Here is a 139,940-nt window from a genome sequence, read left to right as displayed (position 1 = left end):
AGTCTAATGTCTGAATGTGGCTGAATTGCAATGTGTAACTGCTCTCTTCAAGACTATCTAAATTCAGAAGAATTCTCTGAATTTTCTGCTGCACTGAGAAAGAATTTGCTTTAAGTGCTGCACTGTAGCTGTTATTTTAGCTTTGCTGCTGTTTTAGGTTTGCTGCTGGGTTTTGCCTTCCATTAAATGCTTTTTTTTTTTTGTAACTGCCAAGAAGAAACTTGCAGATTTTCACAAGTTGAATGTTATTGCAATTTTTACTGATACTTTTTTTCAGGCACTTGTATTTTAGTTATCCCTGTCCTCACTGACACTTGCAGTGACTTCCACTTCAACTCAATCTGAATTTTCCTCCTTCAGCTTGTTGGTTAACTTTGGAAAAACAGATCTAAGCAGATCTAAACTACCTGGTTTTCATTTGTTCCTTGCCAGCCCCCTGTCCCCTTCCCCCCATTTGTGTTTTTACACTTTTTATTTCAGACTACACAGGATGCTTATCATGTAATTTTGACTTTGTGTGAGATAATAGGTAATACAATATCTGCTTCCTTGGAAGAGCCCTGTAATTTGTTTACTACATCACTAATTTTCTTTGCAGTGACTTCTGCTCTATTCTGTGCTTTCTTCTGATGATATAAAGTGACAAGGTAGCACAAGCAGTCTAAAGTATTTCTTTTGCAAAATATATACTTCTAATGTACGGACTTCAATTTTCAGTTGGATGCCAGGGCAAGATTCAGAGGAAGGAAGGGATACTGAAGTCCTTGTGAAGAGACCCAGCTGTGGGAAATCAGGGTTCATCGGCACTTTAAGCAGAACAGACTAAAGTAAGATGATTGTATGCACTGCATCCTATCCTGCGGTATTTACATGGAAGGTATCTACTCCTTACTATTCTGAAAGATTGACCTGGATGTGCATTTAAATGTTAAAATAAGGCAAGGATAAAACTGGAAGTTCTGGCCGAAATGATACTTGTCACGCACTTGCAATAAAATATGTGAAATCCAGAATAAGCTGTAGACGTTATTATTCTGTTTTGAATTGAAGTTATTTTCTGTGGTTTTACTAATTCGAATCGTTTTATTGTTACAAATACTACAAGGTATAGAACTGGGTGTTCACTCAACTGGCATCCCTAGGGACACCCCAGGGCAGAGCTGTTTACAGAGATGAATTGACCAAGGTTGTGAAATGTATATACAAGCTGCTTCCTTCCCTGTGAGTTTGTTACCTGATAAACCTGCATCAATAGGTAGGAGTGGCAATGTTTGCAGTGCCGCATACGCAAGGATGCCGTCTCTTTCCTCTTGCTACAGATTCCTTTTAATATGATGGTCAATCCACACAATCTAGTCTTGTTGAACAACTAGGTTAAGATTTGATTACTCTAAATTAAGCATGTCTGATTTATCTTTCTGTCTTCTCATTGTATCATTGCAGGAGAACTATAGCATTATTCTACTCAATGACCTGAAAGCTGTATGCCAGGAGGTAGCTAATTAGTAGTCTTTGGATGAGGGAGGAGAGGGTTCCTCAGACCAACAATTATGGAGACCGTGGCTGTTATTACTGTGTTTTGGGAGTATTTAGAACAATATTTAACTTCCTCTGAGATGACCCTGGGTGGTCCTTCTGCATTGTTTTCCAAGCAAGTCTATAAGTACTAATCCAAACATAGGGACAAACAAGGGATGGATCTGGACTTTGTTGCGTTCATAGGAAGTAGTGTTCCACAAATTTACTTCGTGAGCATTTTTCTTCTTTTTACTTTGTTGCTTCTTTCTGAATTCTTTGGTGCACGTGAGTGTAAAATGTTCAAATTGCCATTCATTCATTTAAATTTTAAGTAATTTCTGCTAGGTACTTACTAAAAATTCTAAAGGAAGAGCAACTTTTTTTTGTGCTTAATCAAATTTTATGTAATTTCATAAGTTACAAAACAGCTGCAGTGAAAAAAGCAAAGAAATTAATAGATGGAAATGTTTTGCTTTCCTTTGGTCAAGGATGACTGCAGCAGGTCTGTGCAGTATGATAGTGTTCTTGAGACATGGATAACATCTGTGGGTTAGTCCCTCTTGCCCCACCCTGGTAAGGAAGCAAGATTTATGGGGGTAACAAGCACTAAATAGTGCTTTAACTGTGGCTGCAGTCGATGTTTGCTGGTTCTGTTTAAGAACTTGTTTTTGAAGGATATTTCTTTTTCCTTCCTTCGGCATCTCTACCTCCTTCCCTGCATTTTGAAGCCTTTAAGAAATAAATGGTAGTGCAACTCTTGCACATTGAAACTGAAATAACTTCAGACAAGCTGATTAGAAACAAGATTAGGAAATACTGAGAGGAGAGAGTCACAGTAGATTGTTTTCTTGGCTAAAGCTTATAGCCACGTGGCTGATTTATATTCAGTCAGAAGACACGCATGCAACACTTAATGTTTGTAAAATTGATTACTTCATTGAATGAGTGTGTGTTATTTAATTCCACCTCTCTTAAGCAACTACTCTGGGATCAGGCAAAGTATGCTTATGTTCCTTGTATGTGCAGGGTTTTATTTTTGCAACCATAACTCAACACTAATTTCACATATTCATGTTCTCTTGATTATGTGAAAGCTAGTTCATTTGCTGAAGTGCCATAAACATACTTTGTTTTCCGCAACCTAGTTATCGTATTGTCTCTTTAGGTATACTAAAATGCTAAATTGATGTGATGTCTGTAAGAGTGTTCTTAACTTAGCTCTCTAATTTCAGGGTATTACTCTCAAGACTTCTCCATCGGGGGAGGAGGGGGGGAATTTAGAAGGGAGTAAAAATAAATTTAAAGCCATTTGGCAGGTAATTAAATGCCAGTTAGAGAGACAAGTGGAACTGGCATGTGCTTTTGGTAGTCGGGGACTCTTCCAGGGCTTTCCTGCCACACAGCACTATATGCTTGATGCTTCAGATGATCCGTCCCTTTCTCAGCTGTAATCACTGACCCTCACCTCATGATGCTGCAGCAACACCTTTTGGAAAGGAAGAGGCAGATAACAGACCATAGATATTGTAATTAAAGTTAATTTAGTGATTGGATTGATCCAGTGGAGTAGAGATCAAGTGTTAAAATTAAATGCATTGTTTGCTGTGGACATTCAAAGATTTAATAACAGGATACATGTATTATTTGATCCAATAGAATTTTATCATCCAAACTTCCTAATGGTTCACTAGTATAAAAATGCATATTATATGTATCTAAATACTCACTTGATCGAGAGACTCATTGCTATACAATATTGGAATTGAACATAATATTATCTCTAAATATGGCTAATTATATAATTGCCCTCAAACTTTGAGTACTGTCCTGGTTGAGAGCTATTAATGTTTCTTGTGTGAAAAATAATTTGTTTCATTAACGGAAAGTGTTAAGTACACGATTCCAGCTTTTTTCGTAATACACAAAACGTTTTTATTTGAAGGTATTGATATTTTTAAGTCTCATGCCTTGTGCTACACTACTGACTTTTATTAAAGCATACCTATTTCTAATCTGTGGTAGATTTTGCAGGAATGAAAGTTTAACCTATTTTAATCTGTGAAATTGGACTCCTGAGGACAAAAGGTTGAAATTATGCCAAAAAGCTTTCACTGCTTTTGGAATCGATAAAATATGCAGTCCTAATAATTTGTATCAAATAAGGAAAGGACACAGGTTGCAAAAATCTTTCACTGCTACTCTGATTTCTCCCATTTGTTTTACGTGGTGGCAGAGTCCAAGGGTGCTGAATGCTTTGGAGATTCGCGTTGCAGACGGTGGCTCACCAGTGTTGGAACCTGTTTGTGTTGTGACTACATCTCGTTTTATTAATTAAAGAGTTCTCTCTGTGGTCCCGTCCTGCAAAGATGTTTTTATTTACGTAGCTGTAAACATATATCGCAGAACTACTCACGTGTTTGTTATGGTAAATGATCAGCTGTAATAATTTACTGTTGTTAACTACGTTCTTTCAAGTTAGTATGAAGTGATAAGCCCTTTATTTTAGAAGAAACTGTTTAGTGAAGGCCTATGTGTACATACATTGAAAGAGGAGAGAGAGGAGTTGGCGTTTAACAAGTAGGCATGCATCTATTATTTAAGTTATGGCTCTTAAAAGCAAAGACAAAGCAGCTTTTTTAAAAAATCTTGAGAGATTTTCTGCTTCCAGAAAGTGTGCATTTGTATTACAAAGAGCTTCACTATTCACTGGTTAGCATAAGAAATTCATTGTGTAGTCTCTCTTCACTTTTATGTTTCTGGGGAGTAGCAGGTTGGATGATAGCCTGTTTTTCAAAGCAAATATTTTAAATAATATTATCATTTCAGTGGAAGTCCAGAACAAACTAAACTGACACTGTCTGCTCAGAGGAGGAGTGCTAAGTGAAATCATCTTCTAAAAACACAGCCAGAGAATACAGGTGGTAGGCAGTATCTGTTGTTTAAGCCTGTGGTTGGGAAACTTAGAAATACAGAACTGTAGCAGCTTTGTTGACATGAGGAATTTCACAAGTGCTGCTTTAGCACTAGATATGTGGTCATTTTTAGAATATGTGTATTTATTCTAAATATGCATCTCATTGTCTAAAAGGTGACAATTTATTTTCCATCATAAACTGTAGGTGACAGAATAGTAACCAGAAAATTTAAGATCCTTTCTCCTTTCTCTTTTTTCCAAATGTGCATGCTGAATTATGTGTCTCTGTCATGGGTTTTTTTGCAGATATCCTTAGAAAATTATTAACCAGTTATTTCTGTAAGTGGTACCTGTCACAGTGACTTGGTTGACCCTCTGTGGGAAGAAACCTTTGTAAACAGAGAACAGCTTGTTGAAGGGGACTATGCTTTATTTTCAGGATTTACAGTAGGATGATTAATGAGGTCCTTAAAGACAGAGAGGGCAAAAAGCAACATTAGCATTTTAATAGCTGCTTAATAATGTCAGTAGCAGGCGAAATATTTCAAGTAACGCTATATTTTAGCAGCTAAACATTGAATATATTTTCTTTGTTTGTCCTGATGAAAGCTTTCACGTGCCATATTTTTTCCTTGCATGTAGGTATGAATGGGTGGCAGTGAAATGGAAGGGAATAAATTCTTAAAGTTTTTTACTAACAGAGAAAATGGTACAAATGAGTCTCCCTGAATTAGGACAAGATATCCAAAACTATTTTTGCAGTATTGCTACAATGTTTTAAAAGGAACTAGGGAAAAAACAATGAATATAGACATTGTCTTGTAGTTCATAAGTTTCAATGATAAACTGTGCTACTGTGAAATTGTATTGTGTTGTCCCTCATTATCATGAAGGATGAGCGATATAGAACTTCTCTGTCATTTTTAAGGTTTTTTGGTGGATAAAGTTTTGAAGCCTTTTCGATACATAGGTTATGGCAGGCTAATATTTGTTAGGTATCGCTTGTCTCAGGCTTTTGATTCTGTATCAGCCATACCTCTCTACTGGCTCTACAGCAGGATGGTTTCTGGAAATCTGGGTAAGATCTGTTAGAGGTCATTGGATCACTGGCATACCGAGAAAGATGAGGGTAAATGGAAACAGATTATCAGTTGCCTAAAATTTTGCGTTGCTCAGTATAAAGACAGAGACTCCATAAAGCCCTGTACCAGCTCAGACTGGGTATCCAGTGAAGTGTCCCTTTCTTCTTTCTTTGTATTAGCAGTTAGCTGTATAAGCAGTTTAACACCTTTCATCTAGTCTGACTTCCTGTGAAGGTTAAGTTTTTATGCTAGAGAAAGGCATCGACTCTTGAAAAAGGCATAAAATGTAACCTATGTCTTCTTTCAATAGCTAGTAATCTGTGTTAAAAGTGCATGTCTGTCTTGTGGTTAGAATTTGATTTCAGCTTCCACTTACTGGAAGAGGGAAGGGGATGGCTCAGTTCCCTGTCTATTATGACCCTGATGCCTTTTTGGGAGTCAATAGTTTTCCTGTCAGCTTTTTTCTCAGTGTTCAAGTATGGCTTTGTGTTCTTTTCCCGAAAGTACAACCTGGGTTTTGGCTGAAAAAAAGAAAAAGGTTTTGAAGACTATGCTGTATCAGCTGTTCTAGAACTCTTACCTGATAGACCAGTTTTTTTTTTTCACTGTAGTGTCAGCTTTTGTGTTGTTCACAAATGTTATGAGCAGTGAGTTTATAAATGCTTCTACAGTTTTAAGGAAAAATGTTGAATAGTCTTAAATCTGGTAATGGTCCCAGGGTACCTTTCTAACTACCTCTGCTCAGATAAAACAATTAGTGTTTGACAATGAATGCTTGAGGCTTGTTACTTAGGTTTTCTTAATCAAAACAATCTATAAATGTACAAAAAGGTGAGGTAAATGAAAAACCTACCTACCCTATCCATTCCTTCTCTGCCACCTTTTCTCTTACTTTGCTTTGGGTAGCTCTTGACTGTTCTGCCTATAAATAACGTGGCAATTCTCCATGTCCTCCTTCCATGCTGGTGAAACATAAGTGTCCTTCTGGTCTTTTGGGTTTTAGTGCTGTTTCGATTTACTGATCGTAAGTGAACATCAGTAGGAAACACTGTTCTTTTAGGATCCTTGGAGAGTTGTCCAAGCCTGTGGGTTTTCTGTGGGGTTTTTTTTTTTTGTTTTCCTTTTTTTTTTTTTTAAAAGGTCATATTTTGGTTGATGGCGATTAAAATTGGCATCAGCTACAAAGAAACTACAATGTTTTGTGCTTCTTAACCCTGTTGAACATGCTACTCAAACTGAAGGGTGCTAGTGACAGTGTCTATTTGCTTTCTGACCTGTTCTGGCTAAGTATATTCAATATTTTTATAAGAGGATGGCTTTAAGCTTGTGTGGTATGCAGAGAAACTTCTATTTCCTGTCTACATTTTGCTTAAAAAAGTGATGCGGTTCATTAGCTTTGTGATAAACTATGACCAAAGGTAGATGATGTAAATCACGTTTGACTAAGCGTTGAATGTAGGCTCTCCTCTGTAAGTTCCATCTGATTTTGAAACGGAAGTGATTGGATCAGTCCTGTCAAACAGATAAAAATGGATTTTCACAACTGATGATTGGAAAGAAAAACGAAAAATTCAAGCTGCGTCTCCTGGCTTCTCCATCCAAATTTGGATCATATCAAGGACTTGAGCTGGCAGCTTTCCAGCGTCGGGAAACTGCAACAGGCAAATTGGAATTCTTACACTAGAGTGGTGTTGGGGCTGACTCAGCTGGTACTTGGCAGCCATCCTCTGCACACCATGCACAATTGGCTGGAGGCCTTCAGACAAGTGTGTCTTTGTGCGTCTCACTAATTCCCCCTTTCAGGCCATTTCCTGCGTGCAGGATCCCCTCGCGAACCTCCTGGGCGTTCCCACAAGTCATGCTCGTGAGTAACTCATATTCCTCTTGGCATTTATGCACTGTGTAAAAATAAGAGAAGGAGCCGGAGCTGGACTGTGACATCTTCTGACGTTCTTTCAAAGTACACTTGACACCGAGCAAATTAATTCTATCAGTGGCAGCAGCGTGGTGGAGAAAGTGGTAGAGAAAGCAAGCTCAGACCTTATTGCTCTCTACAGCTACCTGAAAGGAGGTTGTGGAGAGGAGGGAGCTGGGCTCTTCTCCCAAGTAACAGGGGACAGGACAAGAGAGAATGGCCTCAAGCTCTGCCAGGGGGGTTCAGGCTGGACATCAGAAAAAAGTATTTCATGGAAAGGGTCATTGGGCAGGGGAACAGGCTGCCCAGGGAGGTGGTTGAGTCACCTTCCCTGGAGGTGTTTAAAATACGGGTGGATAAGGTGCTGACGGGTACAGTTTAGTGATTAATAGGAATGGTTGGACTCGATGAACCTGTGGGTCTTTTCCAACCTGGTGATTCTGAGACTCCAGCTACGCAGCAGGCTCAACAGATGTAGCTGGTGGAACCTCTATTGAGCCACCTAGAATATGGACAGTGAGTAGGGATGAATGGAGGAACCGTACTGGTGTATCGAGCAGAAAAGAAAAAAAAAAATCCTTCCCGTACCTGAAGGGGCTGCAGGAAAGCTGGGGAGAGACTGTTCACAAAGGCTTGTGGCGGTAGGACTAGGGGCAACGGGGATAGACTGGAAGGGATAGGAGGGAGGGGGAGCGGTTTTAAGCTGGAAGAGGGGAGGTTTAGACGAGATACCGAGCAGAAACGTTTCCCGGTGCGGCGTGCGCGGTGGCGGCGCCGCCGGCTCCCCGCGGGCCCCGCGCAGGGCGGTGCCTCCCGCCGTGGGAGGGGCGGCGCCGGGGGGCCGCGGGGTCCCTGGCGGCCCGAGGCGGGCTGGGGAGCCGCGGGAGCCGGTGCCGGGGTGCGGTAAGCAGCGCGGCGATTTGGGGAGGGGGGGGAGGAGGGGGCGGTGCAGCGGGGCGATCTTGAAGGTCTCTTCCCGCCCCGAGGCGGGGGAGAGGAGCGGCGGGTCTCGCACCGGGCGCGGCGGTGGGTGCTTCGCCGCGGCCCCCCCCCCCCCATGGTGTCGCGGTTTCTGTCCCCGCGTCCCGGGGCTGCCGAGGGGTGCCGAGCCGATCGGGACCTTTAAACAGCTCTGTGTGGGGAGCAGAGGCGAGGGAGACCTCAAAAAGAAGAAAGAAAGAAAAAAAAAAAAGGGTGGATGATGTTGCTTTTAATCTGTTATTTAAGCGAGTGCTCGAAAGCTCCTGTGCGTTCCTGTTTATGGGTATTTTTATGAATCACAGAATCGCCAGGTTGGAAAAGACCCCCAGGGTCATCGAGTCCAACCATTCCCATCAGTCGCTAAACCCCATCCCTCAGCACCTCATCCACCCATCAAATAAACACCTTAAGGGATGGGGATTCAACCACCTCCCTGGGCAGCCTCTGCCAGTGCCCAATGACCTTTTCTGTGAAATTTTTTTTTCCTGATGTCCAGCCTGAACCTCTCCTGACGGAGCTTGAGGCCATTCCCTCTTGTCCTGTCCCCTGTCACTTGGGAGAAGAGGCCAGCACCCTCCTCTCCACAACCTTCTTTCAGGTAGTTATAGAGAGCAACGAGGTCTCCCCTCAGCCTCCTCTTCTCCGGGGGGGGGGAGATCTGTGCCTTTTGCTGCTAGCGCAGATGCTGTTTTTATGGCCCTGTGCCATGGTGTGGGTTTGCAGAACAGCGGGCCCTGCATCCCTGAGATATTCCCGACCTGCAACATTTGGTGTTGCCGTGGTGGGATGACCCGAAGATGAGGTGGGACTGGGTAGCCATACCCCCTCCACACCTGCACGCTCTGATGCTCAGAAAGAGTCATGCAAACGCTTGTGTGTGTGCAGGTGGGATTTTTCCCTTCAGGCTTTGCTAGTCGGAGCTCAAAAAAGTGAGTATCAGAGGGTGCGTTTGTGATCCTTGTCTGATGACATGTGGTGTGCCCATGCTCTTCGTGAGCTCTGCTTATGTTACCATTGTTTGGGGGACAGGACTTGAAGAGCAGCGCATAGTGAGCAGAGTGCCCTGTGGAAAGCGATAGGACATTTAAGAACATTTAATCTCCCTTAATTTATTCTATACTGACTTTTACAATTCCTTTCCCATGTAGAGGATCCTTAAAAGGAAACAGACTGTATGTTTAGTTTGGTGCGTCTTTCTGATTTTCGCCCATTTGTTAAGCTAGAATGTGGTTGTGAAATATAGTAGAAATGTCTTTCCAGTACTGATGCACCATCATCTGTTTCACGTGGCTTTGATGAAGCAGTCTAAGGACGAAGTTGTATCTTTGTCCCAGTGACATGTTTCCCCCCCGGCTTGATCAGTCAGTATGTGCCGGTCAACGCTCAGCAGGAGCTGCTTGTGCTGTGTGGATGGTAGCGGGGTTCTCTGCTATCAATCAAGTGCTCTGCCTTCATGGGAGCTCTCTATCTGCAGGCCAATATCATCCTTTCTGCAGAAGGTCTGTAATACTGAGCTTCTCTACGATAGCAGAAGAGAGCTAGCAGGGAAGGTTTTGCTGTGTTACTCCTTAAGCAACAGAAGGCATCGAGTGCACCCTTAGCAAGTTTGCAGACGACACTAAGCTGGGTGGAAGTGTTGATCTGCTGGAGGGTAGGGAGGCTCTGCAAAGGGACCTGAACAGGCTGGACCAGTGGGCTGAGTCCAGTGGGATGAGGTTTAACAAGGCCAAATGCCGGGTCCTACACTTGGGGCACAACAACCCTGTGCAGTGCTACAGACTAGGAGAAGTCTGTCTAGAAAGCTGCCTGGAGGAGAGGGACCTGGGGTTGTTGTTTGACAGCCGACTGAACATGACCATCAGTGTGCCCAGGTGGCCAAGAAGGCCAATGGCATCTTGGCTTGTATCAGAAACGGCGTGACCAGCAGGTCCAGGGAGGTTATCTTCCCTCTGTACTCGGCACTGGTGAGACCGCTCCTCGAATCCTGTGTTCAGTTCTGGGCCCCTCACCACAAGAAGGACGTTGAGGCTCTGGAGCGAGTCCAGAGAAGAGCAACAAAGCTGGTGAGGGGGCTGGAGAGCAGGTCTTACGAGGAACGGCTGAGAGAGCTGGGGTTGTTTAGCCTGGAGAAGAGGAGGCTGAGGGGTGACCTCATTGCTCTCTATAACTATTTGAAAGGAGGTTGTAGAGAGGAGGGTGCTGGCCTCTTCTCCCAAGTGACAGGGGACAGGACAAGAGGGAATGGCCTCAAGCTCCGCCAGGGGAGATTTAGGCTTGACATTAGGAAAAAAATTTTCACAGAAAGGGTCATTGGGCACTGGAACAGGCTGCCCAGGCAGGTGGTTGAGTCACCTTCCCTGGAGGTGTTTAAGGCACGGGTGGATGAGGTGCTGGGGGGCATGGTTTAGTGTTTGATAGGAATGGTTGGACTTGATGATCCGGTGGGTCTCTTCCAACCTGGTTATTCTATGATTCTATGAAGGAGAGGCTCTCTTCTGTGTTTGTATGCCTTCAAACTCTAGCGCAAGGGAGATGAGCTAGTAGAACCCTGTTGTCCTGGAAACAAGATTATTTGTTTCTCCTTAAGGGAACCACTGTTTGCTAATGATTGTTTTTGGTTTGGGTTTTTGTTTTTTTCAGAACCTCTTAATTTAAAAACTTACTAAGCATTTTCCTGCTTCTGAAGGATTTAGTTGTGGGCTACCTTGCTTCAGGGAACTTGGAGGGCTCTCACAGGGAATACGATATCTTGCCATTTTTTTCACAAGCCTCTGACTCTCAATGCAAACGTTAGGTGGGAGCAATGGGGGACGGGAGGGACACACCCACCCACACAGGTTTTTTTGGCAAGAATTTGAAATTCAATGTTCTTAAATTTAGAAGTTTGGCTCCTTTCAAACGTTGAGGTAGATGTGGCCTCCTTTATTCACTGCTTTCTGCTGGCAGTACCAAGTTGTCAGCAAATCACGATTTTAGTGCTGTTTTCAACTATCTGTATCTAGGCTTTATGCTTTTTTTTCTTGATATGTGACAATTATTTAATTTGGTTATTTAATTTGGTTTTAATTACCTAAATTTAACTTAATCTATAGTGGGTGGTAGCTTGCAGGGACCCATGGAGAAGCAAAGAACCTTGCCAAAGTGTGACAAAGGAGCCGCCTGATCTTCAGAGGGTGTTTGGCTCACTTACTGAAGACAGTGATCGCACCTCTGCAGAAACTTAGTTACTTCTGTCTTGCCTGCTGTCACCTGAGACAGAAGGCTACACCCCTACTAGAGTAGTAGAATTTTCTGTCTTAAGGCTTCGGATATATTGAGGATTGTATATCCTCAGCCATCTGTTAGACCTGTTCAAGTCCAGTCTGGTTGCACAGATGCTGTATTAAATGGAAGAAGTTCTCCCTGTGGATCGAAGTGGCTGCTAGTTGAAATGTCTGCTGTGTTTCCAAAATGTTGTGGGCTCCTTAATCTTTGTATTCTTGTACTGCAACTAAAAGGAAAACAAGAATGCCAAGGGCCCCCTTTTGATTGTTTCCTTGTTAAGAGTTCATTCAGGCTTCTGACATGTGCTTTGTTACATCAAACTTTGATTACTTCTTTGCTGGTACACCTTTACATTATAAGAATACTCTTTGTAAAGTGACCCCCTTTGTAGATGATTGTGTTGTGAAAACTTCTTTATTTCCTCCCTGGAGGTGGAGAGCAATTGCCTTGCTCAGAAAGAGGCTTGAAACCTCTACCCGTTGTCCTTGAAGGGAGATAGGAGATCAAATAACACTGGCAGCATAGCTCAGGGCTCTGTCTCATGTGCTCTTTGCTCCTGCTCGTTACTTCCCTTCCTGCTTCTTTTCTGACAAACTGAATTTCCTCCCTATTGTTGGATTATCTACCTAAATCTCAAACAGACATCCTCTGCAGAAATGTCGAAGATGTTGACCTTGGAAGAAGGCGGCTTTGGGGTGTATCTGCTTCATCCACATCCGTCAGGTAGATTGGCATAGCCTCAGATGTGTTTAAATCACACCTATTGCTGCTTAACCTAAGAGAATAAGCTCTTTACTGTAGGCAAAGTTGATTCTTCTGACTTTCAGATAGAAGGAGGATTTTCCCTTTCTTGCTTCACAGCCACTGCTGCTTTCCTTCCTTTGCTTCCCAAGTTTAGTTCTCTCTAGTCGTCTGCTGGCTGTAAGGGAAGTGTTGCCAAAAATTGGTAGCATGTGAGACAAAACCAAAGAATGACCAGAGCGGAGCAGGTTGAGAATAAGAGTGTGGACCAAGTGAAGTGAGGAGGGTAAGAGGCATTTGTAAACTAAGGACGTGACTAAGAGGAGGGTGTGTGTCTTGGCTGCACATGGGAGTGGTAGGGTCATAGGCAGCTCCTGTGGTTTGTATGGCATGCAGTAAGGGAAGGGTGCACGAGATAATGGATGGTGAACTCCCTAGACTTCCGTGGCAGTTACTGCTGTGTTTTCCCTGTTTCAGACATTGGAATTAATGATGTTGCATCAGCCAGCACAGGTGGACATTGTGCTTTTGCTTCTGTCAGCCTGCTGAGCGAGCCAGACACTTTTTTGTCTCTCACGCAGGAAAGGGAGGTGCCAACGCTTCAGAAATATCTTAGCGCTTCTTGAAAACAATGTTTGAAAGCTGCAGTAAAGTGTTTTCACTCGGGAAAAAGGCTATCCCTGGCCATTTATACTTTCACCGAGTGTGAATTTCTCGAATTTATGACATTTTTACCAAACATGCAGTAAATAGGAAATAGGGAAATTGAAGGTATGTCCTATCTTGTCTAAAACCATCTTGATGAAATACAAGAGAGTAACACAGCTTTCCATCTAATTTCCAGGTGAGTTGAGATCTTGATGTTAGATGAAAGAGACTTTCTCTGCAGCTTATAAATCACAAATAAGGATTTCTCTGCAACCAAGGTTTGTGACTGTGTACACTAAAAGTACGCATTGCATACCGCGGTGAGATGGCGCTGTGACCTTGCATGAAATCAGCAAGACATATGGATAAAGGCATTGGCGTTCTTGAGCTGGTTTGTGTAGATCTGGTCCACTCAGGGCAGTATAACCCCTTTGATGTTCTTATAGTTCTCACAAAGGCCTGCATGTTGTTTGTGGTCTACTGCTCTGTCCTGCTAACAGAGAAGCCTGTTGTGTGAAAACTAATGCTTTCTAAATACAGCTCTGTTCTTCCAGTTTGTTGCAGGCAGAACAGATTTTGTGGAGGAGACAACTGGGCGAGGCAAGAGGGAGTAGCATGGAAGAAAAGGAGTTGGGGATGTAGAGGGGGAAAGTGAAGGGAAGTGAGCAGGGAGGATGAGAGAGTAGGTGGCCCATACAGGAAAGAGGAGATGGAGTGACAAAAAAAAGGCACCCAGTCTGTTTCTGATCTATGTTTCATAGTGTTTGCCAGTGTAGCACTTCAAAGCTGTAGTTTTCTGCAAAAAAAACGGAGCAGTTCTGGACCTGTAGCTCCAGCTGGGGTGTACTTGGGGAGAATGCAAAAGCAGGGGATGGGCTTTAGAGCTGGGCTTCCCTGGCAGGTGCATCATGAACCAAAGCATATGGGAAGCGAGCAGAGCTATGCTGCTCTGAATGAGAACCTGCAGACAAACGCCTGCTACAGGGTTTGCATGGTGCTATCTCCCATTGCTAGATGCTTTAAAGCAATTGGTGTTGGCTGCTCTCACAAGCATGGCTATTTTCCCCTTGCTGAAGATAATGACATGTTTTACCACTCATGTAAACTTTTATAAGAACAATTATTCTACCATGTGACGCATTCAAGTTTGCACATCTTTGTAAGCAGCACAGCTTGATTCCTTGGGGCAGTTTATAGCTAAGGTGCCCTTACAGCACTGTAGCAAACTGTATGGAATTCTACAAATTAAGTCAGCGCCTGTGAGTGCCTCAGCATATGCTCAGTTCCTCCCTTTTTTACAAGGCTAGGAAGTCCTGATTAACTCTGTGCTTGAATAGCTTCTTTACCTGGTGGTACCCTAATGTGTCAAGCAGTTTTCTGTAATCTCCTTCCAGCTGCAGAAGCACGTACAAGCAGAATGAACCATGCTTAGAATTTGATGCCTGCAACTTCCCCTTGCAGTGAGTAGGACAAGGTTCTAAGGCAGAAATTGCGGCTAACGGCAGAGGAACAGAGGATGCTAGATTTGCTGAGAATTTATCTTTCTGCTCATTTTCTGTTCTTAAATCTATTGTCCTGGGGAAAGTGCTGGGCTTACTGCTAGGGTTAGGCATTGGATCTTACTGTAATTCCAGTTTGTGTGTGTTTCAAGCCTTAACCCTTGGCAGTCTGAAGCTTGCATTCAGGCTTTTGAAGATTTTTTTTTTTTTTCCAAGAATTGTGCAGTCTTTGAGAGTTTGAATAAGATTTCAGAATTAAATTGCTTTGTATAAGGTGTATTAAAAATATTTGTTTGCTTGAAGTCCCTCTTGCTTTTTCCCCAACTCTTTTTCTACTTTTTCTCTGTAATGGCCTGTGTTAAGGAACTAGTTTTTCATAGTTTGCTAAGCCTCTAATTTTTCATAGTGCTCTTTTAAAAAACATCCTCTATGAATACAGTGTAATAGTTATTGATAGACCCTCTAAAGATTTTTTTCTTTTTATTTTTTTTTTCCTGTACCCACCTGGGTTTCTCTGTACATCATGCTGTGTTTTGTCTTGCTAGTAAGAGTTCTTTTAAACCTGTAGATACTTTTTACATTTACTAGGCTGGAAATTACTGCCTCCCACAGCAGGGCAAGTGGAATGAAATGCGTGCCTGCGCTTCAGCAACTTCAGTGCAAAGTTCAGCAGCTTAATTTAAACTGTTGGCTTGACATTTCTGAAGTGTGTTCACTTGATCTGGTCCATTGATTTTGCATGGGAGGCTGTAAACTTGAGCAGCAGCGTGGTAATCTTTTCAGTAACCACAGCTACTTGCCGAGCTCTGTGTGCCACTTTTCTGTTATATTTTTACCATAAAGCGATAAGTATTAGTGTGTTGTTAATTCTGTCCAGGTCCAGAAGTCTGTAGAGCATTTCTCAGGTACTTTGCGAGAATGGACATTATGTGCCTAAGAGAATTATATCATGAGAATTGTATCACTCCAATTTTTAAGGTTCACTTTTTTGAGTTCAGAATTGTACAGTATAACACAGATAAAGCAACAATTAATATGAGAACAGTAGATAATAATATAACTAGAAAAGTAGTGTATGTTTAGCCATGTTTAAAAGCTCGTGTCACAGCTGTAAACTAATGTGTGATGCTTAAAATTCCCTGTGGACTCATGAACTTGCTCTGCTGTCCAGTAGTATACTTGTAGAAACGTGGACGAACACAGTCCTTGAGGTTTTCTAGTGATCTTAACTATTTTTTATGTGTTGGTGGATCATCCGTTCTCATTTCTGGGATTGGGGGAAGTGTTTAGTGCTGTTGGTTCCGTGCTGAATGGAAGGTGATGCTGTGTTGTACTTAATACACAGGAGGGGCCTAATTTGGGGATGAACTGTGCAGTGAAGGGCATTGGTGAGAGTAACAGCTTTACTTGTTGCAGAAATTGGAAGCTGTATAGCTGTCCAAGCAGGGGATTGGAGGAGAATAAGGTTGCTTTCTAATTGAGAGCTGCATCCTTCCAGAGGCCTGGGACACAACCCTACCACTCCTACCAGTTCCTGTGTGGCGCAAGGCAAGTCTTTTAAAATTTTCCTTTTGCCATCGGTCAATACAATATTTCTCATGTTTTGGGTGCCCAATTTAAGGTCTAGTTTCAGTTTTACAGAACTGCTAACTTCTCCCAGCTATTTCTGCCTATATTATGTAAAAGACTGTATACTTCAAAAGTTGAAACATGAATGTCTTGAGATGGACACCCAAGCTAACTGATACTTAGTTCTTTCTGCTCAGGAAGTCTGGTTCTTCCTTGAAGCCTGTGTCCAGTCTCTCCTGTTCCCACAGCTGGTTCCTGGCCTCCTTGCAGCAGCTTAGGCTGCCCAGCTTGATTTTCTTCCTTATTATTGTTCAGTCTCTTTGCTCTGTCATACCTGTCTGCTTCCCAGCTCATTATTGCAACAATTCCTTTCAGCCAACTAATGTCTGACCTTATTTCTGTCCACAGACCTCAATCCTGGTATTCATTTTTTAAGCCAACCTTGCCAGTATTGCTCTTCAAATCTGTTACTGGAATAAGTAACTCCTTCAGTTTGGCCATTCCTCTCCCCTTCCCCCCCCTCCTTTGAATTTGATTTTTCTTTTTTATTCCTGAAGGCTTGTCTTGCACCCTAGAGGTACAGGTTCTGTTGGCCTGGTTTATTGTACAGCCAAACTGATCTTGAATGATTATTAAAATTAACAGTTTTCCTAACCCTTGGGACTGGAACATTGAGTCTGCCATGTGCAGTTAGGTCACTTGTGGAAGTCAAGAGTACTCAAGTTTTTGGCATCTTTAGAGATTTTAGTTGAGTGAATGTCTAGTGAATCTATGGGGTTTGTGACTTTTAAAAGCATTAGGATAGAAAGGAAAGACTGACGGGTTTTGGAATTTTTTAATTTATGCAAAACATTTTTCCCTTAGCCCTTATTCTTCGCAGTAGATGAACTGTTTTACCTGAAACTAGTGATTTTTCTTTAAAAATCAGTCTGAGGCAAACACTCAGCATGAAAAATTTCTGGGTATATGCTTTGGGAAAATATAAGCAGCTGAAACTAGCAATCTTTTTAAGAAGTGATGTTGAACAGCCATAGTTATGGGTAGTGATGCTGCCTGTCCCCCACTGTGATTTTTCCTCTCTTGCTGAAGGATTAGAAAATGCTTTACAAAGTGTTCAGTCCCTTCATGTGAAGCTATGTATCTTGGCTGTTGTACATTATGCTTGGCATGCAGTGTCACATAAGTGGTTTTAAACCTGTGGGACTGACTAGTGATGGCATGTAAATGACTCGCCCATTAGAAAATGGGGGAAATGCTGTGTAGCAAGGAGCTGCTTTCAATGTAAACTCTTCCACTTTTGTTAAGAATGGTAGAAATGTTGAAGTGCCTCTTTGCTTTGATTTATTCCAAAACTCTTTTCTCTCTCCAGGCAGTGTACCTTTCCCAAACAACTGCGAGGACGCATTTGTTGAGCACTAACTCAAAATGTATGGGTGCTGCCATCTAAGTTGTCTGCATTACATAGGGGTTTTTCCTACAAGTAATAGACTTCATCTTACCAAGTTTTTAAGACTTGAGGAAACTACATATGCTCTGATTGAATCTTTTCTACTATATGTTTCTTTTGGCAAGAACAGATTACCCCAAAATAGTTATTTTTTCCTGTTAGCAGACCCAATCTATGTTTTAGTAAAATTACCCTTTCCAAGAAATATCAGTAAGAACTATATTTCTCCTAGAAGTACTCTTGGCTACGGTAGCAGTGTCTGAGGCACAGGCATTCAACATGAGCTGTAGGTTTAGTGCTTCGCTTGAGCTAGCAAGGGATATGGAACAAGCCTTCTTAATTCTGCATCAGGTTCTCACGTAGCTTTCTATCTTTGTGACTTCTGCGTCATGGTGTCTGAAATGTTCTGTACTTAATATATTAATGGTAGGTTACAGTTCTGTGTTCCCAAGAGGCTTTCCAGCTGGGAGCGAGCAATCTGTTATGACCAGAGGGTTATATACTCTATAAAAAGAGAGCACAGCAGAATACAGTCTAGAAGAGAAAATCTACGTGAAAGCTTCTATAGTGAGTGAGTCTGCAAGGAGAGTTTTGGATGCGTGCGCTCTTTTTAATTTTGAGAACATTTCTGATTAAATATCTAATTAGTATATTGAAGGAACATGCCTACATAAAATATTTAACAGTTCTGTTATATAGCTTAACTAACCCACTTATAGAACAGTGATAAGTATACAGGTGCTGTCAGGAACTGGGAGTTTCAGCACCCTGCAGGTTTGGATGTGAACTCAGTAATCGTATGAAAGTCTCATAGGTAAACCAAGCATGCCACTAAAAATGGACTGGTAGGATGTAAGTAAAGCCATTAGAAGTCATCACAGGCTCACTTTTGGCTGTTTGTACAGGTACTGCGCTGCTTCTCAGTAGGTGCATAATGCCTGTTACTTCTCAGCAGGATAGTATTGTCCTGGGAGGAAAGAAGGAGAGTGGAGGCTTCTACTCTGCTGTGTAGAAGCAGCTCAGCAATTACACTAGCTGCTAAGCACAGGGAGACTTCGAGAGCTGCTCTGAAAACAGTGTTCTTCAGTCCTAGCAGAAAGCAGGTACATGGGGAGGCAATTAGTGGGGAACAAATTGTGAGGACCGATGTTTTTCTAGTGAGATTTCCCTTTTCAGGAAGAGCAGCGGAAACTTCTAGTATTTTGTTATGTAAATGTCATGTCTCATATAGGTGTTTCAGGGATGTAGGAATAGAAATTCTTTATTTCTGTGGTTCTCTTCTGTTGCCTCCTTGCTGTTTCCCTTCTGTTGCTCTGAAGGGACAAAAGCATGTTTTCCTCCATTTCCCTTACCTCAGACTTAACTCAGGGTACTGCGGCTCAGAAAGCAACACGTTCAGTTCTTACTCTTGGAACAGCAGGGTGCTATTGTATTACCATCCTGCTGTAGCAGTCTGATGTTGCTTTGAATGTGTCCTGTCTAGCTTTGAAGTGTTAAAATCCTCAAACTGTACTTGCTCCTAGAGTATCTGGGGCTGTGTGAAGAGGAAGGGTGAACATAGTCTCCTGCACTGACATGCACATATAAGCAGGATAGTTCACCTCAGGAGTTAGTGGAACCTGTCTTCTCTTCCATACCACATCTGGCAGGTAGGGGCTGGAGAGAGACACAGTGGTACAGTACTTTTTCTGCAAGGATGCTCCTGAAAGCTGTCAGTCTGAGGGTGGAAATTTGTTTTTCTGTAAGAGCACCTTTTCCCCCATCCTATTTCTGACTTCCTCCTCTGGGAATTTGCATTTGGCACAAACACCGCTGTATGGGTGAGGTTCATGGGAGGGGGAAGGGAAACAGTTCTTTGAAATCAGTTGTGAGAATCCGGTGAAACCTTCTTTTAGGAGAAGCCATGGTGATTGTGTCTCAAGTAAAATAAGGTCTTGAGTAGTCCTGTCTCAAACAGACGGGGTCGGGAGGCCTAACTTTTACAATGAAACAGTTGAAAGCGAGTGCCAGAGAATGAATGCGATAGTAGTATTATCAGCCTTGTGCATTTGGAGATTGCAGGAAGCCTGCAAAATTGTGAGGGTTGTTGAAGTAGTCCTTGCCATAGATTTCATATTTATTTCCCAGCTTTGAGAGCTGCTAGGAGAGCTCCCAATCCTGATGGCCCTAGTTCAACAATATTGAGTAGAACAACATGCTCTGTGGTCACCTCTTAGTTCTAGTTCCAGAAGTAGAAGGGGATTTTTTTTTTGATGGCTCCTGTTTTCCTCATTGCTGCAGTTATGCTTGCAGATTGGGATCAGACTATAATTGAGGCCATTTGAAACTGAAGCCATGAAGGTGGCAAGGGATATACCTGAACTGAAAGGGTGCTTGGCAGAGCAGAAGTTGAGAGGCATAGGCTGTCTGTGAAAGTTTGATAGGATTAGGAAAACCCACATGAATGAGTTCTTGGCAAACAGATGTTAAAAGACTTTGATGTTAATTTAAGGGAAAGATCAGGAAAATATAATTTATTTGTCATTATTTTTATGATGTAGTTGGTGGGAAGGAGATAATGAAAGACCCTCCAGAATTATGTTTGAAGATCATGAGGGCAGAACTTAGAGAAGTAGAAGCAGCAAGATGTGGAAAAAGAGAAAAAAAACCAAGAAAAAACCCAAGGGAAACTATAAACTCTGAGGGGACGTCAGTGCTACTGAATTAACACAATTAGCAGCTGGAAAGTGGAAGCACCTAAAAGTCTAAAAACTGGGAGATTTGCATTTCTCAGAAAGAAAGTGAAAGGAGAAGTAGCCTTCTGCACAACAAATTTTCAAAATACTGAACTAATGCTTGAAAGGAGCACCTTCAAGGCACTGTGTGAGTTAGAAGGTCAGTATAGAGGCTCTGTAATATTTTTAAGTGATAAGAATTTGCTGTATTTTCAGAATCAGCCTCCTAAAGCATAACCGGAAAAAAGAAAATCCAAAAGTGACACATGAGGTTCCCAAGTTGACTACTACAGACACCTAAATCAAAGAAAACTATTAATTGCAGTCGATGCATATGGAAATATTTCACTTTTGCATGGTTATGCTAAAAATACTCTGTCTCAGAATCTTTTAGTGGTGATGATTACAAATATAAAAACTTCTTTAATGGTTACCTTGTGGGTAGAAGAAATGTATGCAAAAGTGGTTTGTTTCCAGAGAGAAAGAAAGATTGCTTAAAAATAAAAACATGGTTGCTCAGTTGACTGTCTTCAACAAGCCATTGACTCCAAGGAAATGGCTCATTATCGATAATCCATAGTCATCACCTCATCTTTCCCATTTCCATCAGCTCCAAGATACATACCAATTTCTTCTCTCTGTGTACAAATGAACAACATATTTCTGACTGGACACTTGGCTAGGTTATTTTTTTAAGGTGACTCTTGTGTCTGTTTTGTGTTGAAGCTGGAACTTCGATGCATTGCTAAAATATTGGTTTGTAGTCCTTTCTGTCATATAGCTCCAAATAGCGCAACACATTGGATATAAAGGGCTTTTTTTTTTTTTTTTTTTTTTCCGCCTGCTGAACCAAAATAAGAGTAGGAAATAACTCTATCCTCCTCCAGACTAGGCAGCATGAAAGGTGATTCCGGTCAGAGGAACAGCCTCTCCTTCAGAAGAGCTGCTTCCCGTTCTTCCTAAAGTGTAAGCCTTCCTAGGCTGTCAAATGGAATTCAGCCCCCTTCTCCATCCAGTCCCCTGCCTCCCTGTTTAGTTTTGAACAGCTGTTATATCCCTTTACAAGATGAATGGATGTGTGTTGAGGAAGGGTTTGGTTAATAGTGTTTAAATGCATTGTACAGGTGGGCAACTGTAGGGGAAAAGTGGGGGTTTTGTTTGTTTTTTTTTTAGCGGAGATGCTTTGTAATAGTCTTGCATTTATCCGAGGTTATTGTTTGCAGACAGGAATGAGACAATATAGTGGTTCTAAGATATATTTGTGCTTTCCTGTTGTGGTACGTGCGGTTGAAAGTAATCTGGGTGTAGACCTGGTTTACTCCTAAATGACGTGTTGCACAGGTCTGAGAGCAGGCAGTGTGAATATGGTAATGGGTTGGTAGCTGAAGGTTGAAAGGGAAGATAAGGCTACATGTTTCCTTTTTATGGCTGGGTAGTTTTGCGGGTTTTTGCATGGTTTTGGGCATTCATTCGAATATCCTTAAATAACACCTAGTGAGGATTTGTGTGAGGAAAAGAAACGGTGCCCATATGTATATATGGCATGAGCTTGTATTTATTGAAATACCAGGATGGTTCATAACGTTTTTGTTCTTGTGGCAGCCCAGCTAAAACCGTTTTCCGTGTTGCCTTTCAGACCCGTGTCCTGCTATTGTCCCTTTGATTTCACACTGAGAAACTCATTCATTTGCTGTTCAGACCTCATATTCTGACTCGGTGTGCTTCAGATGCTCAAAAAAGTCCTTTCCCAGAGACCGCTTCTTCTGTCACTTCTGCGTTTGAAAGCGATACTTTGGTACCAGTGTGTGTGTATGACGTTGCATTTATTGGATGCTTAATTTCTCTGCAACATTTGTTGTTTGGTGCTAGCAGGGGTGGAAATGAGAGCAGAGTTTAGACCAAAGAGAAGCGTTCCTGGCAGTAACGGCTGATGTGGAAATCCTTGAAATTACACACATGATGAACAAAGTTTGTAAGATGAGTCGTAAGGGAGTGGTCTCACCTCTGAGGAGCAGGTGGGGCACGAAGCTGGAGTGGGAATTCCGTGATGTCCCCATGAAGGTTATTTTTACTTGAAAATGGCTGGAGGCAGGGGAGAGAAGATGATGAGATGGACAAGCATTGGGGGGCTGTGATATTGTCATTTCTTTGCACTGTTGGGGTGACTGGCCTAGTTTTCCTCTGAAAAGGATTTCCTAACAACTGTGTGAAAACTCTCCAGATGAAGGCTTAGCCTTTTATAGCAGCAGTAGTCCCTACCTGTTGGAGCCGAAGTTTCTGTCTTCCATCTGCTTGAATTGAAATCTGTTGCTGGCAGCAGTTTGATCTCCAGGCTTTAGCTGAATTTCCATATTCAGAGCGCTAGATGTTGTCTTTCAGATGGCACTGGAGACAAGTTCTCTAGTAGTCACAGAAAATCTGCTGCTGTCTGCACCTTTGTTTTGCTGATACCACAGCTTTTAGTATCACACTCTTAAATAGCTTTATACCCTGCTTCCATTTCTTGGTTCCAGAAGAATCCTTGGAGCAATCTGAGTTTGTGTCATTAGAGTACTGATATCAGGCAAAGTCAGAAAGGAGAAAGGCAGTGTAGGGAGAGAAACAGTGCTGCGGTTTGATAACACATTTAAATAACTATTGGTTTAAGGTGTGATGTATTCAGCCGTCTGTATTTAATAAAAGTCTTGGGGTTTAATGTGTGGTTAATGTGACAATATTTTGGTATTATAAAATGTGTATGCAGAATGTGAGATACATTTGACAAAGTGGCTATTTTTAATGCCGGAGCTTTAGTCTTTCTAGAACACGGTATTTGCTTAATCATACTCTGTTGGATCTTCTCTTCTTTTTCCACCTATCTTTTTCACCCACAGTTCCAATGGCTGCTGATTATATGTTCTTTGGATGCAGATGGCCACCAGTCTTAATGCATGTGAAGCTGTGATCACAGTTTTCTAAACAGTGCCAGAGATGCTGAATTATGTTTGCAATGTTGCCAAATCTCTTTAATCAGCGTTGACTGAAAAATGATGGCATAAATCCCAGATTGGTAACGGTGCTTCAGTGAGTCCTTTGCAGTGGTTGTCCAGAACTGATTGTAAAAAAATACTTTTTTACAGACACAAAGGGGCCACTGCAGGGCAGGAAGGGAACTGCTGTGATAAAGCATAGGTAGAGCTGTTTAAAGGTTCTTGAGCATGTAGGAGAAGATTCTCACCTGATTTGCCCAACATAGTAATTTGGATGATCTTTAAGGCTTCTTCCGACGCAAACCATTCTATGATTCTAAACCAAAAATAAAAATGCTCATCCGCAAGGACTTTCAAACTCCCAGTGGTATCTCTGTAATGAGTATCTTGGGGGTTGTTGTTGGTTTTAGGCTGGCTATTAACCGTGTAAGAAAATTCTGTTGCAAAATGCTTTTGTGCCACCTCTGATGCAAACCAGGTCCCCTTGTGAGCCCAAAGGTGTTTGTGAATGTCGTCTTTTTTTTTTTTGGTTGAAGGTTTGAACTACTGAAACTTTGTATTTTGGCAGCTTAAAGGATTTAAGTCTTAAACAAATAGTGTCTGAAGTTTGAGCAACAGCAGCATATTTTCCTTCACATTGCAGGTCTTGAAGTGGAAGGCCTATTTTTAATGAAAAAAGACACCTACAGAGGAAAAAGGCCTTTTTGTTTGGGTCACCTTGGTTTCATATAAACATTAAAAAAGCTCCTGTCCAGAAATACTTCTTAAATGTTCAGGTTTAACTGAGCAAAGTGATTAAACTTTTTCTTCATTCTGACTAAGAGCTTTGTTTGAAGAACATGAAGCACTTGTCTTCTACTTGAATTGAGTGCTTCTACTTTTAAAGCAGTCTATTTCTGCTCATTAAACAAGAAACAGGAAGGTGAAGTGTTGTGCAATGTTTAATCCTACCTGAAAACATTTATATGAAGAAAAAAAAAAAAGTGTTGGTTTTTTTCTGGATGTGTGCTCAAGTTGTAAGAGAATGGATATAGTAGGCTTTACTTTTAGCAGCAATGATGCATTGCTTTTTATCTTGCATTTTGTCTGGAAATTTTGACGAGTGATCGCTTTTAATTGTGCAGGCATATATTTTCCAAGGTCTTAGTTTCAGAAGAGCAAAACATTAGACTAACAGTCTTGTTAGAAATAGAATTTTACATTTGTATGCCAAAGTTTCAAGATCAATATTGATGACATATCTATATTTGATTAAATTAAAGTTTCAGTGATACCTGTGATGATATACTTTTAAAATTCTTTAACAATTGTATGTTCCAAATTTTGAGAAGAATGTTTTCTCAACTAAAAATACAGCAGAGCTTGAAATCTAGCTGGTGACATAGCTATTACCAATTCAGTTTTCTAACATACCTTCAGTATGTGTGGCTTCAGTATTATTTTGCTGGTGTTACAGTAGCAAAAACTGGCTATTTCGTAAAACATCTGTCAAATACACTATTTGTTAAGTCAAAGTATAATGTCTTGGACAATAGAAATAATTAGTGACCTCAAGATTGAAAGCATCTTTCTTTCTCTTCAGGGCTTTCTTCACAAAGCAGATGTAGGAAGCTTTGTGATTTTATTTATTTTCACTGCCTAGATTAATAATTATTAAACAAACAAATCAACAGTAAATATGGCAATCTGCTTATTTCTATTTAGTGAAGAAAATATTTTTCTGGAGAGATTTCATGATATAAGTTACCATTTTCATGGATTTTTTTAGAAATGTCCTCTATCTTTATTTTTCAGATTGTCATACCAGATTTTCTTTGACTTCAGAGATAGTGAAAAACAAAATATTCTAGGAAACAGTAAGTTTCTGGAGTTTTTTTAAAAAAATATGTTTTGCTGAGATATATTTGAGTTTGGAATATTTTATTGATGCAGGGAAAACAAACCATTTCAGATCAAGCACACGGCAGCATCTCTAAGCTAGTCAAATTCTTTGTTGTTTTCTTCTGAGTTATTCTAGATCTAATAGAAGGGCAAAACTGTAGAATCACAGAATGGTTTTGGTTGGAAGAAGCCTCAAAGATCACCCAGTTCCAACCCCCCCTGCCATGGGCAGGGATACCTTTCACTAGATCAGGTTACTCAAAGCCTCATCCAACCTGGCCTTGAAGACCTCCAGTGATGAGGCATCCATCACTTCTCTCGGCAACCTGTTGCAGTACCTCGCCACCCTCACAGGAAAAAATTCCTTCCTAATATCTAATCTAAATCTCCCCTGGATATGAATATCTATTCTGTGCAGTGATGGTGTCTACTAAAGTAAACACACATCCTGTACTCTGGCTTTGGGAAAGTTCTGGATTCCTGTGTGGATTTGTTTTGCTGTGCTGTAGAACTGCAGGCTTTATTTCAGATGCTAAATTTGTTCAGATAATTCTCTTCCCCTCATCCTAGACAATTCTAAATGTATTGCATGGTACGATTTCCTTTTTCTTCTGTCTTCCACCCTTCCTCCCTTTTTAAGTAAAGAAAATAAATCCCATGAAATTAATTTAATATTTTTGGATTCCGACATCTATTTGTGGCTGCTTGCAACACGGGGGAAGAATGTGACACTGCTCATGGAAGAGTGACATAAAAGGCTGTACACAGCTGTTGACTGGTAAGAGTTCCAGTCCTTTTAGAATATCTCAAGAAAAAGTGTAAGCACAAACATCGTAGTAGTTACTTAGGTTTCGTGGATCTTTCTTTGATACAAGTCACTACTGGAATTGGGATGCTTTCCTCTCCTTTATTGCTTCTGTTTATGTCCAAAGTGGTTGCTGACAGCAGGGGGGGTGGCATGGGTGGACAGATCCCAGTCTGGGACACCTTGCAGTGCAACAGGAGGTGTGCCAGCCTTGTCAAGGAAGCACTGCGGTACTGGGCTGAGTGTTCATCATATTTCCCTTAGCTCTGATTCATAATACGTACAGCACAAGCATATGAACTTGTGCTGAACTTGTGCTGCTTATGGGCTATGGGTTTCTTAGATTGTTATGCCAAGTGCTCTTTTTTTTTTTGTCAGTTATTTCTTTTTGGACACTTGAATGAGGCTGGGATCCTGAATTTAATAGATGTATTTTGAAACTTACAGTTGTTGATTGTTACAGTGTGACCGATAATGATCTCGTTCTGCAAAAAGTATGTGTTCTTTCCTGTGCAATGTGAATGGAGACTTTTAAGACAGAGGATTTTCTTCATGCATGAGAAATTAAAATGAGTGCTTTCTTATTGTTCTAGGAAAATTAGGTATAAAAAAAGGAGACAACTCATGACAGTAAATTATTATGATAATTTATTTGCTGGACAGAAATGTTGCAACCCTTGGAACTGGCTTTTAATTTCAGTGAAACAGAAAACAATTGGTAGCTGTGTCTTGTTCCATGTGTAATTCGGGAGCTCTCCAAAAACAAATGAAAAGGCCAGTCAGAATATTATGGGTTTATTGTTTGGACTTTTTTTGACCTGTTGGCTGCTTTCCTCTTTGAACTTGACCTAATAATGGCAGATTTACTTGAGATAAAGTTCTGTGAACCTATGTTTATTATTTTTTGACTATGGGCAGAGAAAGCAAATGAATGAGACATTTGTAGATGGTTTTCTGCTCAGAAATAGGTATTTGTATACACACCTGTGAGTGTGAAACACTTAAAAATATGTATGTAAATTACACATATTGTACACATATTGTTGTGAACAGAGAAGGCCTTGTGGGGGATGTGGCAGTAGGTGGACGCCTAGGACTAAGTGATCATGAGATGATAGGGTTTTCTGTTCTAGGTGAAGTGAAGAGGGTGGTTAGTAGGACAGTAGCATTAAATTTCCAGAGGGCAGACTTGGAACTCTTCAGAAGGCTGGTTGGCAAAGTCTCATGGGAGACAGTACTTAAGGGCAAGGGAGCCCATGAGGGCTGGGAGCTCTTCAAAAAGGAAATCCTAGCAGCTCAGGAGAAAGCCATCCCCATGTTCTCTCGGAAAAAAAGCTGGCAGGGGAAAAAAACAGCTTGGTTGAACAGAGAGATCTTGAGTGATATCAAGAAGAAGAGAAATGTTTATGGGCTCTGGAAGAGGGGACAGGCCTCTTGGGTGGACTACAGGAGGGAAGTGAGATTGTGTAGAGAAAAAATCAGAAGGGCTAAGGCTCAACTAGAAATCAGATTGGCCAAGTCTGTGAAAGATAACAAAAAATCTTTCTATAAATATATAAATAAGAAAAGGAGGACTAGGGAGACCATACAGTCCCTATTGGATGCAAAAGGAACAACAGTGACAGGGGATGAGGAAAAGGCTGAGGTACTTAATGCCTTCTTTGCCTCAGTCTTTAATTGTAAAGAAAGTCATTCCGTCTGTGTACAAACCTAGGAGCTAGAGGAGCAAAATGAGGCTCCCTTGATCCAAGAGGAGGTGGTCAGAGCCTTGCTGGCCCGACTAGACACCCACAAGTCTATGGGGCCGGATGGGATTCACCCTAGGGTATTAAAGGAGCTGGCGGATGTGCTGGCCAAACCCCTTTCCATCATCTTCCAACAGTCCTGGAAGACTGGGGAAGTCCCACTGGACTGGAGGCTGGCTGATGCTGTGCCCATCTACAAGAAGGGTCATAGGGAGGACCCAGAAAGCTACAGGCCTGTGAGTCTGACCTCAGTGCCAGGGAAAGTCATGGAACAGGTGATCTTGAGTGCTGTCATGAAGCACATGCAAGAGAACTGGCTGATCAGGCCCAGTCAGCACTGGTTCATGAAAGGCAGGTCTTGCCCAACTAACCTGATCGCCTTCTAAGGTAAAGTGACTCGACTGCTGGATGAGGGAAAGGCTGTGGATGTGGTCTTCTTGGACTTCAGTAAAGCCTTTGACACAGTTTCTCACAGCATTCTGCTTCGGAAACTGTCAGCCTCTGGCCTGGACAGGCGCACACTCTCCTGGGTGGAAAACTGGTTGGATGGCCGGGCCCAGAGAGTGGTGGGAAATGGTGTGAAATCCAGCTGGAGGCCAGTGACAAGTGGGGTTCCCCAGGGCTCAGTGCTGGGTCCAGCCCTGTTCAATGTCTTTATCAATGACCTGGATGAAGGCATTGAGTGCACCCTTAGCAAGTTTGCAGATGACACTAAGCTGGGTGGAATTGTTGATCTGCTGGAGGGTAGGGAGGCTCTGCAAAGGGATCTGAACAGGCTGGACCGCTGGGCAGAGTCCAATGGGATGAGGTTTAACAAGGCCAAATGCCGGGTCCTGCACTTGGGCACAACAACCCTGTGCAGTGCTACAGACTAGGAGAAGTCTGTCTAGAAAGCTGCCTGGAGGAGAGGGACCTGGGGGTGTTGGTTGACAGCCGACTGAACATGAGCCAGCAGTGTGCCCAGGGGGCCAAGAAGGCCAATGGCATCTTGGCTTGTAACAGAACTGGTGTGGCCAGCAGGTCCAGGGAGGTTATTCTCCCTCTGTACTCGGCACTGGTGAGACCGCTCCTCGAATCCTGTGTTCAGTTCTGGGCCCCTCACCACAAGAAGGATGTTGAGGCTCTGGAACGAGTCCAGAGAAGAGCAACAAAGCTGGTGAAGGGGCTGGAGAACAGGCCTTATGAGGAACGGCTGAGAGAGCTGGGGTTGTTTAGCCTGGAGAAGAGAAGGCTGAAGGGAGACCTTATTGCTCTCTATAACTACCTGAAAGGAGGTTGTAGAGAGGAGGGAGCTGTCCTCTTCTCCCAAGTGACAGGGGACAGGACAAGAGGGAATGGCCTCAAGCTCCACCAGGGGAGATTTAGGCTGGACATTAGGAAAAAATTCTTCACAGAAAGGGTCATTGGGCACTGGAACAGGCTGCCCAGGGAGATGGTTGATTCACCTTCCCTGGAGGTGTTTAAGGCACGGGTGGACGAGGTGCTGGGGGGCATTGTTTAGCGTTTGATAGGAATGGTTGGACTCGATGATCCGGTGGGTCTCTTCCAACCTGGTTATTCTATGATTCTATATGTATGCACCCAAACTCCTAAATTTGGCTTTATGGCTGTACAGAAAGCATATACAAGTAAGTAGCGACAATAAAATAGAAACTTTTCTAGGTAAGAGAAGATAGGACGAAGAGATGTATTTTTTTTCTTTTTTTCTTTTTTTTTCTTCTTCTTTTAAAAAAGGATTTCAAGTTCTGTTTTGTTGAAGGAGCATAAATAGGTCACAGTGAGAAGTAACAGTTTTAAACTGAAAGAGAGTAGATTTAGATTAGATATTAAGAAGAAAATTTTTCCTGTGAGGGTAGTGAGGCACTGGGACAGGTTGCACAGAGAAGTAGTGGCTGTCTCATCCCTGGAGGTGTTCAAGGCCAGGTTGGATGTGGCTTTGAGCAACCTGATCCAGTGGGAGGTGTCCATGGCAGGGGGGTTGGAACTGGATGATCATTAAGGTCCTTTCCAACCCCAGCCGTTTTATGATTCTGTGATTTTATGATACAGAGACACCGTGAATGAAGACTACACAAAACACATTTTTGCCTTTGCTTATGATACTGCCAAGTCTCCCGCTCATAGAGTCTATCTTAACTCTTCCTGGTGTCATTAAAAACTGCTAAAGCGAGACACAGAGTTGGTTGGAAGAGACCTTCTACAACCTGGGTATTTTCCTCTCTTTATGGTCTGATTTCTCTCTTCCTTTGACATCAGTGAGCGTTTGGTCAGACCTTCTGTGAAAATCTTGGAGACTGGAGATGAAAAAAGCATCTGTGAATTTTTGTAATAGAGAAAATGTAAGTCATGCAGGAAGGAAGGAGCTCTGTTACTTAGAACAGACTGATAGTTTTGTCTTAGTAACAATTATTGCATTTACTGTAAGTTCATTAACTGACTTCCTACTGTGGTTTGTACTGCTTGTGGTTACAGGCAATTAAACTAGTAAGTCTCATGACCAACATTTGCTGTAGTTTTAGGTGGAGACAAATGTCATTTGATGTGCAGGAAAAGGCCACATTCTTGCATTAAGTCAAAGTCCTGTAGCCTTACATTTCTGCCTCTAAAACTGTGCAATCTAATGAAAATATACAGTGAACATCTGACCCTTCGAGTGTGCATCTAGACCTCCATGGCTATTGATGATGAAGAGTCAGAGTTCTTGCTTATATCTGTTTTGCTGTTTATTTTGTTTTAAGTACAGTATTTTCTTGCAGGATATGCATTTTACCTGAATTTCTCATCTGAATGATTTTACTTTGTAATAAGTGCTCCTGCAAAGGTAGAACTGCAAAGTGAAACTGAGCGGGGAGAAGGGAAATAATTTGTAATTAATCATGTGAGTAGACTCAGGGCACATCATTCACAATTATAAAAAATTTGTACTTCTCTCTAACAGCATGCATAAATAGAAAAAAAAAAATAAAAATCTTTCAGTGAACCACTGTAAGTCATTTTTAGATGAGCTTTCTTCCCTCCGGGAATGTAGATCCCAAGAATTTTGGAAGAGGACACTCAAACATGAAGAAAGATAACAAGGACTTTACAGAACACAAATACTAGAACTTCTAGCTTTTTGGTTTTTTTGATTTAAAAAGTGATTTCTTTTAAATGAAAGGGCATTGTGTCCTGGTTCATCCGCAAAGTCTGAAAGGTTTAAGTCGTGGTAGTGAGAGTTGGGATGGCTGCATGTTTCCTCGAGGAACAAAAAAGCCCTGCTTTAGCTTCGGTGTCTCATTTCAAATTGCAGACCTTTGGGACTGTGAAATGGTTAATTGGAAGGCAAAATGCAAGGCTGCTAGTTAAACATAGTTTCAGCTAAGAGTTTTTTAGGTAACTGTTGGAAACCAGTGAAACAGGATGTGTTTGTTTGAGAGTGTTACCGTCTCTATAAAGGCTGTAATTGCACTTACGTTTGTCTCGTCATTTGTGCTCTGATGGTCGTGAGCCTGCTGTTGCAAGTAGGAGAGGAGTTAAGGACTGATTCAAGACTGTTTTTTTTTCTGCAGGCTTTACTGGTGAAACCAGCACTAATCTGGTTTGGACCAAGTTGCTTAGGCCTCTGCAGATAGGCACATCAGAAAACCTTGTAGCAAAGAGATGAAATTATATGACCTATTAGTGGCATGAGTTCTTTCTGCTGGTTATGGGAATAAAAGGTGCAAGCCAGGGGCAAGTTGAGGTCTAAAGCACTGGCAGATTTGAGACAGGGCTTGGGGATTGCTATCTGAAGGCAGCAGGTGTAGTCAGAGGAACCTTTTGTTTTTTTAATGTTTTTATTTTGTGTCAGTAGAATATTTGAAGTGGTTTTGCTGTATTAAGCATGAAAAAAGGAAACAGTTACTATGAACAATTTCTTTAGTAGTCTGCATTTTACAGTAGAGGTTCTTCAGTTTTGCTGTCACTTTTGCTTATACTTATCAAAAAACCTAGAAATGTGGATCACAGATGTGTTAGACTTTGCTAACCTCTCCATTTGATGTGCCTGGTGTCCCCACAGATTCTCTGGCTGTTTTTTGGTTTTGTTTTGGGTTTTTTTATTCATTGCTAAATGGAAGATTTCAGCCATACAGAAAGTGAAGCAATTCAGAGTTATGTACAGTTATTGATTAGTGCTCACTGGCCATTTTCTAAAGGGGACCAATTTGCACAAGGCATTTGGGACACTCATTGATAATGTGTATTGGATTTGTCCTCTTTGTTTGGCGGCTGTGCTCAGAGGCACAAAACTCCCACCTTGGGAAACTGAATTCTTCCTGTGTGTCACACAATCTTACATATTGAAAACAGCTTAAAGCCAAACATTGGTGCTTTTCTTGTGCTAAGTTTTACTGACATCAGTTGCAGAAAAGGGTGTTGTCTGAGTGAAGTCAATGTATTACTGTTAATGTTCCCCATGTAATGGTCTCTCAGGTACAGTCTGATATGTCAAAGGGTGTTCTTCCTTTATGGCTTCAGCAGCCCTCAACAATCTAGCTTGTCAAAGAAGTATTTGGACTGATTTTGTCTATTCAGGTCAGTGACTTCAGGACCAGGCTCTTTATCCTGTTACTGATGTTTAGGAGGATAATGTATGGTACTAATCTTACACAGGCATATTCTTAGCTTGCTGCAAATGTGAGGTTATTTGTGTGGTTCACAGTGGAGTGAGGTTAAGCAAAGTGACTTTGCTTTGTGTTTGCTGTGGTTCCGCTCATGTGTTATAACTTGTTAAACTTCAGTACTTTGATCCTGAGCTTTTATCTTTGTAGCCATAAATGTAGAATATCTCATGGTGACAGGCAAGTATTCTGAGCCCAAGAAAGACATTTCTATCTTTTGCATTAGCACTTTTTTGTGTCTAAGATTGTGTTGTGCTATTTTGATTCTAAGAAATATTCCTTTTAAAAAACCCAACCAACAAATTCCCCAACTGTTTTAAAAACGTTGTGTTTGTAGAATAATATTTGTATTAGATTGAAAGCACTGTGTCTGCGCTTTGACATTCGCTAGTCTTGATCAGTCCACTAACCTTACCAGCCTTTTAAAAGGCATCACATATTTTAAAAAGAAGCAGCTGTAATTCACTCTGCCCCATGCACAGGTTAATACTACACAATTACTATGCTGAACTAAGCCTTACTTTTATTTAGCACCTGGATTTAAAAATAAAATAACATATTTCTGTGCTTAGGCCCTAGTCTGACAAATTGCAGGGATGAGACTTTACATGCCTATTTCAATTAGCATGTGCATTTTCATGTGAAGAGCAAGCTTCAGGGTTAGGAGTTCCTCACTTTCTCATGTCTCAAGATGCAGGCTGACAGGCTGAGAGAGTTGATGTTCTTCAGCCTAAAGAAGAGAAGGCTGCAGGGAGACCTTACAGTGACCTTTTAGTACTTATAGGAAAGATGGGGACAGACGTTTTAGCAAGACCTGTTGTGATAGGACAAGGGGTAATAGTTTTAAACCAAGGAAGAGCTTAACCAGATTTGTCTTGTACTTCAGCTGTTACTGACTTTAGGTCTGGGATGCTAGGCAGAGGCTGGAATACCATAATTCTGCTCTCTATCTGTCCACTTTTCCCCCATCTTTTCCACGGCTCTTTGTACTGTGAGAAAACTGAAGAGTTAAGAGATTTCTGAGGAAAAAGGAGGATGAGCAGCTCCTGAAACTTCCAAGATGTGAAGAAGCAATCCCGTTAGTTACCCCTTCCTCCTGTGTTTGTAATCCTTTTCCTCAAGAAGACCCTGTACATGGTAGCACCTCCTTATAGCACAAAAAGCAGTGTGTAGACTTAAAGAGGACAATAAAAGGCAACTGCTTTCAGGTAGCAGTGTTATAAATTTCAGAGTGTTGATAACAGACTATCATAAGGCATTTAAACTTTTTAGTACTGTGCTTTTTTTTTTTTTTTATGCATGTGTGGCTTCTGCAGTGTAGGAGGCCAAACCTCTGCCATGGTACCTTTCCAGGCCTGCAGCTGGTACAGTAAAATATCCGGTGGAGGCTCTACATAGCAGTTCTTCTGGAGTTACTGATGTTTTTCATGTCAGCTTCTCTGCCAGTGCTACACAACTTTGAAAACTGGTGCTAGAACCAATAGGCAATGCGACACTTGGAGAAAGCCGTCGTGACTATAAAAGAGTGTATCTGTCACGAGCCAATAGCCCAGGAGTTTCAGGGATGTTTTTGGGATACTGCCCAAAACAGTATCCAAGCTCAACTTGTCACGTGTTTTGTGTAATTGAGCTGCAGATGTGCTCTGGGATCGTGGAGGATTTGCACAGCTCTGGGTTGCAGCATAAGTAGCCAAACCTATGAGCATTGCTTAATGGCAGGCCGGGAGTTTCTCATTTGTGGTTCATTAAGTGATGGAAACTTGTATGGTATTGCTTTCCCTTTGTTCATTATTGTTGCCTTTATTGCAATAAAGAGGCTAAGCAGACCTTAAATACTTCACATTAAGTAGCACTGGCTTTAATGGAAAAGTTTGTTGCATGATGGTAAATGGTTCATCCACTGAACAGGGAAGACTTGACTCAGGGAATGAGTTTTGAAGCTTCTGATAGTAGAGGTGTATGGTTTAGTATTTACTTGGGTTCCTGCCAGTCAGACTTGAACTTTCAGGGAATGATAGGTTCACGCTGGTAAATACCATTGATCAAGATATGATCAAGACCTTTTTCCAGGCTGAAAGCTGCGGAGGTCTGCATGGCTCTTCAGACACCTGTGACAGTAGAAGAGGCTATACCGCTCTAATGAGCGCGGTTAAGTACGGCAAAGTCTAAACATCCTTAAAACTCTTCTGCCTGAATTCAAAACGGGAGAGATAGCTGAAAAAAATTATTTTTGTTTGTTTGTTTTCAGAGGCTTGACAAATGTTGTTCTCCTTGCCAAATAATACTTTTATAAAGCTTACCAGGTGATATCTTCCCAAGTTCTTTTGTCTCCTCTCTCGCCCTTTACTGTCACAGCCTCCCCAGGCATCTTGTTTTCTCGTGTTTACTTCTGAGCAGCATGTCAGCCAGCCAGCTCGCTCTTGTAGCTCTCAAATGTGTACCTGTGTCTCTGAATCACTCCTCTCCTGAATCCATCTCCTGGGATCTTTCTCCATCATACTGTTAACTGTGTTTGTTTTACTTGCCCTGCCACGCTTTCCCCTAGGATGACTTGCCGTGCAGTTTTGCCATCGCTTTTCCATTTCCTGTTCTCTAAACCAGTTTGCCCCATTAGCAAGCCACTGCAGTGCCATTAACTTCTCTCCTTTCAAGACCACATGCTAGGAACTGCTCTCAGGTTGGTATATTAACTGGAACTCGTGTCCTCTTGATGGTGGCATTGATCTTTGCCTTGCTGAAGAGTCTTGATGCCCCAGCTCTGACATTTCCTCTGTCTCTGTCTGTCATCTTCTAAAAACATCTCGTACCTCACAGCCAAATTCTTCCCATCCATGTTCTATTTTGAGCTCTGCTTTTACTGGATGGTCTCCCTGTTTAACTTTAGCACTTAAGCCACTGCAGTTTTGGGTTTTTTTTATCTTCTGTAGAATTTTTTATTCTTTGGTAGATCTGATTGGGGCATAATAGCACCAACAGACTTCATCCCCTCTGTAGTTTTAGAAGAAGTGAGTGCCATCAGAGAGTGACTTCTGACACCTAAGTTAGCACCTTAGCACCTGCTTAGCTTAGGTGCTCTGAATTGCCCTCTGCCTGTCTTGTTTCTGGGAAACTGGAGAATTCAGTGCATTTTCTGACTCTCCTGGATGCTATTGTTACTGCAGACTCTTCAGCCTACACATTGCACATAAGAAGTATGCATGGATTGTAGTTATTTTCAACTTATTCAAGAGATCAGAGGCATTACACAATTTTATTCCATGAATTTTAATTTATGTTCTTAATACTGTTTTGCTCCTGGTTAGCAGGCTGCATCTATGGGAGGAAACAATCAATTTGTTTCTTTAATGTAATTTTTGTAGTTATCGCTTTTCCTGTTCTTTTTTTTTTTTCCTCTTAATGGGAGATACTTCAGCAAAAAACTTAACTCCACAGAGTATTTATTTCCTCATTTTAGTACCTAAATTATGGCTTTTTAGCTGATAGTTGTAGGGAACATTGGAGCAATAGAGCTGAAAAAGCTTCTCTTACAAACAAACAGACCAAAAGAATACAAATAAGATGCCAAAAATATGTTGCTTTCCTGTGTGGAAAGCTTTTTATGTGGGTTAAAAAATGATTATTTCCTTCTCACTTTCTTATATAAGCTATAATTGCTACCATTTTAATGCAAAGTTTGTTACTATTTGTAAAAAGGCACAGGCAGGTCTCCATGATATTTTTTGGACCTGCAATCAATTGGTTTTTGGGAGGAATATCTGTGGGGAAAGAGTGGGTAGAAGAAATGCACCATTTTTATGCAAAAAAAAAAGGCTTGTACTGATTAGCTGCTGTCTAAATTATAGTCTACAAAAATAAACTTTAAGCACGTTTATATGAAGCTGACAAAGCATCAGGTCTTTTTGAAATAGTCTTTGACCAGTGTTTATGTAGTTTCAGCCTATCATGTGAATTCCTAAAAAAGGCAGGCTGTTTAGAAACACTGCCTAGGAGGTTCTGCCTGCACCTGACCCTTTTTTAGACCCACCGTAAAAAGACAGCCATACTTTTGAAACTGGTTTAATGTGAGGATAGGTTTTACTTGTCTTCCTTTAATTTTGCTGCATCCGTTTCCTTTTCCATCCTAACTGCTGCTGTTGCACTGAATTACAACCTGTGTATTTTAGGTATCTTTCCATAGTTATGAGTGTGGATCATATACTTTCCATTCTCTCCCGTGCCTGACTTATGGCAACTCCAGCTCTGTGCTGGTATTTGCCCTCACTTAGGATTTTCTCACTGAATATTGTGCAGTAGTTAACCAAGCTGGAGATAGTTCAGTGGTTCTCAAGCAAAATGGATGGTTCTGAGGCTATACAAGACTACTGTTTGTATTAGAGAATTTCTTACTCTGATTGGGTTGAGGAACTGACACAGAAAAAGGCTGTATCTTCTTTCTCTTTGCTCAGGTTGTTGCCTCCATTCAATCTTGATATAATGGGCAAAGATGAATAGATTGTGTTCTATTTCAGATGCTCTTTCACAGAAGGTTATTAGAATTGTTTTATCCCCAGAGAAATTGACAGAATATTTATGCTATTTTGGACTATAGTAATCGATAAAGTATTTTTACCCTACCCGTCTTTATGGCTCTTGCTGACTTACGCTTGTATTTGTGATCTTGTATTTATAGCCAGTTCTTTTCAGTATGTCGTCTTTACCTCTGAAGTCAGTTCATAAGTGTTTGAAATCCTCAGCTTGCAAAAGTGGTTGTATTTTGAAGCGCACCTTTCTAGGAATGTGACTGTCATTTATTAAATGGCTCTTTAAACAGTTGTGTCATAGAATCATACAGTAGTTTGGGTTGGAAGGGACCTTAAAGATCATCCAGTTCCACCCTCCTGCCATGGGCAGGGACACCTCCCACTAGATTAGGCTGCTCAGCGTCTCATCCAAGCTGGCCTTGAACACCTCCAGGGATGGGGAAGCCACAGCTTCCCTGGGCAACCTGTGCCAGTGTCTCACCACTGTACATGGATTTGAATCAACTTGACAAGATTTGAATGGGAGATAAATGGATATCTTCTTTCCAAAACTAAACATTATACCTAAATTAGTTAATGATACATTGAAAGAAAGCTGGTCCAATATTTAGTGCACTAATCAAAGCTCAAGATTCAGTTCCCAGGAGTCTGGATAATGTCAGACAAGTAATGAATGAAATCATTACAAGCTAAGTGAGATGGGCCCTAGAAATTTGTGCCTCTGAAACTCAGACTCTACCTGCTTTATTCTTCCATTTGAAACAAAAAAGCCAAAAGTGATTAAACACAACCACCCACTATTGTTCCCCCTTTCCTCTCCCTCCCCCTCCCTCCCCCCCCCAAAAAAAAAGGAAAAAAGACCCAGAATTGATTACTTGCCTTACCACTTTAGTCTGGTGGAACTGAAGTATAAACAAGAGGTATATATGAAGCTATGCATATCATTGGAATTGTATGGTAACTTAGATGGATCTGTTCTATAACTGAATGAATGTATGGCATACATTTCATGAGAATCTGAGTGGATGAAGGCTGATCCTAGAATTATAGGATATAGTTGTCAAAAAATTACTTTAAAGTAGCACAGTTACCAATGTTTTCCTTTTAACCATAATTCCTTAGTACTAATCATGGTTCCTTAATACAGACACACAAACATTATTAGAGAAGGTTGGTAAGACTAATAATGTATTAAACCTGGTAATCAAATGATACAATGACTTCAGTTATTTGCCCAGTCTAATTCCTTATAAATCCAAGGACTCAAAGTCTTTTCCCAAAACACCGTATGATACGAACATCTGTGACTTTTACTATCCCTTGAGTCCCCAAGACATCCCATGCAATGAAGCCTTTTACTATACTAGGAAGTGAAAATAATCTAGAAATATATATAGCAATATATCAATGCATACCTCTGGGTTATACTTAAACAAATGAGAATGATTTAAAAAACCCAAAGCAACCACTCACAGCTCTGATGTACCACCTGGTCTTCCAACAGGTATGTGGAAGAAGACATCATAGCGGATGAAATGTCAACAAATGGTGCACAGGCGTCTATTTGGGGCAGTCTGCATTTTTATCTACCTGAAGAAAAAAAAAATGTTTAATAAGGAGATTCTGAACCTATTCTTACTCTTGGGTTTTTTGCCTTCTCTTATTATCTCTGTAGGTTCACTGGTTTGTATTTGACTGTTCTTAGATTTTTTGAAACCACATTAAAACCCTGAGGTGCTACTTTCTGTGAGCTTTTTCCGTGGCCTAATTTTTGGAAAAATCCCAGCTGATCTGAAGTCAATTAAGTCCTGAATGTCAAGATTTATATTAATCATGACAGAAGCACTTCCATTATCAACACTTTTAATAAGTTTTTCCACCTCAGGCTCACAGTGGTCTGAATTCTGATACACAATCCAACGTGTACAGTGCCTTTTGAATGGCCCTGTTGATATTTGGTGGCATCAAACTAGGGAATAATTTACAGCATACCACAAATAAAGGTTGGATTCACAAACAGCGACTTAAAATCTGTGACCTTACTGGTAACTCTTCCTGCTTGGATTGTTACATATCTTATTTTGAGAGAAGAAATAAAGAGTTTTGAGAAAGAAGAAAAAATGGTTTAACCGCGGCTTTTCTTTTTATTAGATCTGTTACTGGTCAACGTACATTTGGGGACCCTCTTAGCTTTTTGTGAAGTGTAGTATTATACTCTTCTAACAACAGGACTTCTCTGTAGCAAGTTCCTTCTTGCTAATGAAGAACATATCAGAAGATTATTTCCCTGCTAAAAACAGAGGCTGGTTGACTTGCAAAGGAGTAGAGATGAGCTGAGAAGACAAACCAAAGCATTAGAAATCTGTTGTGCAAACACAGAAATTTTGTATTACAGCTGCTCTTTCTTCATGTAGATGAGGAGGAGTAAATCTTCTAAGAAACGTTGCAGAACAGTCATCAAAATTGCCCAGCTTTACATTCAGTTTTACTGTTTGGTTTTTTTTTATTTACCCAGTGCAGCAGATGGTACTGAGAAGACAATAAGTCTTTGCATTGACTTTCTTCAGCATTGACAATTGTTCTTCCTGAGGCATTTGAAGGACCTACCCATCATAGGTCATGGGTACCAGCATGAGATCTGAGAGTCCTGCATTGTGAAGACAACAGGGAAAGCTTCACTTAGTGAATTTATGGAGTGTACTCAGTAAGCAAAACAAGTGGATGTAAACAGTTACCACCAGACTACTGCATTTTGTTAGACACTGCATAGAAACATGGTGTTTAAGTCATGCAGTAACATATGCCGTCCTCAGAATGAGTTTATGCCTGCGTTTGGGTGTCTCTTTTGTTAGGATTCACAGATCATTATTCAATAGCAATTATTGTGTGAGTACAGAAAATGAGGCACACTGGTGTGAAACAGAGAGGTAGTTGTGCATTGTAGAGAAAAATAAGATTGTTTGGAATCAGAAATTTGTGTCTATCTTGCTTTATAAAAAAAGTAATATTCTTGGAAGCCTGGAGAGACCAGATGTTTTCTGACCTGCTTCCTCCGGTATCCAAAGTGATATCTACGGCATCTATATAAGATTTAAGATCAGAGATGTTTCCGTACTCGCACTGTATAGTTTTTTAGGAAAAAGCAGAGCTCTGAATATAAGGGGAATCAGATTGGGCACACAGTAATTGCAGATGGTGCAGCGCTTGATTATCAGGTTTAATGTATCATTAGGGTCTTGCTGACCTTTAATATCAACGCAAAACACAGGCAGATGTTGTTGTTAAAGAGCAAAAGAGAACAGAAGTGAATAGATAAGAGCAGGCCAGCTGCCAAAAGATCAGCTGACACTATGCTGACATCAAGTGCAATCTGGGGAGTCCTCCTTATCCAAGCGAGCCTTTGCATGCAGCAAATATGTTTGTGTCTGCATACACTGGAGCCACTGCAGTGTCTGTAAGCTAGTCTCGCATCTGGTCAGTACATCTTTGTTGCTATGGGATATATTTCTCTTGTTTTGCCTAATTTCTCTCATTTTAGGCTCTCAGACTCTTGTGTTTCATCTGCTGAGAACAGACCATAAGGAGGAAATAGGCGTTTAGGTTGTCTTGTGCATTTTCACTAGATGTGCAGAAGTACTTCCCTCTGAGATCTGCATGTGGTATGTTACAGGCAACATTCAACTATAGTCTCTTTCCATTGTAGGATATGTAGCTTTGGAGAAATAAAATATATTTTTTACTTGGGTCATAGCTCTAGCAGCAACTTGAGGAGGTGATCTCTGTGAGGAGATGGACTTGTGTAATGGGCTGGAAATGATTTTCCACAGCCTTTTGCTTTTTTAACTACTTTGTAGGATGAGTTTAAGATGCTATTGAGACATTGATGGATGATGTACTGATGGTAAAAAGTTCAACTGCTGTAGAATGTCCTGTTATTTGTCTTCAGAAGTCTTGAGATAAACGTGATGAGTAAGCGTATCCTCTTCCCTCCTCCCATACTCAATCGCAAAAGCTCTGCTTTCGTTTGTATCTTCCTCTGTCCATTGTCTGTGCAGGATAAAGGTTCTGGTGCGGGTGCTTTTCTTAGCAGGAATTTTAATTTTCCTGACAAGCAAACAGTGCTTTTGTCATAAGCATATCAAAATACCTATGAAAGGTAATTAGCTGGAAGAAATGAACCTACTCCTGAGATGCACTGATAAGGAAAGTCTGATGGTCTGGTAAACAAGATAGTAAAATCTAGTTTCTGCATTTGGCTTTGCTGTGGACATGTGGAGCAACCTTGGTAAAGTCAGGTAGATGTGCTTTGTAAGATGATGACCCTTCCTTTCTCAACTTTTTGCCAGTACATCTTTTCAAAATACGTGCTCCTTCTGCAGTGGGTCTCTTCTACTGGACACGTGCCTAGTGCTAACCTCCAAGTCTGGCCACTCACCAATGAGGGCCTTTGGAAAGTATTGTAATGCCCATTACAACAATAAAGGAAGTGCCAGCCTGTACAGAAAACATGTTTTGCTTTTCTTCACAAAAATGTGTGACAGTGCTCCTCAAAAACATTAGTATCTCTGAACTTCCGCCTTTCCACAGGACTCAGAAAAACAAGGCTACAGAACGTCAGGATGCAGGAGAGTATGCAGCTGATGGAAAGATAACTGGAAGGTTAGGAGGGTTAGAGGAGAAGAACGAGGGGAGGCGTAACTTTGGATAGTGGCAGTGCTCTTCAGTGTGCTTCTATTACTCTGTTGCTTTAGGAGCCAACTCTGACCTTGAAGAAAATCAATGTTTTTTTTCCCTGGGACAGTATAGCTAAGAAGAAAAAATGCTCAAGAACAGGAGTGGAGGTCAATGTTCTCAATAAGGACAAACTGGCTGTAAACTGAGCTTTCATGAGAAATCAGCTTAATATGGAATCTAACAACCTGGAAGAGGCTGTGGGAAACCATTTCCAACACCATTGGTGTAATGACAACCTCGAAAAAATAAGTCTCAAATAAACAAATTCCCAGAGATAGGGAGATGATGAGAAGGAATTAGTTTCTTTAGCTTAGCATGTTCTGGGGTACCATAGTAAGACCTTTGCTTGCTTGTTTCCCAAAGGAGAAAAAGGAAAAACTATTACCTTAAAGGGCGTGTAATAGTCTACGCTGCCTTTCAATGCAGAATATCTTGCAGCAGTGTTTAGTTTTGCAGGCTGTACTAAATTCCTTTTCCAGATTTCATCCAAATCTGTGTAAGGTTTGGGGGTTTATCTCTTTTGGGGTATGAAGCTTCAGGTTTTCCCACTTTTAGCCCCAGGATCCAAACTTTTTTACTGCAGAAGGTCCAGCTAAGGAGAGAGATAAATTAGGCAATACAGAACTGCTGCCTAGAACAGCTAGTTTGCTTCTGATGTGTAGATGGGGTCATTTGCAGCTGGGACAAGTATGTGCATCTTACACAGTGCATGCTCCATCTTGGTGTATTGTATCTCTTTGAGGCCTCTAACAGTTCTTTCCTTTGAGTCATCTTTGATCCAAAGCTACGCTTTTAAGTGGACAGTAGTACTAAATTGAATGTAGGTATACAACAGCATGCCATACATTTAAAAACAGGCAAGCAAAATGCACCACCACCGCTCCCCTCCGAAAACCCTCGAAGCCCCCAGACATCTGAAGTACCTTCGAGTTTTGTCTTCAGTTTTGTCTTCCTCTCTGCCTGTGCCATAGGTGCCATTTGAATTGTGGCCTTGCTGTGAGTTTTTCTGTTTAAAATCTCAAGGATCTTGATTTGTTCTTTTGTTGCTGTTCTCCCTCTCTCCTACCTCTCCCCTCCCCCAAACCCTCCCCCCGCCAGATGCACTGTGGTTTTAGCATTCTTTTTGCCTATTCAGCTATTTAAGACATGAAAATAAAGCCTTGAAAACTTGACAGGAGCAAAGGTTTACTGCCATTAGTAAATTGAGGGAAAGGATGGGATTCGAGAGAAGCTTTTCCAAGGGATAAATAGAATAGTAGTGGTTTTAGGGGGAAGAGTTTAGTTCAGTGTATCTTCATAGACACCAGCTATTCTTTATCCCCCTTGTTTGTATTATCTCCATGACTGTGTTTCAAGGATTGTTTTGCTCAGCTTGATTCCTGCTCATCTCTTGCTCCTTGCCAAGCCAGTGTTCTTGGCTGCTTTGAGATACATGGAGAGAATAAACATTCTCCATCAATAGTACGAAGTGTGTTCGGATTTACTAATAACCCAGTACAGTACTCAACAGTTCTGTTGCACATACTTGGATTGGATGAGTGGACTTAACCTTTCATTGGATTGGGCTTTGCAAAAGAAGGAATTCTTTAAAAAGACAAAAACCCCAGAGTCATGGAAGTCATGCATTGGTATTAGCTCTTCCATAAGGAATCTCAGTACAGATCTGTTTATCTGGGTGATAGCCAGCTGGATGTTTGCTAAGTATGAGGAAAGATGTTCTGCTGTAAATGCTTTGACACAGTCTGGGATAAAGGATCTTGGTTTATCTGGGATGTTTACATGAATGACTGTTAAGCAGGTCTGTATGTTTTAATGACATTGTTCCTTGTGACAGCAGCTTCTTTTGGCCATACTCTCTTGATTCATCCCACCACGATTTGTTTCCACGTGGGTGACTTGATGGCTGAGTAGAACAAGGCTTCATCTGCCTTTATCTGCAGGCTGGATGTGCTCAACACTGTAACTGTTTAGTGTAATGTGCCTTTCAGAAATAAAGTGTAATCTGTACAGCAGTGCATATCAACACTGTCTAACATTAAGTGCCTAACTGGCTTCATGATGCATGCTTTCCATTGTATCCGGTAGGGAGTCTGGCAGGCCTGGGAAATAAAGAGATGATCAAGTTGCTTCTTTATCTGTGGTGATCGGTGCCTAGTGAGATGGATAGCTGTGGGGAGGCTGCCTGAATTCAAATCTAAACCCACTGCCCCTGTCTATAATGCAGCTGTGCTCTTTTTCTGTAGCCACAGCTTCCTGCTAAACTGTGTCAGGCACATAAGATTTCTGCTTGCGTGCATCCCGTAGCCCTTCCTCTAAGTTCTTTTATCTCACTTCATTTGAGACCAAATTTGTCTTCCCCAGAGCACTTAATTAAATGAAAGGCAGTTTGCTATAGGCTAGTGATGGATACATGGATGTTGCCCTAACTCAATACTTTTGTTTTAGAATAATTCCTGGGGTATTTGAGTTTTTCCCCTAGTCTTGGTGAGAGGCATTAGTCTGCAGATACGCTGTATTAGCACACTGTCTGGCACACCACAGTATTGACCTGGCTGGCAGAGCAAGCTTTTGCATTCAAGATAAATCATAGAATCATAGAATAGTTTAGGTTGGAAGGGACCTTAAAGATCATCCAGTTCCACCCCCCCTGCCATGGGCAGGGACACCTCCCACCAGACCAGGGTGTTCAAGGCCCCATCCAACCTGGCCTTGGACACCTCCAGGGATGGGGCAGCCACAGCTTCTCTGGGGAACCTGTGCCAGTGCCTCACCACCCTCATAGTGAAGAAATTCTTCCTTATGTCTAGTCTAAATCTTCCCCTCTCCAGTTTATACCCATTGCCCCTCATCCTATCACCACAAGCCTTGGTGAACAGTCCCTCCCCAGCTTTCCTATAGCCCCTTCGGGTACTGGAAGGTCACTATAAGATCTCCTTGGAGCCTTCTCTTCTCCAGGCTGAACAACCCCAGCTCTCTCAGCCTGTCCTCACAAGGAAGGTGCTCCAGCCCTCAGATCATCCTTGTAGCCTCATCTGGACCCGTTCCAACAGCTCCATGTCCTTCTTATGTTGAGGATTCCAGAACTGGACACAGCACTCAGATGAGGTCTCCCAAGAGAGGAATAGAGGGGCAGAATCCCCTCCCTTGCCCTGCTGGCCGCGCTCCTTTTGATGCAGCCCAGGATGCGGTTGGCTTTCCGGGCTGCGAGTGCACGTTGCCGGCTCATGTTGAGCTTCTCATCGACCAGCACCCCCAAGTCCTTCTCTGCAGGGCAGCTCTCGATCACGTCTTCTCCCATCCTATATAAATATATTTACAGTGAAGAAAGAACCAGAATTGCCATACTGGAACAAAACAAAACAAAACAGAACAAAAAAAAAAGAAAGAAACCTCAAACAACATTATGTGCAGGATGAAATGAAACTTGCTGCTGAGAGAAAAAGCCAGAGCAGTCTGCAGGCGTACAGAGACACCGAGCGCGTGCGTGTGTGCCTGGCGACACAGAGCAGGAGTGAGCGAGAGGAAGCCTTGAAACTTAAACTCCTCCTGCAGCTCTGCATCTGCTCTGAGTCACTGTATGACTCACACTGACAGTGTTCACGTTTGCTAGCGTTCAGATGGAGCAGCTCTGGCAACAGAAGAAGCAGGTTAGATTATTGATTACCTGCTGCAGCAGACAGTTGCGCCAAGATTTTTTTTTACCGGTGCAGATGAAACAGAGGAGGCTTTACTGAGCACCATTGCTGTTGTTATTATCCTTTTCTTAAGGTAAGAATTCCTGTTCTTTACTGGAGTAAGATATGAAAGGGAATTGAGAGCTTGTGTAGGCTGAGTCTCTTTCTGCTGCTGCTTATTCTCAGAGGATGCTGATCTTTGGAGCTGCGTTTCCGCAAAGCTTTGTCTCAACTGTTTGCTGTGCCATATGGAGAATCATATGGCTAATGGGCAGTGCACGTCCTGGGAAATAAAATAACTATCTTCACGTTCATTGATGTTATGTAAGGCATGGCAGCCATGTTAAGGACAGAAGACCTCTTTCGAAGAAACAGAGCTGCCAGACAGTAGGGCAAGGAAAACAACTAGTTTTTTAAGCAGCCTTTTTCTTTGGAGAGTGCTGCAGTTCTGAATTTACTGACTTCTGAATTTTGCTGTTAATAAAGTGAAAAACACTGGCATGAGTAATAGCAAAATAATTGTTTACCTTTAGAATCACAGTGGTGTTTTGCCTTCAGCATTCAGGGTGGGAGTGTGCGCACGCTGCGATCTGTGCAGTGCCTGGAAATAAACAGTTTCTTCAAATACTTTTAAATGATACTTCTCGATATCGGGGTGGTTTTCATCTTGTGCCACTAAAAGCCCACATATATATGTGTGTGTGTATATATATGTGTGTGTATATATATATGTATATGCATCCTGTTCTCAGTATTGGTTATATCCAAAAAATGGGACACATTCTAGTGAGTGTTGACATGCGCAGATTCAGTAAAATAGTTTTGCGTAGCGGCTTTACTGCTATTATATTTACTCTGGTGCTGTATTTATAACTTAGCCTAGACTGGTATCACTGATTATCCTCACGTGGAGTCCACTGCATCCTGACCCTTTGCTGTACTCTCTGCAAGAGATTTTTGAAGTTAGGGAATCTTTGTTTCAAACTGCATTAATGAATTTATCCTATTCTTTTTCATTTACTTTGTACTTGCAACACCATGTCCTTTTGAGGTGCATCTTACAGTGAGGTTGACAGCTGCTCTTAATAACAAGGAACTTGGTCACTCCCATGTATTATTTTCAGAATGAGAGAATGAGGATATTTTCAAAATGAATCATTTACTATATTACTTTCAGCTACTTGAGACTACCGCTCATTTCCTTGTAGGATTTGCACAAAATGACTGCTGCCTTCTCCTTTCAGAGAAATATGGTGCTGTAGTAAAGTCATTTAAATATTGCAGCATGCTTTATGTTGTTCTATTTGCTAATTTATGGCGTTTGCCGATGCACAGTGTTTTCATTGCTATGAATTGACTAGATTTGGTGTTACTTCCTCCTTTAAAAAGGATTAAATTTCTTAATAAAATAGAGAGTAAGGTTTGTTAGCACGTTTGCAATATCTTTACATTTCTTATGGCAATCAACTTAGAAAACTATACTGTGAGAGAAACTTCTAAAACAGTGTCACTCATGGATGCCCACCTCCCAGAATAAAATCATAATGACTATTTTTAATGATTTATATTTCTGATATGAAATATTTCTGATTTTATAGCATCATAAATACAAGCTAGTTTAACTAATATTAGTGTTGGGTTTGGGACTGCTCACTAGCAGAGTTCTTGCACATGGCAGTCTTTCCTTCCCCTCACAAATCAAAACATATTTAAATAAAACACTGTTTACAGTCTTAATTTTTTCACTGATTAGTATTTGAATTATTGTTTTCTGATATTGAGTGTCAGAATTCTGTTTGCCTTCATGTTTGCATTTAAGTATGTATGCATTTAGAGTATGACTTCTGTATTATGTCAAATCTGAACAAATAATTTATGATAGTAAAACTCAATTATCTTCAATTGAGTTTACATAATTGCTTTATTAATGCATTGTGGGCACAGTTAAATAATTTACAGTTAACATTTTAAATTGCAAGAACATGCTTAACATCTGGAGAACAGGATGACAGGCCCTGAGTCAACATACCCCGAGACAGCTTCTCCATCCTGCTTGTCCATAAATTCTTTGTGCAAGTGCTGGCCATCGCAGAGAACTCCCTCTGGTTCATCTCGTTCTTGCGCTACGTGTCGTATCCCTCTGTGGGCCGCCGGAATGCCACTGTGTGGAAAAGAGCATCAGTTGAAAAAAAGAACAAACAGGCCAGCCTCCTTGCAGGACAGCTAGACAGTTTGCTTCATGTGAGTCATAAAGTTTCTGGGAAGAGCTACGGCAGTTTTAGTGGTGATATGTGGTGATATTATCTTGATAATAACATGCCTTCTTTTGAATACATTAACACGTCACAACAAAAATATAAATATCCATGGTAGGAGAGATTTGTGCAGGGAAGTGATCTTTCTGTAAAGTCCAGAGGAAACACCTGTGTTTGATCCTGCTGTGCAGGGATTTTGTATTAAGTATAAAAGGGCTTGTCAAAGCCTGCGCTCTTGGCACCCTGAAAGTTAATTTTTCTTTCTCTAAGTTGGCTTTGCATCAGGCCAGGAAGGCAACAAATGCAGAAGCTGTTTGGAATATTGTACCTGTACTTTTGGCAGGACTTGAAGTGTGAGAGTTTGTGGTCTGCTTGGTTTTTTTCTGTGGTAAATGGTTTGTTATCTCCAGTGAATCCAAGCAGAAGATTACTGCTCGCTGTGCTTCTCTCCTGTTCTGAACCTGCAGAACATCACCCGTGCTTGCAGGGCTGGTTATCTCATCTCTGCATTATTCCAGGGCCATGTTTTGTTATCTCTGTCCTTGCTGGAGCCTTTGCAGACTTCCCGCTGAAATTTAAGCCCGTTTTTCCATTCACATTTCAGCTGCTCTCCTGTAACCTGTTAAATGACTCTCTTCTGTTGGTAGGTTTTCTACATAGGCACGCCTTAGGTGGTGCAAAGCTTATGTAATTCAGCTCTTCCATTTGCTCCTGTGCCACTTGTGTTGTGCAAGACAACAGGGACACAAAAATGGTCCGAGGGCTGGAGCACCTCACCTATGAGGACAGGCTGAGAGAGATGGGGTTTTTCAGCCTGGAGAAGAGAAGGCTCCACGGAAACCTTATAGTGACATTACAGAACTTAAAGGGAGCCTACTGGAAGGCTGGATGAGGTTGCCCAAGGGAGGTAGTGGAGGCCCCATCCCTGGAAACGTTCAAGATCAGGTTAGATGGGGCTCTGAGCAACCTGACTGAGTTAAAGATGTCCCTGCTTCTGCAGTGGGTTTGGACTGGATGACCTGCAAAGGTCCCTTCCAACCCAAAGCATTCTATAATTCTAAGACAAGAGGAGTGTTTGTTTGTCCTTTTCTTTGTTTCTTCCTTCAGAAAACCCACTGCTTTTTTTCAGTGGCTTCCTTTGTGGCCATGCCCCACCGAGCCCTTCATCTGCCTTCCTGGCACCTGGGAAGCAATGCTACTGGATTTGCTCTGATCTCTTACATGTTCTGCTTCCTCAGTCATTGAGCAGAAGTTTCGAAATGGGCAGTGGCATCGTCCTTGTGTGTGCTGTTCTACATCTCTCGACCAGGGCAGGGGGAAATGACTGTGCAGGAGGCACAGCTGCAGTGGGGAGTCAGTGGAGAAATAAGGGGTCATGGAGAAAATAAAGCATTTATCCAAAATTCTTGAAGTTCTGAGAACCTCAGTGGGAGGAAGCACCTACTCTCTTATTTTACACAAAAGTGATGTCAGCAGTGATTTATCACCAGCCTTGATAAATGGCTGGTGAAGAACTTAGGGGAAATCTAGTCTTATTATTGAAATGAATTTACATGAGTTGTCTTTCATATGATTTATTTTTGGATTGTTACAGTTTTGCCTAATGTCAACCCACACTGGAGCACTACTGTATCAGGTGCTGAGTTTTGCACAGAGTGGAACTGGTCCATGCACAGAATGATGATTTTTCTTTTTGCAAAAAGTCGTTCCTTATTTTCTGTGGTAATTTGATCTTTGACATTAGAGTTTTTTTGAAAGAGGACTCTGCAGTATATGAAAAAGCAGCAGTGTATTGGTGTTTATGTAGTACATTTTTGTGTCGTTGAACAACATGGCATTTCTGTTTTCAACTCTAAATTTGAAATGGAGAGGGGGGAAAATGTTTGGTTTGTGTTTTTTTGGTTTTTTGAGTTTTTTTACAAGATTTTGGCTTTTTTTTTGTGTTAGAATTAAGCCTCTAGAAACTGGAGTTGTGTTGGAATAAAGTCCTTGCATGTGAGCAGTATGAATAGCACTGTTTGAATACTGAACCATCTTGTATGTTGGACAAGTCATCTCTTTATTTGCGTCATTTTTAGAAATGACAATTTTCACATAAGTTTTTTTGGGGGTCTTTTATTTGTGTACGTGTATACACTTAGAGGGTATTCGCTTTGTCCCTTTTCCTGTTTTCTGAGTAAGTCTTGTTTGGATTAGATTTGTTGCATGGTTTTAAGGAAGGGGAAAGAACTGCTAAATCTTTGTTTATACTGTGTCCTGAAAAGCTCTTCCCCTAATCCTAGAGCAGTTGAAGCACGGGGAAACAGAGGGAGGTGGTGAACACATCCTGCTTGCCTTGGAAAGCCCAAATTGTTAGAGGCTCCCACTTCACTGCATTGCCTGATGTTTTTTGTATCACACAAGTCCCAGTCTTGACTTTGTGTATTCTTGAGCATGTAATAGTTTAAATAGAACGAAAGGTGCATCCAATACTGTGACTTTCATTTGCCTTCAGGGTACAAGTTTCCGCTTTGGTCCTTTATGACTAAAGAGTTGGAGCCAGCGTAAGGATGAGTATAGTTCGTTTTGCTCTGGTTAAATGAGATTATGGCCTGGATTAGGATGACACATTATTTCTGTGCCGAATTCTCCTTGTATTTTATAGGGACATAGAAATCTGGGATTAGTTCAGTTTTCATTTCAGTTTGATTCTTCATTTTTTAAAGCCGCAGGGTACCTCAGAGTTTGCCGTGTGGGCTTAAAGAAACTGTAGTGAATTGGGAGGTCTGATGTCTCACATGACTGTGAAGTGACCTTCTGTGTTCAGGTGAAACACAGTTTAAAAAGAATGGGTTCATGATCTTTAATTCAGATTTACTTTTCAGATAAATTCTTGCTAGTGCCAGATGGCAGAGCTGCTACGGGCAGAGGTGAATAACACAGTATGTCCCTTGCTGCAGGTTGGTTGGGCAGCAGATCTGCTTTTTTTTTGTTGAACAAAAAAGGAAAAGACAACACTGCAATATTCTGGATTGCACTGAAAAGCCAGTAACTTCTTCAGGTTTCTGTGTGTGATAGGCAAGTGTATTTTAAGCCCAGATTCCTGAAATAAAAGCTGCTATAAAAGATTTCTTCTGTCTCATTTCAGAAATAGGCACTAGTGGTCTGACTGTAAAGCAAAAGATTTTTTTTTTTCCCCTGGCATCCATGTTACTGCTGTTGGGCAATAGGGGGGCTTCTCCTGAGGACATGGGGACCAACGTGGTAAAATGTTGATTCTTTTAATGCACGTAGAAGGACATGAAAAAAAATAATACCATGCTGACAGTGTCCTCTGTTTCAGGAAAGCTTGCAAGAAGAGCTTTTTTGAGCTCTGTGTGTTAGTCTGGAGGATTTGTATTAAAAGGATTGCATTCTGGATATTACTGTCACTAAATACTAGCATGGTGGCTGTGAATACATGACATAAATATGCATGCAGCTAGCTGGCTAGAATGACGACTTCCTGTGATAACCTTTCTCTCAAATGTGGGTGTCTGGGAGCATTAAATTATTCTCTGTTCCCGAGATAAGTGGATGACTTTCAATTGTATTTTGGTAAACAGGAGGTAGTGAGTAATATGAAAAATGTGGGCTTTGTGGTTTTGCCTACATAAAAAAAGATTTCTGATTATTTTCCCATAGCTTTGTAAACTCATTTGTAAGAACATGATATTAAAACCACTGATACTTCTACACGTCAGTGATGTTACGCAGAAGAGTTGCGTGGAAAAGGGAGTACTGTTTTGCCGGTAGATAAACAGTGAGGCAGACTTGCAAATTAGACCAGAAATGGACTCTGGAAACATAGACTAATGAGAAATTAGAGGAAATTCTTCTTTTTGGCTGCCATCCTATGAAGTCTGCAGTTCGGGTGGGAATAGAAGGGAACTAGGACAAGTTCAGTCTAAAATTTATGAATTTCAGAGAAATTGCTTGTGATCTTATTTCAGCAAGTAAGTTCAGAGTGTTTCTGTTTGCAGATTGGCTGTTTTTAGAACTACAGTACTGAGAATAAGCATTCACACTGACATGTAATTTGATTATTTTGTGATACTAGGTATTGCTTGTTACCGTGCAGAAGCAAGTTAAATAAAGTCCTAAGTTTGTCTCGAAGCGGTGTGATGTCTTATAGAGACCCTGCAGGGCTTTGCCATCTTTACTGAATGTTCACAAACAGTTTGTACAATCAGTTTATCCATAGCACTTTCACTAAAATACACAGTGAAGGGGAGTAGCCCCTTAAGGGTACGGGTAAAGGAAGAAATGAGAGTTGAATTGAAGGGAATTGTGTTTGACAGTGTTTAATCCATGCTTCAAGGATCCAGACGTGTGGTTTCTGGAGGAAAGCCATGACCACCATTGCTAGAGGTGCTCAGGAGGCTTATTTTATTGCGCTCCACAAAGCCATGGCTGGAGAGATCAAGGTGAAATACGGTCAGAATTGTCTTCCCATTCCATGACCTTAATTTGTCACATTTATTGCTATATGGTGAAGTTATATCCTTTATAGTTGCCTCCCTTTTACCAGCATCTTTTGCAACGGGATGCATACAAGAATTATTGCCCTTTCAACTGATACGATCTGAGAGAGACTGGACCAGTTATCTGAGGATTTTTCCGTAGTGAAACTGCAAATACTGCCCAGCAGTCAGCTCCTGTGGGCCTGAGTGGGCAGAGACAGATGTGGCTGTGAAGCCCATGGGCAGGCTGGAGTGTGAAGGGCAGAGATGCCTGCAGGCAGGAGGCCAAGGCAGCAACTGTCCTCCTGGCTCTTGCCTTCTCCTCCCCTTCTGCCATTAAAGCCCTGTTTCTGCCAGCTGCTCTGTGCTCAGAGAGGGAGGTGGAGGTGTTTAATATCTTTATCAATGATCTGGATGGGGGGATTGAGTGCTTCTTGAGTAAGTTTGCAGACAACACCAAGTTGGCTGGGAGCGTTGATCTGCTTGAGGGTAGGAAAGCTCTTCAGGGGGACCTTGGCAGGCTGGATCAGTGGGCTGAGGCCAGCTGTATGGGGTTCAACAAGGCCAAGTGTTGGGTCCTGCATTTGGGACAAAACAACTCCATGCAGTGCTACAGGGTTGGGAATGAGTGACTGGAAAGCTGCCTGGCAGAAAAGGTCTTGGGGATGCTGGTTAGCAGACACGTGAATGTGAGCCAGCAGGGTGCCCAGGTGGCCAAGGAGGCCAGTTGCATCCTAACTTGTATCAAAAATAGTGTGACCAGCAGGAGTAAGGAGGTGATCATTTCCCTGTCATTGGCACTGGTGAGGCCACACATTGAGTACTGTGTTCAGTTTTGGGCTCCTCAGTACAAGAAGGACATCAAGTTGCTGGAACTTGTCCAAAGAACAGCAATGAAGCTGGTGAAAGGCTATGATGGACAATGAGGACTTTGAGGAGCGGTTGAGGGAACTGAGTCTCTTTAGTCTGAAGAAAAGGAGGCTGAGGTGAGACATTACTTCTCTCTGCAACTATCTGAAAGGAGGCTGTAGTGAGGTGGGTGCTGGTCTTTTCTCCCCAGTAAAAAGCAATAGGAGAAGAGATGTCCTCAAGTTGAGCCAGGGGAGGTTTAGGCTGGTTATTAGGAAAAATTCACCAAAAGAGTCTTCAGGCATTGGACCAGGCTGCCCAGGGTGTGATTGAGTCACTGTCCCTGGAGGTATTTAAAAGATGAGTGCTTAGCAGTGTGTTTTAGTGGTAGAGTTGGCAGTGCTAGATTAAGGATTGGACTCGATGATGTTCAAGGTCTTTTACACCCTAAAAGACTTTGGGATTCTATGCTGGCAGTTTTCATAGGGCCCGTGGCACGTTTTGTTTTACGCCTTGAAGAAGAGCTCTCTCACTGGATCCTTTTGAAGGTACCATGTCGTTTCAATGCATGGGGGTAGAGGAAGGGGTTGAGCACCTTCAGAAAACAGAGAGAAGTCAGAGAGGGGATCTGGTTTGGCATGTGGAAGGATAAACTTATGTTTGCACATGGAGCACTTAAAGGAAGCAGCTGCTTTTGTGCTTGGAAGTGGTGGGAAGCTGCCAGTCTCCTCCTCAGCTGTGAACTGAGGAGGGGAGGGGCTTGGCTTGACACCCGTAGTGTCTGAATTTTGACTACCTTGTAAATGCCTTTTTTGTGGAATGTAAGTATTTCCTAATAGCTCAAGAAGAACTGAACGTTCTCTTCCGTGCTCATTTATGGGATTTATATTTCAGATATGTAAACATCCGCACATAATTTCATGGAAAATCAAAAAATGTAACAAGGGGCCTCCGGTAAGATTTTATTGAGGGCTAGAAACAGTTTTGCACACATAATGATTATGTCTTTAAAAACTTAGGATGTCTTTAAATACCAATTTTACATAAAACTTAGCAGACCAATAAAAACCTTTTAAAAGACATGAAAATAAATACATAAAGAAAAAGAGCAATGAAGGGCAGAACACTTATCAGTGTGAAGATCTGCTTAGCTGATATTATATTTCTGATAAGTAGCAGACAGGGACTCGCTAGTAATTTGACTCAAATTTGTGTGAAGATAGGCAGTTGGGAGGGCTGGCATAGCTGGTGGAGAGTGTAATATTTTGCAGATTTTTTTTTTTGTGAAAGTACGGCATCTTTCCCAACATCTTTACAACTTTCACAACTTCCCTGCAACTTGCACTTTTCCCCCCACCCCATTCCTCTGATTCACAAGTAAACACGTGACTGTTTATATGCAAAAATGAATAATGCAGCCTAGATTTCCCCATGTTGTGCTACGCATTTTATGGCTGGAGTGCTCAATGTTACGATTTGCATCAGCTCTTAGGTTTTATGTGGGGGTTAATAAAATGCATCTGCATGACATGAAGGTCAGTGCACTGGATTGCCCTGGAAGGAGAACCCATCTTAAGGTCAACGTCTCAGGGATTTGTGTAAGACAACCTCAGTAAATTACCATTTAGTTATACTGCATGAAAATAATTTCCACCCATTCCTACTTGGATGCCAAGTTTTACAATGGAATATTGTTTAGCCTGAAAGCTTAGCCTCCTGTGATTAAAAAAAAAAAAGAGACAGACGTGGGCATTCAGTAGCTAAGAAAAATGTCTGTGACGCTAATATAATAAAAGAAAGGAGTGAGAATTTTCAGTACTGGACACGAGTTATTTATTGTCAACAGTGTTACAAAACTGCTCAAGTTTATTTACTATGATCCTGAGTGTTCTTTTCTACATAAGCACATAGTAAATGCTTGGATTGATCGTGCTTGTAATAGCAGACCAGGGCTTCCCTTTAATAGTTAAAATAGAGTGTGAAATACAGGACCCACTTGTGCAAACCGTTTTGACCTTGAGACTGTGTTTTGTAATCTTCTCCTTGCTTCCCATTTTGCAGGACAGCACTACTCTTTAGCTAGACTGGCTTATAGAGGTGTTTGTGTGATGATGTTGAGGATAAACCTGCTGTTGGCTCATGCTGTGGATTCTGGCTCCATTTTTGTTCAACATTGGGAGGCATTGGCACGTACTATGATTTCTTTCCATGAAAATCGGGTGCAGAGCGAGGTAAATAGTGACTGTGTTTCTGCCTGACAAGAAGTTGTGACTTTCGCAGAAACACAGCCTAGAATTAGGAATCCTAAAGCACTGCTGCAACCAGTAATATAGATACAGGCACAGATGTGTGTTTTATTGCTTCCCAACCAAGAGCTGAATATAGCTGAAACTTTAATGTTGTGAAAGTACAGGTTGCATGCATAAATAATGTCAGCAAATCTGAAATAATTCTGAGGAAGTCAGATCAAGACAAGGCAAGTTTCCTCTTTTTCTGCAAGGCGTATTTTGGTGTGATAGTGACAGCATCCCATGCCAGTAGGTACTGCAGAAAGAGCTGCCACATTGATCACAGTAATAATTTGCTCAGACTGAAGAGAGTTGATATTCTTTAAAATCTTGAAGACTGGTATTTCAGAATGGGGAATACAAGGGAAGACTTCAGGAAATGATACATAGATTATAAAAGAGTTTAAAGAACGCTATATTCTGTTTGCCACAAGGCAAAGATCAGACCGAACACAGCCAGACACACAGCATGTTCTGCTTTGTGTCTGTTTGAGTTTTTAGCAGGGGTCATAACTATCTTGACCTAGAAAAAGAATGTGCTGCCTGGCCTTGTATGCTGATTATTGGAAACTTGAACATTTAGAATATGTTTGCAGGAAATGTCTTCTGAGCTACATTTTGTCTGACAACTTGCTTTGAATGAGCATTTGTTTGCAGCTCTGCTGTCAAGTGTCCTCAGCTGCTTCTCTGCTGCAGAGGGTCCTGCTCCTCAAATTTGCCAGCATAAACAGCGAATACAGCCATTGCCCAGCTTGGTGCTGTTGAAGTGCTTTCATTAAAATTGTACCTTTTCCAACTGTTCTGCTTTGCTCTTTTTTTTCTGTCCAAGTATTCTTTTTTTTTTAAAAAAAAAAGAAACAAAAGTTTTGGTTGTACCAACATGTGCAGTTTTGCTGAAGGAGGAGGGGAAAAGCAAGTACAAGAAATGGGAGGCGGTAGGTTAGGTTGGTTTAGCTCCCTTGGGAACTGAAAGACTGTACCTGGATAAAAACTATCAGAGATGCTCTCCTGGCAAAGTAGCTCTGTTTTCTCTGCTTAACTAAGGGACAAAATCACACCTGTTGCCATGGAGATGTTGATAGCAGTGTAACTGCAAAGGAAGAGGATTAGCTTCTTGTTCCTCCTTTTAGTGATTTAACTGCTCTCCAGTGAGTGAGAAAGAGGAAAGAAGGAGGGAGGAGGAGAAAGTGAGGGATTTTCAGTAGGAACATGTAAACTCCCTGTCGGTTTTATGTTTGTTTTGCATTGCACTTCCAGGTTTCTCTACAGGGAATGGTGTCACATGCTTCACTTTCTGCTGTACTAGGGATAATGGTGTGGCAGATTTAATTGAGAACTGGTGTTCTTCTTAGTTTATGTGGTAGCCCTGCTTGCAAGCAAAAGCAATTGGTGGGGGGGAGCCTCACTATATATCATTTCCTTACAATGAAGGATCTGAATGGCTTTTAAAATCTGGCAGCAAGCATTAAGGCTTGGACTGCCATCATCAGTTGATTGCAAAACAATTTCTGTGTGGTTTTAATTGAGCAAAACCACACTCCCCTCCCCCCCACCCCATCATCATCATTTCCTGATGCAGAAGGCTAGAGGCAAACCATGGCAAGAAACTGGTGCTTTGATGTGTTCTGCACTGGCACATCACCATGCTCTGCTGTGGTCTCATTGCTGTTGCATGGCAGTGTAATTTAAAAACTGTACAAGGCAGGGTGAAAAAGAGGGTCTTTCCCACAGAGGGAAAGCTGTATGAGCAGCAACTGAAGTAATTTGGTCTGTTCAGCCTGGAGAAGAGGAGACTGAGAAGAGACCTCATGGGTAGTTTACTGCTTCCTCACAAGGGGAGGAGGAGGAGCAGGCGTTGATCTCTTCTCTCTGGTGACCAATGATAGGGTCCAAGGGAATGGCAGGAAGATGTGCTGGGGAGGTTTAGGTTGGATATTGGGAACAGGTTGCTTCACCCAGAGCATAGTGGAGCACTAGCACAGGCTCCCCAGAGAAGCAGTCATGGTGCTAAGCCTGATAATATTCAAGAAGAATTTGCACAAGGCCCTCAGACACATGGGATGAGTGCTGGGGTTGTCCTGTGCTGAGACAGGAGTTGGACTCAACGAGTGGGTCCCTTCCAGCTCAGGACATTTTATGATTCTGTGAAATGTAGTTGAGAACAAACGTTGCTTTTGTAGCGGGGTGCAGAGTAGAAGGATACCTGTGCGAAGTCAAAATTTGCCGTGAGATTATTAGGCAGTCTAATAATCTGCAGAAGTTGCAATACTTATATGAAAATCTCACCGACAGGCTGATTTTAAAACTCAACTCTAGAATGTGTGATTTCCAATGTTGCTCTGTAAAATGGGTGTGACTTCCTGATGGCAGTGAGCAAGGTACTAATATAACTTGCCAGCAGGGAAACTGATGTAGTTAACTGGGTCACATCGTCTCTATTTTGCAGCCGTGTGAGCTGAGCCTCAGAGATGAAAGATATGTGCCTGTGGCCACAGAACTAGTCATTTTTTGTCATAGTATAGTATACAGGATTTTTAGATTCCTTTATCGCTGCCATTTTCATTTCTTCATTTTAAAAGAAATTAAAAAGAACTTACCATGTTTAAATATTTCTAGTAGAATTCCAGAGGGTGAGTGGTGGTACTGTGTATTACAGGGTTATAATGTAGCAGGTTCCTTCTATCAGCCCTTGCTCTTGTGACTGTGGCTAGCTGTGACTTGCTTTGAGTGGTGTCTAGGAGCTTTCCCAGTACGTGAAAGAATGCTTTTATAATGGAAAAAAGAAAAAGTAATTATATTAAATAAATAAAGTTGAAGTTATAAAGGATACCAAATTGCAACTTTGTGTGACTGCACTGAATTTACTAAATGAAAAATGATATAAAATAGTAAATATCTTTGTCAAAAACTATTGCGTGTCACAGATAACCCTGAAAAGGGCTCCACATAATATCAGATGTCTCTGTCCTCGTTGAGGAACTCTGCAAAAGCCAGGATAAGTAAAATACTTTGTAACTTCTCATCTGAATTGACAGTCATAGAAGTGAACTTCAAGTTTGTTCTGCCTTTCTCTTAGACAGTGAAAAGAGAAGAAACCTTGATCTGCCTTGTAGGTCACTCCTGTGAAGAGGTGTAATTTTGCAAGAAATCTTAGATGCTTTGCTGATGAGTGCATAGAAGGAAAGGGCTGGATGGAGTTTCCCAGGTTAAGTCTAGTCTTAACAGTAGTGTAATGCTGCTTTTATACAGAAACTAAGCTTTTCCTTGGCTTACTTGGTTGGTATTATTCCGGTTAGGTTAGTTATTTTGTTAACATCCTGTTTACTTCAATGCATTTTTGCCTTTCTGATATTACCTGCTCCTAGTTTATTGCTATAAAGCACTGTTCTCTTGGGTTGTCATACAGCTCTTGTGTCAGTTTTGGAAACTGAAAATTCCAAACAGTACCCTCACAAAGTAATGATTGTGTCTTAAGCTCACTGTGGGAGCTGAGAAGAGACCATGGATGAAATGTTAGGAGACTGTGTGACGACAACTGTGTCAGGCAGAACAGAAGCAGCCCTGGGCAGTGTGACAGGGCGCCTCCCCTGCACCTCAGGGCCTTGTGTAGGGGCAATAGCTGCAGCCAATAGCTGCTGGACTGGTATAAATATTAGATTTGACTAGCTCAGAAGGAGCCACGAAGCTGAGAAGGCTGTGGCTTTCTCAGGTTAAAGTTAACCTTCATTTCTAGCTGCCTTACTTTTCTATCATGTGGATTGTGTATCCGTTTGACTATACATTTGGATAAGGATTCTGGATTGACCGATTTATGGGATAAAATGCACTAGGAAATATCTTGATTATGCTTATTGAAGGGAAAGAAAAAACATTAAGAAACCCATTGCTTAGTTGTTTGGTGAGTAATGTTGATATGGCTGAGGACAGTATGTCTCTTATCACAATGGAAGAGCTGTGGGTGTTGGCAGCAAGAAATGAAACTCTTGAATCTGTCTGCCAGTAGCATCTGAATTCAGTCTGGACCCACAGGAAGTAAAAATTGCTTGGGGAGAGGGGGCTGGGTTCAGTTGTTAGCATTTCAGTTTTGCGGAACATCCTCTTGGGGAAGGAGTTGCACTGGCACATAGTGACCCCAGCGCTGGCTACAGCTGGAATGAGCAGATGGGACAAGGTAGCAGTTGAGAAGCTGTGCTGGGAGAGTTCAGTTATTGTGGGTGACGGGAAGTAGCTACTTTCTTGAACTTCTTATACTATAACTGCATTAAGTGTTTTACAGTCTTAGTAGAGAAGTAATTTTAGTTAAATGCATTGTATTTTCTTCAGTATAGTAGAAGGCAGATGTACATCACAGCCCATACGTGTAAAATGTTACAGTAACAGTACCTGATAATGAAATTTCTCTTTCAGGTTTATTCTTATGTTCTCTTTCTTCATAACTGATCCACAGTTCAGATTCTGTTTCAAATGGTAAAGGAGCTTAAAAGGAGCTTGTTATAAAACGTTCATGTTCTGCATTTTTTCCAAGTTTTTAGTGATTTTTTTATTTTAGTTGTTCCTATATTTATTGCTTTCCCCCGAGAATTTTTTTCCTAGGCTACCAGTCTGTTTATTTGGATGTATTCAGCCAGAAATAGTTTGTTCTTTTTGTGTCTTTCAGGCTTTCTTAAAAAAGAACCGTATACACATGCTGGATTTCATCTGTGAAAGGTGGAATAAGGTAATATAATTTTAGTGATCACTATTATTATGTGTAATATCTGTGCACACTGGATGCAAAGGTTCAAACATGAACTAAATTAGAAGTGAACAGAGCACAAGGTACTTCAGCCTCAGAAATAATGAGGCACTGACAGGATTCTACATTCTGGTATCAGCATCAAGCTTACGCCGTGTTTTTGTACTGTGGTTAATTTGTGATATTGGCCAGAGGATTTCTGTCATCCTATGGTGCGTTGTCCACAGAAGCTCAGATAGGTCACCAGCTAGTGACAGTATGATTTGCTGATCTTTGGACAAGTGAAGTGTTGTTGGAGATTTGTGAGATTTTAAAGTACATCCTATGCTGAAAGGCCAAGATTTGTCACCTGTTTCCACCATAAGAACAAGCAAGTGTTTCTTTGATTTTTTTCCTTGAACGTCCTGGTTCAGTAGAGGTGGAAGAAGGCAGATCTGCCTTTACTGTCATTGAATATTGTTGTAATATAAAGCAATATCCCTCAGGTTGGAAACTAAATCCTTTTGGGTACATTTGTCAAGTATTTACCTCTCCACAATGAAAGAGCTACTTTATGTCCTGTGACGTGGCAGAGGGTCAAGACAGATGGTCACATTACTAGACCCTGAGAGGTGGAGGTGTGTCTTGATGGGCTTCTTGTTAGTGGAAGACTCTTGTGAGAAGACTCTTGCCAACTTGTTTCCAGGCAAATTTCAGTCATAGGACCCCACCCTCCTTGCTTCCTGTGGACCAGACCAGCTGTTGGTGGGTGTGTTGAGCTGGCCTGCACCTGGCTTTCTGGCATCTCGGAGAATAAGAGAAGTTGTGGCACATGTGTTGGTGATGTGTGGGATATGGCCTTAACTGCAAGGCAGTATTAAAGAAGCACTGTGGTGCTAATCAGCTACGAAATAAAATACACAGAATCAAATTAGTCTCCTGGTAGAGGCAGCAGGTTTTGCCAGTCTGGGAATAGGAGGCAGTGCGAGGTGAAACATGATGCTCTTGGTCCAAAGTAATGCTCACAGTCATGTGGGTAATCATGTGCAGGAGCTGAGGGGAAGTCCTCAGCCCCTCATCTCTGACATAGTGCCCTCGGTGTCTTTATACAGTGTTCAGCAAAGAATGAATGTTGGAGTAGAGTCAGTGGTGAACTTCTCAAGACATGTTTTTTCCCCGACTCCGTGTAAGGGAGAGCAAGCTCATTTGTAAGATCAGTGGAGAATCAGCAAGCAAACACACCTTCTCATGCAGCATTGCTTTTCTGGTATCAGATGTGTGTCTTAATGCAGACTGAGGATCAATTACTGAAAAGTCTAGAGGAGTGTGCTGCCATGATTCTGTCTACATCTGGAATTAAAGCAAGCAGTCGATACCATGGACTGGGTTATTTAAGTGGGGCAGCAAGGAATGCAGCGCAAAAGGGGATGCTTCAGTTTATGTTTATGTGTAATTTTTTCCTTTCACCATCTTGAACTGTTCAGTGGAAAATAACTTGAGGAACAGGCATGCACTTACAGATCTTTCTCAATCCCAAGAGGCAGATATGAAATTGCCAGCAGCAGATTAGCTTTGCCAGACCATGTAGCTAGCTTTACTGTGACTTAAAAGGAAATGTAGTAGCACTAGTCATTCATATAATCTTTCTTTCATTAATCATTATCTGCATTGGAAAAGATATGCTGGGGAGCTTGGGGGGCATCCTGCGTTTCCATCCAGTTCAATGCTGCTTCTTACTGAAGAAATTAGAAAATCATTTACATTATTCCTCAAGATAGTTATGCTTTCTCCCCTGTGGGATCTGTCTCCACAATTTCAAAGATACCCGTAGCAATAGAGGAAAAAAACCAGCATTTGGGGCTCCCCTACAGGGACAATATATCCTAATTAAGTGTTCCTCAACTATGGCCCTGGCTGTACGATCAACTCCATGTGGACAGATCCTACTACTCATTTGAAGCTTTGCATTAGGTTAGGTCTGGAGAGAAAATAGAAAAGAGGTTGCCACCCATTTCTTTTTGCCTGCTTGCTTGGCATTTTGGTGCATATTTTCTTTCAACTCATTTGGATTTAGTGGCTTCTTCATTAAGAGTCAAACCCAGTGTTGCATATGTAAAGGTCCATGTAGATTTTTTTGATTGAGGCTCCTTAATGTGTGTGTAAAACAGAGTTTATCTTCAGTTACACCCTTTTTAAAGAGCAGTCCCTGCTTTCTCTTCAATCAGTTATCTGGGTGACATCTCCAGAAAACATGCTCAGCTAAAGCGTATGTTGGTGTAGGTGACGAATGGACAAACTATGTGAGTGACTAAGATGAGGTAATTGTTACTAGCATGGCAAGCTGCTTTATAGTTGTTGTTAGCTTTTACTGCAAGTTTACTATCTGCTTTTACAGTTTGTTTTTTAACAAAAACCAGCATTTGGTAGTTTGTTCCTTCCCATCTTGCTTTTCCCTTCTGATCAGTTTGTAAATTATATCAAAGTGCAGAGCAGGCTGTCTGTGAATGTACGACTGTTAAATGTGCAGTGATCCTTTTTCTAAGACCATCATGTTCATCATCCACTTGTTAGTGCTAGGCTGATCACGTGCACCGTGCTAGATTGGTATGTATGATTGCCATAACTATGTGTGGAGTTATTGCATAATGTGATGCACTTGGCCTTTCAATAATGTTCCAAATTACATTAGGTGTTTTTCTGACTATGTTGATACTAATCTGCAGAGTTAACCGTGACATTAGCAGTGAAGACAGAGAGAGAGGACTGAGTTCAAATAGTATCTTAAATGAAGGCACAATCAGATTGAGTAGAGCCTTGAATGCAGGGAGAGGGACAGAAAGAAGGTCAAGAGAGCGTGACATGATGATACATAGCTAATGAGAGTGGATGTAGAGGGCACAAAGTAAGGGAGAAAGTGACAGCAGAATTTCAGATGTTTTAAGTGTCTGGAGACTATAGTGGTGTGCGGGTTATTATTTTGTTTCTTTACTATGACTATTTGTGTCTCTTTACAAGCATTTACCCTACATTATGTTCTGCGCAAGCACAAAAAGAAATTAAGGGTTTTCTGTAAATAAAACGCTACACTTACATCAAGGCGTTTAAAGTGTTTGGAACGTTATCCTGTCCAAGCTTACATTCAGTTCAGTAACACGTTCATTTTACTCCTGTGTTTGCATTTTAATTATAAGGCTATTACAGTGTTTCAATTACAGAATGTCTAGTACCTAATTGTTAATAATCTCCGCGATGTCCTTGGGAGGTTTATAAGATGAACTACCGCAGAGTTGTTAGGGAGATTTCAGTAGTAATTGTTGTACTAAAGTGTACTGAGAGGATTAACTCTTAATCCAAACTGTCTAAAACAACCCTCAAAACCAGCTGCCTACCTTACTACTTTCATTCTTAGAAACTTTGCATACAGGTTATTTCCTCCTTGCAGTGGTATTTTCCATACAGGTAGGAAAATAAGAGAGGAAGTGACCATGTGGGTCCTCAAATCCAGACCTCCATGCATCAAAAGGTTTTCACTGTACAGTGTATCACTCCCTACAACTGTATGTGCTGGACTATATTGCACTCTTCAACGACCTGAAAGGAGGTTGTAGTGAGGTGGGTGTTGGTCTCTTCTCCCAAGTAACAAGTGATAGGACAAAAGGAAATGGCCTCAGGTTGCACAAGGGGTGGTTTAGGTCAGATATTAAAAAAAAATTCTTTACTGAAAGAGTGGTTAAGCATTGGAACAGGCTGCCTAGGGAAGTGGTGGAGTCATCATCCCTGGAGAGGTGTTTAAAAACTGTGTAGATGTGGCACTTGGTGATGTAGTTTAGTAGGAACAGTGGTGTTAGGCTGATGGCTGGACTGGATGATCTTAGAGGTCCTTTCCAGCCTTAATGATTCTGTGATTCTGTGGTGCTTGCCAACTCCCTGTTTGGCTTCGAAGGCTAGGTGGAATACAAAAGCTTGAAGCATTGTGACAAAAGACAAAAATCTGCAGTGGTAGTTTGTCGCAGACTGATGCATTGCTAGCATGCTGGTCTGCAGAATAAATAGCAGAAAAGACTGCTAGTTTTTACCTTTAATGCATGATTCCTCATATATTTTCGGGGGACGGGGCAGATGAGCTTTAAATACCTGAGGTAAAATTTTCAAATACATAGCTTGGACGCACACATCTCAGTTAAAGTCCTTTGTAGACAATGAGCAACTGCAGCCCTTGGTGAAGTCAGGAGCAGTTATCAAAGATCTGATATCTCCCAGGAAGTCAGGTCAGTTTGAAAATCTACATCAGGAGAAATCTTGACTTTTCTGCTCATTCCAGTGGGACTGAAACTTGTAGGATATGCTTATGCTCACGTGCTGTCCCTCTGCTGAGTTGCCTTGAGTAACCAGAGTTTATTGAGGTGTTCCCTAAATGTTAACTTAGGCAGAGCCCAAGCAGGAGTTTATAGCTGTGATATTCAGAAGGAGTCTGAACTGGCTGCCTATTTTGAACATTGTGTGACATGTACAGACAGCTACAAATCTACTTCTAAAGCACCAGGATGCACAACTCGTACTTCTGCTGTTTGACGAATGAATTAATAAGTGGGTGTCTTTTAAAATTCAGGCCCCTCTTGTCTGAAGGAGGCAACATAGACAAATATCAGCTTTTAGCGAGATTATTGCTTTCAGCTCAAAGGATAGAAATATCAATTTGAGTAAAAAAAAAAAGCTTAAAATTGCAGACCAAGGGAATATTTTGTGTGCTTTTAGGGTTTTTTTGGCATATTTTTTGCATGTGTATGACAAGTGGATAGAGGCACGGAAGTGCTAAAACAACAAGCGAAGGGAAAAAAAAAAGGAAAAAGGTTCTTGCATCTGATCAAATAGATTTCCTGAACTCGAGAACATACTTATCCTTTTAAAAATCCTTTAAATTTTATCAAGAAAATCGTGTCTCAGCACAAAAACTTTTCCAGATGTAGCATGCTTAAGTGACTCAACTGATCAGAAAGTCTACATGAACATATTCAGCATTTGTGAATATAAGAAGTTGTACTGAATGGTGGGATTTCAAGGTACTGTGCAGCTCTTTAAGGGGCTTGTGTAACACAGAGCCCAAAAGCATCTCAGATTTGCAGTGAGGTTTCCCATATCAAGTTTAACAATGGGCTTAGGTATTTCTTCCTATGTCTCTTTTGGGATCTCAGGAGCTTTCAGGAAGTCTTAGGTCTTTTACTCATCATTTCGCATATCCTTGTAACTTCAGCAGAAGCATCCAGTTTTTTTATTTCTCATATCTTAAAAGCAGTCAGACTTTCTGGCTGTCAGAGACTTTTAAAGTTCCTGTATAAGTAATTCCCAAACTGGGAATTTCTTAAAGGTACGTGTTTTTTTTAATGTGTAATTAAAATATAAATCCATGTTACTGAAGTTTTTTTTAAGGATATTTATTACTTGATAGTATGGAATGTTATATGTGTATATATATATAAGGAAATGGAAAATGTTATCTAGGCAACTACAGGCTTACTAATTTGACCTTAATAACCTTAGAATTTTTTTTTAAGGAGTGAATAATTAAAGACACAGGAGTTGAGTGGAAGGAGGATGAAACACAATGTATTTGCTAAGATAGGTCATGTCAGACTGACCTAGTATCTTTTTTTTTTTGTAAGAAAGTAGGTTTTCTAGAAAAAGAAAAAAATGTGCTAGATCTGGTCTCTCCGGATTCAGCTGAACTGTTTAATGGGGTCCTGCATCAGAATCACTGTTCAAGGTGGAGGAACATTAGGTTAGTGTAAGAACAATTAAGTGATATTAAAGGGCTGGAATTCAACACAGCAAATACTGTGTTCAGTTTTGGGCCCCTTACTACAAGAAAGACATTTTGGTGCATGTCCAGAGAAGAACAATGAATTTGGCCAACAATGTGGAGCACAAGTGCTATGAGAAGTGGCTGAGGGGACTAGGGTTGTTTAGCCTGGAGAAAAGGAGGCTGGGGGGAGACCTTATCACTGTTTACAACTACCTGAAAGGAGGTTGTAGTGAGGTGGGTGTTGGTCTCTTCTCCCAAGTAATAAGTGATAGGATGAGAGGAAATAGCTTCACGTTGAGCCAGGGGAGGTTTAGAGTGGATATTAGAGAATCTTACCTCACCGAAAGGGTTGCCAAGCATTGGACCAGGCTGCCTAGGGAAGTGGTTGAGTCATCATCCATGAAGGTATTTAAAATACGGGTAGATGTGGTGCTTAGGGACAAGGTTCAGTGGTGGACTTGGCAGGTTCAGGTTTATGGTTGGACTTGATGATCTTAAAGGTCTTTTGCAACCTAAACAATTCTGTGAGATTGTCAGGCCACATGCTGGAAGGAATTCACTTACTGGATTTAACCTTAGTGTCAAAATTAGCAGCCTGAGCTCTTATATAATCAGTGGAAAGAGGCAGTTTTTTAATTAAGCACCAGATTCCTGCCTTTCTCTCTTGCCTGTTAACAGAGCCGAGGCACCTGACTCTAGCATCTGTGCAGAATGCCTTAAATTGGATGGTGCTACAGTCTCAGCTTAGGAAGTAATGCAACAACTTTTCCTGTGTACAGGGAGTTCAGCGATGAAAGACTTTGAAGGAGAAAGGCCTGTGTGAGGGTAAGTGGGTTCAAGTTTATCTCTAGACTGTCTATTTGAGACAGTCATGAAAATGATGGATGGGATCCAGGGAAGTATCAGGGGCAGTATTGCAGACTGAGGGAGGGCACCTCAGCTGGGTGCATCTGGGCTGGGACCCGATCTGGAATAAGTGTGCAACATCCAAGAAGCTTCATCTCAGTACCTAACAGATGCAGAGACAAGCTGCAGGGATGATCAAAAGATTATGTTATAAGAGGAGTCTGAAACAGCTGTGTTGGATGTATCAGGAAGACTAGCAAAATGGGAAATACAATTGCTGTAGCTGTGCTGTGCTTTGGAATGTGGCTGATATCAACTAGGTGATAGCTAACAAGCAGAATGTCTTAGTCTTAGAGGACTAATGAAGGTCTACGTGTAACAGTATGGTATTGTCGGAAGACTTACTATGCAGAAGCAGAAGTGTCCAGATGCGTGATTTAGAGGTGACACGATTGGAGTTTGTGTGTGTGTTTACCTAGCATATTCATAAAATATTTAACCAACAGAGAAATGCATAGTGATAATCCCATCATATATGGCAGTAGTCAGTAGAGAATGTGTGATGTACATTTAAGGAAAAGCTTAAAGATTTATGAAGGGCAATGATTGCTTGGATTTTTTGGACTCTAGGCTGTTTGGCAGCTTGTATGCTTTCATTGCTCCTATGCAGTGTGATACTTGCTGTCTACTGCCCTGCGGTTTCCCTGCACAGGGAAAGCCATGTGAAAAATTGAATGTTAAGTGAATTTGTAGGACTGGACAAAGGCATGTTAAGTTTGCTGGGCAGAAAACTCATAACCAGTGAGAGAAAAGCTTGCTCTGAAGTGAAAATTGTGGTTGAAGATCCCTGATGTGCCCGCAGAGACAAATGACGGGTGCAGTACTAACAGTCAGTGACAGCACTTGCCCCAGATACCTCCTGAGTTTGACAGATGCCTAAATTTGTAGCTGTATGTTGGTGAAGAATTGTCTTTTGCATAGGTGCTGGTTTATCCCAATGCCAGCATCAAAAAGGAGTTGAATTCCCTGAGCAAGGGTGAGTAATGTGCTTTCTATTCTGCTGCAAATCCTGTGTTGCTCTAAGTAGCTTTATCAGCTATTAAGACATTGATCAGGTCATTCTTTAGCAGAATGATCAGTAAAGTAACAGGAGGAAAATACCACAGCAAGAAGCCTTTTAATGTACTTCTGGCAACACTATGTGTAGTTCTCTAGTTGTTTATTAATAAGTGCTTACTGTGTGTTTCTGAGGTTCTTAAGTGCCTACGAGAATATCAGGAGAATATAGTATGGGTTCTCTTTTTTCTTTATGCTTCCTAATTAATCATCACATAGCAGTACTAAGTCGTTATTGTTCTGTGGTAAAAACAATTGCGTGATGATCTCACAGTCCTTACTTGGCAAATTGCCACAGTAAAGAAAAAACACTGTTTAAGGACTGAGTTGTCAGTAGTTCAGAAGGGGAGTGTTCTGTTGGAAACACAGTGCTCTGAATGACATTCCGAGAGGATGGATAGCAAGAAGGGAGGACCAAGAAGATAAGAGTGAAAATGTGAGAGTGCTTTTTCAGGTTTATTGTTTATTAGCATGATGGTCAGCTCTCTTGTATTTGTCATCTGTCCCAATTTAGGTTTGTCCTTTGGCTTTTTTTCTATATTCTAGATTTTATTTAGCTCCAAGTCATGGGTTTTCTTGCTACTGAACTGGGGGTTTAATTTGAAAATCTGTCTCAGCCTCTCCCTGAGAGACAATACTCAGAGCATCTCAGCTCTGAGTAGCTCTCACTTTTAAGGATGTCCAGAAAAACTGGGAGAACATCCCTTGAAGTGGTTTCTGGAGGAGAAAAGAAAATGAAGTCTAAGGGACTTCTGCCTCTTTCAGACAAAAGGCATCTTGCAATCCTGTTGAGGAGAAAAAGTAGAGGAATTACTAGCAAACCTTCCCTTCCCATCACAATCCTTTTGGGTATGGGATGGATGAAATAAGCACAAATGAAGAGGCAGACGAGTATTGTCAGGTTTGGAATACTTCCCTGCTCTGCCCAAGAACTGCTGCAACTGTTCGCAACTGTGCAAATTTATTCCTGTTTCATAGCCTCTTAAGATAGCTGTTTAAAAGTCAGAAAGGATTACTTTTTGAAGGTTCCTCCCCTCTCTGCTCAGTTCTAACTAGATGACTATTTTGCGTAACTTCAGTACAGTTCAGTGAAGTGAATCTCATCCAAAGAGTGTTTAACCTTGCTTAACCTTATCATAGTGTGGTGTTTATTCAAAGCAAGCACTGTCCTCATGTTTTTTCACACAGATTCTTAAACAGTAATAAAAAAATGAAATATTTTTATATGATGAAATAACATCTGTGAGAACTATATCTCTACTGATATGTATGCAATACAAAAAGAGAAGGTTATTCCGACTTATTTGGATCTTTCTCTCATGATACTTTTAATGATATGATTTCTGCTTGGATAGATTATATGCTATAAGAGCTAAAAATATAACATGTCAAGGTATTTTGGGGTTTGTAGGCAAGCATGACAGAGAGAATATTAGTTTCTTCTTCAAATGTTTATGCTAATTTTGCTTTGAAACAAAAATATATCCATTTGGGAATATGCTCTGTGATTTCCATATTAAAAAAAAAAAAAATCATAGTGCAGCTTCTGCTAGACATTAACCCCAGAAATGCCTGTAACATGGAGTCCAGAGGAGGCCACAAAGATGACCAGAGGGCTGGAGTACCTCCCCTATGGTGATAGGCTGAGGGAGCTGGGTTTGTTGAGCCTGGAGAAGAGAAGGCTCCGAGGAGGCGTTATAGCGACCTTCCAGTACAGAAAGGGGGCTACAGAAAAGCTGGAGAGGGACTTTTTACAAAGGCTTACATCCCAGGCAGCTGCCAAATATTCTCAAGCATTTAAAGTGGAGGTGTGCAAAAAAATGGTTGTGTGGGGAAACTCCAATTGTGTAAACCTACAGGGCTGGTGTAGAAATGTCTTGGATTGTGGGGTTCTTCCCACTTTGATTGGGAGCTTCATTCCATAAACTTGGAGATCTCCACCTAAAAATGCTGGGGGTGATTTTTTGTGTAATTCAGCTGGCACTCTCATCTTTGTTGATTCTGTTCCATACAGGAGCCAGGCTCCATTTAATAAGCATGGCTGTTAACGTGGACAGGTACCTTAGTCTTCAATGCAGTCTTAGCACTAGATGAACAAGACCTAACTTTAGAAGCTAAGCCTGTTTGAACCAAGGCACCAACTGTGATTTTTATGATTGATGGGAGGGAATGCAGCCACCCTGAGCTATTTTTTGTTGATTTTCCTTTTTATAGGTAATCATCAGGCTTTAAGATGTGGGGTACAGGTCTTATCTTCAGTACAGAGAGAGGGGAAACATTTTCTCGAGCTCAACTGCCACAGAAACTAAGGGAAAACAGTACTGAAATATTTTCAACACTTTTATTCCTTACATAATTCTGGTTCCCTGTATTCTTTTTCTTTTAATGCACAAGCCCAGGTTAATACAGGAACGCTATGATTTCACTATGATGAAAATTAATAACCTTCAGGAAAGGAAAAAAATTAATACCTTCCTTACAGAAATAAAATAACAGCTTTAGGAAAGAAGACTAGTAAAAAACAAGTTTAAAAGTGTGTCAAATTAGTGATTGGGATATCATGGTATTAGTCTTTTGGTGATGGGAATAGAGGAAAGATGATAAACAGTCAGACTCTATTCTGTTTGGCCTAATGTATTCTACAGCAAAGGCCAATTTTTAATGTAATCCTCCTTCTATTCACTGTTACGGGGAGACAGGTTTCTTGCTTTCTAATTATGTGTATATGTACATAAAAATAGTTTAGTTTGGTTCTCTAGAATTTTTTTGTGATTTTTTTTTTTGAACATTTTAGCAGGAGAGCTATGAGTCTTTTCATATGCCTATGCAGGTTTAAACTTGGCAGTGATTTATCAATATTTGTGATTCTCAAGTTTTCATTTTTAATGAAAAACAATATTATCACTGCTTTTCTTTGTTGTTGTCTTATAGGTCATAGGCTATATAAATAGGAACTAAGTAAAAAGGTAAATTAGAATTTCAGGGGATTTTTAATATCTTGAACAGTAAAGAAATGAATGATATTCCAGGATAACTCTTAAAGAGATGAGTTCTTAGCTAGTTCAAGGGCGTTATTTAACAGTATAGTTAAATGGCTGTTGAAGAGCAATTCTGAAAAAATGTCTTTTATAAACATTTCATACATATATAGCACTCAATAATAGCTTGAAAGGTAGCATTTCTGAATTAAAAACTTTAATATTTCCTGGTATATTTCCCTGATACTCCACTGTGAATCAGCCTTGAAATCCATATACTATAATGGGAAGAAAAGCCTTTTCTGTTCATAAGTATGACAAATCGGCTTTGTTTTGTATGGTGCCTGTTGGTGCATTTTATCCTCAGACAAACAACGAGTTATATGTGTTAACCCATTTCCTTTATGGGTTAAGTAATAGTTATAGAGTCAAATAACCCTGCCACACAGTCTTTTACTTCTTTGAGTTGGAAAATCAGTGCTTTCAGATAAGAAATTGTTGTGAAAGGTGGAAAAATGGAAAGAAAAGGTTCTTGAGTTCTGATTTTTCAAGAAGGCAAAGCTAGGAGCAAAATTGACCCAGAGAGCAGTAGTTATGGATCCCCATGGACAAAGCAGATGCCCAGAGCACTGGAAATGAGTGGTCTTCAGTTGACTGTATTTTATCATATATGGTTGTTGATATTTATTCAACTACATGGAGAAATGCACTTGGTGGTATTGTCTGTCTGTAGTCGAAAGCTTGGATATCTTGCTGTCCTAAGATTAGTTTTCATATTAGCGATGAAAAAGGAAAATCTGAATATTTCTTCTGAAAAGGTTGTGGTTATAATGGTGCCTGAAAAACAGACACGGCAATTACCACACGGTCATGACTTTCCCAGAACTGAGAAGAAATTGATGGTATATTTTAGACCATTGACTCCTGTAGTTTGATTTGTAATCTTGGCAAAGTAACAGGTCCTTTTATAATATGACAGATCACATTAGGAAAATCCATTTGGGTGTTTGCAAACTCTGTTCTCACTTATGCAGGAGTGACCTGGGGATGTCACTTGGGAGGAAAATAGTATGTTTTAACACCAGTTATTTGAATGCCACCATTGTTCACTGCTAGGCAATGTAATTTTATCCACAAAAGGCAGATATAATTAGTTTCATAATATTTGCTTTTACACCAGTTTAACTGCAGGCAAAACTGTCCATTATGTAGTGGCCAAATTTTAAAAAATGGAAATGTTAATAAATATGTTAACTGTTGCATCTTCTACCTGACTATACAGTCAACCTTCCATAAGTTCTCTGCTCTGGATCTCTGAAAACACTCATCCATTTGTTAAGATTGGAATTTACGTTAACAATCGTTGAAATTAGCTGAACTGCTTCTGAGGCTTAAGTCACATATAAACTTGTACTACAGCAGAAATGTAGAGAAGAGTATTTTTGTGGCTTTCACAGTCTTTATTGTCAACCAAGGCTGTATACTCGAGGTTGGCTAGCACTCCAGTAATTTCATAGCCAAGACAAGGATGCAATTCTGAGGCTTGTTGCTTGTGAAGTTCTTAAAATCTATGTCTGTGTTACCACAAAGCCATACGTCGGATCCTTGGGCACAGAGCTGAACGAATGGGAGGCTTATCAAAGTGCTTGTTGAACGCACACTAACACCACAGTTTCTGCACCATCCTTTAGTAGCTTGGGTTTTCATAGGGTTTTGACACTGTTGTTGCCTCAGTATTAGAAGATCTGTGAGGCTTGGGTCTAATGCCTTTCAACCAGTGGTCCCTGACTTTATTCCCCATAGGTGATGCCAGACTCCAATTTTTATTTAACTCACTTTTACTGGGGTTAGCAAATTATTTGGGGTTTTCTGTAAGTGTATTACTCAAAGAACTATTTGCCATGTAGAGTTTCACTTAGTTTGTTTTTATTTTCTTTGTTGAAAAGGATTACTCTTATTTTGTTTTTCTTCTTTCTTAATTGGATAAAGAAGTTATTATTAGACTTTCCCTTTTCAGAACTGGAAAATGCCCAGAAAGGCTTTAGCTCACACTTTCCGAATACAAATGTACTTCTAAAATGAAACCAGTCGTGGAAAAATTTAGAATGTTAGGTGAAGAATTTGTGAAGTTACAATGTAAAATTAAAAAAAATAGTCTTGGAAATCATAGCTGCTTTGACTCTTGTAATATTTTTGTTGGTGGTTTTAAATTGAATGGTTGGATTCGATGATCCGATGGGTCTCTTCCAACCTGGTTATTCTATGATTCTATGATTCTGTAAATAAGTTGGTGGGAAGTAGCTTTAAATTAGCTTGTACTGAAAGGTTCTTCCACTGGAAAATTGTCAGGGAGTATTCAAATCAGAAAATATTGAAAGCTGTTGATGCAAGAGTTTAACAATGTCCCATTTCATTTGTTATGATTCTAGCTTGTTTCACTTCAAACAATTTAAAAAAATTAGTTTTATGACATTAGCCTTTTAAAAATAATTGCTTGACAAAGATGCATTACACTGATGTCTGTGATTCACAGTGATATCACTGTGGGCAGATGATCATTTTGTTCTCGGTGGAAGCAAATAAATTGTGCTTGGAGCATAGATGTTATCCCAGCGGTCAGAAACTATCCTGAAAATGTTGTGTCTAGCTCATTCTTGCCACTTTAGTCTATAAAAGTTCTCTAAATGATGCTGTGGGATGAGATCTGCATGACCTTATAAAGCTGGAAACAGTAAAGCCAGTGTTCTCAACTATTAAAACATTTATCTGGAATGACACTGGATGACAAGAGCATCTGCTGGTGCAAGTAAACAGGGAAGAATGGCACTAAATTCCATATCTGTGCTATTACAGCAAAATGTTTTTTATCTGCAAAGATGAAACACATCTTATATCTGAAGGCAAGAGGTTGTTGTCATTACTATAATTGAAGTCTTTACAGTCTAATCCAGGAATCATTACTCATTCAGATCTAAGAATTACAGGAAAAGAAAGACTGTTTCTGTACAGGGGAAATTCTCAATAAATAACAGCAGTTAAAAGCATTTCACACACAATGAAATGTGTCTACCTCTCTATCCTGCTGTAGTGCTCACCCTTCCCTTGTGCCTCTGGGTCCTAGGATGGTTTCATTCTGGTGGTGGGGAGTGTGGAGGTGTTTTAGCAATCCTTCAGGTGCTGATAGGAGGAATTGGGTGTTCATCTTGATTGTTTCTTCTTCACTCTAAGATCCAGTTGGGATCATTTTTATGTTTGCCTGCAAGCTTTTTAACTTGGCTCTTTTTTCATTGGTCTGCAGTTCCACATCACATCTGAATTTACTGTATGTGGTACCTTATGTACATGTTATATACCATTTTTTTTCTGTTTATTACCCCTAAAACCAGCCTCAAGTCTGCAGTTCTCTAAGTGACCGTGGGTGCGCTGTCTATAGCCACAGAGTCTCCAAGTGTCAACTCGCTACCCTATCTCTTTTTATCCCATGCTTGTACTCCTCCCCATCTTGTCTCTCCACTCCTCAACGTCTCTGCTGTCGTACCAAGCCTGTATTTTTCTACACAACATCATTGTGTTAGAGGTGTGAAATGATGATGGTACCATGTGAAGATAAACGAAAGTAAAAAAAAAAAAAATTAGCCACAGACATCTGGGCAGTTGAAGAAGTTGTTGTTACAATTAAACCAAGTTTAATCCAGGCTAAAACAAAGTTGCAGGCAGGTCAAGAAAAGTTCAAGCCTGAAAAGCCAAAGTCCTCAGGGCTTGCAAGCCTTGCTACAAGGCTTATGGCCCATCACTTATGATGGCAATATGGTATTGTGGGGCTGTGGGGTAACAATGCTGCAGGGGCCACTCTGCTAACATGTTAGCTGTCATGTTACCACCAGCTGTAAAAAATGGAGGTCTGTGTGTGATGCTCAGCTCAGAAAGTTCCTAGGGTGCTTGTCATTTGACTCTGGGAGTGCAAACCCAGAGATGCTTTACGAAATACCAGTCTCTAGTGCTCCCCACTCTCAGCCTGGCGTTCCAGGCTTGATTAATCTTTTATGCTGTCCAGGTCTTTATATTCAGCTTTTGGTCCTGTTCTTTTGCCAGAAGGTAGCTGCCTCTCTAGTAGTGACAGCAGATGTAGGAACGTGTGCCCAAACCAAGATGCAGTTCAGTATTGTAGTTTAACCTGTTGCTGAAAGTGGCTTTGATGAGATGGTGGACTACAACCTTGTATGGCTGACATGCAGGTACCTGTTCCCATCTGGGCCAGAACAGCAAGACAAGTAGATGGTTTCTGGGCAGAAACATCATTTCTGCTGCCTCGCCTTGGGAATCTGTCTGCTGAAGTGGGCAGCATACTTAGGAATTTCTGAGAAGAGGTGGTGGGTGCAGCAGGAGTTAGCAGGAGAAGCTGGCGTCACTGTTGCTTGCTTTCAGCATGCAAAAATCGAGTCATATATATCGGGCATAACAGTGAGTTAGTCATAGACTTTAAGAAAGGAAAATCAGTTGGGATGCATCCTTCATATTTTCAGGCTTTTCTGTATCCATACGAAATTTGCCTTTTTAAAAAGTGAGATTCAGATAAACTTGGCTTGGATAAACCAATTTTACAAGGCATGTTAGTGCTTGGAGAACTGACAAAACTCTGACATTTAAACTCATATTTTTGAGCGCTGAGTGCTGCAAGGAACTCAGCACTAGTATATGCCCTTTGTCCTTGCATAGCATTTATATATTTTTGTGGTTGTTGCTACCATCCCTGCTGCAGTTGCTATTTTTCTAAATAAACTTTTGAAGCTCAGCAAAGCTACATTGGATCTAAAGATTGATCAGTCCTAGTTGCTGAAAAAACCCCAGCGAATTGTGGTTACAGTTATCTTTAAGTTGTTTTTAAAAGCCGTGGACTCTAATCTGTGGCCAAAACCTTTAGGAGTCCTAATTTTTCTCTGTATTTTGAACTGAAATGTCAATTACATTTGGTCTGTCGATGGACAAGAGTAAAAGAAAATAATGTAGTCATAGCAGAATAAAGTGTTGCAGAACACATACTACAGCTATGCAAATACTTGCTACCTTTTGTGTTGGAAAAGACCATTTTAATTGTGTTGGAGAGAGAAGACGTGAACCTTGTAAGTATCAGCAACAGTTTGGTTTGTCCATGAGTTGCTCATATGTTTGCTCATTTTACACATTAAACCAAATCAGAGTAGTAAAAATAACTTGAGTTACTCTTTTCAAACTCTATTTTATCCTTGTATCCTTCTGTCTTAGAGCTGGCATCATAATATCCCCTACAAGACACTTATTCTCCATAAGTGTGAGCAGCAGGTTGAGGGAGGTTCTCCTCCTCTGCTCTGGTCAGACTTCACCTGAAGATCAGTTCTGGAGTCCTCAGCACAGGAAGGACATGGATCTGTTAGAGCAAGTCCAGAGGAGGCCAAAAAGATGATCAGAGGGCTGGAGCATCTCCCTTATGAGGACAGACTGAGAGAGCTGGGTTTGTTTAGCTTGGAGAAGAGAAGCCTCCATGGAGACCTTACACAGCAGCCTTCCAGGAATTAAAGGGGGGCTGCAGGAAAGGTGGGGAGGGGCTCTTTATCAGGGAGTGCAGGGGTAGGATGAGGGGTAATGGCTGTAAGCTGAAAGATGGGAAATTTAGATGAGATATTAGGAAGAAATTTTCCTGTGAGGGTGGTGAGGCGCTGGCACAGGTTGCCCAGAGAAGTTGTGAAAGCCCCATCCCTGGAGGTGTTCAAGGCCAGGTTGTGTGGGGCTTTGAGCAGCCTGATCTAGTGGAAGGTGTCCCTGCCCATGGCAGGGGGGTTGGAACTGGATGATCTTTAAGGTCCCTTCCAACACAAACCATTCTATGATTTTATGAAATTCTACTTTGTTCAATCACACCTCAACAAAGAATATAGTATTTCAGTAAGGTTGATAGTCAAAGCTTGGAAACCTCATGGAAGTTTTCACAAGTAGGGGACGGTTGTTGAAGTATAATATTCTAATGACAACCCACTGATCTTATATTGAGGAATGATTTATAATGAAAATCGTAGAAATATTTCAGTGATATTTGGCCTGGTTTCCTCTTATGAGGTCACTTCAAAGACACGCAAACCACTTATGGTCTATTTTCTTGGTAGGTCACATACTTTATTTATTCCAGTTTTTGTTACTGATTTAGGCCTTTTAAATTCAGCAGCCAAATATGGCAAGTTTCAATATATTCCAAATATTTTTCCAGTATGTTTTGAAATTACCCATGTCATTACGTGTAATCTTTCCCACACGGTTGTGTTTCAGTAGCTCTGCTACAAGTTAAGAATCCATTTAGTAAATTATATTGTCCAGTTCAGTTTATACTTGACATGGACTTAGCTTTTTGTAAATATGGTGAAATATACCTTCTCTGAAAATGCAGGTGTAGTTTATTCCATGTTAAAAATACATAAGCAAATATGTTAGTCAGAAAATTAAATTATGTTCCTGAATAAAATTACAGCTTTCTATGAACTGTTTCAGTGGGCTTTCCTAGTTCTTTATTTCTTACCTCAATTCTGGACTCACTGTCTGCTGCTGACAGTTCTCATCAGCATAGTCACTAAAATTAAATTGTTGTTGTTGATATTGAAGTATAGAAATGTTGGTTTCTCTGAAGTTACGGTCTTAACCTGTATCTTCTGAAAAACATCAGGTGTGTCCTTCCGTGTGACTTGCAATGGGCAAGTGAGTGACATTGTGAGACCTCTGAAAAATGACTTTTTTGTAAGCTTTCTGGCTTTGTTGGGAAATGAAATTGTGGCTTCCTTTTTCTGAGAGAGAGGTGTCCGCAGCACATGCCTGCCTGTAGCAGAAAACCTTGGATGAATTAGTATGTATCAGACCCTGCCGCTTCGTTTCCCACTTTCCCTTCTTGCTGGCCGAGATCAGGATACAACTGCTGGAACCGCATTGTGAAGGGCAGGGAGGATGTGTACGCGTTTGTGTGTGTGTGGGAGGGAGGTACGGGCTGCGGGGAGGGACTGGGATAGCACATGTGCATCCACTGACCCAGAGCACATCTGCTGCACTGAGCAATGCAAACAGAGGATAACACGGTCCCTTTAGTTAGCCCTGAGTCTCATCTTCTCCTTTCCAGTACTTGTGTGAATGTATAAATATTTTTGAATATATAAAGGCTACATCTTGCTCAAGGCCCGCTCAGAAGTAGGTTCATTTCTTCTTTCGGCCTCTGGCTTGAGGCATAGCTAATGGCTGACAGGTGACGAGCAGGATCTTTTACTCCATTTAGTTCTGAGTCCTACTGCTTCTTGGAAAGCAGGTCAGTGATCCATCTTCCCTCAAACCTGCTAGACCTACTCTCTTTTGACTGTCAGCTCACATCTGCCTTCATCTCACTGATGGAGAAGCCTGTGTGCAAGAAAGCAAAGCAAATGTGGGGAGTCTTTGGCCCAGAACCTCGGAATCTAGACAGGAATTTCTGGATTATTTTGAAGTGGAGTCTGCATGCTATCTAAATAGATTGTCAAGGGAAATATTTTCAGAAACTGAAAGCAAAACAGCGCACACACACATATTCATTATATCTTACAGGGTTATCTTACTGTTAACCCACAGGGTGGGATTGACGTGGAAAAGGATTTCTTTCGCTAGGACAGCTGTCTCACCGAAGTGTTGAAGTGGGAGTAGTGGTGGGAAGCTTAGGCTCCCGTTGCCCTCTGTTGGGTTGGATGCTTATGCTTCCAAACTGCCTGCATCCCACCACTTGTTTACATGACTTCAGAAAGGAATGCAGGAAAGAGTCCTGCAGTCAGCATCTTGGCCCACAACAACCCTCTCTCCCATTGATTCAGAAAGATCAGGATAAACAAAGAAATCATTTAACTTTCCGGGAAGAAGAAATGAAAGCAGCACAAAGGAATTGAGTATCTGGAACCAAAAAAGAATTATTTCATTTGAAAAGTCATCCAGTATTGTGGCCATTAGGCATAGTCCAGGCATGCACTGTGTAAGAAAAAAAACATATATGGATCATACATGCATAAAATACAGTTCAGGAGTACAAAACAGAAGTTGATGAAGAAATATGCATCAGCAAATTTGTATTAGTAGTATAAGGCTCCAGTTTTGCTGTGCTGCCCAAATCCTGCTAGCAACCTTTGTGGAATATTACTCCCACACTGACATTTATTTTAAAGTTTCTAAATACTTGACACTGTTCCATTTCCTAAGTGAATTAGTGATTTCTTATTGAAAACATGTATGTTAGAGAAAGCGTTCACGCATTTCTGGATTGTCCTCAGATGCTGCTCTATATTTTTAATTTATATGAACATTTTAAACAGTAAGTGTAGGAATCACAGCAAGTCAGAGCAAGGCCATATAAGAATGAAGAGATTTTGGGGAGATGTTTCTGGTGTGTTTGTGACCTAATGGAGCATTCTTTCCATGTGGGAAAATGTGGTGTCAGGAAAGTAAATAAATGCTTAGACTGTAATCCTAGAGCTCCCTCCTGTTGCACAGGTGAAGCTCAGTGGTTTGAGAGTGGAATGTGAGATCCTTTCAAACACATAGGGGACAGTGCTAACAGTAGGATGTGATTCCTGGATTGTTTTGACCAGAATACACCAGCTTTAATTAGTGCTATGTTAGTCTTAGGTGAAGTGGATGAGCATTATAGGCAGATGGGTCAGGTAGTTCCCTGAACAGTTGTTGTAATCCAAGCTTGACCAAAATTTTTTATTACAGATCCAATTTCAGTGCTTTTATCCAGCCCCCTGTGTCTTCTGTAATCCCCCTGCCTGTATGTTGGAGGATATTTTACTGCCATCCGTCTGTAATCAACAGGAATAGGAATTCTTTAGCAAATTAGAAGAGGTGGGTTTTAGGAGGGAGTCCAAAAGACAATCAGATTCAGAAATGTGTTTCCAGTGCAAACTCCTCAACAGAAAATATGTCCCCTGTTCTCATGGGCTTTTCCACATCTGTGGGATGAGAACCCTGGGTCTTGAGAAGTCTTCTCGCACACAGGAAGCTTCACCACAACGTACACAGCACATTTCATATGAAAAGGGTAGAATCATAGAATCATAGAATAACCAGGTTGGAAGAGACCCACCAGATCATCAAGTCCAACATTTGTAAGCTGTTTCAGTTTCTGTTGGTGAAACAACGGAGGAGGCTGACAGGTTTGGACTTCAAACTGCGCTGTAGCAAGACTCATCATTTTCCATGACACTGTGGTGTGCTCATCTTGATAAAAGCTGTTCTGCGAAGTGAAACAGAGCTGTGCTCTTTCCTTTTTAGTCAGCAAATGTGTGTTACAAATGTTCACTTCCACCTGTGGATGTGCATATTTTTGTGCTTGGAGAAGGATTACTGAAGAAATAAAAGTGTTGTCATGACAAGTGTAATCAAAATGATATCTCATTAAGTTAAGAAGAATACTAATTGTATTTCAGTTGTGAATATAGACTAATGGTCTTAATTTGCACAAAGAACTAAGTGGCCTAAATTGCAGTTTTCTATTAAAAATACTCAAATATATTAAAGAGGTAAAATTAGGGTTTTAGATTAATTGAATTTGCTGAAGTTCATAGCAGAGGAAGGATCAAGAAGAAAGTTTGCTACTTAGAGATTTATCTGTATGTAAGTGGGAGAGGGGTGGGCAGGAAAGCAAAGAGAAAGAAAGCTACTTTCTGCTACTGAAATGGCCTTTAATCTAGATATCACTAACAGGTTGCATTTGGGGATTTCTGTGCTGCACAAGCACGTTTGTTGTGTCTTGCGATAGTTTATTTTATTTTCTTGTGGAAGACTTTTCCCGGTTCTTGATGAGGTCATCCACTTGCTCAGAATACTCAGGAGAGCTTCGGAGAGTGACAAGAAGACTCTCGGGGGCAAACTTTTTTTTTTGTCCTCAGTAGTGAAGATTCTGGTCAGTGGGAGAGGGGGATATTGAAGCAGCTTGTGAGGGGAACCTAGATGTAAAGAACACACTGAGAGTGTGAAGTACAGCCTCTTTGTAGAGCTGACAGACTAGCACCTGACAATTATGGTTTTGGTGGGGAGGTAATTTCAGTGGGAGGCAAAGGTCCGTATTGGATGCTTGCACTGCTTACTTTCTTTTGCCTTCCCAAGAGGCATGGTAACGGGTATGTCCTACATCATGGAGTGAGTGGAGGGAAACTCTGTTGTCAGCCTATGGATCTGCAGTAGACATGGTCTGTGTCGCTACCCCCACAAATTTGAGTGGAAGGAAGGCTGACTCAAGGTGTCAAGTTCATGTCTCTGACTTGTCCTGTTATTGTGATCTAATATGAGATTCAGGACATTCAGTCTGTCATTAAATGAGACAGAAGAGCAAAGTGTTTGTGATACTGTAAAAAAAATAGCTCTTAATTGGTGTCAGTCTAAGCAGGCTTTTGCTGGGAGCTGCTGTCCTTTGAGCTGATGTTCTATTCCTGGGTTGTTTCTGCAGCCATGAGTAATAGGGTTGATCCAGACCTTCACCTCAGACCCTGAAGCATGGTTAATAAAGTTCCTTGCATCTTCTTTGAAACAGCTGTTGGAGATTGGATGCTGGAATCATTGGAAGATTAGTCTTGAACCAACATGGCAAATTTTGCTTCTCTACCAAGGTTTTCTATGGTTGGGGGTAGAAAACAATACAAAACCTGTATGCTAGTTATACTAGAGATGCTGCTCTTGCATGGAAGACAACATAGTCATAATTTAGCTTAGTCTGGCATTTTATTCTTAATTGGAAACATGGCCATGTTGCAGATCCAAAATGCTTACTGTTTCAGGCAGTATTCAGTTCCAGTTTTTCATAACTTGTTGAAACCACAACAGAAGTGGGCCTGCAGCAAAACTTAATGAAATGCAAAGTAGCGCATAACGCCAACATCCACTGTCTGCAGCACTGGTAAGGGCAAACGCTATGCGTAGACACGTCATGCCATCTTCAGGATAAGGTTTGCTTGGACATGAATCACATCAGCCTTTGGGATTGCTGGCTGCAGGAGTGGCAGCAGTCTTTGGTACCATGTAAGGAAGCTGTCTAGTGTGTTAAAACTACCTTTAATTTGGTAGGAGTCCTATCTCCATTGATTTTTATCAAAAATATGATGATAAAGTTGTAATTGTTGAAGTAGTTGTAATTCAAGAAAGCGAACAGAGCCCCTGTTGGGTTTGGGTCCATCAGACTATGCAGTGAATAGTCTCATCTAAATCCTTTCTATAATTAGAGAGAGAGAGAGAGGTATCTTCATGAGGTGATTCATCCCACCTACCCTGGAAAATGGTGACTCATTCTTTGGAAGTGCTTTTGTCTCACTGTTGACTGGGAGAACCTGGGCAGTGAGTCAAGATCAGATACCTGCCTCCTCTGCAGTTTAGGTGAGATAAAACCCTTTCCATAAGTCATAAGAGCTCATACCTATGTTCTTAAGAAGTCTTGAATAATTGGTAGGGCTGGTGATTAAATCTGAAAGCTCAAACTGGACTTCCCTGTCTCATTTGTTGTGTTCTGGCATACATAGGCGGTCTTAAGAGTCATACCCTATTGATGCAAATGGGCTTGAATGGGATGGTACAACTAACAGATACAGACCTTTAGTTAACCTATAGCTTTTAAAAATAGTTCATTTTCACTGTATGTTCTTTGCTAGCTATTCACAGATGCCTACCTCACACGGTAATTTGAACTTCTGTGTTTTGACACAGGATCTCTTCTCCTGTCTCCTGGTGCTTATATCTTCCAAACAGGAAAATTTTGGAAGCTTAGCTATACAAAAACAAGCCTAGTAACAAATGCTGTCTCATAGTCAACATATCATATACATTCCTTTTTCTCAATAGCACCAAGCCTTTCAGTAAACATGTTACTATATGTTTTTTATAGCTGTTCTACCCACTCACTAAATGCTGACCTCAAATCAGTCTTTTTCAGAATAAGTTTATTTCTTTGTCCTCCTGCTCTGACTAGCGATTGGTGTTACTAGTGCTGAGAGAAGAGCAGCAAACCATATTCTTTTTCTGTTTTCAGTAAACTTTAATGTGAGAAAATCATAGATCATTAAGATTGGAAAAGGCTTTTAAGATCACCAAGTCCAACCATCAGCCCAACACCACTGTGCCTACTGAACCATGTCACAAACTGTCACATCTACACACTTTAATACCTACAGGATGATGATTCCACTACTTCCCTGGGCAGCCTGTTCCAGTGCTTCACTGCTCTTTCAGTAAAGAACTTTTTCTTAATATCCAATCTGAACCTGCCCTGGCACAACTTGAGGCCATTTCCTGTCATCCTAACACTTGTTACTTAGGAAAAGACCAACACCCACCTCGCTACAGCCTCCTTTCAGGTACCTATAAAAAGTGATAAAGTCCCCCCTCATCCTCCTCTTTCTATTGGTGGAAGGTTTATATGTCTAATTATCTGCAGGAAATGAGATAAAGATAAAATTAGAGTTAATCTGAGAGCCGTACCTGCCTGTAGGTTGTGATTTATGCTATATAAAAAGCTTGATTGTTTATGCTGATTATTTTTTTAAATTTTTAGGTGTGGACTTAACTGATGTTATGACATGCAAAATCCCTTCACACATGAGGAAAAGAGCCCTTTGTAAGTATGATCAGTGTAAGTAAATTAAAAATGTATCATTAAGTGAGAAATTAATACTGCAATTTAAATGAATCATTGAGAACTTAGTCATGGAAAATTATTATGCTCAATAATATCTAAATATAAATAGTATCAAAATAAAGAAAATACCTGACCCTATTTTATCTTCTCAGAGATTGACCCATTTTAAGCATGTCAGCAATACAGGGATTTTGAGGTGAAAAAACATTGGACTCTTTAACCTAACTGCTGTCTGATCTGTACTTATGTGAACGCATTAATTATTATCTAAGAAGGTATTTGCAGGGTTTTGGGGACCGTCTATGGCATCCTGTCTTAAATCTCTGCAAGCACATTTTGTAGGTGTTTTGTTTCATTAAGCAGTTAGATTTAATGGACTTAGAAACCATTAAATGCTACATTACATAAAGAACAAACCAAGGAAAACCTATTGCTGAAAGAAGGGGGATGGGGAAATAGGAGAATAGAAAGACTTGGAAACTGGCAAAGAATTTTGATGGAAGTTTTATTTTACCAAATCTGAGGACATTCTGTTCTACTCAGGAAAGACTGGTGGTTCAATAGCCACTTAACCACTTACACTTTAATTAAAAAAAAAAAAGGAATTAAAACAAAGGCTTTTTTACTGTGAGTGATCAAACTTTGGAACAACCAGGTTGGCCAGAGGGGTCCATTCTAGTCCAGACCCAACCGGATGCAGTCTTGAATGTCTTGCTCTAGGTGACCCGCTTACGAGCAGGGGGAGTGGATTGGATGAATTCCAGAGATCCCTTCCAACCTCCAGTATTCTGTGATTCCATATGAATTTGGGAAACTGCGTGCTTTAATTTTTGGCTGTCATAAATTATATCTATAAGCTGATTGTTTTGTATGCTGTTACTGAATGTCAAAACTTTGGGAGATGGGATATTCAGATCTCTCAATTTCTGCTTCTTCCACTCAAGAGTTTCCCTTCTTATTATTCAGAATTGACTTACGACATTATGTTGTATAAACCAGAGTTGAATCACCAAGGCGAATTATTCTGAGTGACAACAGACTGGCTCATCTGCCTGACATGGCGCAAGTTCCTTCCTCCCTAGAATGAGCTCTCCATCTAAAATCTCATTTCTAAGCTCATGTAGTTGGCCAGGACTGTGTTCACTTGAGTTGTCTTAGATGCTTAGCTTGTATCTTGAATTTTAGACATCCATTGAATGAGTGCTAGTTAAGAAAATACTTGAGTGGAAAGAGGAAAGATTCTTTTGAAATCCTCCAGAGGGAGATGCTGATTAGTTAAATTTAGAGGCTTAGGTTAGACAGGTCGAATGCTCTTTTGGAGGCCTTTGGACAGTTTTAGAACGCCTATTTAAAACACAAGTAAAAGTGAAGTGTTTTATTTAATTAGAATGTATCCTTCCTGTTGTTAGGTCCATTAACCTCAAAAAGGAAAAAAAATTTGCTCCCATTATGCAACGTAGTTCAAATGTTTTATAAAATGAATGAGGAAGATATTAGTCACTATATTACTGCCTTTCAGTTTTATCAAATTTTAGTCCTAATCTCACTTCCTAAATGAATGGAGTTTGTCATAATAGTATGAAATAGGATGAAACAAACACAAAAGCGCTAACGTGGCTGGCGGAAGGAATATCAGAATTTATCAGCCAAACCACTTTTAACAACGTAACCAAATTTTCTATAGGCTGTGTGTTTCTTAACTGCTGTAACATTTCACTTCATAGGCATTGTGAGGGGAAGAACATCTGTCATGGATGTCTGTAGATCAATGACGTGTCGGGTGAAGGAAAAGCACTGCCATGTGCCACATCAGCAAGCATCCCCTTTTGCTTTTTCTTTCCATCACCATCCCAGAATTTCAGCATCACTCTGGCCCACTAGGACTTATTTATAGTTTTTAATATCCCTTTCTCATGGCAGTAGAGCATGAAACAACACAGCGTGCCAACACCAACAACATTTCCTGCCCTTTTGTTCTGCGTTCTGCCAATCCATTGTCCCTTTGTCCTTATCCCTTGTCCTACCTCTGCAGACAGAGGCCCCATCTGACAAATTTACTTGTGCTCCCCAGGGATTATGAAAACCAGGAAACTTCATTAAGGAGGGTTTAATAGCTTAGACAAAGGAGAAGAGCAGCTGGTCCGTTAACGAGTCTCTCTTGACCCTGGTCTTCTGACAGAGGAGCCTTTCTTGCATGCGGTACAGTTTTCAACAATTTGCAGTAAAGTGCTGCAGATGTACGGTTCATGCAAATTGAGTTACTGTGCACTGGATCTGCCTTGAGCATTTTATTTGAATGTCCCGGGGCATTTTTATGGCACTAGGTTTGCTACTGTTAAAAAGAACAGTAGCCGATAGTCACCTGAAAATTTGGTGTTTGTTTTTGCTGTCTTTTTCGCTTAGCGTGATAATGTTAAAGGAATAGCAATCGGAGACAACCTGCTGCACTGCGCTACTCCATAAGCAAACATCAGTAAAGCCAAGCAACAAGAAAAGAAAGGTTCTTCATGACAAAATGACAGCAAGAGAACACAGTCCCCGCCATGGTGCAAAATCCCGCACCGTGCAACGGGCCTCCACCATCGATGTCACCTCTGACATGCTAGGTCTTTCTCTAGCAGGTATGTACCTTCACATCAACGACTTTCAGAATCTTCCCTGCACCAGCAGTGGTTTTTTTTTCTTTTAATTTCTAGAAGATTTAGATGTGTCTGGTTATCTACAGGGAACGAGATAAAGGAAATATACTAAAATATTAAACAATCTTAAACTTGCCATTTTTAAATAGTCACAACATAAAAATTGGAGAGGGAAGGAAAAAAGAAGGTAAACTAAATTTTGTGCAGTTATGTTTATCAGTCACAAATAAGCAACTGGGGGGGAGGGGTGGTGGAAATGACAGAAGAATGTCAAGGTCTAGAAAGAGCCTTGGCAGTCTCCTTGTTTGACATTGTGTGAAATTTTAAAAAGAGTTCAGGGAGCTGAGATTTATCTCGCTCATCTTTCATGGTGAGTAAATTAGGATTGTAGCCCCCAGAGGCTTTGTTTGATTAGTGAGAGAGGTACTTTCAAACTTCTCCCTGTTCACTGATCACAGAGGAGACATATCTGATTTAATAATTTGGAGTTAATAGCTGCTCATACACTCAGTGACTTTAATCCTCTTGTTCTCTAGTGAGACTGAGCATTTCATATTCCCTTATTTCATCTAATCTTGCATAGTTTCGCATATTTTAACATGTCTTGTAAACTGAAATAATCTCAAGTTTTTCAAATAATTTTTATATATCAAAAATTAGCTAATAAATATTTTTGAATACTAGTCATGGCTCATTTAATTAAAAATATTATTTTTTAATATAAGATTTAATTTCTTTCCTTATATGACTGCAACTTTGGGAAAGGTTTCACATGACAGCAACGTTCGACTAATCTTGTGTTAATTTTTCTGATTTACAGGAAACATTCAAGATCCAGACGAGCCGATTTTAGAGTTCAGTTTAGGTAGGCTTAGTGATTTGTGTGCTAATTTTGATGATACATGCTATTACGTATGTGTGGGACGTTTTAATTGTTGATTTTTTAAATGCCTCTCATATAGGAAAGATTGAAACTTTAATTTTTATGGAGATGCATTTGGTACAGTTTTCTTGCAGCACGTGCAGTATCTTTTGATAAGCAGCCAGCAGTGGTGTGGCAGTGATGTTTTTTAAAAGTCTGTAATAAATACATCTGTCCTATAAAATTTTAGATGTTTACTATTTGAATGGCATTTTTACATGTTCATTTTGATTATGTGAAAATACAATGAAACTGTCCTCAGTTTCAGCATAACGGCAGTTAATGTCTTTGGATAAACTGAAGATTTGCTGGAAACAGTGTTTTGGTACAGAATGTTTTCTAAGAGTTTCCAGCTATTACACATACTTTCTTTCCTGTGGTCTTTGCTTTCAAGTGATAATGTAAGATGCAGAAGTGGCCTAATTTCTGAGATTGTTTAATTTGGACAAGAAGCTTGTCCGCACTTGAAGAATAAGTGAAAAGTATTTTCTTCATGAAAATTCAGTCTACATTTTCAACTGTAGCATGGTTTTCTTGGCTTAATAGTGGACTAGTCTTTGACAGGTTGTGCTTTTAATGGTTTACTTGAAATGAAAAATGTGAGAATTTTCTGAGATGTATGTAATTATGTTCTGAATAATAATCTAAAAACTCCGTAAGGCTGAATAAAGTACTTAAAATATTTTCAGACAAATTAAAAATATCTAGAAATACAAAGCTGTTTAGTGTACAGTGGAACATTTTGCTTGCCCAGATAGATTTTGGAATTAGCTTTCTGTATTTAGTTGAAGACCATGCTGTAGTTACCTGTATCTAGCTAAACAGAATTTGTCTCTGAAGTTCAATATAATTGTGTACAGTCACTCACTGCAATTTTTCATCCTTGTTTCCTATTCACCATAGTCCCTTCCCAGTAGTTAAACTCACAGTAACATTTGGGAGGAAATAAATTACTGTCCTTTTATAATTACAAGCTAGTTCTCCTCATAGTAGTGCTGCTTGATCAACATTCAGGCACTTTGTACTGGTTCTCCATGGCATAATGCCATTTGTTAATGGGCTTAATGGAGCGTGACTTCAAATCAAATGCAGCTATACTTATGAGATTCCCAGAGGGAAACCTATGCATGTGTGTTGTTCTAATAATGAGCTGTGCCAAGGGGGTGGATAGGCAGGTGGTTGGAAGAGAAAAAGTTTAAATTACAGCTCTACAGCTTGAAGCAAGGCTGGTTTGATTGCACGTTTACTCTTTGCATGCACAAAAGTGAATCATGTCTGCCTTTATAGTGTGGCAGTAGAACGAATATTAGGCCCTTTCTGTCTTTATTGCTCAGGGTATGTAATATACTTTTATAAAAATGTAGTCCTACAACAATATGGAAAAAATCCTGAATCTAAATTTATTTCTCTCTTGCATACCGAAAGCTTGCAGTGAGCTGCTAACTCCGTCGCTAGATCGAAAACCAAATAGTTTTGTAGCAGTGAGTGTAACTACACCTCCTCAGGCATTCTGGACGAAGCATGCACAGACAGAAATTATTGAGGTAAGTGGTAAGGTGCACCTGGATTAGATTTAGAATTGAAGCCAACACAAGAAGCATTTCTTTCTAACAAATATCACCTTGCATTATTTTTTCCCTTTTTTGTTTATGATTACAGGGAACAAGTAATCCTATCTTTCTAAGCAGCATTGCCTTTTTCCAAGACTCTCTTATCAATCAAATGACACAAATCAAACTCTCCGTGTATGACGTCAAAGATAGATCTCAGGGAACAGTAAGTTTTCTTTATTATGTTACGTTCCCAGTCATTGTGGAGCAGGGAGACGAGAGTCAAGGAGATAAAGCTGGTAACTTCTGTGGAAGAAAGCAAAAAGGTAGAAGCGTTGATCCCAGAGAAAGCAAGATGGGTAGGGAAAGGAGGGACAAATGCTGTGAGATGGACTTGGCAGTGTGGGGAGCATTGCCAGTTTTCTCAAATAAGGCTTTTCTGCCACAAGTTTGGGATCTATTGATTTAAATTAAGAGGTCCTGTTTTTTGTTCTAATATGTTGTGGACTGCTTCGCTGATGTAGACAATGACTGGGATCCGGCACCCTTATCTGAGGCCTCCAGTCTCTGCCAAAATGTTGGGCCAATAATGTAACAGTCCTTTTGGACAGAGCTGCTAAATTCCAGAAATCATCCTGCCCTGAACCCTTCGTGATTTTGTTCAGGGGTCAAATTTATTCCCTTAAGGAAAAAGAGTTTTAAATGTCAGCTCTCCCATGTAACTCCTTGGATCTGTGGGCAGCACAGGCCATTTATTCTCAGACTATTGCCCAGAATGCTGCTTCAGGACCCACGTTGTCTGCTTTTCCATGGCTTCCTCAAAGGCAGCAGGGCTTTCCCTCTCTGTCCTGTGCTTCATGGGGAAGCCCAGGGGAAAAAGGGCTCCAGAGGATGTAAGTTCTTCAGGAGGAGCCAGTTTTGGGTCAGAGTGGAACTAGAGAGGACCTAGTCAGTCTGAGCCCCATTGCTTTCAATGTTCCTGTATTGCTCAGCCTAAGTGAGCAACTCCACTCAAATCCTAGAGAAAGGAAAAAGCTTATTATCCTACAGTAGAAAAAGTATTTTTGATAAATTACCATATTTATCACATTTTAAAAGATTTTAATTAGTTAAGTATTGGCATATATGATTATGGTTTTGTTCTTACACTTCTGTGCATAATAATGGTATTTTGGGCTTTAATACTGTGCACAAAGCCTTTATAAAGCCTTTATTAAGGCTTTGTAAAGGTAAATAATTACAATTCTGATACTCATCTTCTTTCAGATGTATTTGTTGGGTTCTGGGATGTTCACTGTAAAAGAACTTCTTCAGGAGAAGAATCACAGGTTGCACTTAACACTAAGGTTTGTAATGTTCTCCTACATTTAGGAATTAATTCTTAATTCTTGAAAGTATGTTTAAGATATGATGAAGACTTTCTGTGAGATGTGATGAAGACCTGTTGGTTGGTTGGTGATTTTTTTAGTTCCAGGCTATTATTCAGGAAAAACTATTTGCTGCTGCATGATAATTAAAAGATGTACAAGAAGGCGTTTCCAACGCAGTGAATAATGTTAGACATTGGTTCTAGTTCTACAACTAAAGAAAGTATTGTCAAGACAAATTTGATTTTTGTGCATTTCATCCTATCACCTCGGTGTTTGTGTCTGTGGAGAGTGATAAAATAGAGTATTTTTAGCTGTGCTGATATATAAAGAGCCTGTGATGGGGAGAAAAAAACCCATTGAAACAGGGGATTATCTTAGCTGTTTGAAATACTTTGGCTTAAGTACATCTAAGCTCTATTTACTGTTTCAACACCTACCTGTTGCAGAATTCTGTATTTGTTGCTAAATAGTGCATTTATCAATATAATGCACTAGGAATAGGACGAGTCACATTACAGCAACATTGATGTAATTTTCTACCTTAATTCATATTGGAAACTTTTGAGGAAGAAATGTGACTCAGAGAGGGAATGAAAAAGAGTATGAGAGTCTAATACCAATCTTTTAGGTAGGAGGAATCAAACCACACTCTTGAAAGCCAACGTGAGACAAAGTTAAGTACAGGGTTGGAAAATAATGAAGAAAGAAAAGTGACATTGAGCAGAGACCTGTGATGTTTAAATGCATATTATAGTAATATGTGCTGAAAGCAGAACGGGCAGCCCTGTCACTGAAGGCAAGGGGAAGTCAGTTGAAGGGGTGGAAGCATAATCAGAGAGACTGAGGGAGGTGGTGTTGGTAGTATCAGAATAATCAGCATGAGAAACAGTGACTGTGATAAACTTGCAGAAGTTTCTTAGCCCAGACATGACTAAGAAAACATGGGAAAAGCTTTTCATGCTAAGAGATGAGATGGGTAAGGCTTTTGTCATTTCCACAATGTGTTGTAAAGAAAACGCTGACATGATTTCACAGAGGGGAGCAGATGAGGGAAATAAATCAGAAGAGACACCAAAAGTATGATATTGATGATGAGTAAAATAGTCTAATTTATCATAGGTGTGAAGGTGAGAGTCTTTTGAGGGAGATGAAAAAGAGGAGGAATGGGATGATGGGAATTTTATGTCTGTATGCTAGACATGGTTATTCTGTTAGATTTATCCTATCTTGACTGAATTGAAAATTTACTTTATTATCTTGTTTTGGTATCAAGTGTATTCTGATTATCGAGGTGTGTGAATGCATACGTGTCTTCTCATTGTCATGTTACCCCTCAAGTGTATAAGCTGGATGCTGAGCAATGTTTATAAACATGCTCTATGATTTGGATACTTGAACTTTTCTTGTAGTTGTCTTGTTTGCTTATTACTCTTGCCTCTCCACTTTTGTTGGTTCCAGAGACTTTATTTTGTCTTAGTTGTTCCAGCGTGTTTTCACATGTAAATAACAATCTTAAAATACCATTTAGAATCTACCTTAAAACAATAACATAAAGCCTCTGCCAAAATTACTGTGTGTCATGGGTGAGACAGAATAAATGACAGCCGTGGTAGACCTGGTTTCTGGTATGTATTTAAAAAAACAGCCAGATGAGAGCTTTTACCCCACTTGCTTCTCTGTCTCACTCACTCCCTCCCTCCCTCATCAGTCATATTTTCATATGGTCTCAGCTTCTCTTCCCAGCAAGGAGGTGGCTGCTGGGCTGGGAGCATGGGACAGAAAGTTGTGTCAGTTTGTGCTGCGCAGCTCCTCAGCTGTTGTTAGTGGCCAGATCCCTGGGGATCTGTGGCATTTGTTTCCACTCAACTCCCTGATCTCCAGGATCTTTCTCCACCTCAATGATCTTTCCTCCACTGCAAATCTTCACCACCTTCTTCTGTAAATCACTTCTTTTCAGGATCCTTCTTTGTAGCATCAGCTTTTCTCTCTGGAATGTCAGGTGCCCAGTTTTCCCAATCTAAACAGTCTGTTTCCAGAAGCATAAGATATAATCAGTCTCCTAACTTGTGACCTTGACTGACTTCCCTGTTAAGTAGAAGATTTGGGATGTGCTACTACTGTTTGGTCCACTTTTATCGAAATTTACCAGTTGCAGCTGTACCAGTTGCAGTTTGCAAGCAGCAGGCTTCTGATCGAGAGTGAAAAAGTTTGGTTTCATTCAAACACACGTGCATGTACATCCAATTATTTGTTCTCTGTTAATGTTCAGAATTTAAGCTGCCTAATTTTAAAATTTGAACTCTTTCTGGTTTTACAGAAGTATTGAAGCACGTGCATGGGTTTAGTTTGCCTTCAGTTAGGAGGTCTGTACAGTGTCCACTGCAGAATGAGAGGAGTGTATTTCTGTTGGACTATTGCATTATAAAAAAATATGTGAAATGAAGTTGTAAAGCTTCCTATTTAAAATGTTCATTAATTTTGAAGATTAATAGCCTTTTATAAGTGTTCCCTTGTTGATAAACAGGTCCACCTCCAAAAAAATCTCAACGCAGAGTGTTTGTTGCAGGTCGGCTGAAAGTGACCGTGTAGGTAACATTACAGTTATTGGATGGCAAATGGAGGAAAAAACTGACCAAAGGCCTCCAGTGACAAGGTCACCTGACACAATTAATGGAAGGGTGAGTATGGGCTTTATATGGGCTTCAGAAGGATACAGATTGATTGGTAGTATTGAAATCAGTTGAGAACTACTGTCAACTTCCCTATCTACTTTGGTATTAGTAGAATCACAGGATCATTTAGGTTGGAAAAGACCTTTAAGATCATTAAGTCCAACTGTAAATCTAACATTGCCCTGCTTCCACTGCTTGTGTGTTTCCTTCTTGTCATTTAGTTTGACCATCAGTTCTCAACTCAGCTCTGCTGGTGTTGCTTCACTTTACTGATTTTTACACCTGGGGATCGAGTGGACTTGTGCTCTGTGGGAAGCATCCTTAAAGATATGCCAGCTCTGTGCTGCTCGCTTGTCCCGAGGGGCAGTTTCCCAGGGGATTGTATTGACTGAGTGCTTTGCAATTTCAAAATGCCGCAAAAAGCAGCTTGTATGGTGATGAAGCAGTTTTGTATTTTGCAGAGCTGTGAGTGCTAATCAAAGTTTGAGGTTAAAAGTCTTGGGGAGAATTTTAGCTTGCAGTGATTAAGCTTTATCTTCAAGTGTTCATGCCTTTCATCAGAATAAGCTTGTGGTACTGCACGTTGGTACACTTGATGCATTAATAACCAGGTTCACATGAACAACTGTGAACTGAAAGGTGGCATCAAGCAAAGCTGGGATGGGGACACTCAGAGAATTGCCAAAATTTTCACAGGCAACTTTTTAAAAAGAAATATCTTAAAAGATTTTAATAAACCTGAACAGCTTACTTGAATAGTGATTATTCTTTTTTTGTGATCCCCAAATATTTGTCTGAAAGCAAATATTTATAGTGCTTTCTCAACCTAGATGCGTATAATTCTGTAAACCTTGTGTTCTGAATATCCTGGGGATAATTGCTCTTGTATTTATGTATCACAGTCACAATGTGGATTAGTATCACTTTATATCCAGCCAGACCTGTAGGTGGCACAGATCTGGAGCTGTGCTAACATAAGTTAGTTGAACGTCTGGATGTAAATCTTCCCAGCATTTTGAACTGTGCACTAGAAGTAAATAAGCATTTTACTTCCTAGATTGGAGAGTTTATTTGGATTTTTTTTTCAGCCTGCAGAATTTTTTGTCTATAGTAAACACTATATAAAAATATAGTAAAAGATTTATTTTAAACATGCATTGTTTTGAATATTCCTTTCACATCTGTATAGTAGGGGCCATCACTGTGTTGCGCTGGCACTGATTTGTTCTTCACTATTTGCATTGTTTCTTTTTGTTTAGACTGTGTTACCAGTTGATGAAAGTTTAACAGAATCATTAGGAATCAGATCCAAATATGCTTCTTTACGGAAAGACGCACTACTGAAATCTGGTAAGCTGCTGTGGGCTGTCACAAATAAGCTTTAGGCATCATTAAAAGCTTGTCTCTTTTCTGTCTGTGGCCCCAGGGTGGTTAAGCAGATGTTTCATTTGAATAGGAACAGGCTGCTGATTGAGCAGCCCTCTAAGGGTCATACAAGAACTTATTTTATCGTCTGCGTATTTTATTTCATCAACTGTGTAATAAAAGCAGCAGAAGCAAACTTTTATATTAGCATAATTGTAGTATAACATTTTCCGTGTGATTTGCTAGTCTATTCTGAAACAATCATTGGTGGACAAGGGGAGGGACAGAGGAAAGCAGTGGCTTTACAAAAGATTTATTGAAGTAAGATTAGTTTTCCAGCAAATTATTGTATGAGAGGAAAATGCACAGTACGTTAAAAAAAGTAGTTCAAAAGTTGAATATGTATTTTATTTCCTTACCAATGTTTTAAATCATCGTGAGGCTTTTCCTGCAAATGCTGGAAGAATGGTCGTTGCAGAATGACCGTTCTTGGAAAAGCTCCACTGATGGCTAGATCTTTACAGCAGTATACGACCACACCTTACCAAATTGGAACCATTTACTTTAAGAAAGGAGAGAATTTGTACACTTTTAACTCAAACCCTTATGCTAAAATAACATTATTTCAATTCTTTAGTGTTTGGTGGTGCCATTTGCCGAATGTATCGCTTCCCAACCACTGATGGAAACCACTTGAGAATCTTGGAGCAGATGGCTGAGAGTGTCCTGTCGCTACACATCCCCAGGCAATTTGTGAAGCTGCTTCTGGAAGAAGATGCAGCAAGGTTGGTTTGGGCCAGTTTGCATATGCAGTAAATACAGCAGTGATACAGCTGCTACTGAGTTACCAAGGAACACAAGGTCCAACACAAAAAAAATGAGACTAACTCTGTAGCTCAGAAATCATGAGTAGGAGTGGAGAGACAAAGAGATGGTAATAGAACATGTTCTAACCTGTCGGAGTGAGATAAGGCTCAGTACGAGTGGACGTGTGTTCAAATATAGATGTTTTCTTACCCTCGGTCAAAGGATGTCGATGTGCAAGAGTGAACAGCGACTTAACATCAAGTTTCTTGTGAAACTGAAGAAATCCATGACAGAAGATTTTCAGTTATTTTTTGAGGCTTATGATGAAGAGATCCCAGAGATGGAGTGGGCGCTCAGAGGAGCCCATATTTCTTGGTAGAAAATGTGAAAGAAAACAACGGAGAACCTTCAGGAAATGATCTGTGGAATTGCCTTGCATGTTGGCAGCATTGTATGCAGCTGTGTACTGGCTCAGAAGGGAACTGTTTTGAAGGTCATCGTAGGTGATTATCTTAATTTGTTAAATAGTTACAGGTACAGTCTCATTTTTTTGTGGGCTGGACCTCACGTATCTGTGTTAATGCACAGAGGCACTGAAGAAAAAATTGTAAAAGCAGCATCTTGCTGACTGTAGTTACAGCGAATAAGATTTTATGTCGGAGTATAGAGTTTGGGCTTAAGCGTATGGTAATGTGGACATACAGACTTTATGGTGGAAGAGAGTTGTTGGCAGAGTGAACCCTTAGGATCATACTGCTGTTATCTGCTCTTAGGGGTTATCTGTTCCTCTCAGAAAAGTATTGATAGAGCCACTGAATGTATTATTGCATAGACATGTGATTGCTTTAGGAACAGCATGTTAGAATTCATTACTGTTTAATAGATATAATCATTTATATGCTTCAATACACTTTTTCTAGCATAGTTTGTTTTTAATATAAAGAGAAAAATGAAGTTGAATTAAAAATAAAACATCTCAATGTTTCATAGATGAGGGGAGTCTGGGTAGAAAAGATGGCATAAATGAAAGAGTAATAAATCCAGCTGCTGCGAATTTTGAGAAGGGAACAGAGACAACACAGAAACCAGCTGAGGAGGAATGAGTAATTACAGTAGCAAACAGAGCAGAAAAATCAGAATCACTTTGAAGGTGAACTTTGAAATAGTCAGTTGACTTGTGTGCTATGAAAGCAAAGCGAAGACAGATGACAAGAGCACCGACTCCTCTCAATGAGTTAAGAGATGACTTTGAGAGGCAGAAGGGTAGTTTTGAATGGAAAACAAAGGGAATAAAAGCAAATTAAATGAGATACTGTAGGACAGTCGTGACTTCTCATTCAGGGAGGTGGGAGGAAGAAGGAAATCTGTTAAGCATTTTGTAGGTTTTCTCTGAATTTGCTTCTTTTTGAAGCAGTTGGCCCTTTCAGACAACATGAGCAATTATGACTTACTTCTCTACATTTGTAGGCTGTGGTTTGCAAACATAACTGTTTTTCACAAAAGCCAAGATTGGGATAGTAAAAGACTTCCTGCTGTATTTCTGAGTATTGGGGTTTTATTTTGGCTGTGTTTGAATCCACTCCTGGGGCCTAATTAAGGCAGACCTTAACTAACATTAAAACTATGTTGTGCTCTCAGTAACCTACATTAATAGATTTTAATTCATTTGTGGTATTATGAAAGAAAATCATGCATTAATTCATATAAGCAGGCAGAATTAGTCTATTATGTTTTCCAGTATTTTGCTAAAATAATAAATTCTCTCAAGGAGGCAGTGATTTTTTGTAATGTAGGGAAAAACTAATGCTTGATGTGACTGAATTTCCAAATTTTGCTTTTTTTTTGGTTTTTTTTTTTGCTGCTGTTGAGTTTCCTCAGCACAGGATGGACATAGATCTGTTAGAGTGAGTCCAGAGAAGGGCCACAAAGATGATCCAAGGGCTGGAGCATCTCCCTTATGAGGACAGAGAGTTGGGCTTGTTCAGCCTGGAGAAGAGAAGACCCCAGGCAGACCTTATAGTGACCTTCCAGTACTTAAAGGGCCTATGGGAAAGCTGGGAAGGGGCTCTTTATCAAGGAGTGCAGAGATAGGAAAAGGGAATTTTAAGCTGAAAGAGAGGAGATTTAGAGGAAATATTAGGAAGAATTTTTTTCTTGTGAGGGTGGTTGTCCAGGAGAGTCGTGGATGCCCTGTCCCTGGAGGTGTTCAAGGCCAGGTTGCCTGGGTATTTGAGCAGCCTGATCCAGTGGAAGGTGTCCCTGCCTATGGCAGGAGAGTTGGAACTGGATGATCTTTAAGGCCATTTCCAAACCAAGCCCTTCTATGATTTTATGATTTGTTTTTCAGTGACACGCACTTAGTAGGAGTAGTGAGAGTTTAGATTCTAGAGAACAAAAGCTGTATCTTGCATAGTTGTCCTGCTGCAATCTTGTTGGAGGGGGCTTAGGATATGCTATAACACATTTAGACATGGGTTATCCGCAATTTGTGTTATATTTTCAGTTCTTTACAGCTTACCTCACGGTACATTTAAAAGCACCTATTCATTATGAGATACAGACAAAACATTGTGAAGAGTTGACAGGCTCACCTGTAAGGCTCTGTCTGTGATGGATGTTGTTTAAGGACTTCGAGATGATAAGGGAGAATTTACATAGGATGAGGTAAAAAGATGTAGCTTCCTCTAAGACTGTGGGCAGTGAAGTTTCTTAAGGTGTTAGCTGTGAAATGTGGCAGCTTAGAGGTTCTTGCTAAAATCACATAGAGATTGGTGGATGGACATTGTATACAGTTGCAGGTTAATAAGCCCAAATGTTTGATAATACAAATTTATATGCTCTGAATTGCATAGCTTAAAGGTAAATACAGCCTCTGTGTAATGAGTGAGAAAGATTGCCTTCTCTCTGTTCAGCTGAGGTGACCCTCAATGACATGCAGAATTCTTTTCCGTCAGTGCTTTTATATTTCTAATGAATTGTTATTTTTACTCAAGATGGGTTTCAGTCATGTTCATTTTGAATTAGTGCCCTACTTTTTTACAGTGTGGGAAATAGCATGATCACAATTCGTATTCATAGGATCTCTCAGATTTGGCCAAGGGCTCCTTTCTCCATTCTCTATGCTGCAACCTAGAGGGATGCCAGACACCTAGACAAGCACAGCTGCTGCTGTGTTAACATCCTGGTGACTTTTAAAATGTCCTTGGATAATCACAACTACCGTCTCTTATATAAAGCCCTTCTGGGCCAGAACTCTTTGATGGGAAGCATCTAACCAGGGGGATATATTCACTACCTAATTACTTATGGCATACACATCCCCTGCTGTCTCAGCCCTATGTGACAACCAAGTAAACTTGAAGTATGAAGCTGTAAATTTACTTCACGAAGGCCTGGGCTCAAATGCAGTGGTTTGTTTTGAGCAGGGAGCTTGACAAAGTGATCATTATAGCATCTGATTCAGAAGCAGTTTACAAGGTGAAACTGGAAATGTCTTTTTCCAACTCACCACAGATAAATATAGCTTACGCTGTTGCCTCTTGGCAAATCAATCTGGTGTTTTTCTTGGACATTTGCTTCCTGTTGATAATATCCTAAATACTGTGGAGTGGGGATTGTTCTGTGAAATGCTGTCTTAAATTATTATACATAAAGACAATTGATTAAAGCTGTGGATTAGAGATACTGTGAGAACTGTGAAAGGAACGGATGGGTCCTTCTGACATATGATTGTTCTAGCTTTTCTGGGGTAATGTGCTGTTGGATTGTGTCTCGTATTGACATGTTTGCTTTTTCCTTTCATCCTTTATTCTGAATAATGTCTTAATACAAGAAGACAGTAGTACAAGCATGGCATGAAACATACTGAATATTTCCTCAGCAGCCCTATTTAAGAAAAGTGTTTGATACAGGATTGCCAGGCATGACTGAATACCTAGCAGTCAGGGTACAATGGGATGCAATGGGAAAGCCAGGAGTTTTGCTCTTCTTATCTAGGGGTATCCAGTTGTCCTTTGTTCCGCCTACAGTGAAAATTAAGTGCTTAAAATCCAGAATGTCAGATGAAGGTTTTATTGATTCATCTTTTGTCTCTCCCAATCCTTATTAATGCTTATGCTTCTTACCCCTTCCCTGTCTGACCTTGAACACTGTTGTGTAGAGACCTGGCCAGTGCGGATACTCCATGTGCGTAATGTCAGATAGGTTCTAATCTCCTGCCTAACCTTTGTCAAAGTTCCCATTTAATTTGAGAGCCACTGAAGTTCAGTAGAGTGGCCTAAAAATGTCCTCATTGTTCCAAGTCTCCTGACAGGATGACAGCACCCATCACTTGCAAATGATCATATAGTTTAGTGGGACACTTTGGTTTTGACTAACACCTGGGGCTCCTGGGGAGAACGTGATCTGTTCTGCCTGTGAGGAACCTATATAGCTTGGAGTAGGGCTCAACAGCTGTGCTTTCTAATGTATGTTTGGAAGTATTCCCAGTCTGGTGACTTGGTTAGACCAGAGTGAATTGAGAATGTGTCAGCTGAGGATGGTGCTAGAATGATGCAATATGAAACTAGTTCTTGATCAAATGAAAAATAGAGCTAAATATCCCTCTTTCCCATTTTTTTCTGATTTTTCTCTAGGGTTTGTGAACTAGAAGAACTGGGAGAACTGTCTCCTTGTTGGGAAAGCCTTCGTCGACAAATAGTTACTCAGTACCAAACAATTATTTTAACTTATCAGGAAAATCTGACTGACCTGCACCAGTATAAAGGTGATTCCTTTTTTTCATAATAACATGATCTGTCTCAACCATGATCGTGAGTGCTCCCCTCTGAAAGTGGGAAGCTAGAAAGTTTTAGTTGGATGTATAAAAAAGCTTAACAACCCTACTTTTGGATTTTTCTTTATTGACATTTATTATGAATTTGCTAATGATCTGGGAATATTTGTTTGCTTTATTCATTCTCCTATTTTATCCTGAAAGTGAAGAACAATTATGAACACTAACAGAGAGAGATATCTTTTTTTTTTTCTCGCTTTACTTTCAGTATGTAGTGTAAGATGAATGAAGCTCCATGAATATTTTAGGAGGAGCAGACACAGAGGACTTTTATGATTACTTTTCCCCTGTATTTCTCAGGTCCTTCATTTAAAGCCAGTAGCTTGAAAGCTGATAAAAAATTGGAATTTGTTCCTACGAATTTACATATACAGAGAATGAGAGTCCAGGATGATGGAGGATCAGGTATTCGGTTCATTCTCTCTTTCTTCACATTATTCTGTTATTTTTCTCTCCATGTTTTAATTTCCATCCTCAGCTGTATAATTTCTACAAAATACTGCTCTGTAGTACTAGTGCTACTTGGGGTTTTTTTAGCACCTTCTCTCCTTGGATTCCAAAATTCTTAGCAAAAGAAGAGGTGTAAGTACAATTACTGCAATTCTACAGGAGGCAAAACTAGATTTTGGAGTTAACCGTGCCATAGGTGAAACAAGTCAGCCTTTGTACTAGGAAATATATTGAATTGAGCTGGTATGTCCTTTCTGGTAATTTTGGATTGTAGCAGAATAGCAAAGGTTTTGACTGTTTTTAAGCTTGTCCATTTTTTCTCTGTAACCATTATGAACAGTTATGCATAATTATACCAGTTTGTTCGCAAATAGAAGCTTATTGCTACGTAAATAACCTAAATTTTCCCTTCTTTTAACTAACCCTGAACACACACTTGTCGCATGTATCCATGTGAGGGATTCTAGTAATGATAGGTTTTGTGCCAAGACCAATATTTAAGTCCTCCTTTTCACTGCCAGTCTTCTAGATTAAGAAACAGAGGACCTGCAGTCAAGTATGGTTCTTTCACCTCAGAAGTACAGTTTTCCATGTCCTTCAAAACACTGGCACAAAGTTTTAGAAAAAATACATTCGAAGTAGTTTTTGAATTTCCACAATTGTTTGTCCATAGTAAAGATGACAACCTTTCATTTGTAAGTCCTTTTTGTCCATCCCAGATCAGAACTACGACATAGTCACGATAGGAGCACCAGCAGCTCATTGTCAAGGCTTTAAATCAGGTGGCTTGCGGAAAAAGCTGCATAAATTTGAAGAGGCAAAGAAACAGTAAGTAGAAATGTTGCTGTGTCAGCTGTTACTGTGTCTTTTCCTCCTTGTCCATGCTCAATAATTTGGAAAATCACTCCATTCTATGTTTTTATTTCACTTTATTCGATAGTTCTACTATACAGTGAAAAGATTACTTCATGGGTTTTTTCCCCAGAGAAGGACAACACTTTCCCTTTATATTACCATATTTGTTTGTTTACTGATGGGCTGTTTCTCTTATTAGTGAAATCTTTAAATTTTCCAGAATATTATTGGTTCATTTAGATTAGTTGGTTTAGGTGTTGGGTTTTGGTTCTGCCTGTTTGTGGATTAGGAAGTTTGTCTGTAGAACCTCCTCAGCTGCACTGTGTCACACTTTCAACCTGTTACTTTCAGGAGACTTTCACTCTCGTAGCTTCAAGGTCCTGTTGCTGGACTCTTTTTAGTACAGAACAGCTTTGCCTCATAGGCAAATTCCTTGTTGACAGCTTGGGTTTAGTTCTGGGGTCATTGCTGGAGTCTTTTCTGCGTGGCCTCAAGGTTTATGCAGAGATTAGGCTTCTGAATCTGGCCTCACTGTGCTCTCCAGGCAGGATACTTGACCTCCATGGTCCTGTCTTCACGGACTGTCTAGTGACCTCTCTGGAAGTGCAGCCATAGATACTAGGCGAAGGGACAAAAGTCAGGAAGGTTGTATATGCTAAAGGGAGAGACCTACGTGGCAGCCACTCCAGCTTCCAAGGAGGAGAGAATGCTGTCTGGACCTGCATTACTTTTGCTGCAGTATGGCGAATTTAAGGAACAATGAGAGCAGCAGGACAAGGAGTCCTTGTAACCGGGGAAAAGGAGACCTTGATAGGATTTGTGGGATTTGGAGCTGATGGGAGGAGGGAGTGACGTGGGAACCAGGCTCTGCAGAATTAATTTTGGCAGTGGAGACGTGAATAGCAGCATTCTGTGAACGTCAGTCAGATCTGTACTGATAAAAAGATTGGTGCAGAAATATGCCTAATGTAATTATTTCTGACTTACAGAGTGCACTAGGATGGGACTAGAGGAAATGTAAACCTGGAAACATTAGTGTACTAGGCTCACCCTTCCTGTTCTTTTGATACCAGTGTTGCTTTCTGAAATAATCTTCTTCTGTCAGCTTAGCAACTGAAGTGGACCTCACTCTTGCAATATCTAAATTCCTTTGTCTTCTCCCACTCCCCGCCCCTCACCAAGCTGATTGGAGAGCTTAATTTCTGTCCAGTAATTTTCCTTTAAGGTTTACAAAACTGTTCTTCCTGGATCTATGAAAAATGTAGGTTCAAATTGTGGAGAATAACTTTCTTTTTAAGGACTTCTATGTTATCATCAAAGCCAGTATAGTAGAACTGAGATCCTTCTCCTCAGTTTCACTGTTACGTAGATATTGTTCAGTGGTTTCTCCTTTCATTGGCAAAACTGTGCTTGGTGCATCCGCAACATTTCTCCAGAACAACACATGGGCATCTGGCAATCTGTGATTTTTGCTTACAAGTTTAATTGTTACGTATCTGCCTCGTTGAAAAGATTACTCAAGTTATTTCCCCAAACATTCTTTGTTTAGTTTTCTGCTTTTGGTATTTGCTAACAATCTGCTAATTTTATTTTGGTTTTTTGTTTTTTTTAGCAGTTATGAGGAGTGTTGGTGAGTTTTGTGTTTCTGAGAGTTCTGTAGAGAGGGTTTCTGTTCTTTGGGTTGTTTTGTTTTTCTTTCTTTTGTTTGGCGAAGATCTAGTGTGTTTTAAACTGTACAGGGCTTTTTAATGTATGCATCATGGCATCCCTAATTGTGCTCTGAGTAATTGTAGCTGCTATGTGGAACGTGTGAATGAATTGCATTTCATCTGCAATGTTTGTTTGTAATGAACAGCTAACTTCCTGGCTCTCTTTGATCATAAGAAACTAGAAAACTGAAGAGCAAAGCACAAGAATTTTAAATGTTTTCCTCTGTTATTTCCAGTGAAAACTGCCTGGGCAGAGAATGATCTGCTATAGGTGGAAGATAATTAAAATAACTTTACATATTTTAACATCATTATGGTGATAAGTTGGACATGGTTTATATTTTTGTAACCCATGTCTTCATTTAAACATTTTCCCTTAACTTTTGGTTGGTTTTTTCATGTTGTAGTGTTCAGTGGTATGAAAAGGAAACATTACTTGATGGTTCAACAGCACAGGAGTTCTGCTCTAAATTACTCATATTGAATGTTGAACCCCCTAATTCACTGAGAGTTTAAGGCTATGTTACAGTTTGCTGATATAGTAGAATGAGAGCTGTTCATTTGAAAAAGCAATTGCAGGTTGGAAAGTAAATATATGTGAACTTTACACCATAAATTTCCCCCCATGATCATCCCAGCAAATGTTTGTGATTAAAAATGTCATGATTCTAAATCAGATCTCAATACGCTGCATGGCCTTTCCTGCCAAATACATCTTTATGCATGTTAACCACACTGTTGTGGAAAGAAATTGCTCAGAGGAATTGTCACTAAGATCACCGGTCAATAGAGACTGCAAATCATGTACAGGGAAAGTCTTAAAAGCTGAAATTATTTGCTGTATGGTGTGGCACTACTGAAGAGGGGTTGTTCTCTGCTCCACTCCAGTGGATGACCAGAGGGACACAAAGAAACTCTCAAGAATTAATTCTGCATTAGTAGCCTTTGAAAACAGGTCCCCATCTTTTCTTTTGATGGAGCTCAGACAGATACTGGGACTAAGTTCTTCCCTCACCTTAATTTCAGTTCAGTGACAAGAACTGGTATTTGTGGCAATGATTTTAAAGTGTGCCCCATGCAACACTTCTCTGTTTTACTTCACAGACACGATGCAAAAAGTAGCAGCGTTGCTCTAGGGGTGGTAGAGGAATTTACACTCCTCAGAGGTCATGATGTGAGGTTACTGTGCCTGGAAAAGAAACTGCTCTCTCTGTAGTCTCCCAGCTGTGTCCATCGAGCAGCGCTGAGAGTGCTGCGAACAATAGGTTATTCTGTGCTGTTACTATGTGGAAGCCATTCATAATTGGAAAAAGATGAATATAAGATGATATACAATTAGTGTCACCTCATGCTTGATGCCACGTCATGAATGGGCATCACACTTGTCACAGCTGGAGCTGATCCTAGTATGGCTTTTGTACTGGGAGGGGAAAAAACAGGAATAGTGGTGGGTTGGTTCCAAATAGTTAACTGAGAGCACAACTTCAGGTTAAAGTAGTTTTCTTAGCTAAAAGGCAGCTTTTCTGAATGGCTCTTCTCAGGTAGGATTAATCCAGCCTTTTAGAAGTGCTGTTCTTTCTCCGGCAGTTACAGAGGGAGTCCAAGGAGTTACAGAGGAATCCAAGCATCTCTCTTGGACTGGATAAGCAACCTCTGTAGACATCTAAACTTAGAGGACATAAGCTATCTCCTCCTCCACTGCCAAGTGAGCAGTCTTAGTGGAGCTGTAGTATCCCAATGTAAAGATAAGTTTTATTGGTATAGTTAATTTCCCTTACTATTTTGAAAAGGACAAAATTTGCTATTGCTCTATATTGTTACAGCTGAGTTTATAATAAGGAGAGTCTGCGTCCCTTGTTTGGTATAGTAAGAGTTTGTTAACAGAAGCTTCCTCACAGAGTTCTTTTATTAGCTTGGAGATAGACTTTTTTATATACCATAAGATTGCTTTTGTTGGTCTAACTTGAATCAGGGCTGCCATAGAGGGAAGGATTTACTAGCAGAAGGAATTTATGTCAGTACAACAGTGTTTGCATAGATCTGGGTGGCATTTCTGTGTTGAAAGGAGTGCAGATTTTCTTTTTGCCCTGCTAGTAGCTATATGATAATACAAGTTTGTAAACCATACGTCAGGAAGTGTCTGTGTTGTAAGGAGAGCAGGGCAAGCTGTCTCTTCAAACAGTGTTTCTATATCTCATGGCAAAATCACCCACATTCTCCTCAGCAGAACCGTCCCTCTGGTATACAAGCTCTGCCCACAGCCCCTTGGCATAAGGGGTTAGTAAATCTGCATCTGAATGCTTTCAGTAAAGGCAGAGAAGGGTCTAGGATCATGTTCCTGCTGTGCAATTGCCCACTTGACCTTTCACTGTTGATTGCTAGCTTAGGTAAATTTTTGTTGTCTGCCATTAACTCCCCAGCATGCTGCTCTAACGTGTGTGCCTCTAGATCGATTTCCCCCCTGATACCAGTCTTTCTTTTTCAGCACTTCAACAAGTTCCCAGTCTATAATATACATCCCACAGGACATTGTAAGAGCAAAGGAAATTATTGCACAAATCAACACCCTGAAAACGCAAGTCAGTTACTATGCAGAAAGGCTCTCAAGAGCTGCTAAGGATAGATCAGCTAACGGCCTTGAAAGAACTCTTGCCATCCTAGCAGACAAGGTAGGAGAATAATACATTCATACCCTGAAACACAGTGTAATTTTTTCTCTGTCTCTGTCTTTTGGAGGTTTTCTTGAAATACCTATACACTTGCTCCATAGTGTATTGTAACCTGTACAATCCTAAAGAGAAAGCATAATCAGACCAGCCATTAAAATTTGCTGCTTTTTATTTGTCTCCTACTTTTCACACTCTTGCCTTCAGTTCCTCTCCAGAGTGCAGTGAAGAGCAATGTCCTCTGGTTCCCTCTATTCATTCATGATGTTCCAGAAATATGCATTCTTTGCTTTCTTTTATGCCATTTCCTACATAATCACCTGCTTTGTATTAATTTTCCTCTGAGTCATCTGTCAAGCAGCAGCAACTGGGCAAAACTTGAGTAAATTAAACAATTCTGTATTTTTCCACTGGTGAAATAAGGAATAATGGTGATGCAGCCTTTGCTTGAATTACGGTGATGTGAATCAGTTATTTCTTGATGGGTGTTAACAGAAACCAGACTAGACCCACAGCTAAACACTTAACGTACAGTTTCAAAAGAACAAATACAGTTTTACTGACCTCTTCTGTTCCTGAAGCAGATCTGATGGTTGTAAATGACAGTAAAGGCTGATCAGTTTGACAGAAATTGTCCCATTGGAGAGAATATGCGTAAAACTTTGTAGAGAGTAAAAAATAATGTGACCCCATGTAAATATATTATATATTATAATGTTCACTATAAATGAGTATGATGTGTATAACTGATTTGTGGGATTTATTACACTGGACAACGTGTACATATAACATAGTAAGGGATTGTTTATTGTTTTCCTTTTTTAATAAACATGTAGGCCAGATACTTCTCATATTCATGTAACTTACATAAATCCTTTAATACAACACCTTTAAATAAGACAGGGAACAAGTTGCATTGATCACTGGGTTGTATCTTCAGCCCTCCTCTTACATCTTGATATGATTTCAGACAGGATGGTAGAGGTTAAGCCTGGCCTCTGGTGTGGCAGCTATTGTGTGGGGTATAAAACTGTGTGCGCGTTGTTGTAAGCTTTCATCAAATGGAGGGTGAAGTGCAAATAAAAATGAATTGCACATCTGTCAGTGAAATTCTCAACAACTGCAAGGCTAATGTAATAGGCTTTGGAAATATTCCATTTGTGTTTTGGTATTCTATGTTTCTTTTTAAGGCCATTCTGTAAAAATATTTTAAAGGCATCTTAGAGACTCCTAAACAACAGTTTCTGTTACAGAATGCTAGTTCTTTTTTCGTTCTGTGAAAGAATATAACATAAATTGTATGTGGAATCATGAAAAGTTGTTAAAATGTTGGGGGTTTATTGCTTTTTAGACCCGGCAACTTGTCACAGTCTGCGACTGTAAGCTGTTGGCAAATTCAATACATGGACTGAATGCTGCAAGGCCTGACTATATAGCTTCGAAAGCATCTCCAACCTCTGGAGAAGGGGAGCAGGTAATGCTGAGGAATGATCAAGATACACTTGTGGCCAGATGGACAGGAAGAAATAGTCGATCCTCTCTGCAGGTGGATTGGCATGAAGAAGAGTGGGTATGTTTGTTTAGAGGAGTGATGGATATTTTCTTCTTTTAAGTTCTCATTTGCTGTGCTCTTTTGTTTATAAGCTCTCTAACTGCTCACCAGATACGCATGGGATGACTATTTTGGAGGTATTGGTGAACTAGCAAAGACACTCCCTCCATCCTATGCTCAGTTATTCCTTGGCATGGAGATAGAAACAGGAGATCGTTACAGTGAATAAGTGGCTTTTCTGTAGTTGGTTCCAAGGGAAAGTAAATAGCTTTTAAAGTAAAAAGCCTGACTATTTTACAGTGGGCTTTTACACTTCTCCAAGATATAGTGTCTTTTATATGTGTTATCTGTGCAGTTCAGCCTTCCTGGCTTTTATTCTCATCTAAATGTTTAGAACTTGCAATCTGTCTCTGTTTTGATTGCAAACAGCATTTTAAAAATACTTGCACAAGAACTTAAATGGTTTTCCTCATCACTGCCAACTGAAATGAGAATTGGGCTGTGTAAATTTTGTCATATAAACTGTAGTGCATTGAATCTCAGAAATAGTGAACATTAGTTAAAAACATTATTAGTATCGTGAAGTATCAATTGAGAAATGAGATCCGATTCATTTTGGAAATGGATCCTTGTTAGTTTTAATTGTTTTGGCAGACTTTTTCTTACAGCCAGACTCCCAGTAATGAGATAGAAATAAAGCCAATTCAATAATTTAGATAATAATACAATGCAGTAATTTTATGTGTCTTTCACTGAGTTATATAAGAAAAAAGATATGTGATTCTATACAATTTTGATGTCAAACATGAGTTTCAAGAATAAACAATGGTGCCAATTGGAAATTGGAGTAATAGCGTACCAAGGGGCACTTAAAATTGTTCAGCAGATTTACTTAGAAAATAGCTTTGCAATTTACTGCGTCATGTCGCTACATATTGCTAGCAAGCTGGTATACATTATTTACATATCCAGAGTTTGTTTGTGAGTGAATGTAAACACAGTAGCCCAGGGGAAACTTTGCAAAGGAATTGTGGCCAGAATCATGGGAGGGATTATATTATCAAGGGATTTGTTACCCAACGTCTCTTTTCTTTTTATATTGAGAAAGAAATTTTTTTTTTAAGGAGAAAGTTTGGTTGAACGTTGACAAAAGTCTGGAGTGTATCATACAGAGAGTGGACAAACTTCTCCAGAAGGAGCGCTTGCAAAGTGACAGCTGTGAAGATGTTTTCCAGTGCGACATCAGCTGTACTAGTAAGAAAGGTAATCGGGACACTCGTGCCTACTGGATAAATCCAGAAGATTTAGATGAGACCTCATCATCCTCACCACCTTCATCATCCTCACCACCACCTTCATCCACACCATCCTGTGCATGCCATTCTCACAGAAAGACAAGTGCGTATGCCAGACACTGCTTCTCACTGCTGCTCTCTTGCTGTGCGCTGGCATCGTTCCTAAGCCTCTGTTACATCCTACTGTGTGTTTTTAGTTTAGTGGTGATGTTGAGCACTGATGTAAGGCAGAAAGGACTGGTGGTGTAGTGGGAGCTGCTAAACCCATTGCTTATTTGGAAATCCCAATCCCACTGAAATCCATTGATACCTGGTTTTCATGCTGCGTGTTTAATCTGGTAAAACGGGTGTTTGGGTTAGCATATGTCAAACAACACTTCTGGTGGCTTTCCTTTTGGCTTCAGCTTCTTTGCAGCAATCAAAGCTTATTGCAGTAAACCTGTATAAAAGATACATAAAACACAAGAAAATTACAGGCACTGCTGCACTGCTAATGATCCCAGCCAGGCTACCAGAGCTCAGGAGGGGAGCCAAGCTGTTCCATTAGACTGAGTTGGGCTTGGTTGACCCTGCTGGAGTTTAAAGCAAATTTTAACCCAAATTGTCAAAAGCTGTGGTGCTGAGGCACTCAATTAGTTAGATTTCTTGTAGCTGGAAGATAGGAATTGGCAGTATAAGCTCTCTGTGGAATAATGCTATCAAAATTTGTGGTAAAGTGGATGCTGGATTGAATCCAGTGAAATGCCATGTGCACATGAAGGAAAGATACATTTATCAGTTTAGGTTGACAGTTATTTAATTTACATATGCACTTATTTGACTTATTCTCAGATTTTTTTACATGTGGTCGCTATGATTTGGTCACTTAATAGAACAGATGTGCCACGCTAAGCTCTAGAAAAATTGATTCGTGTTTTCATTTCCTTTGTCTTGTTCTGTCTTATCATTTAGTGGCCCTTTGTCCCTTATGTGTGTCTGTGACTTCACGTCCATCCCATTGTTAATGTTGCAGTCCCTTAAGAGAAAGAAAGCAAGAAGGATGTTAAAACAAAATAAATGTTAATATATTTTGTGGTAGCTTTGTACATGTTACATGTGATCTTAGTATCTTAAATGACCATGTTTTTCTAGACCTGACTGACATTTCTATGTATTATAAAGGATTAGGAGTGCTAGTTCTTGTTTCAGAATGTGTTCTCGATTAATCTTTGACTACATTTCTTCTACCAGTTTGATACCTTTAAATGATTTTATTTGCTACTTAGTTTATATGAAGTTTTAGATGTATTCACATGAAAGTTCTATCAGTAAACTTCAATGCACCTTCATAGCACTGATTAAAAGTTCTAGATTTTTAGATTAAAAAGAATTAGATTAAAAAGAATAGGAAAAATCTGTTGGATGATATCAGAACATTTTCCCAAGATAATTCAATGCTAAAAGCATTTTGGAGCAATTATTTTATTTCATTTTCAGTCATCTTTTAAATCTGCTCTGGATCTTGACACTTTGCCATGTGAAAGTTGAATTAACTGCACTTACTTACCAAGGAGTTTGTTTGTGCCACTACTTTCTGTAAACTTTCCCTGCTGTTCCTCCAAAATATGAAAAAATCTTCCTATTTAATTCCCAGAACCCGAGACAGAAACTTTAAATCAGCAAGTGTCACAAACGTCAAGTCTAAGGGGCTTGCTGACGTTTCCCAGTGCTACAAGTGTAAGGAGTAGATCTGAAGTGTGACTGGCAAACAGTGTTGGGTGAATTTTACTTAAAAAATCCTGGCGTTTAGGTGTCTGGTGCAAACATTGTTTGTAGGCCTTAATGTGCAATTTGAATTGCACTTGGGAAGTTTATTATAAGCCAGGCAAGCTGAGTACTTGGTCACATTCTCATCAAATGTGATTCCTACTTAATGTCAGTATTTTTGCCAGAGGAACACGTTCAATAGTATGAAAAAAAAAAAATGATTGTACTGAAATCAATGGGAATTTTCCCATTGGGTTACTTTTCTTGACACCACACCAAACCTGGCCTGTTAAATGGTTTTAAACTAAAAGAAGGTAGATTCAGAAATTTTTTACAGTAAGGATCATAAAACACTGGACCAGGTTGAAGTGTGGTTGATGCCCCATTACTGGAAACATTCAAGGTCAGACTTAAGGCATTCTTTTAAAATTGATTTTTTGTTGTAGGCTTAGGTATTCATTACTAAAATTGCATGGAGGCGTATCACTTCTCTAATGAACGTCCTGAGTTTCAGTTTACTGACAAAGTTTTATCTTGGATTCTCTATCTCAGCTGATTGTCCCAATGCACACAACTGAATTTCATATTTTCTGTTGTTACTCTCAAGTTCATGATTTATTGACTAGAGAATCTAGATATGAACAGGAGAAGTTTCAATTCTGTTAGCTTAATAAGCTACTTTTCATTAGTGCAAGATTTGCTATAATAGGTTTTATATTTTATTTTTTACTGTTTGCCTTGCACTGTAGTGTATTTTCATCTGACAGCTTGTTCCTCCCAGTGAAGTGAGTGTGGAACGCAGGCTTCACTTATGAGGTTTCCTTATTATACAATCTGATGCTTGTGCTAACTGTCTCAGAATTTGTATAACAAAAACTTGTCTAAGGCAGCTAAGTATTGTTTCTTTATTACTCTTTCATTGTGGGCAATGTCATTTTCTGTTAAGTGCATTGAACTTACTGCTAGTCTTTTGCTGTTCTGTTTAGCAGCCCTACTGCCAGCTTATCCTAGAATTGCACTAAACCAGTGGTTTTCAAATGTTGCCCTGTGGATCGCTGGGCGCTGACAATGCTCTTTCTGGTAATCCACCAAGAGCCCTGAGCTAGCAGGTACTGGCTTTCCTCCAAATCCCCATCCAAGCGTTCCTCTGATGGGAAACAGTGGAGTGGAGGAGGCAAAGACATACTCCTTCCTGCAGGCAAAGGAGTATCTCTGCTGAGCTCCTCTTCAGTCACTGGAAGTGTTTGAGAACCCTGGCATTGAGCATTTGAGTTGCTAATGTTAAGACTGTGTTGCTGCTCCTTAATCATGCATGTTGCCCCTCCATTTCTGTGCAGATTGCAGCCCTGCTCCGGAAGAATCTGCCCCAGGTATGTGCATTCATGGCTTCTGCTTCTTCTGAAAATGGCAGGAGTTTGTTCGTAATTAACAACTGAACTTGCTGTTAACATTGACCATTTTGAAATGGTAATGCTCTGCAATACCACACGAGCTTACCTAAGCATATGGAGAAGTTACTGTTTCCTAAATAATAGTGCAAGGGGGTATCTGGTAACTTCTCATGTCCAGGGATGGGAGAGCACTTGTTCATGGTCTCTTTGGTGTCTCTAGTTGATGTGTTTTTACCAAACTGTTGTAGGTGACAATGATTTGAGGCCTGTTCCAAATGTCACTGAAATCTCTGGGAGTCTGACATTCATACATGCCCTTTCATGTGTGTGCAGCTGAGGTAGCCTTTCTCGATGAGAACTCGAGCAGAACATGGAGCAGTTGACAAGGCTGATAGTGAAATCTCTGTGGTGGGTACACACCAAGCAGTGTTGCGTACTGCAGATCCAATGTTTCAGAATACAGAATTTAGGAGACTTTCATCCCACTGTTAGCCACCTTTCCTCTGTCCTTGTACTTGCACACACTTGTGTTGCATTTACAGGGACTGTAAATGGGTATGATGCCTCTGTAATACCACTCTCTCCCAGCTAGATGGCTGTAATTTCTCCCATTTGAGAGTAGTTTAATCTGAGTTCAGTGAAGGTTCAGTTCAATCCATGTTACAGCATGGATTTCTGGGTTTAGTGAAACCAATGGGAGATAAAGCCCCAGTGCAGGTATGATTTTCATCTTCATGAAATATAGTATTGTTCTTCTCAACTATCCATCCTGTTTCCTTCTATCACCAAGAAAATGTTTTTAATCGGTAAAAGGCTCCACAAGTTTTTAATTCTTGAAACATCCCTTTAATGTTTGCAAAATATGAATGCTGTGCATAAATTAATGCTATTTATTTATTTTAAAAATGGAAATATTAAAAGCAGTCAGGTCACCCCAGCTGGGTACCCAGATATACCCAAAGCTGCATTATAAACTTAAGTGGCTGAAGCTACAGCATAGTGAATCACTTAACACTTGCTTCCCTCTGAAGCCAAATGTGACGTGACTGTGTGCTTAAGTGGGTTGCAATTGTACTTCACTGGATCAGGGCTTAGCAACTACCACTTATTTAATAAATCTTTTTTAGAGATCATGGATTCTTGCACCCTGACCTAGACCAGGAGCAACTGTGGGTACCCAGTACTTTGATTTATGAATGCAATGGGGTTTTTTGTATAAAAGGACTAAAAATATCTTTTTAAGGGTCTGGAAGACAGTTATTTTAATAAAATTGTTATTGCACTGGAGAAGAGAGACACTCGGGGGTGAAAATGCAGAAACTTTCCCACCTGACATTACATCTTTGGTCTTTTCAGGCTTTATGTATTAAGTTCTCGTAACAAAATGTTATTTTATAAAATAATCAGTTGTGTGTAGTCAGAGAAGGTCTACTGTGTGAACTTACAGGCCTTCCCACTACCCCTCCCTCTCTCTTCTTCCCCACTGCCTGCCTTCTGAAAATGCCACGTTTCTAGCTGTATATTACTTGGGTCAACAACCCTCTTAGGAAAAATAGCAAAGAAAAATAGCCCTCATTTACCAGCCAAAATTCAGTTGTAGCTGTCTGAATAGAGACTGTGGGATTTGTCTCTTGCTGTACAATATAAAGTGCCTGAAGCAAATGACAGGCACCCTGCTGGTTTGTACAGTGCCAGTTTTCAGACAGAATAACTTTTAACTAGAAACCTCTGATTAAAAAGCAGGATTTGTGTCCCAGACATCTCAAGAACTGGCTTGGACTAGGCCTCCAGCTGTTGTAAATCTAAGTGGATTTCACATTAGAATTAGTGCTGCATGGTCTTTGAAGGTGCTATTGATAGATTTGATAGAAAATATACTTTCAGTAAATAAGTTCTGTTAGGAAAATTAATGAGGGGAAGAGAGAAGGAAAAGAAAATCCAAGTGAAAGTTGAATGTTTAGAGGCCTTTAACATCTGTTTAAATGCTGCCAGTGAATTGTTCAAACCTGATTTGAGCCTGGGAGTGCAATTCCTTTTATTCCTGTATACTATTAATAGTAGCTATAATTGACTAGAAAATTGAAAGAACACAGGTGACATCTCTGTGAAGTAGGTAGCAAAAAGCATTTAGAATTCGGAAGACTGACAAAGGTTCATTTTGTCATGGCCAAAGTTTTAACCCAAGAGAATATACAGCACAGATTATTTTTGCTTACGACCTCACATGAGTCTGTGTGAGCACTGGGAGAAAGAAGTTGGCTAACAATTGTTTTATCTTCAAGTAGGCTAGTGTACCACCAGTACACTTTGTGACTACCATAGATAAAAATACCTTTCAAATGAAGTGCTGCAAGACACACTACAATTTTAAATCTCCGCTGAGTTGATAACTATATACATGTATGTATATCCAGGCAATGAAGTGGTGATGATGTGCTGGAAGATCTTTCCAGTTCTTTCTGTCATTCTCAGTTATTTATTCAAAAGCTCTGAAATACAGTAAAAGAAACACTGTCAACATCATCTGTGTTTTGCTCTTTGAGTGTTTGTGGGGCCATGTTATGGCATCTGATTTATTTTGAAAGAAAAATTATAAAAGGCAGGCTGTAATTCCTTGCCTGTTCTTTTGATATTTCCCGGTTTTTCTTTTTTTTTATGGCAGTGGAACAGAGCCAAACAACTTCCCCTTTGTGTAGTTTATTAGGTTATCTGTCTGCTGCATAGAACAAAAGCAAGAAGGATAGTTCTATTACTCTTGTCAGTTATGTTTCTGTTAGCAGACTTCCAAACTTCCCCACTTTGGCTGGTTATCAAAGAAACTTTTATTGTTACTAGCTCTTAGTCCTGCCTTTGAGTCAAAATCCCAAAGAGCTTCCTTTCAGGGGCTTGAAGTGCCCTATTCATGTGGGTTATGATCTGTACTTTGTCTGGTCCCTACAGCCAGCCAGGCTAGGGGCTGAGTGTTCTGTTTGTGAGTTCCAGTGCTTTTTAAAACCAAAACACATTGTCCTCCCCTTTAAAAAGAGAAGCGTCCTTCTGTTTCAACCTTGCCTTAAGAGGTGCAAACCCAAAGCACTATTCTATTTTCTTTTCATATTGCAGAGGGAATGGATTTTGGTACCGCACCTGAATAATTTTCCGTATGGGCATGGAAATGTGCTTTAAAATTGCCAGTTGTTTAAGAGAAAAGACGACAGAAGGAAAGAAAAGAAAGCAAGTTTATGGGGCCTTTGAAGGCAGAGCAATCTCTTAGGGAGAAGGAATGGCACAATGTTTGGGGTACTAAAATACAACTTTGGCAACACAGTTTCATTTCTGTGCTTCCTGTGTAGGACTTAAAACAGACTCCCTCTGGGATCTACTTCATATATTTCAGTGGCGGTCAGCCTCTGAACTACTTCCAAGGATCTGGCAAATTCCCATCTAGATCAGTATACTTGGTGTTTCTTGCTAGCTGTCTCTAAGCCTTCAAAGCCACTCAGCAGGCAGAAGACATGTAAGGAGCCACCTACATGAATTTTTCACCTCTCTGCCTTGTTATTCCTGTGGTGCAAATGGGAGATAAACATGGTCTTACCTCACTGAGGTGCAACAAGGATCAGTTGGATGGTGAGACAGTTGAATGAGAAGAGTGCACAAAAGATTCAAAGGCAAGATATTTGGGAGAAATCTCATTGACAGAAATGGCTACGCAGATGTTCACTGTTTCTATTATACAACGGACTCCATGCTGTCTGTCCACGTAGGCACTGTGAAAGGGTGTGTTTGAACATGCAAACGCTGTAACATACACTTGTGTATATAGATATTCCCCTTTCTGTTATGCTTTCCAAAATCGGCTATTGTGTAGCCTGTTCTGTGGGCACGAATCTGGGAGCTCTTGGGAAAGGCATAACGGCCTTACAGAGTAAAATTCTCTCTATTTTCCTCATGTGATAACTACTCTGTAAGATTGCTTAATTAATAACAAGCAGGGAGTAACCAGCCACTCAAAATAAAACAAGCCCTAAATGTGAATTATCAACAACTTTGAACTGCAACAGGAAGTTTTTTCTTAATGCATGCATGTATGTTGCAAATAAAATACTTAGTGCTGCTCATTTTTTCCTTTTACCCAGGTGAATGGAGCGAAGCTCTTTATCCCTTGCTGACAACTCTCACGGACTGCGTAGCCATGATGAGTGACAAGGCAAAGAAAGCCATGGTCTTTTTATTAATGCAAGACAGCGCCCCAACAATAGGGCTCTGCCTGAGCCTTCAGTATCGCAGGGATGTTGTCTTCTGCCAAACCGTAAGCAATCTAACATGCATGATTTGATTGTGCTTTGACTTGTGGTGGGCTTTATAATAAAGGTGACTGTTTTCAGAATTTTTCAGATCCATTCTGCCCTCGGGTTTAACACTGTGATCTCCTCTTGCAGTCTGTGCAATCCTGACCTTACTGGACACTCGTATGCATTTGACAATATATAACTCAGGGGTCCCCTTGGATATATATTGACGATTTAAAGAAACATTACAGAACGAGTTAAAATATACTGCTATTTACAGAAACAGCCTTTTGCCTTCCAGTGCCACCATACTAAAATCAGAAGTAAGATGTGAAAGGAGCGGGGGAAACCCCATGAGCAGAAGGTTTACTACCTTAGTTACTTTCTCTTGTTTTCTTTGCACTGAGAAAACCAACAGCATCTCTGGCACCTAAGGAGAGAAGTCCAACTGCGTGAAGAGAAATGAATGCTGTTTTTTTTTCCTAAAAGTTCTGTTTCTGAGCCTGCTGAGGTCTCTTGTGCCAGGTGGCAGGTGTCTGCACAAAGAAAAACTTCTACATTTCTTCTGCCTACTACACTTCTGTAATGTGTCTACTTCCCCATGAAATCAGCATCCTGTTCATTTATTTCAAACAGCATATCTCTAGGGCATTGTTTGTTAGGGCTATTGTCTCAGGATGTAAAATCTCATAAATTCAGGGATTTTTTCTACACAAAACCCACTTCATATTGCAGATTTTTTTTTAAACTCAATGCTTTGAATGTGCTTACCCACTATAAACAGAACTTTATTCCATTCTATTTAATTCTGTATGCCTACGTACATGCCATATGTCAATCACCTGGGAAATCCCACTGTTGACAGAGTGAATTAAGACTGGTACTAATCGTAGATCTTAGTACTAGGTCTTCAAGATCTTGTCCTGAATAGAGTTTGAATCTTTGCCTAATGGAATCAGATATCACAGTTTCAACCTTTATTAATATTTCTCTTTTTTAAAAAAAAAATCATTTATTCATGCTATCAAAATTTATGGCCTAGAACTAGCTGTGTTGCTTTTGCATCTGTAACGAAAACAATTCTTGAAGGAGGCTCTTCTGTAAGTTGTAGATCCTGATACAAATTATCGTGTCCAGAAAACAAAAAATGTGAAATGAACAGCAGTCCCATTTTGGGAGAGCTTGTGAGATGGAGGCAATGTGCCCTAGATCTGATTTTATGAATATTTTGGGGATTTTTTTGGTTTCTTATCTTTCTTCAGCTGCAAAGAAAACTAGAGTGATGTTTGAAGGGAAAAGAGCATCAGTCTGACAGATTTTATGGCACCTCTTATACGTGAAATCATTTCTTTTTGGGGCTGAAGAGCCTTTTCTGACTTGAATCAATTCACCCTTGTCTGTGTTCTCTCCCACAGCTGACAGCTCTCATTTGTGGTTTCATTATCAAGCTGAGGAACTGCCTTCATGATGATGGATTTCTGAGACAGCTCTACACCATTGGCTTGCTGGCGCAGTTTGAGAGCCTGCTGAGCACTTATGGTAAAAGCACGGGGCAAGTGGGTGGGATCGTCTATTGAGTCAGCAAATTCTGCTTTAAATTGGCTGCAGCAGAACATGAGCTTTTGGGACAATCTGTGACTCAGCTACAAAATGATTTTGAAAGCTGAAATTCAAAACCAGATTATCTTTGGAGTACTTAGCTAACAACTCTGAGTTTCTTCACATTTAATTGAATTACTTCTAAAAGATAAAGTGTACTTGCCTTATAATATTAACACAAAAGGCTTAAAAAACAGAACAGTATCATAGTGGTCAATTTCTCAGAAAATAAATGGATTAAAGTTCTGGTAAGCTGGTAGAAACTGCACAAAATAGGCTTTTGTAAATTTTCTTGACCTCTTGTAATTCTACAGAACAAAATGAGGCTGAAAAGAGAATACAAAATAGGGGAAGTACTTCACTAGAAAGAGTTTTGCTTCTGTGTCTGAACAGCCATCTGGCTGCCAGTTAGGAGATGCCTTACTGAATAAATCCAGAACACACTGTAACTTCTACAACACAGAGGTTATTATGGCTGTGACACTGCTGGGAAGTACTTAGTAGTATCATCTAAATTGGAAAATGAGAGCACATAGTCTACGTGAAAAACAGTAGTCTGGACTCTGCTGGATAATTAGTGTCTTCTAAACTTGTTATACTCATGAAGTCAGTCACGACATTGTTTGCAGTCTGAAAGTCAAGGTGAAAGCCTGGACTCTGGAGGCTTTTCAGCCATAGAACTTCTTTATGAGAGCAATGACCTACAGTTGTCATCAAATCGCTAAAGGGAAGCTGTATGTAACAAGTAATGATTGTGATTCACTTTTTCCTCCTTGATTTAGGTGAGGAGCTGGCAATGCTGGAGGACATGAGTTTGGGAATCATGGACTTGAGGAATGTAACCTTTAAAGTAACTCAGGCCACATCAAATACATCTATGGACATGCTGCCAGTTATCACTGGAAATCGGTAAAACAAAATGAGGGGAGGGAGCAGGAAGTGAGGTGGGACTGCAGGCAGGAGAAGCAGCGATATTGCACTTGAAATTAATTACGAGCTTTTGTACTGTGCTGTTTTTCTCCTCAGAACTTCAAAGAAATGTTTTGAAGAGAATTTACTCATTTGTACTGATGTTTCATTTTACAGGAAGCTAAGCTGAAAAGGGATATATGGCAAGGCTCAAACCATGGCAGTATTGTTTTATGAATAAGTATCACCTTGAGCTAGCTTTCCACAACCATAAGCCAGAAATATTAAAACTTTTCTTAAGCACTTTTATTGGTTTTAAATTTGACTGACCTCAAGGCTGATCTCCTTGTCTGAAGTTTGCTGAAGATGATCAGTTGATCAGTGCTTTGCTATATTCCACTGAGTAATGGGCTACTGTTGGGATGACCCGACATGGAATGTGTATCAGGCAGTTGATGGGCTGCTGCTGAGGGGAGGCCTAGTTAGGATCAGTTTCCAGACTCTCAGATCCAAGCTGGCTTTAATTTATGGATGCTGGTGAAACACCAGACTGCTGCTCATTTTGACCACTTGTCTGAAAAGAGATATTTTCAAGTTCGAGCTTAAAAGCAATTTTTGTTTTAAAAGTCTGAAGTAACATGCACTCACATCCTCACATAAAGTGGAGAGTTACAGCTTTGTTATGGTGGGAAGTGTTTACAACAGAGCCACACTTCAGTTTGAATGCCTCAGGCTGCTCTTCAGCTGGCCTTGCACTGGTTTCTGTCACAGGCTCCTGCAGTGGAGTACTTGCCCAGAGAGAGTCATTTCATAGATGATGATGAAGCTGCAGAAGGACAGAGGCCTGGCGAAAGTCAGTTTTTGTAACATGTCTGTATCTCAGAGTCTTTAGAATCTTTTAGTTTTTAATTTGATTCCTGGAGGAAATAAGGCTTATTTGATGATAGTGTGCTGTCAAGCGCCACTGGAGCTTTGCCCAGCTTTGTCCACATCTGAAAAAGAGCTAGAATTCTCAAAGATAAAAGCATTTAGAGGATCTTTGTTAAGTTAAGGTCTACAGGCAATGAAAAGGGCCCTGGCTGAAAGAGGTATGCAGTATGGTCATGTATGTTACCGAAATTGCCGAGACCTGTGGAAACAGCTGACAGAAAATAAATTTCAAAGAAAATCTTTAGTTGAAACTTGACATCAGCTATAGGACACTACTCAGCAGGAAACCAATCTTCATTAATTTCAGGTCTGATAGTGTTGCTTATTATTTTGCTGTCTAGATTTTACTCAAGAAAGAGAAGAAAGAAATCATGCATATTTATTTTGGTGCAAACTATTGGCAGCTTTACACTTAGAGTTGAAAATAGGATTTTTGCTTTCAGACTTAGCATAGGATTTGTGTGTCCACCCAGTGTAAATGTGGGGCTGACAATTTTGATTACCTTATTATAAATTTCTTAGAGCTCTTTTGCTACACTTGAGTGCATATGCTCTGCTTAAGAGTTCTACACTGTAAGGATTTGGGTGTAACACCAAGGTATTGCTGCTGACAGGTTAACAAACAGCACACAAACCACAGTAACTTTTGTCTCGGCAGTTCCAACATAGGGTAATATGACTTTGCTTTAGTCAGCGCTGATGTTATGGGATGAGATAAAAGGTGTTACCTCACATTTGCCATGAGATAAAGCACAGACAGTGCTTTTTGCTCAGCTGCCCCAAGGTAACTTCTTGTGCTGCAGGAAGACCTTGTAGGTCTGAGCAATAAGATTCTGTATCAGTGCTTTTGTTAGCTCCCCCTTCAGTTCATGTTTAGGTCGCTGCTATCACTGCCTCTATCCTTCTGCTCAGAAATGTGTTGCTGTATCCAGAACTGTATCCTTTTATGCATGTGCTTGATCACTAGCCTTTATCACTTTAAAATCAAATATATTTTACACCTGATGAGACAAGAACATGCCAGAATTTGGCTTTTTCTAACCAAGTTGTGTAAGAGCTGCAGTATTAATGAGCACAGCAAAATCAGCTCTTCTGAGGAAACTGGCAGATCTGACTGAAATGTCCATGAGGATGTAAAATCAACGTTACAGGTTGCTGCAGGTTTCTGTTTGAACTAGAATAGCTTTTCTGGTTAGGAGCAAGCTGTGGCAGTTCCTTAAAGTCCTCAGTTTTGACTGCTACTGATTTTTTAATAGTTGTATTACATTCTAGATGTTATCCCTCTTTACAAAAATAATACGTTCTCGGAATGCAGCTTTTTGATCTTTATTTCTAATAGCTGTTTGTTTATTTGCAGTGATGGATTTAATGTGAGGATCCCTTTGCCAAGCGCCTTGTTTGATTTGTTGCCGCGAGAGATTCAAAGTGGCATGTTACTGAGGGTTCAGCCTGTTCTTTTCAATGTGGGAATCAATGAGCAGCAAACCCTAGCAGAGAAGTATGTATTCAATCATGCGCGTTTAACCTTAATGGCAGTTCTGCAATCTCTGGTTCTGATGGAACTGTGTCTCTGCAGAGTTGCACTGTTGCCTTACTAGCAGTGATTCGTTTTCTCCAGTGCACAAACAAGGGAATATTAAATGAAGCTGTCAAATACAAAACAAACAAAAGGAGGTTCTGCTTCGTATGGCACATAGCTGTGGAGCTCCTCACCTCATGGCTTTGAGTCTAGTGCAGGTTTATGCAGGTCAGAAGTGGATTTACAGAAGGGGAAATCTACCATGGATTATTTAACACAGAGGTGCTGCTTTTGACTTGAGACCTCTGTGAGTGACAAATCACTAGAGGCCAAGAGATCATTCCGAGTATCGCTGTGCATTTGCCCTCTTGGTTTTGCACTTTCCCCTAAACTCCTTCTTCTGGCTGTCAAAAAGAAGGATAATGGGCTAGATGTACCTTTCTTCTAACATATACTTGCTCTACCTGTAATGCAACACTGTTTTCATAAAGCTGAAAAATATAATTATGTAGCTAGATTTTCCAGGGAAGCTGTTCAGATTTGCAAGAGCCACCAGAGCTTCCCTCTGTTGTGGCCCTGTCCTGTAAAGAGTACATAGACAGAGCACTGCTCTAACAGAGAACTCCAGTGAAGTCAGACATGTGCATGTTGTGACAGCAGCCTCAGTACTAGAGTGCAGTGGGCAGTATTAATGTGGGCAACTAGAAAAAAAAATCTAAGTTCCAAAAGCTACAGTGGTCCTTTGTTGCCTATAAATGGAGCCCAAGGTGACTGGCATAGAGACATCGACACCGTGTATGTGTGTATCTATGTCTGTAGATACAGTTAGATGAGATGAATCATGGCATTGTTAACAATATTTATTACTTTTACGGTTTATTACTTGTTTTTCCTATTTCTCATGTGCATATCTCAAGTCAAAGTTCTCAGTCCTATTTTCTGATTTTATGCTTATTATTAGCTTATGAACAAAGCTAGGAAATCCATTATTAAAAGTTTGAATTTTGGCAAAATTATTTACCAGTTCTGTATTTAATATTGAGAGACGCAAAAGCCAAGGAATTTTAAGTACGATTTTCCACAAGATTTTTCTTTCACCTTCTTTCCCACTTTTCCCCCTCACACTCATATTTTGGTTGGACTCGATGATCCAGTGGGTCCTTTCCAACCTAGTGATTCTGTGATTTTCTTTTTCTTTAATGAACTGCTATATTACAACACTTCTCTGTTCCACTTTACCCTGCATTTGAATCGTTAGTCATTTCATGGAATGGATCTTTAAACTTTTTTCTGGTAATCATGTTGCCAAGTGACATTGTTTTGAAGAAAAGGAGAAATCTTTTATCTTGCATTTAAAACGTTCCTTTCTTTGTCTTCTGAAGGTTTGGAGACACCTCACTGCAAGAAGTCATTAACATGGAAAGCTTAGTGAGGTTGAATTCGTATTTTGAGCAGTTCAAGGAAGTTTTGCCTGATGATTGTAAGTATTTGGTAATTAATGGCAAATTTGGTTGAACAGATTAATTTAGGTTGATTTTTTCATTTGTTTGCTTCATGTTAGTTGTTGAAATGTTGATGATACACCAGCATTACTAACATCCAAGAAACGATGCAGCTCTATTTTAATGTATTAGTACTAAGTAGACCAGATTCAAGAGGTTTAAGGGTCAGTCTGATTAACTTCCCTTTTCTAATTTATTTTGCTGCTCTTTTTAAGTGGCATGAAGTGCTATCTCAGCATGCAGCTGGGCAGTCAGATTGCTGTGAGGAGAAGGCGTAAAATTGACAGGTCATAGGAGAAGCAGCTTATGTGCTTTTGGTCACATTCTCTGCATTCATGATAACCTGCACAGAGAGCAACTGCTGTTTTTTAGGAACTGAATCACTTTCCTCTCTGCTTATCCGTGGGCACTTTACTAATATAATTGCTGCATCTACAGCCATCAACACAGAAGTCCAGCACCTGGAAGAAAGGCAGTAGCTACAAGCTTGAATTTTACTGGCTATATACAAAAATTTTTTGCTCATTACTGGTTTTTTTGGCATAAGCATTATTTATATGTGACCACAAAAACAGTGAAAATTCATTGATTTGTTACTGTTAGTACCAGACCTCTTATAAGCTGATTTTGTGGGTCCCACAATTGCAGTTTTATTGCAGAAATAAAAATGCAGGAACATGCAGCAGAGTAGTAAGAATTCTGTCTTTTGAGGTACGTTATTATACTTCCAGTTACCCTGGATTTTTAATGTAGCTGAGAGAAGAACTCGTTTCCCTCCTTCCAGGCATTTGTAATCCTGCATAATTAATTCTCTGAAATTTTAGCTGCAAAACTCTTTATTTTATCGTAGTTTGCTGTCAGACTTTCTTGAAAAGATCATAGGTTAATCAATTTAAAGTGATTTTTTTGTTTCGATTTTTTTCCCCTGTTTCTTCATGTCTCTGTTCATAGTCTTTCATAATAAATTTCCCATTCAGCTCCTCCCTCTTGTCTTTGATTTTGCTTGCTTTTGTCACTTCAGTCTCTTCCCTCTTCCCTAAACCTCTTATGTTGATCCAGTTCTCTTTTAGCGTCTGCCTTTTTTCTGAAACTCTTCCTTTATCCTGCAGTCTGTTTTCTGTCCTGTTATTTGTTCATTCTCTTTTCATGTGTTTTTGAACTCTGTTTTAACTTTATACTTATTCTCTATTTTTAAAGAGCACTTGTGCCATGACCTCGAGTTTCTCATTTACCAGTAACAATTCCACTTTATACCAGGGGTTTTTCTTCAAGTAACATAAAGTTGTGAATAAGTTTGGCATGTGGTGTTGGGCAGCTGGCGTTAGCGTTTGCCTTAACAATTAAAGAAAAAAAATACTCTTGTTTCCACCTGCCTTTTCTCCTTTACTCTGCTTACTTGTTATTACATTGATCCCTACCACATGAAATGAATGCCACAAGGAAGTAAAATCTGCCTTCTGCTAAAACTTCTTTCTGCTTCACTGGTTTTCCTGGGGAAATGAAGACATAATGTGCCTGGTTTCATAATCCAGCTTGGACAAATGGTCTCTGGTTATAAATATTAAGCAAAACTTTTGAATAGAAGTGTCAAAAAATATTCCAGGTGTCCCAGCAGATGTGTTAAAGATGCTCTGTGAAAAGTTGAGCCTATGTGGACAAACCTCGGACTGTGCTTGTCATAAGGAAGGTTTGAGGGTGCGTTTTGTACCTCCTCTGTGGTCATATTTAGGATTTATAAAGCGAAACGTAATTTTCCATGCACCTTTGTTAAGAGAGAATAACATTTTATCTTTAACTGTAAACCAGGTGGTTATTATGACCAGCCAGTGGTAAGTACAGCAAAGGGAAAACCAAAAGGGACAAGAGGCCCAGTGAGGTATCTGCTGGTAGGTCATAGGAAATGTTTCTTCAACTGTCCTTGTCCCTGTGCTCGTAATTGTAAGCACTGCAGAATTTCTAAGATGTGATTTACTATCTTAGCTTCATTAGCTCCTCATCCTTGTTCCATGGGTAGGGACACCTCCCACAAGACCAGGCTGCCCAAGGCCCTGTCCAACCTGGCCTTGAAGACCTCCAGGGATGGGGCAGCCACAGCTTCCCTGGGAAACCTGTGCCAGTGCCTCACTGCTCTTGTACTGAAGAATTTCTTCCTAATATCTAATTTAAGTCTCCCTCCTTCCAATTTAAAGCCATTCTCCCTTGTCCTATCACTACATGTCCTTGTAAATGTTCCCTCCCCAGCTTTCCTGTAGGCCCCCTTCAGGTACTGGGAGGCAGGCCCCTACAAGTTCTTCTTGGAGCCTTCTCTCCTCTAGGCTGAACAACCCCAGCTCTCTCACCCTGTCCCAATAGCAGAGGTGCTCCAGCCCTCTGATTGTCTTTGCAGCCTCCTCTGGACCTGTTCCAAGAGTTCCATCCTTCTTATATTGAGGATTCCAGAACTGAACACAGTGTTCCAGTTGGGACCTCGCTCTTTGAACCCAGAACATGACCACTGAAAGCACTGTGAAATACTGAAAATTTTCTATTGATTTATTTCCACTTAATGAAATATTAATAAACAGATCGTGGCAGAGCAGTGTTCTGTCAGAGAGAGTATTTCTTGAAACTGAAAACTGGCTATCTTGCAAATTTAAAATGTGAGCACAATATAAAATATCTTCAGAGTTTCTGTAGAGATGTGCATGATATCCTATCACCTCTGAGGGCAAATAATACCAGCAGTAACGTGTTTATATGCAGTTCTGAATAGGCTGCGAAAGCAAGTATGTCTGTGACACAGAGACCAAGATACTATATCAATATTGCTCCCTTTGTTCACTCTGTTATTATATTGCTATCAGATTCTGAGCTCTTGAAGTTTATATAACCTGAGTTTCCAGCTAAGTGTAATTAAGCTTGTTTTGTTGATGATCCTAAGTAAGAATTGGATTAATTGTTGTAAGCTTTGATAGTTTCAGGAAAATGTGATTGTGTTCGCAACAGGGAGCACTTTTCACGTCACTTGTCTTTGTAAAAGTGTTGAATACTGATAAATGAGTTGGTTTTGTTTGTTTTGTAGGTCTACCTCGATCTCGTAGTCAGACGTGCCTGCCTGAACTGTTAAGATTTCTGGGACAAAATGTACATGCAAGGAAAAATAAGAATGTTGATATCCTTTGGCAAGCTGCTGAGGTATTTATTAATCTAAGCATCTCTGCATAGTTCAGTTGATTTTCTGTGTGCAGATGTATTTTCCCCTCTTTTATTACCAAAACATTTGAATTTCTTCATTTGCTTGCGTGTAGTTTGGAAATGCTGCCAGGGTAACCCTGCTCTGGAATGAGACACAGGGAGATAAAATGTGTTTTCCCCATTAGTATTTTCCCTACAACTCGTGCAACGAGGTGCTGCTCTCTCAAATATGACAACTTTTGACATCAGAGTCCTACATAACATATGCGTGTCTCTAAGGAGAAGTACAAGTGTGTTCTCTGACAAAGTAGTGCATGAAGAAGGCTTGATGAATTGTCTATCCCATTCTAGATATGCCGCAGACTAAATGGTGTTCGATTTACAAGCTGTAAAAGTGCCAAGGACAGGACCGCCATGTCGGTCACCCTAGAGCAGTGTTTGATCCTACAGCATGAACATGGAATGGCTCCGCAGGTCTTCACCCAGGCTCTGGAGTGTATGAGGAGGTAAGAGTTTGGCTGTGTCACTTATTCCTAAATGAGGAATCATGCAAACGGCAGAGGAGCAGTGGTCTCTGTTTCTATCAAAAGGAAAAAAAGTAAAATAAAGCCAGAAAACTGGCAAACTGGCTGCTAGAATTCATCCCTCCCTTGCATGTGTTAGTGAGGTGCGTATGCTAAAGCTGATTGTTACCAGATTTGGATCATATGGGCTTTAGTTTTCAGTAGCGAATCAGGAGTTTCCAGAGAAGCATGTGAAAACATGTTTTCAGTTAATGCTGAGCTCACAGAACAGGAAACTGGTGCTTCTTGGAAAGTTGTTTAATGATGAGGTTACCTGAACATAGCACTGGGTTTCTTAGTTCTAGATCAGGCAGATTTCCCAGGGATGACTTGTCTTTTGTTCTTGGAAACACAGACACCTGCGGTTTGCACTGGTTTACCACCTGTATTCTTTAGAAGTGAAACACAGCTCACTGCGTGAAATGTCGGTATGAGTGTTTCACAATACAGCAACCAAATTTCATCACAATGTGTCAGTGTGCTGTTGTCCTATTAATATAATGATGTTCTGTATTCTGAAGCAGCAGAGATGTTTGCAGAATTAAATACTGTACTGAAAAAAAAAAAAATCTGTTTACTGTTGTTCAATGCCTTGTTTCAAGCACTGCTGGAAAACTCCGTAACTCACATACCAAAAGAAAGGATAAGAAATCTAGCTTTAGTCTTTATCAATGTAGTTCAACAATGCTGTTCAGTCCTGTTTTTCAACATTCACTCTTACTGAATGTACTGTACTGTGTGTCTCTCACCAAATTTTCTAGAGTGTTCAATTCTCTTATCCTTTCTGTATGTTTTTGCTGTTTGACCCTTTCTGACTCTTCAGTTACCTAGAAGGAAAATGTCTCATATAGTAACACTTGTAGCCTCGTACACTAATAATCTGATTTTTCTATCTGCACCTAATTGAATGACACTGGACTTTTTTACTGTCACTTTAGAGCTGCGTTATTGCAGAGTTAGTGCACAACATGAAAACTGCATTCAGGCTCTTGTAAACCTTGGTGTTAGGAACAAAGCTTAGAACAGGTTTTTTAACAAAGAAGTTAAAAACTTAAAGCTAAGTGGCTCTCAAATATCTCTATTTAAATTATGCAACCTGTTGACTTAGACATCTGAAAGGAAAAAACTTTGTTGCACAGTTATTTATTTACTAAGAGTTAAAACTGAATGGGTATTATACTAGGAATGTTATTCTCTTTAAACTAGTTACTGAGATAATAGGCTGGGATTTTTAATGCAGTGATGTACACAGTAGAGAAAGAGGTTAGTAATAACAATGTTTTGGATCTTCAGACTCTCAGTTTAATGTAGCACAAGATCAGGTACAATATTGACTCAAAAAAATGCATTGCTTTATTTTGACCTACACAGGGGTATTGAAAGAGGGCCAATTTAATCAAAACCTTTTGGCTCATGTGTTCTAGCAACATCAGGGACTTGCTCTAACAAGTGAAAGACGTGACTTTCTTTTCTTCTGTTGTGAATCTTTGCCTCAGAGAGATTTTTGCAGAGCAAATACTGACTAGTCCCCAAGGAATACTAAGATTAGATCATTCTTTCAGCCCATCATTCTTTCTTCCCACTCTTTCTGGCAGGTTGTTGTGTTTTTAAATTATATGCCAGTTCTGCTTGGGAAACAATGCTATAGAATTAACAGAACTTAATGAGAGAGAGAGAGATAGGATTACAGAACAAGTATGTAGGAATCCAACTCCACCCAAACCCATTTCAACCTGGAGAGGATGGCCCGACAAAGGTGACAGATTTAGGAAGTGAGAGAGTTGCAAGTTACTTCCAGGGCATTCAGAAACTTGCTTTTTCTCTTAATTGGAATATTTTTTTGTGTGTGTGTGTGTAATTGTACTAGAAGAGGAAGGCTTGGTTCACTGTTGAAGACTTCTAAAATTTCTCAGGCAGCTGGAGGGGCTGGGAAGAAACACTATTAAGTTATAGGAGTCAAATTATTTAATCCCTACTGGTAAATTTCCAGAGAAGAAAAGCATCCTTGCTTGCAGTTCTTGAAAAATTAAGAAGGCACTCTTTTCATCCATGTGATGTTTGTTTTCAGAGGTGTTAGTTACCACTAGTTCATCCTCAGGGACTTGTTTTCATTCCTAGTCTGGTGATAATTGTGTATCTGGGATAATTATATTTAATGAGCATGAACATCAGGAAGAGAACATTGAGTGCTCCTTGTAGATTCTTGTAGAAATTCACAAATGAAAGTTTGAGACTTTCACCTTAGAGGCAAATATCCTATTAGAATAACTTCACTTTACTATAAAGAAGTTGCAACTTTTCCACTCCCAAATCAAATATATGGTATTTCAGCCTATGAGCAATAAAATCATGATGATATGTCTGTAAGTCCAGGCTGCAGAAGACGTGACAACCTGGCCGGTAAAGGCAGCTCAAGAGACAAAGTCCAACTGGATGACATAGCCTCTTTCATCTGCAGCAGTGCCAACGCTTCCCACTGGACTAGTGTCTCCCTGCCTTCCTTCCTCCAACCAGATTACTGTCCTGTCAGCCACCAGTGGAGCTGTTTGTGTCCAGTTTCAGTCAAAATCAGACTGAGCAGCAAAATCATTTACACTTTTAAGGTAGCTCAGCTCATTCTTTGTTAAACCAGTTAGGAAGTTTCAACACAAGCAGCACAGCCAACAGGGAAGAGCACTCTCTGATAGGGTGTTGTGGTTTTCAAGAGCCATGACACAGGGGCTCTTGAAAAGCAGCTGGAAACAGGGTGGATGAAATAATCTCTTTCAGCTGCCACGGTGCTGACTAAAAGGACTATATAGTAAAGCCCTGATGGCCATAAAAAGGATAGAAAGTTTGGTTGTATGCCTCTACTGGTTGACCTGCTTTAAGAATAAAATTGTGGTCAGTTGACCTTGGCTGCCTGCCGGACACCCACCCAGCTGCTATCTCGCTCCCCGTCTTCAACAGTACAAGGGAGTAAAAAGGCTCATGGGTTGAGATAAAAGACAGGGAAATCATGTCACGTGGCAGTTACTGTTACAGGCAAAAGAGACTATAAGAAAATTAATTTATTGCCAATAGTTTCAGATGTCTTCAGGAGACATTCACCTGCTCCACCATGTGGTCTTCCACGGGCTGCAGTGTGGATATCTACTCCACCATGGTCTTCTCCATGGCTGCAGGGGAACCTCTACTCCAGTGCCAGGGGTACCACCTCCCCTCCTCTGACTTCAGTGGTGCTTGCAGGGCTGTTTCTCATGTCTTTTCCCATTGCTTCTCACTGCCATGCAGCATTTTGCGCTTTCTTGCACAGGCTTTCCCCAGGCACCACCATCATGGCTCATCTGTGCCCTGCAGTGGGTCTGTTGGAGCCAGCTGTGTCCAGCATAGGCAGCCCTGGCCACCCCACAGAGAGAAGATTCCCATATACAAGGTGGATTAGAAAAGAATTTGCTCTGTCTCTTTTCCCTGGTCCTCTCTTAGAGGTGGTCTGCAGGTGAATGTTTTGATGTGAGGCACCAAGGCACCATGTACAATGTGATGTTTGGTATAATGAAAGGGTGAGGGTGGCTTTTCATCCCTTGGGTGGAAGCATCTACATGGGGTAACAGTGGCAGGGTTAGCACCTTCCAGCACTTGCCTCCCTTCCCACTGTACTGTGCGTACATTTAGGTGTAAAATTGAGTAGCTTGATACTAATTTGTAGTGATAGAGATGTGGCATGTGTGTTCCATAATGCTAGAATGTCATTTTGAGCCTTCTTACTTCATTCCCTCCCCTATTGTCTTACTCCCTTACCTATATCTTAAAACACTTTTCTTCCTCCAGACTATTCTGTTGCACCTTTATCGTCTACCTTCCAGTCAATGCCAGCTTTCTCTTCGTAGATCGCACCCAGTTCATTTGATATTCCCTCACCATCTGCTTCAGAGGTCTTTCTATATTTTGAATACCTTTCAGTGCATATTTATGCCCAGGCAACTGTCAACAAATACGTTTGCTTTTTCTTAACGTGTACCAGATACATTCCTGCGTACGCTCTCATCATTCACCAGTAGCCCAGGCAGGAAGAAGAGTAGTTGCCTTTCAAATATGTGGGAGGTGGCAGCTGAATCGACTTCTAACTCCAGTCCTCAGGTCAGCCTTGAGCTCAGGTGCTCCTTTTATCCGGATTAGGTGGGCAAAATCTGTTGGCTGATGGAGAAAACTCAAACCTCTGCTGTGGTTCAGTGCAGTCTCAGGGTGGAAATGAGTCAAGCCTAGATATTGCTGTGTATCCTATTTCCCCTTCACACTGCCAGGTGTGATTGCTGGTTCTTCTTTGAGGGTACATCTCTTCTCCCCTCGCTAAAAATGTAATTGGGATTTTAGGCATCGCAGACTTGATCTGCCCTTATACAGTGTAGGCACCAGCAGTGAAAACATATTTTGGACACCAATTTAGATGTGTTAACCCCGATCAGAAATACAGTTTGTTTAGTTTCCTGCCAACCTAATTCCATTTGACTTGAAGTGTCACCAGCATCTGAAGGCTGTTTCTCTTTTACCACCTCCAGGGTATATCCGATGCCCCCCAAAACATTGTCTGTTGGTTACCTAGACTTGCTACACAACCAGCAAGGTTACCTATCACCTTTTACAGATGGAGTGAGTGCACCACTTCTAACAGGGTCAGGCTCCTGGGTTGCACTTATTTGTAGTTTAAAAAGCAACAACTAAGAGTTGGATTAAATAAGAGCAGGGTATAAGAATGCTCCAGATTGAAACACCACACTACAAAGCCTCAGGTCACCCGAAGAGGCGTTCTCCAAGGTAGTTCTGTGCTTCTGATCCAAGCCAAGATGCCATTGGCCTTCTTGGCCACCTGGGCCCCTGCTGGCTCATGTTCAGTCCGCCGAGTGGGATAGTTCGAACTGGAATAGTTTGAAATAAGCCAAAGTGCAGTTGAACCCGAGCAGCCTTGGCACTCCTCTCCCTCTGAGAGTGGGGTTTTATCTTTAAAAAGGTGTTCTCCAGACACTTTTGTTTGAAAATGGTAACGCCTTGTGTGCAGTATTGATACAAATTGGGGAATAGTTTGAAAATTCACAAAGTGATGGGAATGGTTGGACTTGATGACCCAGTGGGTCCTTTCCAACCTAGGGATTCTTATGATTATGATTCTTATGATTCTTAAAGCAGTGTGGGAAGCAGGGGCATAATGAGTCAGGCTGCACAGTATGTCTGGCCTTCACAAGCGTATATTGAAGCACTTCAGATACATGCATTTTGGAGGGCATGTTGATACACACTTGAGTTCATGTTGAAGCAGGAAAATAAGTGGGTGGTTTGGGGTTTTTTTGTTTACATATTGAGCAGGTAGCTAAGAAGTTAAACTGTGTCACTGCAGCCTACATGAAAAGATGTTTGAAAGGGTCAAATACTATAATGGTTATTCATGTTCAGCTTGCTTTTCAGAGCTCCACTTTACAGCATGCGAAAGCATGGCAGAGCAGCATGGGGTATTATTGCCTAGTAATCTGAAAGAATGAACATGGAAAACCATTTGTGTTCAACCTACATGTGTTTATTTTCAGTAGACTACAGTACTTCTTTCTTATTTTTCTCTTTTATTCTCTTTCCCTCTCCTTATTTCTGTAATTCTGCTGATACATATTTTTGAGATGTTTTCCACTCTTTCTTTACTTCATATTCTGGTTTTGTTGTGCTTTCTTCCATGTTTTTTTCATTTTTTTGACCACCTTGTGTTGCCGTCTCTTTTTAAACATTCATTTGCATGTTTGTCTTCCTTTCTGTTTTATTTTCCCTCCTCCCAACCTTCTTCCTTTTCACAGCATTGGAACACGGGAGGTAGTCACCCAGAAGAACTTGAGTGGCTTGGTGCCCATCCGAGATTTCAGACTAGATCCCAGCCTCCTCTACTCTATTCCTTTACTAGCTCTCAGCCCCAATTTACTGATTGTGTGGCTGTTTCTGAGCATAGCATACCTGGTGGCCAGATTACGTTGCAAGTGAAGATAAGGTTAAAAAACAAAACAGAAACAAAACAAAAAAAAAAGTGCTTGAATGTGTATTGCCACTTGGTACCTGCTGGACAAAGGAATGTGTCATAGCATTGTCTGCCAAGAATTATTATTATGCCTTACAATTTTACGTTTCTATTGTACTAAACTGTAAATATACATCAAATTATTTTATCAGAAAAGAATTGTATTGAAACTTTAAATTATTGTTCTGCTTTCAGTGCTTGTAACATAGTCTGACATTGGCCTGTTACCTCGTTACTTTAGCCGGCCTGAAGATCTCTTACCAAATACAGTTTTGTGTTACTTGTTTCATGTATTACAGAGAAAGGAACTCTATCTGAAAAGAATTTGTATCTTTTTGTATATTTAAAGTGTGTGCTAATCTTGCCTTTCATTTTTACGAGGTATGAAGAGAAAAATAAAAGCACGGGTGGGGTTTGTAAGAAATTATAAGAAATTTATTTAAAGAAATAAACAAATTTCTATGTTCATTCCAAAGCATAATAGCCAAATTACATTACTGAACAGTTTGTAGAAACGTAGCGTTGTTCCTTTCTCATGGTTAAGTATGTTCCAATAGACTAGTGTACCCACGCAAGAAGACAATTTGCGGTGCACTGCATGCAGGATTATTTAATTCTATTTGTAGATCTGCATTTTGTAATGTATCAAAGACATAAAGAGAGTGACTTCTGGATAGGAAGAGGATGTAACTGGCATTAGCCTGCTAATGATCCATTATCTGTTTCGGATGCTCTGGTAGAACTTATTCTGAAACAGGGTCATTATCATCCTAGAAGTTAAAGATCTTGGTCTTTAATCTTTCAGGCGAGAGGAAGGGAGGTATCAGTTAGCTGCTTTAGTAGGTGGGTTTGAGGTTTTTTTGCTAGGCTTTGTTTTAATTACGCTAGACTAAATATTACTGTTATTTCCATTTTTAAGTGTTGGACAGCTTTAATAAATTATGATGTTGATAGTGACTTAGAGAAAAATGAATGATGGTAGCTTAACGTTCATTTAAGTGGTGAGACTAAAGCAGGTTACCTAGTTTAATCTCGCAGAGTAATTGCGGATATGATTTGATCATCACTTATATACAATGGCAAACTAGGAGAGGCCTATTTAAATGGAAAGATTTTGTTGATGCAGTGGTCTGGCAGAGCTTGTCAATAGCAATAGCTAATCAAAAAACCTAACCTCATTTAGTGTACTTTGCTAAATTCGTAATGGCATTTACTTTGCTTGGTGCCTGAGATGACAGAAAATTGGGCTTCTGAGCAGAATACTTCTAATACTGTGATTTCTATTTTTTACTATTATTAACTTGCTCAAAACCATAGGTAGCTCTAACTTGTATTATCAGTTTTAGTGGAATTTCAAAGCTTCCGAGAGAAAGCTAAAAAAAAAGAAAAAAATAACAAAAAATAGAATAAAATCCTAAATTTGGTGAATGTGCTAACTAAAAAATTAAAGTATGTTGTTATATTTGTCTTCATGAAATCAGACTGTACAGTACACTATCTCCTGGCATTTTTTCTCACTGTTCTACCAATTTGATTCTTAAAAGACAAACAAATCCCAGAAAAAAAACCATGCAGATGCACACATACAGAGTCATAGAGTGACCTGAGTTGGAAGGGACCCACAAGGATCATTGAGTCCAACTTTTGTCCCTGCATGGGACAACCCCAGCATTCACCCCATGTGTCTGAGGCTGATGCTCCAATGCTTCTTGAATATCGTCAGGCTTGGCGCCACAACTGCTTCCCTGGGGAGCCTGTGCCAGTGCTCCACCACCCCCTGGGTGAACGACTTTCTCCTAATACTCAACCTAACCCTCCCCGGCACATCTTCCTGTCATTCCCTCGTATCCTATCACTTCTCACCAGAGAGAAGAGATCAGCGCCTGCTCCTCCTCCTTCCCTTGAGAGGAAGCAGTAAACTGTGATGAGGCCTCCCCTCAGTCTCCTTATTTTATATACGCATGTATCCTATTTATTTTTAGTTGCTGTGAATTTAGATGAAGCCTTCCTCCTGATGAGATTTTAAATTGTAGTGTGATGGTATTGGACGTATCCATGTCCTGTGCTGGTATCTCTTCCTTCCGATTAACACTGGTTCATTTGCTATGGGTTCCAAAATCTGCATTTTTACAGAGTGAAGGAATGTCATGTTGGACTGTGGCCTTGTTCTTGCAATGGGGATATGAGTGTCCTGGTGTCGCTCTAACAAGGTGTGAAAGTAACTTTAGTGGTAGGATCTCCACTGAACTCCCTGAGATTATTTATCTGTTTAGGTAAAGTATGAAGTCCTTGCTCATGCCTATCATTAGGCTTGCAGTAAGACCACTCTTAAATTCATCTGGATTGGAAGCCTAGGCTTTTTGAAAACAATGTAATTATTTTATTTCTTATTTCAGTGGGGACAAGTTGTCGTCTTTTTTTTTTTCCTTTTTTATTTTTTTAGATTGGTCAGTGCTTTCAGTCAGACATTCAGATTTAAAATGTTGTAGTGCATGCTGCTTGTGTGCCTCCAGCAGGAGAAACGTGGGACATGGAATGGGGCGGAGGGGTGCTACAGGAAAGCTGGGCAGGGGCTCGTTATCAGGGAGTGCAGTGATAGGATGAGGGGGTACGGTTTTAAGCTGAAAGAAGGGAGAGTTAGATGAGATATTCAGAAGAAATCTTTTCCTGTGAGGGTGGTGAGGCACTGGCACAGGTTTCCCAGAGAAGCTGTGGAAGCACCATCCTTGGAGGTGTTCAAGGCCAGGTTGGATGGAGCTTTAAGTAGCCTGGTCTGGTGGGATGTATCCCTGTCCATGGCAAAGGGGTTGGAACTGGGTGATCTTTAAGGTCCCTTCTGACCCAAACCATTCTATGATTCTATGAAATATATCTTTGTCACTCTCTTTTCAGAGAGACATTTGCAATAAGCAGGTGCAGTGGAATTAATAATGAGCAGAATTATTCAGTTTGGAGTGAAAATACTCATCTGGCATCCCATATTTGCTAGTTAAATCTTTTTACAAGTACTCTGAACCATAATTTGTGCAGATTTTTGATTAATCTATTAGACTGCATCAGCCTTTGGGGAGGAGTCTGTAAAAGACTAAACAGTGCCATAAAAGTAGCATCTTTGTGTACGATCCATTCTATAAATGCAGCCGCAGAATGTGCTCCGGAGACAAATTTCAAGCTTGCATGAACAGTTTCTTAAAAGCAAAAGTTATAAAGTTTTGTGAAGTCAAAGTAGATGGTCCATACAAAACATAGTTACAATCCGTTTAATTAACCAAAATTAGAACAACGGTGCAGTCTGTAAGAGCAAGAGAGCTTTCAAACTGAACCAGAATCCAAACCTGCCTTTTGAATCAGGTGACCACAATTTACCTGGTGGATGCTGCAGCCATCTATCTCCCAGACAGGAATAACATGACATTTCCATCATAAGATGGTGTACTGTACATTTTGCCATGAAGTTCCAGTGTTCGTTGTTTAGGTTTCAGTTCTCTATCAGGGAAAGACATTCTCCTGCAAGCCTAAATTGATTTATAACATATATTTAGATGATAAGTGCTTCCTCTTTGTATGTCTGTTTTTGGATATAATCAAAGGAACTCTGAAGTAGATTTACAAGTGTAAAGAAGCCTTATAACTGGACTAGTTTTTTACTGTAGCACAGAACCTCTTTGTAATGTGAGGCAGTTGCACCATAACATTGGGTAACAATTTAATTCTTCACAGCTTTGTTTCATTGGAGTAGTGACTGTCCAGGCAGCTGATCTTTTTTGCAGCCACACAAAACTGCTGTTTCATTATTAAGATATTTTTCTGTTATAGTGTGTTGGTTTTCAAGGCAATTTTGTGCATGCAGAGATAGCTGGAAAGTCGTTATTTTTCTGTCAGCTCTAATCTTTAAGTGTGTACTGATAGTACTGACCTACAGGGAACAACAGAAGAGCTTTAAAGCTCTTATTGAGAGATCAGCGGGTTTTAAGCTTAATATACTAATAAATTAGCAGAACTGCTTTTAAGCAATCTCTTGGCATCCTTTGTGCAATGAAGTGGCATGTGAACGCCACAACACCGTACCCTGAAATACATGAAACCATCACGAATGAACATGTTCAGTAGATGCACTGCTGCTTTTTAGAAATGCAAAACTAGCAATCAGACATAGCATGTGTCCATTCTGTGTGCTTCTTACTAGCATTGTATGATGAGCCATCATTTTAATATTTGCAGTGGCAAATTAATTAAACACCCATGAAATAACTTTTTGTTAAAGCTGTAAAATAACCAGTTCATTTCATCTTAGTTTAAGTCTTCTTTTTTTTTTTTTTTCCCTTTTTACTGCTGTCATTTTTTGTGCTTGTTTTTTTTCCCCAGTGAGGGTTGTCGGCGAGAAAATACAATGAAGAATGTTGGATGTCGCAAGTATGCATTTAATTCCCTGCAACTGAAGGCTTTCCCAAAGTATTACAGGCCTCCAGAAGGAACTTATGGAAAAGTTGAAACATAAGCATACTATGTCCTTTAATTGCTGTTCCATTAAAACACGTGGATACACTCTAGATTAATATATGATTTTGTCATCCAGAAGAGATAAATAACCTTTTTGTACGTCTCACTAGGTTATACAGAGCATGTTACTTACGGAATTGGAATCTATAGTAACAATTATTCTGACACCTTAGCTTGAGAATAGTGTGATGACTCTCTGCCCATTTAAATAGCCTTCAGTGTATGTGAGATGAACAGATATTGTGCTACTTAATAATTACCAATATGCAAATAGCTAGGTACCTCCTTGCTGGGCAACGACTCTAGGAACGGCATTTAGGCATCTGTTACATGTAACATCTTTTTATACCAAGTTGACTTGAGACTGAGCTTTTCATAAACTTTTTAAAACTGAGAGTAAAACTCAAAAGCTGTAAATAAAAACGGATTGGATCCTAGACAGCCTGATAACTGTAGAATGTATTGTTACAATCAAGAAACAGAAGTTTAACTTCTAAAAACAATCATCAAATTAAAGCCAGGAGTATAAATTGGTTTGCTGTACATAAGGTGCCATCTTCATATATGAAATTACCAATTTTTAAAAGGCCAGGAGCATGAGGTCTAGTTTCTAGTTCCGTCCAAATAAGACAAATTCCTGTCATCTTTGGCAGGTAAGGACCTGGGCACATATCTTAAATGATTTTAACTGTTTCAGAAACATAATGATGCTTAACCATTAATGCCAGCAGCAGTTTCCCCCTGCACTTCCCCAGAATAAGGTCAGCGCAACAAGCAAGTTGCTGATGTTGCACGTGACCTATTCAGTGGGTTCCATGGTACTGTATATTAATTAACAGATTTTTACCCATGGTTTTTTATATCACTTCTGGATTGTAAGCATGAGTATCTTGGGGGGTTATCTTTTCTTGATTAGTGTTTGATCTTTTTTTCCTCCCATTTCAATTTTGTATGTCAATACAAAAATGCTCAAAGTGCCCAATGCATCCCCATTACCCCATAACCAAAACTGGTTTCTGTTTAGCTTTGCATTTTACTGAGGTAGATATTCAGAATCCTGGGGGGGGAAAAAGTATGACTGTTCTCAGAGTATTTCTGAGGACGGTAGCGTTGGCCCAAGTTGACAGAAAGTTAGCATTAGCAGTTGTCCACCTGCTACTGCTGATGCATGAGATCTGCAGATGAGTTCTGCCTTTCTGACGAGGGTGATCAGTTCGATAGCACTTGAGAAAAAAATCTTTGACAGGTCTCCTCAGAAGTAATCTCCCAAGGAATGCCTTTGAAGCTAAGATAGCTTTTTAAAAAGCAGTTAAACATTAATTTCCAAATTTTAACAGGATTGAAGCTCTAGCGAGCTTCATTCAGCACACTGTGCCCTTTCCTTCTTGGTTTCTAAGGATCTAAGCTTTAGGATAGAAAAACCTGCTCATTTGTTCTTGTGAGAGTAGCAACAGCCAGGTAAGTATATGGCTGTTTTCTGGTTTCTTTCTCGCTCTCACTGATGTTTGTCTGTGCTGTCACTGCTCTATCAATCAGTCATGTCCATTCTGCTCCCATGCAGGTTTGGGGGTTCCAGGTCTAGCAGTTTTTGCATTTTGCTTCTTGCAGTTTAATGCTGAGCAGCATGTCACCAAGGCAGGTCAGGGAAAATCACCTTGTCACCATTCTTTCAGGCTCCCCAGGATAACAAAACACAGAATTCTGTGCAAATCTGTTATATTGTAGTACTTATCCCAGGTCTGAACAGGTCATCTCCAATAGAACAGTCCCTTGGAAACTTTACAAACCCTGTTCACCGACTGATAAATTAATGTTTATTTATTATATTTTATTATGTTGCTAATATGCAAAAAAATGTATGGCAAAAACCTTTTTGATGGCTTTTCTTTAAACATGTTAGTCCGTTAGTTTTGCCCAACCTGCAGTCCCTGGACCGTTATTAAATCTATATTTATTTTTGTATAAACTAAATTCTTTATATCCCTTAGTTTTTATGAGTTGACAGTTTTATTTTGTATATTTCAAAACGTATTTAATTGTATTTTAAGTCCTGTATTGTTACAATAAAAACCTTCCAATGTTCTGCTTCAGAAGAAAACAACAAGAGATCTGTTGTAACGATGAGCAGAGCCACTCGCTTAAGACTGGCCGACAATCGTCGGATCTTCTCTAGAGCTTAGCGATCCTTTATTTATTTTATATACCGATGTCATCAGCAAGAAGTTGCCGAGTTTTGTATGTGCATGGGTTTTGCTCACTTTTCTAAAGTGGTGGGATACCAGTCCCAAGTACTTGTTCAAAATATTCCAATTTCAGTATGCTTACATGTAAAACGCTGTTGTCCAGCTAACGTTTTAGTATTCCTTGTCAGCACATGCACGTCGACGGGCTGGTTTAAAGGGCGCAAGGAGCAGTGAGATCTCGAGCAGTGCATCAAAAAAAGAAAAACTGTGAAACTTGAAATCCGCATAGGACGCTTCACAAGGGTGAAATCAGCTTTTCTGTTGCACAGGAGAGGCGAACTTAAGGATTACTGTAAAATGAAGTTCTGTCTAATGTTCTTTTTTTGAGTACGTTTTTTTAAATTATAAAACTTACAAAGGTTAAAAAAAAAAGAAAACTGTTGCCAAGTATGTTCTGTGTATGTTCCGTGAAAGTACCTACAGCACAGTTGCCTTTTGTTTCATTTATACATGTAAAATTATTGTATAATACAACACTGGTTTGTCCCAACACAACTGTATTTGCCAAGCTTTGTGCATTGAAATATTTTTATTTATTTGGTTTTGGGCAGTATTAATATATCATAAACATATGGCTACCGTTTTATATATTCTAGTTCATCCAATCCACGTATGCTGTAAATGTGCTAGTCTTTAGGATGAAAACCAATAAAGAACTGACAAGAGTAACAAATGGTGGTTTAGTTTTAATGCGTGTGGTGAATGAAAATAAAGGTTTCCAAGTTCCTTGACTTGATATGCTCTATCTGTTGGAGAATAGGTTAAGCTAAGTTATGTATGAGGTATTTTACACCAATATGCAAGTCAAGACATAGTTAGTCCTAAACCCTGCAGAAGTAACAGCTGCTATCATTTATCTGTAGTGGAGTGTCCACTACTTCTCTGGGCAAACCCACTCATTCAAACCAAAAAAAGGGTCCTTGTCAGAAGAAATTGTAAGTAATTTTGTTGACCAAGAGTAAGTGTTTTCAGTTTGGGAATTCCTAATAATTTCAAGATCCACTTCAGAAATTTTCTATGTCTTGTTGCCATCTGGATATGGGTTTGTTCAAAATAGCTCTCGCTAAGGAATGACAAGCCTTCCGAGCTCTGAATGGGAAAGCTTAATTCAGCAGCAATATCTTTTTCTCACTTTCTGCTCCCTGTTAATGAAATATTTTACCCGTGGCGATTGACTCCCTTTGGCAGCACGATGTGATGAGGAGCTGTGTTCTAGCTTATCCAGTAACGTCCAACACGTTCACTTGATGGCATGAAAACACAGGTTGTAAGAGCCTGGTACCAGTGCCAAGCATCTCATTTTCTCCTGAATCATGTTCATATCAAGTTGCATGTTATTTGCCAGTCTGGTCCTATAATTTCAGATGTTTTCTATATTACATACAGACTTCGCATCAAGAAGGGCTTATTTTCTGTGGTGGCTACTGGATTTGTGCATACACCATTAAGTATTCTAAATGGAAAGTTCTGCAAATCTGTATTTTACAGATTTCACAACATTAAGGGATGTGCAGTCCCCTAAGGTAATTTATTTTAAACTTTTGGTCCTTGCAGTCAAAGTACATGAGATGATAACGTGCTGTTTCTTGCCTATGAGTATCATTTTGAACCTGCTTGTTGACTGTTCCCAAGGGAGCAGG

At 40.2% G+C, this 139,940-nt stretch overlaps 2 protein-coding genes and 1 long non-coding RNA gene across 11 annotated transcripts in view; all 3 read left to right on the top strand.

The window, feature by feature from the left end:
• COA5 (cytochrome c oxidase assembly factor 5) overlaps positions 1 to 1,016 on the top strand; it is a 3,700-nt gene extending 2,684 nt beyond the window's left edge. The window contains exon 3 of the mRNA XM_069876566.1: positions 718 to 1,016. Coding sequence (XP_069732667.1) covers positions 718 to 759 — 42 coding nt within the window. The 3' untranslated portion in view covers positions 760 to 1,016. The remainder of the gene's footprint in view (positions 1 to 717) is intronic.
• A 7,256-nt stretch (positions 1,017 to 8,272) lies between these two features.
• LOC138730935 (uncharacterized) lies at positions 8,273 to 16,106 on the top strand. Its single transcript, XR_011339121.1, has 3 exons — positions 8,273 to 8,332; positions 13,260 to 13,341; positions 15,979 to 16,106. It is a non-coding gene; the product is annotated as an uncharacterized lncRNA (long non-coding RNA).
• A 43,678-nt stretch (positions 16,107 to 59,784) lies between these two features.
• Positions 59,785 to 138,973, top strand: INPP4A (inositol polyphosphate-4-phosphatase type I A). Of its 9 annotated transcripts, none has more exons than XM_069876460.1 (26): positions 59,785 to 59,850; positions 83,153 to 83,215; positions 85,640 to 85,857; positions 86,696 to 86,740; positions 88,223 to 88,341; positions 88,457 to 88,573; positions 89,614 to 89,693; positions 92,284 to 92,395; positions 93,649 to 93,739; positions 94,392 to 94,539; positions 99,196 to 99,326; positions 99,696 to 99,800; positions 100,565 to 100,673; positions 102,313 to 102,330; positions 104,895 to 105,078; positions 106,427 to 106,645; positions 107,752 to 107,890; positions 111,006 to 111,038; positions 115,178 to 115,350; positions 116,746 to 116,869; positions 117,712 to 117,838; positions 120,126 to 120,266; positions 121,670 to 121,767; positions 124,851 to 124,963; positions 125,315 to 125,469; positions 135,923 to 138,973. In XM_069876460.1, the coding sequence occupies exons 3-26, from the start codon at positions 85,752 to 85,754 to the stop codon at positions 136,053 to 136,055; spliced, it is 2,820 nt and encodes a 939-aa protein (XP_069732561.1). In that variant the 5' UTR covers positions 59,785 to 59,850; positions 83,153 to 83,215; positions 85,640 to 85,751; the 3' UTR covers positions 136,056 to 138,973. The 9 variants fall into 9 exon arrangements, with proteins under 9 accessions (XP_069732561.1, XP_069732527.1, XP_069732546.1 ...); XM_069876426.1 differs by having other exon boundaries at positions 107,752 to 108,025; XM_069876445.1 differs by having other exon boundaries at positions 92,242 to 92,395.
• Positions 138,974 to 139,940: the final 967 nt, after the last annotated feature.

Source organism: Phaenicophaeus curvirostris, chromosome 1, assembly GCF_032191515.1.
Source record: "Phaenicophaeus curvirostris isolate KB17595 chromosome 1, BPBGC_Pcur_1.0, whole genome shotgun sequence".
Classification (NCBI taxonomy): domain Eukaryota; kingdom Metazoa; phylum Chordata; class Aves; order Cuculiformes; family Cuculidae; genus Phaenicophaeus; species Phaenicophaeus curvirostris.
The sequence above is the reverse complement of the archived record's forward strand: the minus strand, read 5'-3'. Positions and strand labels throughout refer to the sequence as shown.

What these genes read in the sequence shown, in the direction of transcription:
- INPP4A (XM_069876409.1), top strand. Translation starts at nt 85,752, where the DNA reads ATGACAGCAAGAGAACACAGTCCCCGCCATGGTGCAAAATCCCGCACC. An exon ending in AAGATAGATCTCAGGGAACA is followed by an intron (nt 88,574 to 89,613) that starts GTAAGTTTTCTT and finishes ATCTTCTTTCAG; the next exon opens with ATGTATTTGTTGGGTTCTGG. An exon ending in TGACCTGCACCAGTATAAAG is followed by an intron (nt 99,327 to 99,695) that starts GTGATTCCTTTT and finishes TGTATTTCTCAG; the next exon opens with GTCCTTCATTTAAAGCCAGT.